The sequence below is a fragment of the Eretmochelys imbricata genome, chromosome 25 (genome assembly GCF_965152235.1).
Source record: "Eretmochelys imbricata isolate rEreImb1 chromosome 25, rEreImb1.hap1, whole genome shotgun sequence".
Lineage (NCBI taxonomy): Eukaryota > Metazoa > Chordata > Testudines > Cheloniidae > Eretmochelys > Eretmochelys imbricata.
Genome location: NC_135596.1, coordinates 14,412,472 through 14,550,049, shown reverse-complemented (window position 1 = coordinate 14,550,049; position 137,578 = coordinate 14,412,472). Strand labels below are relative to the sequence as shown.

Here is a 137,578-nt window from a genome sequence, read left to right as displayed (position 1 = left end):
TGAGAGAGCCTTCTCCTGTGAGGTCCCGCTGCCTAGCACGGCTTCACTGAACCTTCCGTCTCATTCCAAGTCTCCTCCCAGAGCCCGGCAGCACTGCCAGGTCCCAGCTGAAGTCAGGGCCCCCCTGTGCCGGGCCAGAGGCACAGCCCCTGCCCTGAACAGCTCGCAGGCCAAATAGCAGCACAGGGGAAAAAGAAAGATCATTGTCTCCTTTGTATAGGTGGGAAACTGAAGCACAAGGCCATTCGTGAGTCTCCCCAGTAGCACATGGAAGAGTCAAGTCTGAGCACCAGCACATAACTCTAAGGCCATGCTTCCTCTCCAGTCCTCCCTTGCCTACATCTCTCCTTTCTTCCTCCTTCTGCTCTTCTCTAGCTCAGCGCAGTGGGTCAGGGGATGGGGACACAGGACTGTCTCTCTCGCTCTCTTTATTTCCATCGTCCGTCCCCACTGCCCCAGTGCAGCGGGAGAGTGGAGAATCCCCAGGGGCACACGGTGAACTGCATAGCGCAGCCAGCTCGCTCCCCTCCAAGACACCCTCAGGAGAACTGGTCTAAGCCACTAGCTTGCTACGACCTCGGCCCTTCCCCGGGTCTTGCAGGGAGATAGGCCCCTCTCCAGCCGGTCCCTGGCAGAAGGATCTCGTTGGCTCCTGCCCAGCACTGGAGGACAATAGGGAAACAGTGAAGAAGATGAAGGGCACAGGGAGGATGGAGCCACTTCACCCAGAGCCAGAGCCCCTGGGATTTCTTGGACTCAGATTATCCCAGACGACAATTGCCCTGAGCGGAGTCAAGCCCCAGCTGGGGTATTTGCTGCTCCCTTAGGGTTTCTGTTTTTCTAATACAATTTTGCCAACCCCAAAGGTTTGTGGTGTCATTTGTCCGCCCACGTCCTGCCCAATCAGAGACACGGGGCTCAGAGTGAGCAGCCCCGGAGCCGTGTTCGTGGCCATTGCACGCGTGACCTGCCTTCAGAAAGCAGGGAAGAGGCAGCTCAAACTTTGCCTCTAGTTTGGAGCAGGGGGCAAACCCCTCTCCCTGCTCCTGGGCTGGGGTGATGGGTTCTGCACAGGGCGCTCTTAGGGGAAAGCGCTGTGGGCCCATGCCTAGGGCCCCGCTCCGGGAGTCAGGTGATGGCATCAGACCCAGGACTTTCATATATATGTCAGTTTCTAATCCTCAAGGATGCCAAGAACAGCTCACATGGTGACCCAAGGGTAACCAATGCAGGGACACTGCCTGAGTCTGCAGAGAGCCTGAGTCGATTGGTCTGAATGGGCAGGAGCTAACAAGACAGTGACCAATGCAGCAATCCCGGCCTGCATTTACTGAGAGCCTGAGGTAATTACTTTGAGGGGGTGAGCTACCCCTGCAACTGAGGGATCAGCAAAACACTTATTGCCTTTCTCCAGCACCTTCCACTGGTGATCTCAAAGCACCCGTCCAACATGGGTGAACCGAACCTTGCAGCACACCCTGGGTAATCAGAACCATTAGCCCCATTCTACGGGTGGGGAAACCACAGCAGACAGAGGAACATGCCCCAGGGCACGCAGTGGCAAAGCTGGCAATGGAACCCAGGAGTCCTAGCTCCCAGGTCCTGGTGCTTTAATGCACAGACCACAGTTTCATAGAGTTTCAGGCCAGAAGGAACCATTAGGTCATGTAGTCTGATCCCTTGCATAGCCCCGACATTAAATGTCACCCTCTTCCCCTCTATGGAGCCCAATAACGTGTTTGACTAACACAGCTTCCTGGAAGGCAGCTGGTCTGGATTGGACAACATCAAGAGATGGAAAACCGACTGCTGCCCCCGGTACCGTCTGATCTTCTTAACAACCGCACCCCAGCTACCGACCCTTTTTTCCCGAAGAGATTGAAGGGAGGCGGGAGGGGTAAGTGGGGCTGTGGGAGGAAAAGGAAGAGAACTGCCCCCAAATTATTCCCAGAGAAGATCTTTTAGAAAATCAGCCAATCTTTATTTAAAAATGGCCAGTGATAGAGAACCACCCCGACTCCTGATAAATGGCTCCAATGGTTAATTATTAATTATCCTCACTGTTAAAAATGTACAGCTTATTTTAGCTAATAGACTTCTAGGTAGAAGAGCGTCTCACTGCCTAGCATTGCAGGAACGGCCTTCGAGGGCCATTCAAGCCCCGTGGTCTGGTTTTTCTAGTGACTCAGCTCCTGGCTACATCCTGGCCACACTCTCCTCCCTTCGGGGTACCGGAGATCCAGCATCAGGGTTTGAACACAAAACATACCACAGCTGGGTCTTCTGTTCCTATTTCGCAGGGCTGGGAAACCCCCCAGCGCCTTCCCCAGCACTCCCTCAAAACATAACTAAAGGAAAGACACCGAGGGGAGGGGATCCACTAGTGCAGTTATACTCGGCCCTCAGGGCTTCAGGAGCCAGTGTTATGCTTATAAGAAGCACACGGAATCTTTGCAAATGGGATAAGGCAATACGCCGCGTTTACTGAGAGTACAACTTAAGCATTACAATCGGCATATGCTTCCATTCATTCACACATACCAAAAGGTTCTGCAGCCAGATCTTATAGTTACCAGTCCTCACTGTTGCTCAGTCAGTTCCAGTGACCAGCTGAAACTGCACACAAGGGAGGAGGAGCTGGGCTCTGTCAAACGCATTCAAAGCTCTGAGGCTGATGCAGAACGAACCCAAAGTCCCATGGCCATACACCCTTCTTTTATAGTGATAAGATCCCACACAAGTCTATGGACCTTGCTGTGTCACCGTGGAGCTGTCAGTCACGAGGTATTCAAGGTTGCTCTGTTTAGCATTATTTTGAGTTGTTACTGGGAGGATCTGCAGCTGTTTCTTATCTGTCCCTCTGGCTCAGCTCCTCAGTTCGTCCTTGGGGTGTAGGCCTTTGCCTGAGGTCATCAATCCGGGTGATTCATAATAAAGTTGGTGCCTCTCAACTCCTCCACTCCCTTCTTGACTGTCCGGCCCAGTTGTCCTGGCTCAGTTCATTACCAGACATCCTTCACTCACACCAAACAGTAAAATAAGGCAATTACAGCCCTAAAACGGCTATCCTTCTAAGAGCAAATGTTAACACAATCAGCAAAGAATAAACTCAGAGCGATTTCTATTTACTAATTCAAAGCTAGCAAAATGGAGTATAAGGCAAAATAAACAAAAAGGAGAACAATTTTACTTGAGACAATTTCTTCCCATTCGGCTGTTGGCCTACACCCGGGGGTGGCCAACCTGCGGCTCCGGACCCTCGTGCGGCTCTTCAGACGTTAACGTGCGGCTCCTTGTCTAGGCACCGACTCCCGGGCTGGAGCCACAGGCGCCAAATTTCCAATGTGCCGGGGGAGGGGGTCCTCACTGCTCAACCCCTGGCTCTGCCCCAGCCCCTGGCCCCACTGCACCCCTTCCTGCCCCCTCCCCTGGACCTGCCATGCCCTCGCTCCTCCTCCCCCGCCCCCCGAACCTCCTGCACGCCACGAAACAGCTGATCGAGAAGTGCGGGGGGGAGGCGCTGATCAGCGGGGCTGCCGGTGGCGGGAGGCGCTGGGGGTGGGGTGGGGAGCGGACGGGGGCTGCTGACGTTTTCCTGGGGCTCTTTGGCAATGCACGTTGGTAAATTCTGACTCCTTCCCAAGCTCAGTTTGGCCACCCCTGGCCTACATCATTTCCCTAAAGAGCCACCGTGGTGGGAATTCATTGTTTCATTTATTATAGCGCTCGCTGTCCATATTTAAACAGTGCGATGGGGAAATATTTCGTGTCTATGATTCTCCCACAGCAAAAAGACTGAGTAGCAATTAGTATTTTATCAATGACAATCAGCCACGCTTATCCCGACTGAGGTGTTATCCAGACTTCAGATGATGAGCCTTACCTTCGAAGGCTCTCTTTCCTGAGCCGGAGACTGGTTAAGAACATGGTAAGACCCGCCTGATTGGTTAAGAACATGGAGGGATTAATAATTAAATCACCTGGTGGAGCCACCGGAGACACATGAAAGAGCCACTGGTGGGTCCCGAGCCTTGGTCTGAGTATCGCTGCCCTAGAGTGTTTAAAGACAGAGCCTGTTCCAACTTGTACTGTCATCCTCTGCTCCTCTCTCAGACCCACGACAGAACCCCTCTCCCGCAGCCAGTGCCAGCCCTCTGGCTCTCCCCAGGGCCCGCTACGGGGACTGTCTCACTTCCCCCAGTCCCCCTAGTGTACTGTCTGCTCCAGCACCCCATAGCTTCCTCCTCCTATCCCCACCCTGCCTGACATCCCCCCTCCCCCAAATGCAGCAGAGTGGGTCTGATAGGGCCTGGATGCTCCCATTAACCCCTCCTTAGGTCCAGCTCCCATGCCTGCCCCCCCACCAGGGGAGGGGTAAACGATCAGTCACAGGGGGCTGGATCAGCTCCCTCCCCTTAAAGGGGCAACCGCCCTGTGGCAGTACCTATCGAAAGAACCCCAGCAATGGGCCAGGACCCTGCTGTGCTAGGGGCTGTACATAATAATAATCATCAATGCAAAGTCCATTATCCACCAAACACCCCTGGCCGCCCCCAGCTCCTGCCAGGCCAGCACAGCCAACAGGCGGGTTGGCCTGTGGGGTTCTCTGCCACGTAGCAGACACAGGCCAGGCAGTTCTAGCGGGTCTGGACCCAGCGCTTCTTCCCCATCCGCTCTCCCGAGGTGGAGCCCAGCCCCTGCCCGTGGATCCGAGCAAACCCCCCCCCACAGGCTGGAGCAGTGGCCTGGCTGGTTTTGGGGAGTGGGGGAGAAGGGCCCAAGGAGAAGGCTGGCAGCTGCCTCAGCAGGGGAGGAAGAATGACGTTGGGTTATTTATTGTGTTGGGGAGGAGGGATATAAAAAGGCAAAAAGAAAGAAATTTTTCTCTGAACAAAAAAAGAAAAAGCCCCAAAGTTGTGAGCTGCAGGTAAATTAGCCCCTTTCTCAGCCCTTCTGCCCTGCCCCCCCTTCACTCAGGCTCCCCCCTTCGCCCCCCCGCTGCCCTGTGTAGCAGCTTCTTCCGAGAAATGAAACCTAGCAGCCGCGCATGTGTGTGGGGGGGGGATTACACCGGTGAGTGGGTGCTGGTGCTGGTGGAAGGGAAGCAGCGACGGCCCTGCAGCCACTCGGGGGGCAGGGGGGGAGTTGGGGTGCTTGGGTTAGTGGGGACCACTCTCCTCCCCCAGCTCCACCCCCTGCCCTGCTGAGCTGCCCCAGCCAGGGTCAGGAGATGGCTCTGCCTGGCAGCCATGGCCTCTCTGTGCCCCAGATCCCCCCCGCCCCATCATGTGAAACAGGGACAAGCTCACCTGCTCCCACCCTGGGTGGGCGGGTGGGATGATGAATTCAGGTTGCGACTGGTGGGCAGCACGTTATCCATTGACAACGGCCCGTTATTATTTTATCATCATGCAGGGAGGTGGAAATAGAATGAAACATGGCTCAAAATAACCCCCAGGAGCCCCAGAGCTGGGGGGGGGGTCCTCTAACCCAGAGATCCCCCCAGAGTGCTGCTTCCAGGGGTCTATTCAGCACCAGCTCGAGTTGGCACAGGTCCCAGCAGGGGGAGGACATGGCGCTGCCCCAGGTCCCCCAGTGCCAGAGGCCCCAGCAGCTCCTGTTCTGCCTCCAGCCCAAGTAAAAGCCCCTTTCTCCAGGGGGAGCTCAGCACACACAGCCCCACCAGCACCTTAGGGCATCTGGCCCACATGGCCCGTCCCAGGCCCGGCAGAGCTCCCCTCTCGGTGCCCCCTGCCCTGCCCCTAACAGCTAAGGAGACAGAACGGGGCACAGACTGCAGCTCCCCTACGCAGCCCGGCAAAGCACCGGCCAGGCCTCCAGCCGAGGGGGATGGAACCCGGTGCCAAGCACCAAGGCTGTCTGGGCTGCAGGGTTTCCAGCCTCTGCCAACTCCGGGCAGGGATCCAGCCGGTCTCCTGCAGGGTTCGAGCAGCCCAGGGGCTTTCCACTGCACAGAAGGCACAAGCCAGCCTGGAAGCAGCACTCCCCAGTTCTGCCAGTGGCGGGGGTCCAGAGATCAGGCCCGTGCCCCCTACGTGGAGAGCACTACCCAGCAGGAGCTCTGGCACGGCAGAGCAGAGCAATGGGAATGGACTTGGAGCCGGGTGTGCCCCCTGGCAAAGAGCTGCTGGCAGCCCAGGGAAGGTGAGGGACAGGGACTCAAATCCAGGTCTCCTGCATGGTAGCCCAGAGCACCACCAGCCGTGACAGCCCTTTGCAGCGCTCCCAGCCTCTCCCAGCCAGCCCCGTTACATCACAGCTGGGCAGAGCGCTGGGTCTAGGGCCAAAACCCATCCCAGCCCAGGACTCTCCGACTCCCTCGAACCACACGATCTCCTGAGGAAGTCCATCTGCCCCCAGAACAGGAACTCTGGGGAACACGTCCGATATGCTAATGAGGAGCACAACGAGAAACACTAGAGGGCAAAAGCAACTCTTCATTTTGGCAGGGCGAGGCTGCCGGGCTGTCAGCTCAGCAAGATTCACATCGGGTGGCTGCAGCTGCAGAGAAGAAGGAGCCCGATATACTGGGATGAGCACTAGTTGCTGAACCATCCCCCACCCCCTGTTTTTGGAGAACAAAAGCATGGGGAACCATGGGAAGACATCGTCCTGTATTTTCCTGTTAGTTGCCCTCATCTTAGTGACAACTGGTCTGATTGCCTGTGTGGTCTTTATCTCCTTAGCCCCGACCCGGCTGAGACAGTGCCAGGAGCAGCTGAAGAATGACACCTCAGCTCTGATGGGGAAACTCGCCAGCCTGGAGGAGGACAAGGGGGCCCTGGAAAAGCAGCGGGACGGGGCGAGGGCAGAGGTCACGGCGTTGCGGTCGGAGCTGGCTGGCGCCAATCAGACCCTCTGGGAGACGCGTGGACGCTGGGACTCCTGCAGGAGCCTGACGGTGGATGCTCCGGATGTTGTTGCTGTTTAATATTGGCATAGGGTAGCGCCCAGGAGGCCCTGTCCAGGATCAGGGTGGCGCAGTGCTGGGGGCTGTGCAAAGGTACCAGCGCCAGGCCCTGCCCCGGGCAGCTCTCAGCCAGGGGACCATTCCAGGCTGCTCTTCCAAATGCTGCCATGATCTGCCTTGTTGCTTGTCAATACCCATCCCCCAGCACAAGCAGCTTTCTCCAGGGTCCCTCCCCACAGCCCCCAGTGCTGCTCCAGCTCTGGGCTCCCCACACCGTCACATGCATCGCCCCCTTGGTCCACCCTGGAGCTTCCCTCAGCAAGGGATTTGTCCCGTTGCTTTGTGGGGTGGGCTGGGAAGACTCCCACGCAGCTCATTTCACGTGCTCCCCAATGCAGGATTTGCAGGGGTGAGAGGCGGCTGCACTAGCCCTGGGTGTCCCCTCGGTCCCTGGTGGCTTTTTGTTACGGCTCAAATTAATTTCCTTCTCTGCACATGTCTGCGTAAACATGGTGCAGGGACTCAACCCTGTCTGGGGAGCTGCGGCGTGCAGGCTGGCCTGGGGAATGCACTGTCCTGTTCTGTGGAGAGGAGGTGGTCTCTCCCCTCAGAGAGTGGGGAAGTGACAGCTGGAGGGACAGGGGGGACAGCAGCAGGCAGCATGGAGCCTGACAGAGACAGAGAGAATCTGAGTCTGGGACGAAACTGGGGGAAGCAGGGGAAGGAGGGAAACCAAGAGGAAGTGAAGAGACGGGATTGAGCGGGACAGACAGACGTGAAGATGAGGGCCCCTTTAGTAGTGCAAAGCTGGCTGGTCTAGTCAGTCCGTGTTCGATGGCCTGTTCCTGACCCTCCGTTCCTGTTTGTTCCTGAGCATCAGATCTGGTCGTCTCCTATCATTGATCCATGCTGTCCTGGAGATCTGGAACAGGAGAACCCGAGGTCCTGCAGGTCCAGTGGGTCTGGTCTAACATGCTGTGACCAAGCGGGTCTGTTCTTAATGTTTCCTCTGAATACTGTAGGGGTGCCTCAGTTTCCCCTATGCATTTCTTAAGTCTCTAGGTGGTAGGATAAGGCAGGGGGTGTCATTGTTGCAGAGCAAAGGGCCAGTGTACATAAATGGCTGACACTGTCTCCTGGCAACTGATGGCCTGGGCCCTTCCCCCTTACAAGGTGAGAGCTAAAGGGTTGGAGAACAAAGGAATTAGGTGAGCTCCTGGCCCGGGAACAGGACAAAGCCGAGAGGAGGAGGGGGTGGAGAGTGAGTCAGTTGGGAGCTGGCTGGGGACGAGGAGTGAAGTGCAGATGTGGTTGTCTGGCTCACTGCCCCCCAAAATGGACCCGGCTGAGGGGTCCTGTTCTCTGCACCTACAAGCTCTGTTTTAGACCATGTTCCTGTTGTCTCATAAACCTCTGTTTTACTGGCTGGCTAAGAGTCACGTCTGACTTTCAAAGTTGGAGTGCAGGACCCCCTGGCTTCCCCAGGACCCCACCTGTGCGGACTCGCTGTGGGAAGCGCACAGAGGGGCAGAGGACGCTGAATGCTCCGAGGTCAGACCCAGGAAGGTGGAAGCCATAAGGCTGCTCCCAGAGAAGAGACTTCCCCAGAGTCCTGCCTGGCTTCGTAGGGAGCAGCTCCAGAGCCTTGCCAGGGGACTCCAGGACACGTGCACCCCCACATGCCAGCACCACTGGATTTGAGTCCAGTTCTCCATGAGAGGATGAAAGGCTGATTTGGGTGTTAGCCGGGACAGAGCTGGGGAAAGGGGAACCTTGAACTAGGAAAAAATAAGGCACCTATCAGATAATAGCCTGAGAGGCCTGTTCACTGAGGCCTGAAGGCCATGGGCCTGGTGCTGCAGTAGGAGGCTCCCTTCCCTGTGAATCCATGCAGAGCAGTGCCCTGGGGCCAGGCTACGGTTATTGCTGGAGGTGCCAGCTTTCAGGCTGTTCATCCATCTCCAGTAATTCCACTCTGCTCCCCGTGGAACAGCAATGAGTAGGTGTCCACAGTCATTAAGCTGCCCTGTGGTGTTTTTCTGGGCTGCCACCTTCCGCCCCAGAGGTGGCTGCAGCCTGCACAGCACAAGTGGGCAAGGGCTTTCCTGTGTGCGTCACTGTCAGAGATGCTGATTCTTTTCTTTCGTTTTCTCGCTCAGCACGACCTGCAAAACAACATCACTGCCCTGAAGGATGAAATCACCCAGCTGGGAGGCCGAGACACTGAGCAAGGACGGGGACAAGGTAAGACGGCTGCTCTGGGCAGCTCCTGGCTAATGGCCACCAACCCTTTGGGTGGCTTAGGAGAGGTCCTCTCTAAGACAGGGGACGCCTTTCTGGGGTGCACGCATGGAGCTTCCGGGGCCACGGTCATGGAAGTGTGAAGCCCCGTGTGCTGGGCCAAGTCCTCTCAGCCTTGTAACATTACAGGAGTGGCGACATCAGGACAAACCCTCCAGATTCAATATGACCTGGGCCAGCCTGCTCAGAGCCAGGAGGCCGGGTCACTCCAGGAGGGGGATTTTCTGCTGCCCTGAACTGGGACTTACTTCCCCACTCTTTGTGGGGACGGGGGACTGGTTGGCTCATGAGGTTGGTAATCAGCTATGGAGCCTTGCACCCGTAGGTCGCTGGTGCCCTAGGTGCTGTTTGCTGACTGTTACAATAAGCTCAGCCTGGTTCAAAGGGGACAAAGGTCTCCAACCCAAAAACGCCCACAAGAGCCAGCAGCCAGCGGCAGCCCCAGCAGAGAGACCAAGGACTGGGCAGGGCACAGACGCTGAACTGTCCTTCCTTGTACATTCCAGTGTGTCTATATCCACCTGTTATCTCTTGTCTTCTGCTGAGATTGTTACCTCCATGGGGCAGGGAGCATCTTTTTGTCGTGGGTTTTTACAGCACCTAGCACCGTGGGGCCCTCGCCGATGGCTGGGGGTCCCAGGCGCTGCCGCCATCCAGTAAATTATCATTATCATCAACTGCAGAAGGCCAAAATCTTCTTGGCTGATAAAGGGATGGGGGATGTGAATAGGCAGGGCCCGATCCTGTGTTCGTATCAGTGTGCTGATGACCAGCCCCTCCAGCACCCAAAACTTTCCTTTGACCCTCAGCCCCATTGACATAGGGGCCTGGCTCATCTGAAATAGAGGCAGGAGGTACAGTGCAGGCAGCTGTCCCCAATGAGGCAGACAGAGGGGTGGGGGTGTCGAGGGAACCCTAGGACGTAGGGATGCGCTCGAGGGGGGGGGGGGCGCACGCTGGGGGAAAAGCACGCTGCCTTATCTGACTGGCACTGGTGTCTGTGTCCCGTCTGTCGTCTTCCAGGTGAAATAGTCAAGCTCAGACAGCAGCTCCAAGAGGCTCAGCACCATAGGTGAGACCAGCCCGTCCCTGCCCCATCGGGCTGCGCTGGGGGGGGGCCCAGAGCTCTCTGCTACCATCTCCTTCCCTTTCACTTATTCTCCCAGTGATAAACTGCAAGCTGCCATCCGGCAGCTGGAACAGCAGCAGCTCCATAGCCAGAAGAATCAGAGCTCTGGTGGGAGCAGCCTCCGGATCCCAATCGTGGCCGGCTACCTGAGCCTGCTGGCTCTGTCCCTCACCAGGGTCCTACTCCTGTGAGAGAAGCAGGTTTGTACAGCTACTGAGGAGCCTGGATGTGGACTCGGTTCAATTCCCCACCCTCCTGCTATCTCACCCCCACGCTCTTAGGCTGCAGGGCCCCATTCTGTCCCCTCCAACTGAGACAGCTCCTGCCTTCAGCCACTACCTCCGCAGCATGAGAGCTTCCTCCTGCCCTGCAGCATGGCCCTGTACCTCTCCGTCCCATTCCAAGCCTCTCCCCAGCTCGGCAGGGCTTGCAGGACTCAGCTGTACCAGGCACGGAGACACAGGCCTGCCCAGTCCACACTGGGAGTAGCCAAGCCAGGCAAAGGAAGGATCCTTACCCCCCCTTTTACAGATGGGGGGGGGCTGAGGCCCAAGGAGATGAGTGAATCACCCCAGGAACACAGGGCAGAGCCAGGACATTGACCCTAAATCTGCAGAGTACCAGCTCCATGCCATAAACACAAAGCCACCCTCACTCCCCATCTCCCCTTTCTCTCTCCCCTCTGCTATTAGGTAGCTCAGTGCAGTGGTTCGGTGGTGGGTAACGCAGGACTCTCTCTGTCCCTTGGGATTTGTGTTTCAGGGCTGACCACGCAGCGGGAGAGTGGAGAATCCCCACGGGAACACGGTGCACCGCATAGCGCAGCCAGCTTGCCCCCATCCCCAAAACGCTCACGGGAACTATTCTAAGTCACTAGCTTGCTTGGCATTTCCCCTGGGTCGCGCAGGGAGACGGCTCCTGCCCAGCCCAGCCCTGGCGGAAGGATCTCGGCTCCTGCCCAGCACTGGAAGACGATGGGGAAACGGTGAAGAAGATCCAGAGGGTGAAGAGCACAGGGAGGAAGGCGCCAATTCATCCAGAGCCCCTGGGGTTTCTTGGCTGGAGATTGCCCCAGACGACGGTTGCCCTGAGCGGGGTTAAGCCCCAGCTGGGGTATTTGCTGCTCCCTTAGGGTTTCTATTTTTCTAATAAAATGTTGCCAACCCCAAAGTTTTGTGGTGTCATTTGTCCTCCCACGTCCTGCCCAATCAGAGACACGGGGCTCAGAGTGAGCAGCCCCGGAGCCGTGTTCGTGGCCATCGCATGCCTGACCTGCCTTCAGAGAGCAGGGAAGGGGCAGCTCAAACTTTGCTGCTAGTTTGGAGCACGGGGCAAACCCCTCTCCCTGCTCCTGGGCTGGGGTGATGGGTTCTGCACAGGGCGCTCTTAGGGGAAAGTGCTGTGGGCCCATTCCTGGGGCCCCGCTCCGGGAGCCAGGTGATGGCATCAGACCCGGGGCTTTCACTGAAAACCAATCAGTTTAAAAGGTCGGTTTCTAGCCCGCCTGCTTGCCAAGAAAAGCTTAAATACGTGACCCGAGTGTAACCACTGGAGCCCTGCTGCCTGAGTCTGCAGCCAGCCTGAGCCCATCGCTCTGAGAGGGCCCCTTATATCAACGGGGTGCTAACCCCCAGCCCACAGGGGGACCCTGCCAACCCCAGCTCAGCACTGGCTTCTGCGCCTAGCCAGAGAAAAGTCCAGTGAACCCCGCCCCCCCAAGGTGAATACTGGAGGGTCCTACTGCCAGCACTGCAGAGAGGGGACCCCCGCTGCTCCTATGGGGAGGGGGCTTTGCTGTTGCTCCTGGAGCAGGGAGCCCCATGCCTCTGCCCCGCCAGGAGCTGGGGGGGTGCCCTTTAACCCCGTTGGGTGGCAATGGGGGGGGCAAGCCCGAAGCCAGCTGCCCGGCCCGCTGTCCCCAGAGTTTTGGGGTCCCCCATGAACTCCGGAGCGCCCCCTCTGGCCCCAGGGGTTCGCCGCCGGGCCGGACCAGTCCCACCCCCCTCCCCGCCCCGCGGCAGCCCCGGCAGAGAAACGAAACCGAAACCTGGGAGGGGCGGAACCGAAACCGACCAGCCGGGACTTCCCGGGCCCTGGCGCGTCCCCTCGGGCTGAGGTGAGACCGGGGCGCTGCGGGGCTGGCAGGGGTGAAGGCAGCCCCCCCTTGCACCCCGGGGGCGCTCCCCATCCCCGCGCTGGCGGCCGGCTGGGCTGCCCGGGGCCGCGACGCAGCGGCCGGCCTCCTGCCTCCCTGCTCCGGCGGCGGCTGAGCGGGTCTCACACAGACACGCACAAAAGCCGTAGGGTTCAGCAGCAGCCAGCCCCTGCTCGCCGAGGGTCGCCCCACACCTCTTGGGCTGATATCCCCGGCTCGGGAGCCCCAGCCACCCTGGTGCCTGAAGCCCCGACCCCCACACTCTGCCGAGCTGGCCTGAGCCCCCCGCCCCTCTCCCGTCCCCCTGCAGAGCTGGTTCTCACTCCCCGGCTGTGGAGAAATTCAGCCCAAATCGGGTATCTCCATTTCCCCCATCACCACACAGCCATGAATGGATTTAGCCTAGGAGGCAGGGTTAGTATTAGCCCCAGGTGGGATCTAGGACGCCCAGAGGTGAAATGACTTTCCCAAGGCTAAACAGGGAGTCTGTGGCAGAGCAGGGAATCAAACCCAGAACACGTGAGCCCATGGCCTGTGCCTTAACCACTAGGCAACCTTCCCACCCAAGGAGGGGGAACCTCCTCTGCCACTTTGAGTGTGTGGGTGGGAGCAGGCACTAGACAGAGGCACTAGGAGGTGGGGAGCAGGGAGGGATGGGGAAAGGGACGTAGGTGGGAAGCAAGAAGGGGGAAACATCAGGAAGGGGAGCAAGGACTTAGAGAAGAGAAAGGGGCGGGGAAAGCAAGAGGAGGGGAGAGGAGAGAGACTCTGGGTATTGTTTCATATTCTCTGTGTATATATAAAGTCTGCTGCAGTTTCCACGGTATGCATCTGATGAAGTGAGCTGTAGCTCACGAAAGCTCATGCTCAAATAAATTGGTTAGTCTCTAAGGTGCCACAAGTCCTCCTTTTCTTTTTGCGAATACAGACTAACACGGCTGTTACTCTGAAATCTCCATTGCTTGTCCCTCCCATCCACCTTCTTCCCACAGCCATCAGTGGCCTCAGCTCCCAAACAGGCCCTAAGCAGGCGTGAAGACCAGAGCGAAGGTAATGTCTTTAAACTGGGGTGTTAGTGAAGACAGCTTGTCGCTGAGTGTAATGAGTTTAATTCATGACCATGTAATGATGTATTTCATGACTATTTTAATAATGATTACATTGTTCAGATGCCAATGACAGACACACATTCAATAACAGAATATGAAAGATGTGTATAAATACGCTGAAAATTGCCAGTTTTGGGGGAGGCTGAGTCCTCCCAAACACCCCTCCTCCCTCGCCTTCAAGGCAGGAGGAGGCAGAAAGGAGTGAGCAGTGGGCAGGAGATGCTCTGGGGAGAGGACCTAAAGGGAGGGGGCAGAGCGGGGGCAGGAAGAGGTGGAGTGGGGCAGAGTGGGAGGGGGGGCCCTTGGGAAAGGGGGCGGAGCCGGGATGGAGCACCCATCGGCAAAACCAAGAGTCATCACCTATACCTGCATCTGTACCACCCCGATGAGCCTCCCCACTGAGCCCCAACCACCTACCCCTGGACCCCCACCCAAACGAATCCCACCTCCCCTGAACTCAGACCCCCCCCACCTGCTGAGCTCCAACCACTTTCACTTGGTCCCCCCTGCAGACTCCCATTGCCCTGCACCTGGAACCTCCCTGTGCATCCAGATCCCTCACTGAGCTGCCTGCACCCAGACTGCCCCACACAGAACCCTCTTACCCCCCACACAGAACCCTCTTTCCCCAGCTGGATCCCTCCACACTAAGTCCCTCTGCACTTGGATCCTGCTGCCAGGCTGAGCCTCCCTGCCCACATCTGGTGTGCCTGGCGCAAAAGGGGCAGGGCCCCAAGGTGTTTCTGTGGCAGGCATGGCCCTTGTGCTGTGTCAGGGTCAGGTTCAGCCTCACTGCCAAGTCCCTGTCCCAGGGGGGCTGGGGAGGCTGCAGGGTGATCTCCCACCTCAGTGGCCTGTGTGCCCCACTGCCATGGCGGAGCTTCCATATTTATTTACCGTAAAAACAAATTGCAGAATTTTAAAATATTATACCCAGAATTTGATGCAGAATTCCCTCAGGAATATGAGGCGCTGTACAGCTGTGATGGTGGGACTGTGAAGGGGGTGCGGGACAGTAGGGGCTCTGTGGGTGAGGGAGCTGGGAAGGCGGTATGCTGTGCAGGGTGCTGTGCAGTTGTTGTGGGACGTCAGCAGGAAGGGTCTCTGGGCAGGGGGTGCTGGGCATAGGGATCTGGGGGGGAGGTCTCTGGGCAGGGGGTGCTGGGCATAGGGATCTGGGAGGGGAGGTCTCTGGGTGAGAGGGCGCTGGGCATAGGGATCTTGGGGGGAGGTCTCTGGGTGAGAGGGCGCTGGGCATAGGGATCTTGGGGGGAGGTCTCTGGGTGAGAGGGCGCTGGGCATAGGGATCTGGTGGGGAGGTCTCTGGGTGAGAGGGCGCTGGGCATAGGGATCTGGGGGGGAGGTCTCTGGGTGAGAGGGCGCTGGGCATAGGGATCTGGTGGGGAGGTCTCTGGGTGAGAGGGCGCTGGGCATAGGGATCTGGTGGGGAGGTCTCTGGGTGAGAGGGCGCTGGGCATAGGGATCTGGGGGGGAGGTCTCTGGGTGAGAGGGCGCTGGGCATAGGGATCTGGGGGGGAGGTCTCTGGGCAGGGGGTGCTGGGCATAGGGATCTGGGGGGGAGGTCTCTGGGCAGGGGGTGCTGGGCATAGGAATCTGGGGGAGGTCTCTGGGCGAGGGGGTGCTGGGCATAAGGGTAGGGCACTGGGCAGGGGGGTCAGTGTGGAAGGGGCACGCTGGCAGCGCAGGGCTGGGTGGGCCACTGTTCGCGTAGCAGTTTAGGGTTTGTAAACAGAGCCCTTGTGCTGGGCTGTGCCCCATTGCCTCCAACCGGCCCCTCGCTCTGCGGACCGCCCCCCATCACATGTCCTATTTCCCCAATGGGGGCCCACAAAAAGTTAATCCCGCCCTGCTGCTCTGCCCCAATTCGCCCCCAGCCCCGCACTTCCTGGGGAGGGCTCGTTAATGAGGGATATGCTAATGTGCGATAGGCTAATGACGAACAAGCAGCGACAAGGATGAAAATATTAATGAGGTGTCTGCTAATCACCATCTTAAATATATTAATTACTGATGGTAATGAATTTGCATGCAAATACGGACTCATCTGGGCTGTGCTATTAAGGCATATATTAACGAGGGGTATGCTAATGAGGAGGCCGCTAGAAACTCTACAGCACCAAACTGCTCCTTTCCTTTGCAGGGTGTGGCCACCCGCCTGGCTCCCGCAGGGCCCTCTGACCCCGATGGGCGATCCCGGGGGTCTTGCCTCGGGCGGCAGGAAGGTCTGGCTCGCCGTGGCCACCGCGGAACTCGCCATCATACTCATCCTGGCGGCCGGGCTGGGCCACTTTGTGGCTGAGGAGCGCTGGCTGCACAGCAAGGTGCTGGCCCTGCGGGAGGAGATGGCGAGTACCAACCGGACAGTGCAGGAGAAGTGGGAGGGCTGGGACGTGTGCAAGAACCACACGGTACGTGCGGCGGCTCCCTCCAGCTGACGGCATCGCGGCACCTGCTTGCCAACGCGCCAGACTCCTGGGAGCTGGATCTGAGCCCCCCATCCCTGCTTCCCAGGGGCCCCTTGTACGCACCGCTGGGTACAACACAGCCGGGATTCCCTCCTCCCCTTCCTAACCAGTGCCAGGGGCTGCCAGCCCTAGGCAAAGGCCAGGGCCAAACAGCAGCAGAAGGCAGATGGGATGGGAAGGTCCCATGCTGAGGTTAGCACTGCCTCGCCCCCCCCCCCCCAGCTCTTCTGCTCACAGGAGATGCCAGCCTGAGCAGCACACTGACATGGGGATAAGCAAGGAACAGGGCACCTTGGGGGGGTCAGCAGGAGAGAGACCAGGCTGGAATCCAGCCAGGACGTGGAGTTGTTTGGCAGTCCCCAGCCATCCCAGTGCACGGCCCCCTACGAGTCCAGCCTGAGGCTCCCTCACGCCCTCCGTCCTGGCCCGCAGCCCCACCTCTGTTTCAGTCCTGGGCATCTAGTGAGCAAAGGCTATTGGCTGCGTGATCCTGACCAACACCTATGCCGGGTGACTGCGTCTGGCTGGTCGGCTGTTCCAGTTGGATTCAGATGTCATGCCCCACCCCAGAGGTGGCTGCAGCTGAGTGAGCAGCTGAGTGAGTCCCAGGCAGTTTGGAAAGCGCTTTGAGGATGCAGGGCTCTCTGAATTCTAAGGCGTTTCGTCTTTCTCTCCTCCTCCAGCACGTCCTGCAGAGGAATGTCACCAACCTGACCCAGGAGGTCACCCGGCTAAACAGCGACATTGCCCAGCAGGAAGTGGAAAAAGGCAGGTTACGAGGTGAGACAGCTGCTGTTCTCAGCCCCTCTGCACAGGCAGAGCCTGCTCCTAATTCTGCAGGTGCCTGGGGGCTCGTGGGAAAACCTTCCTGCGGGAGGGGGTGCCTCCTTGGGGGGATAAGGCAGGCAGAGACCTCCCTGGGATGTCGCCCAGTGCCAGCATCTCCAAGGATTCCACACACTGGTCCCCTTGCCACTGCTGTGTGCCGGTCACAACCCAGACCGGTCTGAGCTCCAGCACCCCCAGGGCCGCCCTGGGAAAACAGTCCCCTAGCTGTGTCCCTCACCGCAACCCTCTCCTGCCCGGTGAGCTCATGGGAGGACCCATCCAGGGTAAACTGCATGGGCCAGGGGCCTGCTCTCGAGACCGGATGGGCTTCACAGGCAGGGGGGGAGCTCCTGGGAACAGGGAATGATAAAGGGGGGAGTGGGCGGCTGATGGGAAGGGAGAGGAGGCCGCAGTGTGGTACAGGCAGCAGGGACAGGTCCCTGATGACTGGTGCTGCAGATTCAGCTAAAGGGAAAGCGCGTGGCGGCCGGTCCGTCCAACAGAACAAAGTGAGCGGCGGGGGCTCGTCAGCACAGCGCGGGGAGCGGCTCAAGGTGCCCATGTGTCCCCAGTGCAGAAGTCTGGCCAATGGACTCGCACAGAGATTGGGCACCGTCTGGTGTTTGCGTTGGCAGGGGTGGGGAGAGGAGAGGGTTAATTCTGGCCATCAGGATGGGGAGGGGGCAACTAGCATGATGGCGGTTCTGATCCCAGCTTCCCTCCCACTCCTGTTTTCCAGATGAAATTAGCGCCTGGAAAAACAGAGTCCAGCATCTCCAGGAGCAAAAGTAAGGCCCACTTGCCCCCTTGGGCGATCCCTGCACTGCAGTTCTCCCCCAGGGGCTCTTCCCCGGGGACCAGGCCTCACAGTTAAACGCCTGCAGTCCCTGGCTCCCAGGGCTGTGCTCGCCCCATTGCCCTTCTCTGGGCAGCACGCTGTGGAGAGGGAGGGTCTTAGAATGAACAAACAAGCTGATGTTTCCAGGGGGCCAGCATGGAAACGTGGTGCAATGGATGCAAAAGGTCGGGGTGAGTCACCCTTCCCTGGGGGCTCCTGGAGTGGATGAGTGATTGCCCCCCATGACCCCAATTCCCAGGGCAGGGGAGATGCATTGGCAGGCTATGAGGTCCACTGAAGGGCTATTTTTCACTCTTCTTTATTCCCCCCTCCCCCCCCCCCCCCCCCGCAGGGATCAGTACCACAGGGAGGTCACCTGGCTGCAGCAGCAGCTCCAAAGACACCAGGAACTTCGCTCAAGTGTGGGCAGCACCAGGCTCCCCAGCCTCCTGCCTCTGCTGGCAGCCCCCCTCGCTGCGCTGCTCCTCTGAACGGAGCCAGGCAGGGAGCAGTCAGCACCCAGGTATTTAAGGACTGGGTGGGGGCATGATTAGCCAAGGGCTCATTGACAGAGCTGCTGGGGCTGGTTCTGGCCTCTCCTTGGGTGGGGGGAACCCAGAGGGCGTTGATGCCCCGGGCGTCGCTGTATTTACACAGACAGGCCCCAGTTCTCAGCTTAACTGGGGGTTGGGCGAGGCTGATTCCCTCCACTGGAGTCAGTGGGGCCAGATCCCCAGCTGATGTAAATGGGCCCAGCTCCACTGCAGCCAGATCCCAGCCAGCACACTTCAGTTTATGCTGGTGCGGTCACACTGCCGTAAAGAGAATTAGGCCATGTGTGAACAAAGGCCCAGAGCCGCCCAAGTATTCAGGCACTGAAATCAGTGGGAATCAGGAACCTAAATACTTTTCAGAGCAGCAGCCGTGTTAGTCTGTATTCGCAAAAAGAAAAGGAGGACTTGTGGCACCTTAGAGACTAACCAATTTATTTGAGCATAAGCTTTCGTGAGCTACAGCTCACTTCACCGGATGCATAAAAGTGGAAAATGCAGCGAGGATGTTTTTATACACACAGGCCATGAAAAAATGGGTGTTTATCACTTCAAAAGGTTTTCTCCCCCCACCCCACTCTCCTGCTGGTAATAGCTTATCTAAAGTGATCACTCTCCTTAAAATAAGAAAAGGAGTACTTGTGGCACCTTAGAGACTAAGCAATTTATTTGAGCATAAGCTTCATCCGATGAAGTGAGCTGTAGCTCACGAAAGCTTATGCTCAAATAAATTGGTCAGTCTCTAAGGTGCCACAAGTCCTCCTTTTCTTTGTGCAAATACAGACTAACACGGCTGTTACTCTGAAACCTCTCCTTACAATGTGTATGATAATCAAGGTGGGCCATTTCCAGCACAAATAGGTTGTAGATCCTTGAGGATGCGTTGGAGAGGTTTTAGTTGGGGGCTGAAGGTGACGGCTAGTGGCGTTCTGTTATTTTCTTTGTTGGGCCTGTCCTGTAGTAGGTGACTTCTGCGTATGTCAGCCATAAAAATGTTGGCATACTGTGGGGCCATGCAGGTACCCATAGCAGTGCCGCTGATTTGAAGGTATACATTGTCTCCAAATGTGAAATAGTTATGGGTGAGGACAAAGTCACAAAGTTCAGCCACCAGGTTTGCTGTGACATTATCAGGGATAGTGTTCCTGACGGCTTGTAGTCCATCTTTGTGTGGAATGTTGGTGTAGAGGGCTTCTACATCCATAGTGGCCAGGATGGTGTTATCAGGAAGATCACCGATGGATTGTAGTTTCCTTAGGAAGTCAGTGGTGTCTCGAAGATAGCTGGGAGTGCTGGTAGCGTAGGTCCTGAGGAGGGAGTCTACATAGCGAGACAATCCTGCTGTCAGGGTGCCAACGCCTGAGATGATGGGGCGCCCAGGATTTCCAGGTGTATGGATCTTGGGTAGTAGATAGAATATCCCAGGTCTGGGTTCCACGGGTGTGTCTGTGAGGATTTGATCTTGTGCTTTTTCAGGGAGTTTCTTGAGCAAATTGTTTCTTTTGGTAACCCTCAGTGGGATCAGAGGGTAATGGCTTGTAGAAAGTAGTGTTGGAGAGCTGCCGAGTAGCCTCTTGTTCATATTACGACCTATCCATGATGACAACAGCACCTCCTTTGTCAGGTGGGCCAACATTTTTATGGCTGACTTAGAACAACGCTTCCTCAGCTCTCGTCCCCTAACACCCATACTCTACTTGCGCTATTGATGACATCTTCATCATCTGGACCCATGGAAAAGAAGCCCTTGAGGAATTCCACCATGATTTCAATAATTTCCATCCCACCATCAACCTCAGCCTGGACCAGTCCACACAAGAGATCCACTTCCTGGACACTACGGTGCTCATAAGCGATGGTCACATAAACACCACCCTATACCGGAAACCTACTGACCGTTATTCCTACCTACATGCCTGCAGCTTTCACCCAGACCACACCACACGGTCCATAGTCTACAGCCAAGCTCTACGATACAACCGCATTTGCTCCAACCCCTCAGACAGAGACAAACACCTACAAGATCTCTATCAAGCGTTCTTACAACTACAATACTCACCTGCTGAAGTGAAGAAACAGACTGACAGAGCCAGAAGAGTACCCAGAAGTTACATACTACAGGACAGGCCCAACAAAGAAAATAACAGAACGCCACTAGCCATCACCTTCAGCCCCCAACTAAAACCTCTCCAACGCATCATGAAGGATCTACAACCTATCCTGAAGGACGACCCATCACTCTCACAGATCTTGGGAGACAGGCGAGTCCTTGCTTACAGACAGCCCCCCAACCTGAAGCAAATACTCACCAGCAACCACACACCACACAACAGAACCACTAACCCAGGAACCTATCCTTGCAACAAAGCCCGTTGCCAACTGTGCCCACATATCTATTCAGGGGACACCATCACAGGGCCTAATCACATCAGCCACACTATCAGAGGCTCGTTCATCTGCACATCCACCAATGTGATATATGCCATCATGTGCCAGCAATGCCCCTCTGCCATGTACATTGGTCAAACTTATCAGTCTCTACGTAAAAGAATAAATGGACACAAATCAGATGTCAAGAATTATAACATTCATAAACCAGTCGGAGAACACTTCAATCTCTCTGGTCACACGATTACAGACATGAAAGTTGCGATATTACAACAGAAAACATTCAAAACCAGAGTCCAGCGAGAAACTGCTGAATTGGAATTCATTTGCAAATTGGATACAGTTAACTTAGGCTTGAATAGAGACTGGGAGTGGCTAAGTCATTATGCAAGGTAACCTATTTCCCCTTGTTTTTTCCTACCCCCTTCTCCCCCCCCCCGACGTTCTTGTTAAACCCTGGATTTGTGCTGGAAATGGCCCACCTTGATTATCATACACATTGTAAGGAGAGTGATCACTTTAGATAAACTATTACCAGCAGAGAGTGGGGTGGGGGGAGAAAACCTTTTGAAGTGATAAACACCCATTTTTTCATGGTCTGTGTGTATAAAAACATCCTCACTGCATTTTCCACTTTTATGCATCAGATGAAGTGAGCTGCAGCTCACGAAAGCTTATGCTCAAATAAATTGGTTAGTCCGTAAGGTGCCACAAGTACTCCTTTTCTTTTTGCTAAATACTTTTGTAGATCTGAGCCAGCCAGCATAGCTTAGAGCCCCAGGGATTCACTGGCAACATGATCCCAACCTGACAACCCTTTATTTGATTGGTCTGTTTCAGGACTGAGTCCCCCAGCTGGGAGATCAGGAATCTCACAGGGAGTATACAACCCTGGATCCTGTGGCCCGCACATGCTCCTCCTCCATGTGATCTGTGTTGAGTGATCAATGGGACTCGAAGCTGACTCTTCCCTGGCATGCATGTGGAGGAAGCCTCGTCTCCTGCCAGAGGACCGTTTACTGAGGGAGGGGGGCTGTGACGGACGAGAGGGACGCAGTGACGGGTCCATTGATGGAGATAACCCTGCTGTTTAGACACATCACCCAAAGCCCCAGATGACAGTTGCAGCAAGTTGGGCCTGACACATCCTGCTTGGGTAGGAAATACCCATGGACCGCAGACATTTTTTCAGAGGTGGCCATTGATTTGGGGTGACTGGTTTTGGGGTGCCCCCGGCCCCCACATGAGGCACACCCAGTCTGGGGCCCAGCACCAGGATCACCCACTCTCACACTTAGGGGAAGGCGAGGGAAATTAAAGTGACTGTAACAAACCAGCCCTCGGCTGGGAGAACATTTGCAGAATAAATGGGCTTTGCTGTTCACCACCATGTGTCCCACTCCCATTCTGCGCAGGGGTCAGTTTTGAGGGGTCTGGATTTGCCATACTGGGGCCTGCTGGGAGCACAGGAAGCAGAGTGTCGGAGCTACAGGGTGGTAGGGATGGAAGCTCCTTGTGTGGAACGGGAAATACCAGCCCTCTCCAGCCACAGCCTCCGTCTGAGTCTTGTTCTGCGCCCTACGATGGCCCACAGATCGCTGAGCGACGCTGCTCTCTGCCTGCTTGGCAGGCAGGTGAGACAAACCGTTATCTGCCACGGGCTGCAGTGCACCTCACTCGGAAGGGCTGGGAGGGAGGAAAGATGCACCGCCCCAAGGATCCTTCCCCCTGTCAGCACCCAGGCCTGGGCCAGTGCCAGAGGCAGGATACAGGAATGGCTGGACCAGGGCGCTGAGCTAGTGTCTGCAGTGGTGAGGATGTTTCACCAACCAGCTGGCCTCCCCCCACTGTAATTATCTCTTCCTGAGGCGCCAGCCGTCTTGCACACGGAGGAAAAGCCTCTCTTGATTCTGCCTCCTTCCAGGGCAGAGGCCAGCCCTAGGTTTCGTCTGCAACTGAAATCCATGGTTCCCTTAATCAAGCGGCACTCGTGGACAGGAGGGGTTGGGCCGAGCAGCTGCAATTCATCCCCCCAGCTGCACCCAAACTCTTCCCCCTGCCACGGAACAAAAGCTCCCCCCCTGCAGAGCTCTCTGCAGCTGGGGCCAGCAGGAAAGGGACAAGAAAGGCAGCCCGAGGACAGGGGAAGCAGTCTGACTCCTTGCTGGTTCCAGTGGGTCTGGTTGTTGGGTGGTCGCATGACCCAGGAATTTGGCACTGGGTGGAGTGCCAGGTGGAGACACCAGAGCCGAGTCTCCCCTGCACATCCTGCAACATCCAGAAGGGAGGGAACCTTAATGGAGAGGAAGGATTGTCCAGTGGTTAGTGTACGGGCTTGGGAAGCTGCACTCGGGGTTTCTATTCTTGGCTCTAGGCGGGAGCTGTTAGAGCACGGGGACTGGGAAACAGGACTCCTGGGTTCTATTCCCAGCTCTGCCGCTGTGTGACCTTGGGTGAACCACTTCCCTGCTCTGTGCCTCAGTGTCCCCCTCTATCAATACAGCGATGCCTGCCTGCCAGGAGAGCTAGTGCCTCCAGTGGTTGCTGCTCTCCACCCCAGAGGTGGCTGAATTTTGGTCTGGGAAGCGCAGATGCAAAGTCTGAACTCAGGAACCGAGGTTGGCCTCTTTCCCTCCCCTCCCCGTCTCGGAGCACTCGTGATTGCTGTAGAAACTCCTGAATGAAAACAGGTGGTGCTCTGCAGACGGGGGCGTTCTCGGCCACAAGCCACCGAACAGGCCAGTCACCCCACAAGAGAGCGAGCGCCGCTTCCTGCCCTGCTTAGCCCCACAGATTGACCCGCCTGGGCCACTGGCTCAGCCGGGGTCTCGGCTTTTAATTCCTCCCGACGATTGGAACCAAAGAATCTGACGCTGGCTAGAGGCTGTACACGTGTCTACCAGCCAGCTCTGCAGCTGCCCTTCGATCCTGACCTACGGTCCCCTCCACTAGCCCAGCCCTGGGCACCCCCTGGCTTTGCCGGTGCCCCCCAATCCCAATTCACAGCCCCCTGCTATTCCAGCCCTGAGCTCTCCCAGCTCTCTGTAAGGGAGGGGCCATGGAGACTCAGCCCTTGGCTCCCCACAGCCTACGGGCAGCCAGCCCCCTCCCCTTTAGACCCCCCCCGAACAAGCCCCAGTTGAGGGGTTCCCTCCAGGCTTAAGAAGCTGAGGCAGCTTTTCCAGGCTCAAGGTTCCCCTCCTGCTTAATTCAGGGGATTTTAACCCCTTCCTCTGCAAGCCCCCCCCTCTTTGGGGAGCCCAGAGCCCCCCGGGGCCCAGTCCGGGGCCCTCTCCGGCCTGTGACAGACAATTCTATAATGGTCCCTGGTCCGTGACCTGCAGAAACCAGAGGCAGGAGCTTTTTTGGTCAAGGAAGCCCACACGTAGTAATTAAAGTGACACAGGCAGTGACCTGGCTGCTGGTTCCCAGCACACGGCGGCAGCAGCTGCAGGCGGCAGGTCGCGGCACGGGGACCATGGACCCCGCGGTGGCCAAAGCCACCCTGAAGGTGCTGGGGCTGTGCGTGGTCCTGCTCTTCCTGGTCGCCGCGGTGACGGTCTCCGTGGCGGTGATGATGTGGCACTCGGAGGCAGCACAGAAGCTGCAGGGTTGCCGGGAGAGGGCAGCCAATGAGACCTCGGCTTTGGGGGGCCGCGTGGCCGAGCTGGAGCGGGATGTGGCCGAACTCACGGGGCGGCTGCAGGAGGATGCCCAGAAGGAGAAGCAGCTTCGGAGGCAGCTGGGCCAGGCCAAGGATGAGGGCAGGAAACTCAATGCCACCTTGCTGTCCTGCCTGGAGCATGAGGTATGAGCCGGGGGGGGGGGAGGGTGGAGTCCAGGGAGCCCAGGATTTAGCGTAATGCTGGGCTCCCTAACTGGCCCCCTATAGATTCTCCAAGGGGCATCTGACAGGCTGAGTGCCCAGCTGTGGCCGTGAGGCTGTAGGAGATGCCCTGGCCTGGGGGTGGGTCTGGGTATTATCTCACTTGTAACCCAGCCAGCTGGCGCAGCGTCCTCCCATGCTAATGGCTTTCTCAGCTGGTGGGTCTCAGATGCTTCTCAATGTTCAGCTTGCAAACTGGGCAGGGCCTCGGGCTGAGCTGGGGGGCGGTTTGAGGGGTTCGCTGGCATCCTTAGAGGCCCTGGTCTCCCCAGGAGGGATGGCATCCGTCAAGCAAGGAGACCAGAGCTCCTGGTATCTGGGCTCTGCAAAAGACCCCAGGGCATTAAAAAGGCCAGCGAAAAGTGTTGACACTGATGCAGACCCAGTGCCGTCCCCAGGAATCCCGGATCTCACAGCCTGGAATGCATGGGAGCAGGAGGGATATGGGGTGCTGGGGTACTCCCTCTGTTAGGAGAGGAAGTGGCCCCAAGGGGCCACCAGTGCAGCTGGTGGGTTGGCTCTGGTTGGGGTATGACAGACGTTCACGGGGGCAACAGCCACACCACATCGGGGACGGGGGCATCTGTCCCTGTCTGACCATCCCCTCAAACGAGGGATGCCAGGGCTCCTGCCCCAGTCCCAGGGAGCCCCATTGCTGAGATCCCAGTAACCCACATGACTTCCCTCCATCCCTGCTGTGGGATAACTGGGCCCAGGAGCTGCTGAGGGTCTTTCACCCAGCATGGCTGTTTCCTGAGCGAACAGGACTGAGCCCTGGGGCGTGACCAGCAGCTGCTCCCGGGGCCCTGCTCAGGACAGGCCCTGCCCTCGGCTGCAGCTGAGAGCCCCTAGGATGGTGCTAGGCAGAGGTTGGAGCAGGAGCCCTGCAGCTATTCCTAGCTGAGACACAGACCAGAGCCATTTGGGACACGTATAATTAGGTGTCTCAAGGCAGCAGTGGGGGTTAGATCCTGGTCTCTCGCAGCCTGTTCTTTCCGGCAAGTTATTATTAGCTCCAGCTCCCAGCTGGGAAAGGGCCGGTCCCAAGGGGCAACCAGCCCCACCCCCATCTCCTTGCTCTCAGACTGGACTGGTCCAAAGGGCTGGCTTTGGACGCTTCCTGCTAAACAATGGGCTGCTCTAGGCAATGAAGGGTCTGGAAAAAAATCACTCCTGCTTCCAGTTGTTCTCCCAGCCCCACTTCCTGTCCAGCTGCTGGAGGCACAGGGGATGCACCCAAGGGCCTGGGGTTGGTGCATACTTGGGGTGGATTCCATTTCTTCTAACCCCCTGGAAGGGTGAGGCCACCCCCCATGTGCGCTGACCGCACCCAGCATCCCCTTCAGAACTCGTCTGAATGCAGTTGTTCAAACAATAGGTGGGTCCACTGGGGGCACATTGGCCCTCCAGGCTACACCCCGAGTTCAGTCCCCCTCTCCCCCGGCCCAAAATTACCCAGGCTTTGTAAAGGAAACACAAACTCTCACAGGTTTTACCCCAGCGTCAGGAGGGCCCAGCTCTCCCGCTTAAGAGCCTCTGTCTGTTTCCCTGTATCTCACGCCTGGACTTTGTCCTTCTCCACAGGCTTTTCCAGCTGGGCCTGTGCAGTCCCTCCCCCTGCCTGGAGAGCTTGCTTCCCTCCCTGCAATCTCCTGCAACTTCCCTCCTTTATTGCAATTTCCTGCTCTTTTTAGCCTGGGAGCCCCTGATCCAACTGGTGTAGCCCCAGGCTCTCCAGCCCATGGGCAAGCCACCCTGTTACACCCCCTATAAAAAACCCGTCTGCCTTAAATCATCACAGACCAGTGGGACAACCTGCCCTGCCACCGGGGAGCACGGCTCTGCTGACCCCATGGGGTCACACGTCTCCCCTGCACCACAGCGGACCTGGCCCCGAGAACAGCTTGGTTAAAGATTCGCCACCGGATGGGAGCTGGGTCGCGCCACGTTCAGCGTGCACGCTGCCCCCCGAGGGCTCGATTTCCAAGCAGCCTCGAGCTGGGGAACCTGGTGTGGACCCCTGTTTCGGGAGCGCAATGGCCACCCCTCTCCCTGCCCAGCCAGCCGTTTCTAAGCCCTGTGCCTGCTTCTTTCCCTTCTAACCGTATTGCCCCACAGAGCACACTCTCCGCCAACGTGACAGCCCTGCGGAATGCGCTCGCGGCCATTCAGCTGGAGGGCACCGAGATGGACACCAGAAACATCGCCTTGCAAGGTGGGGGGAGGCAGGGGCATCCGGTGTGAGGGACGTGTGGTAGGGGGCAGGAGAATCCCCCCCCCCCCCGCCGCCAGGCTCCACTGCTGAGCAGGGTGAGCGTCTGCCCCATGGCGTCGGGCCCATCCCACCGTGGGATGCTCTTGTGCCATTGCCAGGCAGCGCCCTGCATGGGTCCGGCTGCACTGGGAAATCCTGGCAGGGCCCCACATGGCAGCTCTACCCCAGCCTCATGGGAACTGGCCTCAGTCCACTATCCGCCCTATTTGCCCTTCACTGAGCAGCCACAGTTGGGCTGGGCCCTTTCCATACAGTCGAACCCCACCTCCGTTGGAGCATGCCGGGTGAGCACCCGATCCCGCTAGCACTGTTCCCTTTAAGCTGGGCACGTGCACACAGATCCTAAACCCCGCGCACACGGCAAAACACTGCACACACAAAAATTTGCACAAAAGAAATTTTTTGTGCACATGGCCTGTCAAAAATTAGAGGAAACATTGCCCGCTAGCCCCATCCCCCGGGGGGGTCCTGCGGCTGTGAGCATGGCCACTCCCGGGCCCAGGGCTTGCAGGTCAGGCTCTGAGGGGAGGCGGCACACAAAGGGGGAAGACGGCTCCTGGGGTGTGAGCCCCGCTCTCCGCCTTCCTCCTGCAGCGCAGCTGACCCAGTGGCAGGGGAAAGCCACGGAGCAGGCGCAGCGGCTGGCGGAGGCCCTGCAGCAGCACCAGGCGTCGGAGGCGCGGCGGGGCCGGTGCGAGGCCCAGCAGAGTGAGCTCCAGCGCAGCATGTAAGGAACTGGACAACGGCCTGGCCCCCCACTTCCGGCTCCCAGCCAATCGTATCCTGGGGAGGTATTAGCTCCAAGGCAATCCTATCGTCAGGGAGCATTAACATCTGGCTCACAGCCAATCATATCCTGGCCAAGCATTTACCCCTACCTCCCAGCCAATTGCATCATCAGGGAGCATTAACCACCTGGCTAACAGCCAATCATATCCTGGCCAAGTATTAACCCTACCTCCTAGCCAATCATATCGTCCCTGTCTATTGACCCTGATTCCATCATAGCCTCCTGGGGCGTTATGCCCAGCCCGCCAGCCAATCAAATCCCCAGCCACCACCACCTGACTCCAACCCAGCCCCGTCCCTCTTGCTCCCAGCCCGCCACCTCCACTGGGGCCATTAACCCCTGGCTCTCAGCCAATCACAGTCTCGGGAATTGTTCCCCCCCACTCCTAGCCAAGCGACCCCTTGGCAACGCTGAGGTTCCTCCTGCTGCCTGGCCTCCCCATTCCTGCTGCAGGGGCCTGGAGGCTGGAGTCCCCCCATCGCTTGTGGGGGGACGGGGGCAGGACACGCTGGGGCTGCTGGCTCTTTGGGAAGGGGCATGGTATAGCCAGTGGGTTTGGCTGGAACGTCCTGACCTACCTGGGCTTTCCCACCGCAGGCGGGACTACAGGGCCGAAATCGACTCCCTCCAGCGGCGGCTGAGCTCCCGAGCCACCAGGCGCAGGTGCCCCCCATTCTGGTATTTTGTGTGGGTGATGGCAAGCACTTCTTGCTTTATTTTCTTGCTCGTAAGTCCCATGGAAATGACAGACTGAAAAAACAGCATGCGTGTGGGGGGGAGGGCTGGGCGGAGGGGGTCGGCAAGGAGGAGTCACCCCTTGATCACCAGGGGGATTGCTGGCACTCAGCCCCATGCCCAGTTCCACTCTTGTGTGCTGAAAACAGCTTTCCTGGCACGGCTGGACAGCAGAGCTGGGCTTGGTACACATAGCCTGCACACACCTGCACACACACACGTGCAAACATACTCACACAGGCAAACTCACATGCTCACACAAACACAAACACGTGAATGCACGTATACTCATGGACACACACATGCACATAGGCCCAAGCATGGACACACACACATGTGCCTACTCATGTACGCATCCATGCCTGCACACACACACGGGTTTTGGACCCACACAGCTCTAAGGACACCCTGCCTTTTCACTGCTGCCCACACTTTATCCTAATGGCCTCTCCCTTGTGCGCATAAAGCCACTAACTTCTTCCTGCAAATCAAGACCCGTTGCCATGACACGAAGGAGAAATTGGCCCAGTAGCGATGGCTTGAAGGGCAGATGGGGAGGGTGTCCGTGTAGATGAACAGCTAGAGTCATATCTTCTTCAGCTGGCTCCCAGTGGCACAGCTCCCTTGACCTCGCTACGCCAACGTACACGAGCCAAGGACATGGGCCTTTATGTGCAGAGACCCTTCGCATGGTGCTTCGACTGTACGAACAGGCACTGCCTTGCGCAAGGGGCTTTTGCCGCTGATTTCACTTTGAGTACTTACTGCTGTGTATTACCATTAACCCTCTGCGTGAATGATAGAAACAGCCTGGAGGGCAGACATGTATATAGCGTGTGTGGATAGATGTGAATGACTTACGATTCCATATATGTTCACTCTTGTGCAGGAAGGCTTGAAATCTTATGTCTGAGGCATCTAGAGGAAGCCAGGCTTAAAGGAGATGACAGGGCTCGTGAGCGACCATTTACGATCCCCCCCCCTTCTACAGAGTGGGACATGCTGCAGCTCCACACCAGAGACAGCTGCAATGACCCGAAAACAGCTCCATCCCGCCCCAGAAGCCAGTAGCCTCCTGCTGCAACAGTAACAGCCATAAACAAATTGAAAAGACACTGAGTCCGCTGGATCCTACTAGGCCGAGGCATCCCAAGGGATGCTGGGAAATCTGTCATTGTACGGTTCAGAGTCTGCGGCGTGGACTTCTCTCTCTCTCTGTGTCCTGGCTCCATTCTGTCTCCCTCTCCCTGCTCCTCCCTTCCCTCCTTTGCGCCATGCTTCTGCTTGGGGTCTACTGAGCTCTGCACAGCGTGTGTCTGCATCTAAGCTGCCTGGTGTATAATCTACTCACCATGAGGAAATCAGACCACCTGGTGCTAATTTCCCCTCTGGGCCTGGACTCACCCATGGGGGAGTCTAACCAGCATTTAACAGTCTGTGTTTGTATGCAGATCTGCTCATTAATATTCAAAAAGTAGCTGCCTGACAGGTCTCATTAGTGACACCAGCACCACGCCAAGGACCAGGTATCCCTGCAGGCCCTTTGGCCTCCAAGAACATAAGAACGGCCAGGCTGGGTCAGACCAAAGGTCCATCTAGCCCAGTGTCCTGTCTTCCGATAGTGGCTAGTGCCAGGTGCCCCAGAGGGGATGAACAGAACAGGGAATCATCAAGTGACCCATCCCCTGTGGCCCAGTCCCAGCTTCTGGCAAACAAGCTAGCATTTCAGAGAAGATGCTAATTCTGCCCCACACCTCCATGCAATCCTTTGGTTAACAGGTGTTAACGCGAGTTAAGATTTGGCCCTGTCTCCACAGGGATCTTTCACCCACCACTGAAATCTACCTGCCTCTGGGGAAGAACTTAGCAATTGTTAACGCGAGTTAAGATTTGGCCCTGTCTCCACAGGGATCTTTCATCCACCACTGAAATCTACCCGCCTCTGGGGAAGAACTTAGCAATTGTTAACGCGAGTTAAGATTTGGCCCTGTCTCCACAGGGATCTTTCACCCACCACTGAAATCTACCCGCCTCTGGGGAAGAATTTAGCAATTGTTTAACCGCACCCAGCCAGGCAGCATCACCACAGCAGGGTTTGGGACAGGAATAAATTCCCCAGCACAAACGACAGCGAACATTAGGGAAGCTGAATTCGATGCTTCAAGACGGGAATAGGCCAGGGTGCCTGGGTGATGATTAGAAATGTTGTTCTAGGACTACGCCTGATTTTGAGCTGGGAGGCGGGATCCCCAGCTCCTGTGGACGTTCCCATGCTAGCTGTGCTCGAGCAAAACCAGCAGAGTGTCCGCCGCAGCTTGGGCTAGCTGCTCTGAGTACAAGCCCACCTCAACCCCAGGCATGTACTCGGATGGTAGTCTGAGCCCCCACCCACATGGGCACCCTGCTAGTTGTAGGGGCTAGCACCTGGGAACCGCTACGCCCGCTGGAATCACACCTCCCTGCTCAAATGTAGACGTACTCTCTGTCTCCTCTGAAAGCTGCTATTTCCTGCCGCTCAATAGAACATTAGTCCAACCCCGACTTGAGGCATAGCCACGGGTAACTAAATTCCGCTCTTTCAGTAGTTTATAAGAGTCATTTCTATCAATATTAAATACTTCTATTTTTACTGCATGGGCCAGATTTCTCTGCAGGGGCAGAGTAATGAATAGCCCTTGGAACACTGGTTACTTAGCTAGATCTGTAGAAATGCCGTTTAGTAGCTAAAAACCAAGAAGCAAAGAATTGTGCTGTTCTGTCTCGGGTAACTCTGCCCCAGTGCCCCCTGTATCTGCACACATTTTACTCATACAGTTCATATACATATGCATTTAGTGCACTGGTCTTGGGTGGCGACTAGTTTGGGAAGGACGTTGTTTGCCCATTGGAAGCCAGTTTTGTAACAAAGGCAGATTGGTTACCCAGAACGTCGCCGTGTGTGAAGCAAATTCCAGCTTCCCCCCTCAAGGTCTTTCTCTCCTGCCTGTCCCAGCCCTGAGGCCACAAAGTTAAACAGTTGGCCAGGTGGATGGCTGGATTTTAACGTTTGCTCTCTCAGTGCTAAAGCCACTGTGAATTTTCCTCTGTTAAAGCAAAGGGCTCTTCGAGTCAGGAGAGCAACTCTGCACAAATAGAAAAGGAGGACTTGTGGCACCTTAGAGACTAACCAATTTATTTGAGCATGAGCTTTCGTGAGCTACAGCTCACTTCATCAGATGCATACCGTGGAAACTGCAGCAGACTTTATATATACACAGAGAATATGAAACAATACCTCCTCCCACCCCACTGTCCTGCTGGTAATAGCTTATCTAAAGTAATCATCAGGTTAGGCCATTTCCAGCACAAATCCAGGTTTTCTCACCCTCCACCCCCACCCCCCCCCACAAATTCACTCTCCTGCTGGTGATAGCCCATCCAAAGTGACAACTCTTTACACAATGTGCATGATAATGAAGTTAGGCCATTTCCTGCACAAATCCAGGTTCTCTCACTCCCTCACCCCCCTCCAAAAACCCACCCCCATACACACACAGACTCACTCTCATGCTGGTAATAGCTCATGAGAACCTGGATTTGTGCAGGAAATGGCCTAACTTCATTATCATGCACATTGTGTAAAGAGTTGTCACTTTGGATGGGCTATCACCAGCAGGAGAGTGAATTTGTGTGGGGGGGGTGGAGGGTGAGAAAACCTGGATTTGTGCTGGAAATGGCCTAACCTGATGATTACTTTAGATAAGCTATTACCAGCAGGACAGTGGGGTGGGAGGAGGTATTGTTTCATATTCTCTGTGTATATATAAAGTCTGCTGCAGTTTCCACGGTATGCATCCGATGAAGTGAGCTGTAGCTCACGAAAGCTCATGCTCAGATAAATTGGTTAGTCTCTAAGGTGCCACAAGTCCTCCTTTTCTTTTTGCGAATACAGACTAACACGGCTGTTACTCTGAAATCTGCACAAATAAAGTCCCAGGGATTCCTGATCCAACCAGCTCAGTTTATGACCTGCAAGGATATTTCTAATGCCACTGGGTGCTGCTAATCCAGCCTCATGCTCCCTGCCTTCCAAGGCACCAGCAGGGTTAAAAACTCTGCCATGGGGAGTTCGGCTACCACTTGTGTTAGTGGTACTGGGCAGGATAGGCGCCATTTCGCCCACCCGTAGCTGCGTTGGCTCCCAGGGGACTGGCAGGGTGACAATGCAGCAGGACAGGCCATGGAGAGCAGAGATGAGGGGTAGGCAGATGTTGTTGTTACAGAGTCATTTATCGGATTCTGCCCACACTTGAAACCAAACACAAAAGGTTTCCCGGAAAAGTCACAGCTTTTTCTGCCCCTGCTATAGCAGCTTCCTGTGCAGAGGGCAAGTGGTCAGTGTTTGCATAAGAGCTTCTGGCGTGCAGCCTGCAAAAACCATCAGAGAACTACGCCAACAGCACTGAATTCTGAGACTCACAAAGCAACGGACAGGCAGAGTCCAATCCGGGTGAAAGTGTCCCAGCTGGTCCACACACCTATGCAATATGGATGCACACATACAAACGTTGTCCCATGCATGTGCTCAGACCCACCACGCGTGAGCACTAATAACACTTCCATGAACAGGCTAAGATGGGGCTGCTCGACTCTCATGCTTCAGGCCATCACCTGATCACAGCAAGTGTCAGGAGGGAATTCTTCTCCTGCGTGTACAGCGCTGACTAGACATGCAGAGGGCAGTTGCACCCGTTTGTGATGCATCAGACATTAGGCCAAGATGGTAAATCCAGTGTCCTTGCGTGCACATAAACACATTCATAGACACCCACATATATGCAGTTATCCATATACACATCCATGCACAGTTACACGCCTCCATATACACATCCATGCACACTCATGCATATACACATCCCAGGCACACGCCATTATGCATGTGCACACACACGCTCCACGCTGCCCTGCCTTGCCCTACAGAGGTTTTAAACCCTGCCGATCCTCTCCTCTCAGCATTCACAGTATGCGGGAGCCCTGTTTAGACTTCACAGCCCTGGAGATTCCGCCCAGAGAGGCGAACACACCATGAGATTCACTTTCATGGCTGGGTTTCAACCTGCTTTTCCCTGTTTGTAATTGAATCTTCTTTGAAGATTGCTCTTTGCTGGCAGAGTTTCACAGGCAGCACTGACCAGCTTGTGGAGCAGGTGCTGGGCTGGGGCTCGGGAGATTTGAATTCAGTTCCCAGCTTGGACACAGACTCCTCGGGTAAGTCCCTGCAACTGCAAGCCCCAGCTGCCCCATGGGGATATTGATTCTTCTTTTCTCCCCCCTTTGCCTGTTCAGGCTATGTGGGCAAGTGTCAGGGTCGGGTCCGTGCAGTGTCAGGCCCGATGCCCCTGTGGGGGTTTTAGGTGCTATCCCAATGCAAATAATATCTGAGAAGAAGGTGATTTTCACCGAGTTGTCCACTGCCTGCCACTGCCCATCCCCCTCTACTCCGCTGATGGCTCCCACTTGCATGTGCAAGATCGGGCCCTGCTGAAAAAGGTCCTATGGATGCACAAGCCGAATCCTTCCCTCCCGTTGCTGGAGCTGCTCCCCTCCAGGCCTGCAGATGGCCCTGGCTCCCTGGGTTAGGATGCAGAGTCACAGGCCTCAAGGTAGGAGGAAAACTGCCCGCTGGCTTCATGGCCCAAGGGTCTGGCGGTGCTCCCGAGAACCCTCACGCAGGCTGCACAGCTAAACCACGAGGGGGAGCTGCAAGCTCGCAGGCCCGGCGACCCAGAGAGACTTGTTGCTCGGAAAAAAGAACAGGAGGACTTGTGGCACCTTAGAGACTAACACATTTATTTGAGCATGAGCTTTCGTGAGCTACAGCTCACTTCATCGGACACATTCAGTGGAAAATACAGTGGGGAGATTTATATACACAGAGAACATGAAACAATGGGTGTTACCGTACACACTGTAACCAGAGTGATCAGGTAAGGTGAGCTATTACCAGCGGGGGGAGACACCTTTTGTGGTGATAATCAAGGTGGACCATTTCAAGCAGTTCACAAGAACGTCTGAGGAACAGTGGGTGGGGGGAATAAACATGGGGAAATAGTTTTACTTTGTGTAATGACCCATCCACTCCCAGTCTTTATACAAAGTAAAACCACTGAATGCATCCGATGAAGTGAGCAGTAGCTCACGAAAGCTTATGCTCAAATAAATTTGTTAGTCTCTAAGGTGCCACAAGTACTCCTTTTCTTTTTGCGGATACAGACTATCACGGCTGCTACCCTGAAACCTGTCATTACTGCTCTGAGTCACCAGTGGGAAGGGAGGGTTTTAGCTCAAGCCCAGGCCACTTCATCCACAGGCTCAGCTCACAGCAGCCTCGCCAGATCCCAGGGGGAATCGATCCTGCAAGAACAGGGGAGAGGATGGGATTCACGCTCCACCAGCTTTGCAACCCTTCCCGAAGATATTCCATGAATAATGCACCAACTCCAAGGGGGCGCCCGCTATGGAGCCACCCGCCCCATTCCCTGCAAAACAGCGCCCCCTACGGAGCCACCCGCCCCATTCCCTGCAACGCAGCGCCCCCTTGCACCGCACTGGGGCCAGCACTGATTCCAAAGGGAGCATGCCTCCCGCTAAACCACCTGCCCCATTCCCTGCAAGACAAGACCCCCTTGTGCCACACTAGGTGCCTGGGGTCAGCGCTGACACAGAAGGGAGGGCACCCACCGCTGAACTGCCATGGGCACTTTCTGCTGCTCCCTTGGCCCCCCATCCCAGGCCTAGCTGGGTCTCACCCCGGGTCACTGCGAAGAGTGGAGCCCCAAGAGTGATGCTGGGAGTCCGGCTGAGCTGTGTGGAACTACCAGGCCGGCCCCGCTCCCAGCCTGGGGCAGAATGACCCAGACAATGGCGAGCGGGGAGCCAGTCTCCTGTCCCAAGGGGGCTGGGCGGGAGGTGACTCACAGCTGCTATTCCCAGTTCAGGAAGGAAGCAGCAGTAGCCGGCTGACACTGGCCTCAGCAATTACAGACACTTAGCAGCCCCCAGCCAGCCCCGCTGCCTCTGGGAAGATGCAGAGAAGGGAAACCAAGATTGCTGCTGTAGACCAATGCCCGGCACGGAGGCCCCCATGCACACGCGCTGCTACCCCGGGGCAGCCATGCCAGTCGCCCCAGGCAGACATCTCTCCGCACGCCCCGAGTCGCCCCTGGCCCATTCGCTCCAGGTCCGTGCCGTGCCCCCGTGGGCTCTCTAGGGCTGCAGAGGTGTCCGCGAGGGCCCCATGCAGCCCGCTCCTCCACGGGAGACCTCAGAACGAAGTCCCACCAGCCCATCTTCGTCCACCAAGGCTCCCCCCAGCCGTGGGCAACCCCAGCTGTGACTCACATCCCGCGCTGTCGCTAGACAGGGTGAATTGGTGTCAGGACCTGCGCTCTGCCCGGCCCACCAGACCTGAGACGCCCCCTGCCCGGCCCAAGCCCAGGGCCTCAGAGGCAGCTCCTATAAGTCTGGTGTGCCCCAGCCCCACTACAGAGAACCGCACTCCCCGCCCTCCGCCTCCAGCTGGGGCAGGAATGGGATCCGAACGGTTGCATGGTAATTTGGTAGCACCCTGCTTGTGAACGGCCAGCCCCAGAGACCCAGCTACACCCCCCCACCCCAAATACGGCGCCGTGGTCTCGCCGCACCACCCAGCCCTGCCCCATAGTGGGCACGCTGCCCTATGCGCCTCACAGCCCCAACTCTAGCTCCTTTCACTCTATCTTCCCCCGCTTCCCCCACCCCACTGGGAGAAGCAGCCCTGGCCCGAGCCTGGCCTCCCACGGCACCCCTGTCTGGGCCATGCGGCGTCACACGCCCTCGGTCCTCCACGCTCTCCTTGTAGGAACCTGAGACCCGCCCGGAGAAGGGCCCTCTCATCTCCTTCAGCCAGGCTACAGCAGGGATCTTTCCTCCCAGTGTGACTCCAACTGGCGGCCTCCTCGCCGCGGACTCTGGATAAGCCAGGAGACCCAGGGCCCGATGCCTACTGCTGTCCAGAACTTCCACTGGCTTCCCGAGAGCACACGGTGCAGCCATACCCCGTCCCGTTCCTTCCCTCCAGCCTCCTCACACTGCGACTGGACGCCAGCCGGCATCCCGACCTTCCTGGAACTGCGTAGCCCTCCCGTTCCCACTCCTTCGTTCCGTCCACACCTCCCCGCTCCCTCCACCGAGCTTGCAACAGCCTCCCCGTATGACCTCCCCACTGCGGGGTCACAAGCTGCCTCCGCTGCATCACCTGCCATGGGGGGCGGCCAGCCTCCCTGAACCTCTCTGCCTCCGAATGTCCGTGTCCCCCCCAAATCCCAGCTGCAAAGATCCCCTTCCCCCTGGCTTAGGCCTCCCCCGCTCCAATCTGCTCTCTCACTTCACCTCTGGGCACAGTCTGTAGGGGGGATGCTCTGTACAGAACCAAGCGGGTCCCTGTGTATTTAATGCAAATGGTGCTGCTTTCCTAGCCGGTTGCAGGTGCCTCATTGCACATTTCCCTGCACTGAAAAGCCCCTTCCTGCCCCGTCCCCAGCCACTCAGCCCCTCCTGCTATCCCCACTCACCTCCCTGCCTCACCCATGTCTCAGCCACACCACCAGGCACCCGGCTCCCAGCTCCACTTTCTGTGCCCACAAGGACGCGGGCCGTAGAGTCCATCCTGGCAAGGAGGCCTGGGGCGGCTCGCTTGGCTTGGGGCTGTGTCGCCATTTGCAGTAGGCCTGGCTCGAGGGGAATCTATTCCTAGAATGGGAATGGGGGGAAACACCACAAACCCTGGTCTGTTTTCAGCCAGGTCCCAAGACCGTGAAATCTGGCAGGATTTGGCAGCAGTGGAATTAGCCTCTGGCCTAAAGTATCCCCAGAGCTCTGACAGCTTTTCCCCGGGCCAGGGAGGGAGCTGGCAGACCCTCGTAAAGAGCGAGGATTTCGATGCGCCAAGATACAATCCAAGCTCTTTCCTCCATTGTCCTGGTGCATCAGTGAGTTACACAAGTGGGCGGTTGGTACCAAATAGCCTCAAAACCCCCCAGGAAAGCTTCTCTCTGACCCAGCACTGGGTCCCCATGACCCCAAGCCCCTAGGATTAGCCAGAGAGCTGTAAATTGGACGATGGCTTGTAATTCTCTTTCCCAGCTCGCTGGTTCTCTCCAATGCGTGAGCTCTCTCTTCATTTTCCAGGTAGGATGCATGGCACCCCTCCCCCAGAGCATGGCACATTATCTCCCTGGCCTGTGTGGCTATCGCCTGCTGCAAACACCTGCACTAGCAAACATCTATGGCATGAGCTGGCAACATCTGTATGAAAGCCTCCCTGCTGGCAACATCTGCACCATGAGAAACATCTGCATTATGTCCTGCCTGTGGGAACAGACCTGTGCTACCTGGTGAGAACATCAGTGGTGCAAGCTCCCTGCTGGAAACCCCTTTGCTACCTGACTGGAGAGAGCCGAGAGAAGAGGCCGGGCCGGTGCCTCCTGGCTTAGCCAGCGGAGAAGCCCCCCTGGTATCTTTAAAGGCCCAAGTTCCTGGAATCCTGACCCGGCTCTTCGGAGAGCAGATTATGCCAGCTGTCCGTGATCGGGTTCTCCTTGTTCCCCTGAATTGCTAGTGGCTCTCCAGACGCGATGTGGGGTTGGCTCCATGCACCTTCTGCCCAGTCCAGGCGTCTGGAGTTTGCAAACAGCCCCCATTACATTCACAAGACGCTGGGGCATGGAACTGGAGCCGGAAGCAGGAATAACAGGCTGTTCTCCCCAAACCATCTGCCAGCTGAGAATGGCGAGAGTACAATATTGCCCCTGCCATACCCCCTCCCACCCCACAGGTGTGCTCCTTGCTCTGGGGCAGGGGTGGCAGAGAAGCCAGCTAGTGACTCCCCCATGCTGGGAGCCTCTCAGCTTGGCCAGATCCAGAGTAGTGTAAAGGGGCCAGAACAGGTGACATAATGGGGTCCTATTATTCTCACAGGCCTGATTTCTGCCCCTTGTTTGGTCATGTACACCAATGCCCCATTTACATGTGACTCTGGCGCGTGCCCTGTGAGTGAAGTGCCACCTTCTGATAGCAGGGGTCCTGTGGGGCCCTCCCCCAGCTCCAGCCCAGCCCGGACGTCTACATTGCAGTTTTATAGCCCAGCAGTCTGACCCCCCGTCAGCTGACCTGGGCCAGCAGCGGGTGTTTAACTGCAGTGTAGACACATGCTCCGTGTCAGCCCCTAGATCTTCTCCTCAGCCATTTCTCAGGGAGGTTTCCCAGCAAACCCCTTGAAAAACAAGCCAGTTTCACTTCACATGACTTCATTTCAGTTTCAGCCTGTGTCAGTTTCCCCTTCCTGAGTTCTGGGTTCAAGCAAACGCAGGTCGCACAGCAAGGTCGCACAGCAAGGCTCAAAGCCAGGCACAGAACCCAGGAGTCCTGAGTCTCACCCCTTGCCACACAACTAGAATGCAAGCGGGTGAGAAGAGCCAGACCCATTTGCTCCACTGCATCCTGCCCATCGCCCTCGAAGGTTCTGGGAGCGCGCTGGCCCAGGGGGCTGAAGGGAGATGAGAAGAGTGGCCCATGGAACAAGATGCAACCATGTCCAAGATGTCTAGTCCCAGCTCCGATCAGCCCCCAACGCCAGCCTCCAGCACCCACTTGTTACATTTTCTAACAAGCCACTTCATGCTTTCTCCTCTGCTGCCCCGTGCCTGGGAGGTCCTCACCATAAACCTCTGCAAAGCTCCCTCATTGTCCTCCTTCTAATCCAGTGATAACACGCCCCTTTGCCAGGAGGCCTGCACCCCACTGATGGCTCTGGTGTGCTGAGATATGCTGACCCAGCACTGTCTTGCTGTTTCCTTGGGCACCCCCATCGGCCTGTCTGTACCGTGTGCTGGCTTGTTTTATACTTCCATTGTAAGATTCTTGGGTAGGGTCGGTCTTTTGTTCAGTGTTCATACAGCGTCTAGTGTGGCCAGGTCCTGGTCCCCCCATTATGTTAATACAGATAATAAATAACAACAACTAACACCTTTGTTCTGCAGGGAATTCAGGAGACCTGGGGGCAGTAGGGGTGTCAGGGCTGGGCTTTTCCTGTCCCACGTCAGGGACTTTGGGGTGACTGTGCCCACCAATCCCTTTAGCAGGTGCATAAGAGAAGATGCCAAAAACAGGGTATTCAGACATGTGACCGTGCCAGGGACGGGCTGTCCCGGCTCACAGAGAGCCCCTCAATGGGCCCTAGCCACAAGCCAACACGCACAAGCCCAGATGTCTGTGCAGCTGAACCAACTGGTGTTTTGAGGGCCAGGCAGAGTGACCTAGGGACTGAATCTCCACCCCGGATCCCACAGAAATCGGGCCTCGGTTTCTCAGAAGGAAACGTCACCTGCTTCCGGGCAGAAACAAACCACTGAGCGAGTGGGGTCAGGAAGGAATTTCCCCCAAGGGCAGGTTATTCCATAACTGTCCACTAGGGGCTTTCTTGGCCCTTCCTCTGAAGCAATTGGGCGAGACAGGATATGGGACTAGATGTCTGACTGGGACTAGAACAGCCCCCCTGTTGATATTGATCCCAGTCCAGCAAAGCACTTAGGTACATGCGTAATTCATCATGCGAGTAGCCCCAGTGATGCTGAGGGGATGAGTCACGCGCTGGAAGTCACACAACGTCTGTTCTTAGCCCTGCCATGCACCACCAAGGGTCACTGGCTCATGAGATCCATTGTTAGTCTAGTGCAGAGGTGGGCAAACTACAGCCCGCGGGCCACGTCCGGGGACGGGGAACAGGGGCAGTTGGATAGGCGTGGGAGTCCCAGGGGGCCTGTCAGGGGCGGGGGTGTGGATAGGGATCAGGGCAGTCAGGGGACAGGGAGCGGGGGGGTTGGATAGGGGGTGGGGTCCCGGGGGGCGGTTAGGAGCGGGGTGCCAGGAGGGGACGGTCAGGGGACAAGGAGCAGGGGGGGTTGGATGGGTTGGGGGTTCTGAAGGGGGCCGTCAGGGGGTGGGAAGTGGGAGGGGGCGTATAGCAGGCAGGGGGCAGGCTGTTTGGGAAGGCACAGCCTTCCCTACCTGGCCCTCCATTCAGTTTTGCAACCCTGATGTGACCCTTGGGCCAAAAAGTTTGCCCATCCCTGGTCTAGTGCAAGTGCCCCCAAAGGAAAAACCCCCTCCAAGCTAATGCAGGAGGAGATCTTTCCTATACCCTGCACAACCCTCTGTTAGTTACATTCTACGGGGCTGGCTGAAAGCTTCGGTAGAGGGGTCTCGTTCTCCAATAAGTCTGATAGGAAGCAGCGGGATCTGACATTTCCCATAAGGAGCGGAGCTGGCTGGAATCAGAACCAGGCTATTTCCCGTGGAGACCGCAGCCTGCTGGGATGGATTCGGACAGGAGATTTTCCATTGATTTCACAGAGCCTTAGACCAGGCCCTGGGAGCCCGTCCCAGGGAGCATCCCCCTCGCATACACACACAACCCAGCTGTGAAGTAGCAGCGGGGTCCTCAGTTGGAGATGCACAAATAAAGCTGGGGGGGGGGGTTGTCCCAAGTTTCGCCCCTGTCCATTACAGGCTGGGAACAATAGCCCGTGTGGAAACAGCAGCTGTGTTGTACCAGCGCATCCGGAGAGGCAGGAAGGAGCCAGGCAGGAGGAAATATTAAATAGAGCAATATAAACACTCGGCTAGGGGGGATAAGAGGCGGACGCGCCCCGCCCCACCATCACTGCCCGTGAAAGCGGGGCCAGAGAGCCGCACGGCGGCAGTGAGCCTACAGCATGGACAAGAACGCCTATGCCATGGCCAAGTTCGGCCTGGAGTCCAGGGACAACCTGATCCCCAAGCGGGACTGTGGCTTCTACATGAAATACATCTTCCTCTTCACCTCGGTCATCCAGTTCCTCATCATCCTGGGGCTGGTTCTCTTCATGATCTACGGCAATGCCCATGCCGGCACCGACGTCCACCTGCGGCACCTGGAGGAGCAGGTCCAGGAGCTCTACAGCAAGAAGATGCTGCTCAATGCCAAGAACAAAAACCTCACCCAGCAACTCAACGCCACCAGCAAGGAGAAGCTCGGCTGCTCCCAGCTGATGACGGCAACCCAGAAAGAGCTGGAGAAATGCAACAGCAGCCTGCAGGCCTGCACCTCATACCAGGTAGGCCTGCCTTGGAGAACCATCCCCTGGGGGCATGTGCCCCGTACCCGAGCTGTCTGTCCTTCCATCCATCCCTCCTAGTGTGTGTCTCTCTCTCACCACCCTAGCATGTGTATCTATCAAGCCATCCCTTAGGCTGTCTGTCTGTCCCCCCACAAAGAACAGAGAGAGCAAGGATCCCCTTGGTCGCAGCCAAGAAATAACAAATGCAATGCTGATTTCAGAGCCAAATTCACCCTCAGGGTAATTCGGTGGAATCCCACCATGCCCGGCCCATCCGTCCATCTCTCCTTTCTGCTCAGGGGCTGACCAGGGCAATAAGATCCACTGAGGCACGGAGGTTCTTTTGCAACCAGGAAAGCGACCGATTCAAATTTCATCTCCAAATATCCTCATCCCCTGACTCGGCCGCTACAAATGATTGTTTTATTAGCATGGGGAACCTAGGACCATGCTCCCGAGCATCCTCTCCATAGGGTTTAACTGTAATACTCATAGACGTGATACCACTAAGCAGGGGAAATTCGGAGTTTAAAGAGAGATCTCTTCTTGAGGGTGGTGTGCATTGTTAAACATCTGTCACGCTCCACCCCAGAGGTGGCAGCATTTCAATGGTGGTGGGTGAAGTTACTCCTCTGTCATTTCTCCGTTCTTACCATGCTCATTGAAGGAGTTTCCTAACACTTCTCTATTGCTCATTAGCTAGCCATTGAATAGGAAAATGGAATGATTTTTTTAAAAAAGCCAAGGTGCTTTTCATTCTGCAGCTTTCCAATAGAAACACTGTTTCAAAAGTTTCCATGAAAATTCTTATATGTTCAGTTTCTTGGTCTTGGGCTCCCCCCCGAAAAAGGAGAATTCAAAGCCACTAAATCCTATTTCATGGTTGGTTTTCGGGTTTCTGCTGAAAATGTTTGTTTTCTAACAAAGGTTGATTTTGGAGCAAAGAAAAAATAAAAAGGTTTTCTTGGAAAAATGTCAGCTCCTTTGGGGTGTCCACAGGGCTAATCAGCTCCTGCAGCTGTTCTGATGCCCAGAGTGTGACCGCACCCTCCTGTGCCCTTAGGGTCTGCCCCGTGTTAAGTCCTTAAAGACACAGTTTTCTCCCCTTTGAGTGTCTAACAAAAACCAGACTGTTTTTCTTTAACTCCTCATAAAAATCAGCACCAAGATCGGCTCTCCTCAGAGACTCAAGCTCTCCTTCCTCTCCATCTTATGTTCTTATATGACCCTGCCTATCCAAGCACTTTACCACCCTCTGTAGAAATGCTTTTGTCCACATTCTCTACTTGGGGAACCTAAGGCACAGAGAGGCTAAGGGTTTGTCTCCGTTGCAATTAGACAAGGAATCAAGGAGCAAGGCCCTGGCACGGGTTTGCTCTGAACTGGGAAACGGAAAACTCACTTTGCCAGAAATTAGAACCTGCTGGAAAAATCTCAGGTTCTGGATTGAGGGCAGCGTTCAAGCCATTTGCAAATGCAGGTTCTGTTTGGTGCCAGCCACATGCTGGGTGCTGCAGAACTTTTCATGCTGTTCCCCAGTCGACTCGGCATGGGGGCGAGAATGCCTTTCCAACTGAGTTTTGATGATCTGATTAGAGCTGGATTCGCTCGTTACAAGTGTGTGGGGGGGAAAAGGTTCGCTTAAACGGATCGGGGGGCTGGGAGGCACTTGCGAAACTCAACATTATCTTGCAAACCCCAATACGCCTAATGCAAAAGTCTCCCAGGTTTCCCTGGTCCCAGGCCCCCCCAGCGTCTCATTCCATCCCATGAGCTATTCTGAAGAGGACAAAGAATCCATGCCTCTTTCAGAAGCACAGACGGGGTCACAGCATCCACTGAGCAATTCTACCCTCCCCCTGAAACATACCTAACCCCAGTGAATCCCTGCTTCCCAGAGATGGGGCTGAGCCAGATCTGGATCCACCAAGTTCACTGGGAAGCTTGGATCCAGGATTTTGGCTCAGGTCTTCTTATAAAGACTTCGTATACTAACCATAATGTGTTCTGATTGGCTGAGCACCCCACAGCTCCCAGGGATGAGCGAGATCTAGAGCTCAGCACCTCTGAACATCAGAAATAAGTCAGAGGGATTCTTTAGTTACTGAGCACGGTCTGGTATGTTGCAACATTCCTGTTTCATCAATGAACATTTCTCTCCGTCCATCCATCTGTCTCTCCCTGCTCCCTATTGATCAGAGAAACAGACTCACCGGGACTCCCTGCAAAGTTCCATTGTGGTTTAGAGCGACGCCCAGGAGCAGAATTACAGAGACAGGCTTGGGGCTGGGAGCTTTGCCAGCACCAGCACTTGAGGAAAGCGAATGCACCCAGTGACTCACCCACAGCCTTTGTCCCACTGCAGAACGCACAATTCACACCACACTGCCAGGCACACGGGGAGGAAATCAGCCAGGGAACTAGCAGGCCAGGGACTACTGGCTCGTCTCTCCTGGTCACTTTGCACTGGATTCTTCCTCTGAGCTAACAACGCTTCGCCTTTCGCTGGCTCCTTCCACCTCTCAAATGTTCTGTTCAAATGTGTTCGGGGCAGCAGGAGCAGCTGGGCTGCGCAAAGCCACACTGCAGCAGCATGGTCAAGTGTCTGCCCTCAGGAACGGAAGCGCAGAGGGGTGCAAATCAGGACTGAGGGGCACTGGCAGAACTGTGTGTAAGACGAGCTCAGGGCTGGGATAACAGGGGGGGCTGCGGGTCAGGACTAAGGGGCACCAGCAGGGTGGGAACATTCACAAGGAAGCAGCTTCCACGGTGCTTGTCTCGACAATGCCCCCCGCCCCCCGTCTCCAGGAGTGCCCACGTTCCTCGCCGTTCTGCAAAGGGAGAGCGGCCAATTCCCTCCCTCCATCTCGGCTGCCCTCCCAGGAATTTCCTGGGCAGGGCTCCCCTGGTGCCGTGGTGGCCACGCGTCCCTCGTGGAAGGGAAGCTCTGACGCTTTCCGCCCCCCCCCCCCATTCTCTCCCCAGACCCAGTGCCAACAAATCTGGAACTACGCCGGGTACAACAAGATGATGGCGGACGAGTGCTACAGGAACATGAACATCCTAAACGTCACCTGCTACGGTGCGTGAGAGCTCCCAGCTCCTCTCCCCGCCCTGCCCAGCTCAGTATCAGTGGAGTCACGTCAGGGCCAGGCGGGGTCCCCGCAGGCTCTCCATGGCGTGGATGCAGCCAGCCCCCAACACCCCAGGCAGCAGGGAACTGCCTGACTGCTCACCGCACCCGCCTGAGGTCAGAGATTCTGGCCTGCTTCCCCCTGACACCACTGGGGCTGGTCATCACCTAGGCATGCACATCCTCCCCGAGGGAGCGGGCCACCTGGGGCTCCAGGGTGGCCCGTGGTGAGCAGGAAGGTCACATGGCAGCATTGTGCAGCTCACTGTTGCAGAGCGTGGGGTGCAAACCCTGCTTTGTCCGGGCTGTGGGAGCAGGGGCCCTCCCGGCCGCAGTTGGAGCCCCTGGGATTCCTCCCTCCAGCCCCCCAGTTTTAGCAGCAGATAGTTTTAGATTTTTAGGACCTGATCCCAACCTAGGGTTGTCAACTTTCTACTTGCACAAAACCGAACACCCTTGCCCCGCCCCTCCTCCTAGGCCCCGCCCCTCCCCACTCCATCCCCCCACCCTCTTTCGCTCATTTTCACCAGGCTGGCTCAAGGGGTTGGGGTGTGGGAAGGGGGTGAGTGAGGGCTCCAGCTGGGGGTGCAGGCTCTGGGGATGACGGGGTTGGGGTGCAGGAGGGTGCTCTGGGCTGGGCCTGAGGGGTTCAGAGAGCAGGAGGGGGATCAGGGCTGTGGCAGCGAGTTGGGGTGCAGGGGGGGTGAGGGCTCTGGCTGGGGGTGCAGGCTCTGGGGTGGGGCCAAGGTGTTTTGGTTGCAGGAGGGGGTATGGGCTCTAGGCTGGGGATGGGGGTTCAAGGCTGGCGCCAGAAATGAGGGGTTTAAGGTGCAAGAGGGGGCTCTGGGATAGGGCCAAGGGGGTTGGGGTGCAGGAGGTGGATCAGGGCTGTGGCAGGGGGTTGGGGCACAGGAGGGGTTGAGGGTTGCAGGCTCCAGGCAGCGCTTACCTCAGACAGCTCCCAAAAGCAGCAGCACGTCCCCTCTCCGACTGCTACGTAGAAGCGTGGCCAGGTAGCTCTGCGCCCTGCCCCGTCTGCAGGCACCACCCCACAACTCCCACTGCCCATGGTTCCTATGCCTAGGAGCCAGAGGGGAGTCATGCCACTGCTTCCTGGAGCCACGGCAGACAGGAGCCGGCTTAGCCCCAGTCAGTGGTGCTGACCAGAGCCACCGGGTTCCCTTTTCCACCAGGCATTCGGGTCAAAAACTGGACACCAGGCCATTCTATCCCAACCTCAGAATTCCAGTGGGGTCACCCCTGCCATGTGGGAGCAGGGTGCTGTATTGCACCCCCATGTGGCCCCCCTGGATTTCTCCCCCACTCAGGACTGCTAACCCGGGGAGTTCAAACGTCAGGAGTCGGACCCCGGGAGATCACCAGGGCTGTGGCAGTGCTGAAGCCCCTCGCTACTGCCCACACCCCAGAGCCTAATTAATTAATCCATCCTCTTCCCCTCCCCCACACCTGCCCCTTCCCCAGCCCGGCAATTAATTCTGCACACACACCCCCACCCCCATCACAGCTGCTCCTTACCCCCAATCTCACGCCAGGGTCCTGTAGCTCCGGGGGGAGGGGGGAGCAGACTGACTCATTGTTCACGTGGGGGGGGGGTCAGAGTCACCTTGAGCTGCTGGGCTCTTCCTGTCCCCTCCCCTCCTGTGGGAATGGTGTTGGCTGCTCCGTCACCCTCCCTCCCCTATCCAAAAACTCCTCCGGGCTTCTGGGAGGGGGTTGCACCGCCTGCCTCCTGCAGCAGCTGTGATTGGCTGCTCTTCCCCAGGAGTTCCCCCCGCCCCCAGCAGGGCTGACTCCAGTGCGGGGATTGGGTCCAGGGAGGGCAAACCGAGGGGAGTGGGTGCTGGGGATGGGGGTGCTGGGGGATAAGGGTCCAGGGGGAGTGGGTGCTGGGGATGGGGGTGCTGGGGGAGGAGGGTGCAGAGGATGGGGGTGCTGGGGAAGGAGGGTCTGGGGGGGATTTGGTGCTGGGGGAGGAGGGTCCAGGGGGATTGGGTGCAGGGGATGGGGATGGGGGTCCAGGGGGAGTGGGTGCAGGGGATGCGGGTGCTGGGGGAGGAGGGTCCAGGGGTTGGGGGAGTAGAGGGCAGGCGAGCCGGATCCCAGGGGGAAGTAACCCCATCGGCCCAACTCCTGCTTTGTCCTCTCCCGGCACAGCCGAGAAGCTGAGCCTGCGGGAGACCCGGGACCGGCTGTTGCGGGAGGCCCAGCAGCGGCAGGAGAACTGCTCGCAGGTGACGGAGAAGCTGAAGCAGGCGGCCAGCACGGCCAGCGGGGAGCGTGAGCTCTGCCGGCAGCAGAGCATCGACCTGCGGGCCCAGTGCAGCGGGCTGAGTCAGGGGCACGACCTTTGCTGCAGCCTGCAGGAGAAGATGACGAGAGAGCTCCAGGCCGTCCGGCAGGACATCCAGGCCAAAGTGGGGACCTCCCAGCTCTACCAGCCCAGCAGCTGCTCCTCTCTGACCCAGCTGGTGGCCTCGCAGCTCCAGAGGGTGGGGGACAAGGTGCAGCAGGAGGTGCAGACCTTGGCGCAGGAGAACGGGCGGCTGCAGGGCGAGAAGCTGCGCTGTGAGGCGACCCTGCAGGCGTGCGGGCAGCAGCGTGCCGGGGAGAGCCAGCAGCACCAGCGCCAGCTGCAGACCCTGCAGGCCGCCTGCGATGCCGAGGCCAAGCGGAGCTACCAGGAGAAGCAGACGCTGACGGAGGAGAAGGGGCGCCTGAGCCAGCAGCTGCAGGAGAAGAACAAGCTTCTTGCCCAGGCTGAGGCCACGAAGGCCCAGCTGGAGAGCTGCAGGAAGGCAAAGGTGAGGGGGGCCCCATGCTGCCTGCCTGTCCGCGCCCACCTCCGTCCCGACGCGGGGAGGTGTGCGCCTCCTTGTCGGCACATAGGAACTTGCCCACAAAGCCAGCCTGCCAGCTGGGCATGTCCATCCCGCCGGGTGTTTGTCTGTTCATTAGGGCTGCCAGGCGTCTGGTTTCTGACCGGAGTGCCCGGTCGAAAAGGGATCCTGGCGGCTCTGGTTGACACCACTGACCGGACTGTTAACAGTCTGGTGGGCGGCACAGCGGGGGCCTGGGGCTAAGGCAGGCTCCCTGCCTGCCCTGGCTCTGCGCGGCTCCCAGGAAGCAGCCACCAGGTCCCTGCTGCCCCTAGGCACATGGGTGGTCAAGGAGGCTCCGTGCGTTGCCCTTGCCCCTGGGGGCCGGCTCCGCAGCTCCCATTGGGCAGGAACCACAACCAATGGGAGCTATGGGGGCGGCGTCTGTGGGTGCGAGGTTAGCACATGCAGCCTCCCTGGCAGCCCATGCGCCTAGGGGCTGCAGGGACCTAGTGGCTGCTTCGCAGGAGCAATGGTAAGCACTGCTAGGACCCCGAACCCCTTCCCACACCCCAACCCCCTGCCCCTGCCTGGAGTCCCCTCCTGCCCCCAAACTGCCTTCCGGAGCCTGCACCACCTCCCCACAGCCCCCTACATTCCCTGCCCCAGCCTGGAGCCCCCTCCTTCACCCCAAACCCCTCATCCCCAGCCCCACCCCAGAGCCCACACCCCCTGCTGGAGCCCACACCCCAACCCCCTTCCCCAGCCCGGAGTCCCCTCCTGCACCCCAAACCCCTCAGACCCACTGCAGAGTCTGCACCCCCAGCCGGATTCCTCAACACCCCCCACCCCCATGCTCCAGCCTGGAGCCCTCTCCCACTCCCAAACCCCTCATCCCCGGCCCCACCCCAGAGCCCTCACCCCCCTCACAGACCGTGCCCCAGCCCGGTGAAAGTGAGGGTGGGGGAGAGGGAGTGAGGGGAGATGCAGGGAGTGGGGGAGGGGCCTCGGAGAAAGGGCCGGGCCTCGGGAAGGGCCAGGGTAGGGGTGTTCGTTTTTTTGCCATTAGAAAGTTGGCAACCCTACTGGTCATCCATTGATGTCCTTGTAGGTTGTGGCGGGGGCATAAATAGTGTGTTTATCCTCTCCCCCCCCCCAGCCTCCACCTCCCCACATGCACACCCGGGAGCAGATCCCCCAACCCGTACGACCCCCCCCAAGGCCTCCGTGCTGCCTGCTAGCTCATGGGGCCCCCAGCGCTGGGGCAGCACATAGCAGGGGACAGAGGCCTTCCCCACAACCTCCTCCAGCCACATCCTTGCCAGGAGTCAGCCCGGGAGGGTCTCCCCAGTTCCTTCCGTGCACATCACCGTCTGGTGCCAGCTGGGCAGAGTCAAGCGTTCCGGGCTGCCCATGTGCTGGCTCCGTGGCTTGCAGCTGAGCTCCAGGCCCTGCTAGCCAGCATGTCTCTCCTCTCGTTGACAGGGCAGTGTTTTCCCAGGGAACCCAGGCCTGAGAAATCCTGGCAACCCCGGGACCTTCGGCAACCCTGGGGCCTTCGGGAACCCTGGCACATATGGGAATCCCGGCACCTTTGGAAACCCAGGGACACTGGGGAATCCCGGGACTTTCGGAAACACTGGTGAGTGCCCGTGCGAGGAAGGGCAAAAGGCAGATGTCCAGATGCTTTCCCAGTCTGGCCTGTAGCTTTGGCAGGTGGGCGCCAGCCTCTGGGCACAACCCTCACCCACTTTCCTATCCCTGCTCTGAGAAACCCCAGCCCCACCACCACCTTCGCCATCTATTGCGAACGAAACCCTGCAGTGTTGGTGAGGCTGGTGCCATGGAGCAAGTGGCATGGAGGTTTCCACCCACCCGGCTCTGCCACTGCCCACAGCCCCTTGGGCTCCCTAGCACTGTTGTGCATTCCTGTCATTCCCGACTGGGACCCGTTATTACAGCAGCTCCAGACAGCTCCAAGGCCTGCGTGCAGCTGGGGGACGAGGGGGACCCCTTGCTGGGTCATCGGCATGCTGAGCCAGACCCCCCTTGTGTTCCTGCCACATCAGGAGCCCCATGTCCCAGACTCTTCCAGGAGTGGCGAGGCCAGCCCAGGATTGGGGGCTTCTGAGCGGGAGGGAGGCCCCTTCCCCTGCACATATGGGCAGTCGATTCCAGACAAGAGACCTCTGGTGCTTCTCACCCTGTTAGACCGAGCCAGCCTGGAGGAATTCAGAAAGCGAATCCTGGAGGAGGCCAGGCTGCCCAACCAGTTCCCCCCAAAGCCCGTGCCGCAGCCCAGGTAAGGAGCGAAGGGCAAGGCAGGTTGGGGTGTATCCCCTGCATGAGCACTCCGAGCAGCCTACCATAGCAGCTGTCCCTCTAGCACCTCACCCCACCCCTCTACCCCGGTATCCCCCACCACCATATTAAAGCAGACCATTGGCCCCTTGCAGCCAGTATCCTGCCTCTAGCACTGGCTGCAGCTTCCCCTTCCCACTAGTGCGCCTGGTTGATTGCACAGGACAGTCCGTGTGTGTCTAGAACCCTTCCTGACCCTTCACACCCTGAAGCATGAGAGCTGGGGTCCGGCAGCATCTGGCCTCTCGCTGCTGCTCAGTTAAGAAGCCCCCTGACTAAACACCATCTCAGCGTAAAGCAGCTGGCATGTGGGTGAAGCCTAGAACTAACATCTCTTGCTGGACGTGCTCAAAGAGCATTTCCTGGGGGTCGGGGCGCAGAGCTCCTGTTTCACAGCTACACGCACTTGCCCCCTGGGGGCGACGTGGAGGGAGACGTCGTTAGTGTTAGCGAAGCTCTTTGAGCTCCACCGAGGCAAGGCGCTGCGGGCCAAGGAGGTATCGCAGGTGCAGTTATTGTGCAACAGTGCAGGGAGTTGCAGGGATGCCGTGGCGGGGGATCAGACCCCCACAGAGCATTTCCTGAGCGGCTTGGGGTGGGGGGCCTTGTGCACGTTACTAATTATCAGTAGCTGGACAATACTGCGTCTGGCCAGTGACTCCAGCGGGCGCAGGATCGGGCCCTCTGTTTTCTGGAGACAAGGGCTAGCCGGGGGGCAGGAGAACCTGCCGGAGCCGAGCCGCAGCCTGCCCAGGCTCTTTGACGGGGGCGGGAGAGGGCAGGGGCCACGGGAAATCCTGGGGCAGCAGGATACCACAGCAGCCGGCGACTTCCTCGCGGGGCAGGAACCCGGGTGCAGCCACTTGGGCTGCGTGTGCGCGAGGTTAGTGCTGACCCTCTCGCTGTTTTCTTTTCCACGCCAGCGGCTAAGCAGAGAGCGAGGCCACGGGGAGCAGGGACCGGGAGCTGAGCTGGAGCAAAGGAGAGGAAACCGCGACTTGATTGGCAAGACACTTAGGAGACTGAGCTGGTGCACGGCCTGAAATCTCTCTCTCACTCACACAGCCAGACAGACAGACACGCCTGGGCAGAGACGTACAGACAGGCGCCCGCACATACATGTGAATGCCCCCCCCCCACGCACACAGCTGAAATACACACTCCCCCCAGCTGAAATCTCGCGCACACCCACACACACACACCCCCAGCTGAAATCTCGTGCGGACAGACATTTGGACAGACTCTCAGATCGTCCCACTCCCGCTCACCCCAGATACACATGCTCTCTGGGGCTCCCCCTCCTGCCCCTTATTCCTCGTCCAGTTACCCCGGTTCACCAGCCCCCGGAAGCTGATATTGTCCTTTGGCAGCCCTCCCTCGGACTTGTAGCTCTTGGGAGCGGGGGGTGGGGGTGTCTGGCCGGACCTGGCAGCACGGCACAGGCCAAGCCTGGAGGGGGTGGTGGAGGACCGAGGGTCCCTCTGTCTGACCCCGCTACTACCCCTGCTGAGATCCCCTCCATCCTCCCACCCCGGGCCTGACCCCCGCTCCAGCCTCACCCCCCGCCCTCCTCCAGCCACTCATGCATCCCTGCCCAGGCCTCGCTTCCCCCAGGCCTCAAGCCCCTGTTCTGCTCAGGCTCCGCGGCCCCAACACCCCTCCAGTACTGCAGCCCGTTCCCGGGCCCTTGCAGCTCACCCCATCCCAGGCAGCCGCAGGGCTCAGGGGCAGGGGGCCAGCCGAGCAGGATGTGCCATGAATGTGATTAGCTCGTGGCGCTTTGCTGTAAATTCTTCCACCCCGCATGGAATACACGCCTGACGGCAGCCTGGCCTGGCTTTTGCGTGCTTTGTTCTCGCTCGCTGGCAAGCCGGTCACTGGGGGCTGGGCAGGGAGCTGGGCGTGTGACCTGGTGGGTCTGGTTCTGCTCTTGCTGACCCTGGCCCAAATCAGGGGTAATTCCCTTGAGCCACCGGAGTCCCCTGCCCTGAGCCAAGGCTGGGGACTCAGAAGGTCCTGGAAGGCCCCTGTGCAGAGCGGGGGCTGGGCGCTGACGGTCCTGGGGTTGCGTGTGGGGGTGACATTAGCTAGGGGGCTGGGTTCCCAAAGGGGCTTTTGCCCCAGAGTTCTGACGAGGACAGGAGAATTGGGGGAGGGGACACACGTCCCCATGTGCCTCGTCTCTTCCGCCACCCCCCAGCCTGCCCCCTCCACCAAGGCCATCAGCTGCTGTCCTGAGACAACTGCCCCTGCCTTGGGCCCAGCCACGGCCAGCGTCCCCTCAGCCATTGCACCAGTTCCCATGCTGCCTCCCCCGGGCAAGTGGTGCAGAGGAGTCTGGGTGGCTGCGAGCGGGGCCCAGCTCTCAAGCCAACGGGGAACGTCCCGTTCTAGCCGCCCCGGAGGAAGGGACTGACAGGTGCCGCAGGAAGAGCCAGGCCAAGCTGGGACCCAAACAAAGGAACATTGAAGCACGTTCCCAGAACTGCTGGGATCAGGATCCAAGCCTGACCCAGTGGCCCCCGGCCAGGAATTCTGCACGCTTGGCCTCTGGCCTCGTTCCTGCTCCTGCACCGCTCCAGCCTTGGCCCGGCTGCCAGCTCCAACTGCGCCGTGGAGGGGCTGGTTCCGGAGCCTGGTCTCAGCCCCAGAGCCTGGTCTCAGCCCCAGAGGAGCGGGGTGGGGGGGAGAGGGGCACAGATGCTTACCAGAGATAAGAAGCCCCAGGCAGGCAGCCACACACCTGTGCCACCCGCACCTGCCTTTCCAGCTGCAGGGTGGCAGGAGTGGCAAACAGACAATGCTGGGATCATGGTTGGGGGAGCCAAACTATCTGCTCCCAGGCTGTAGGCCTGTCATAACTGCCTCCCAGGAAAAGGAATCCCCCTCTCCTGCTCCACGGAGCCAGCTCTGGTGGCCCCACAGAGGGAGACGAATCCAGGGATGGGTGGATAATCCGTGGGAGTTTTGCTGGGTAAACCAATGGCATCTGGCCCCATTTTGGTCAGTTGCTCACTTACAGCAGGCTGCACCCACCTGGGGTCTCTGCTCCCAGTCCCACCTCTGTCTCCCCCTTGGGGATGTTCCCCTTTCAGTCCTCCAGCCGAGGGGTAGCTCCCCCCCAGAAGCTGACACAAGAGCTTCCCCCCCCCAGGCTGGAAATCTAGCCCCAAAGCCTTGGTTTGTTGGACAAGGAAAGTGGCCTGAATAAATGGCCTCCCAGGACTTCCCCTGCAGGCCCCATTGGCTCTGTCGCCGCCAGGGAGGAAATGTAACATGGCCGCTGAGGCTGGATGCTAGAGGCCCTGGCCCTCAACTCAAAGCCACTTCCCCTCTAGACCTGAGGCCACCCATGCTGAGCTGGGTTTCAGAAGCCCTCCGCTGGGGCTCAGCCATGAAAGTTAGTTAAGTCTTGGAGCTGCTCCACAAGGGAGTTAGCAGGCCCACTTACAGAGGGGTAAACTGAGGCAAAGAGCAGTGGAGTGGCAGAGCTGGAAGTAGAACCCAGGGGTCCTGACTCATGTGCCTCTCACTGCTAGGCTGCACTGTCCCTCCCGGAGCCAGGAACAGAACCCCGGCGTCCTGGCTCCCAGACACCCCCCCATGATTCACTATGTACAAACAGTGCCGCAAAAGTAGGAAACCGAGTGACTGACAAAGCGATTCCTGTTAAATACATTAATTGCGCCTTGCGGCTCAGTTCTGGGCCAGGCTGCGTTTCCTAAGGATGCCCCTGAGCCTTGGCAGGATGAGAGGGTTAGTTTACAAACCCGCAGGACACGCTAGAGCCAGCAATCAGCCGTGTTGTTGCCGGGATATGATTTATGGCTGGACTTTATCTCCCCTTACTAGTGTGTAATCAATCTCTCCTAACACAGTGTGCTAGATTGTAAACTCCTTTGGGAAGTCCCTGCATCCTCCTCTCCCTCTGCACAGCGCTGAGTGTGTGGTCAGGGTTTTAGATTACATCCTAAAGCCAGTCACAAGCCCTGTTCACAGGAATCACTTACTTTCCCCTGCCACCAAAATGCGGCCACCTCTGGGGGAGAAGGCAGCAGCTTAACAGTGCACAACAATGCTATGGGAGGACTAAAGGATCATTATGTATCCAGCTGACATTTAGAATTGGGTGGGGAGCAGGATGTAGGAAGGTCAAAGGAACCCCCAGAGCTGAGGTTGGGTCAGGACAAGGGGGTTAATGAACAAATGGTTTCATGAGATCCTTCAGGACCTCAGTCTCACACAGCGCCCCCTACCTGCAGGGCAGGGCTGAAGGGAGAGTCCCCCCCTCGCGCTGTGCAGGGACAGCGGGACCAGCACTGGCTGCCAGGGGAGAGCCCCCCCGCCCCACTTCCTGCCTTTTCTCTCCCACACAACGGCAAATTGGCCTGAACCCCAATTAGCAGATAAGGTCACAGCCCAGGGGGAGCAGCGACAGGGAACAGAACAGCCCCCCCACCCCTCCAGGAAGGGGTCATTCATCCAACAATGGATTGCTCTCTGGTTACACAAGGCCACAGGGTAGGCGCTTGCCACAATGGTGGACCTGTCCCACGCCACTGGGACTGAAACAGCTTCCTCCTGGCCTACCGCACGTGGAACCCAGGACCCGCCCCATCCTTCCTCTCCCCGCAGCTGCTGGCCGCACGCTCAGGAGGCAGCGCAGCCCAGGGGACGAGCACCTAAGGGTGACGGCTATCAACAGCCCTGCTACACCCTGGGAAACGCTGCGGCAGCCACATGCACCAGGGCTGGAAAGGCCCCCCGGAAGGCTAGATTGCCAAGTATTGCACCCTAAACCTTGAACTTCCTTGCACCCTAAACTCCCCTCTCCCCGCTCCTGCCAAATAATTGGCGCCGAGCAGGCTCAACCTGGGCCCAACTCACAGCTACACCAAGGCCCTGCTAGGCCCCTCTGGCCGCACAAGGGGGCCTTAAAGCAGGTGGAAACAGCCCCCCGCCACTCCCCCTGTGCACGGACCTCCCTGGCCCCCATGGAGCTGGCATAAGGACTCTGCACCCACCCTGTCCCCAGCCCCAGGGGACAGAGCGGGGCCAGGGGGGGAGACACTGTGCTGCACCCTTCCCTGGAGTTATGGGGAGCAGAGTGTAAGTTAGAGCAGCCCCGAGGCTGCTGTGAGTGGCACCAGCCAGGGCCCTGCTCTAGAATAGGGGGTGCACAAAGGTGGCTTAAAGCCAGCCAGACACCCCCACAAATACACACGCTCCAGGAGGAAGTAACAGAGAATCAGGCCTCTGCAGTGGTTTCACCCTGGGCCCTGCTGCTGTGCAGGGGGAGCTCACCCTGCTGCTCCCAGGGCACAGGGCAGCAGCCCCAGGGCTGTCACTCCAGCGCCCGTCCCCAGTACTGCCCAGGACAGGCCTGCAGGGGACTTGGCTCCTGGGTTCTGGTCCCCCCGCCCCACTGGAAGAGCAGGGGGAGAGCTCGTTACTTGGAGGAGCATCAGGAAATCCTCTATAAATAACTGTCAAAACAAGGGCTTCCTCAGTAGGAGGCCAGGAACCCCAGCGGTAATGAGCCCCAGGGGGGAGCTTGGGGCCAGTGAGGCAGAGAAGCCAAAGGCCGCACACTGGAAACAGAGCCAGGCTGCCAAGGGGGGGGCCGGCACAGGGAGCAGGCTGCAGCAGAAAGTGGGGGGAAGGAGGGCTACTGCAACCAGTGCTCAGCTCTGAACCAGCACCAGGTGGGATCCAGCAAGTTGGGAGCGGGGGGTCAAGACCCCTGGTTTCCATTCCCAGCCTGGCAGTGGAGGGGACGGGCGTTCAGGAATATGCACCTGGAACACCCTCAGCCACCTGTAACATCCCACAAATTGGATGCACCTCTGCTCTCTGGACTCTGAACTGCTCAGCTGTGTGTCATAGGCCCCGTACAGCTAACAGGGGTTCTCCCTTAGCTCCAGGGGTCGCCACACAGAGGGCCCAGAGTTCAAGTCTTGCTGTAGCCGCCGTGATCCCCGACGGTTGCCCAGACCTGTCCCAAGGCCTCCAGCTGTGACAGTTCAGCTGCCCCACAGCCTGCGGGCAGGGCTCCTGGTGCCACGGCCCCGTCACCCAGCAGCGCTGCGGGTGCGTTCGCTGAAGGCTACAGCTCTCTCACCTCCTGCCAGACAGGACCCCGGCTTTCCCGGCGCTGACTGAGGGGAAGTTCAGGCCAGTTTTTCCCTTCCAGCTGCTTGAGGGCCGTGTTTACTCTCCTCCTCTGGAAGCAGAGCCGGCTCGCCCAGGTGACCCCTGCTCCGGAGACGCCCCCCCTGGAAGACAGGCAGGGAGGAGCCACCACAGACAGGCTCCCTCACCCCCTTGGCACCCTCCACACTCAGGAGGTGCCCCCAAATATAATCCCCACAAGGGGAAGGGTGCTGCCCCCCACTCCTGGGCAGGTTAGAGCCTAGGGTTGCTGCTTTTGCCAGCCCTGCCTGTAGAGAAATGGCCTAACCTTGCTCTGCGGCACCCCCAGCTGGTTAGTCTAGGAACAGCACTGGCAGGCTCCTGGCTCAGCCTGGGCCCCAGCAGCAGGGGAGAAACGTGCATCCATGGCAGGAGCAGAACCTGCATGGCCCCAGAACCATCTCCTGGCGAACCCACTGCGCCAGGGCACCCAACGCCCAGCTGCTTCCTAGCTACTGAGGTAGCTACTGAGCAGGCAGCTCGAGCGGCTGGATGCCTGGGTTCCATTCTTGGCTCTGCCCCAACTCATAGACAAGCCCAGGCAGCTCCAGCACCCCAAGGCGCTACCCACCCCTCACTCCATCAGCAGCGCTAGGCAAAAACCCTCCCAGCACACCCCTCCCCGCCGCCTTGTAGCAGCCAGGCCCTGTACAGCTCTGAGCACACGGCAGGCTCTGAACGGAGAGACTCCCTCCCCCGTGACTCAGTTTTCCCCCTGTAAAGTGCAGCTCTTGGGGCTGGGAGGCTGAATTCATTTGTGTGAGCAAAGTGTTCTCAGACACTGCACTGGCAAAGGATCATTAACCCTCCATGTTGAAGGGAGCACCCCCCCAACCCCAGCCAGCCTCCCCACCCAGCTGGTAAGGCTGTACAGGCATATGCATAGTCCCTTCTCCCCCCCAGCAGGACGATCGCCCCTTGCCTCCCCAGGACCCGATGGTCACAGTGCAATGGAAGGTTGGGCACCTCCATGGTCCTCATGCTGGCGGGAGGAAAGAACAAATCACAGGGCAGGGAAAGGGACCAGGGGGTTTAATAAACACAACCGGGGGGGGCAGACAGCCCCGAGAATCAGGTGCAGGTGCGGGAGGGGGCTGTCCTCTGCCTTCAGTGCCCCCAGCACACCCAGCTGTGCCGCTTCCCCTCAGTCCTGACCCCCAGCCTCCTGGGCTCCCCCCGAGACCTCTGCCATTGCCCTTCGGTCCCAATCATCAGCTTCTCCAGCCCCGAGGACAATTGCTGTGGGAGCTAAGCTGAGAATGGCAATCTCCTCGCTGCCGAAGCGGATCGCAGACCCAGCTCCTCCCGCGCCCGGCGTCTCCCAGTTGAAATATCCCCTCGCTCTTCCCACAACGCCGCGCGGGGGCCCCGGCCCCTCACTTCCCAACACAGAAGTCCCTGAAGACGATATCCAGGATCTCCTCGGCGCTGACTCGGCCCGTGATCTTCCCCAGGTGCCTGCGGGCCAGCCGCAGCTCCTCGGCTGCCAGCACCAGATCCAGGGACTTGTAGCCGTGGTACCGGCCCAGCGAGCCAAGGCAGCTGGTGAGGTGGAGGCGGTGCCGTGCCTGCGTGAGGCTCGGGGAGCCGGCCAGAGGGTCGCCGCACCTGGCAGATGAAAGGAGGGGTCACACCCGTAGCCCAGCTCACCTAGCTTCTCTTTGGGCTCCTTCGGGCAGGTGGTCACACTGCTGCTCTCTGCATCACTGTGTGTCATAAAGCCTGTACCGCTCGCAGCTGATGGCGATTCTCCTCTAGCTCCTAATCCCGCTGCCACTGGAGCGGAGCCCTAGGGCGTCACCAGCCTCAGACACTATGTGCACGGGGCCAATCTTCCTTTGCTGTGGACTGGCAGCACGGAAACTCCCTGTGGAGATCCACTCCCATCATCCAAGGTGTTAAGGCACCGTGAATGATCCAAGGTGCCTTAACAGCTCCATTTCCAACCCTCGCAAAGCAACCCCCCCTCACCGAGCTGGGACGAGGGCACAGAGCAAGGCTGAGGGCCAGCTTCGCCGGTGGGAACCGCTGGAAATCGGAGGCCTCTCAAACCTCTTGCCAGTTCTATCTGTTCTGGGTGTATTCCACACGTCCAACCCGCTAAGCAGTTCCGTGATCTGAAGGAGGCCGTGCTGTCGAGTCTTGGCTGGGGCTTGGGGAGCTGGGCTCTATTCCCACTTCTCCCACTGCCTGCTGAGTGACTGCACGTGCATCTCGTCACCCTGTGCCTCAGTTTCCCCTCCCAGCCTTTATCTATTCAGGCTGGGAGCTCTGTAGGGTAGGGCCTCTCTCTGTGCAGTGCCTGGCACAGTGGGGCCCTGATCGCACCTGTGGCTTCCAGGTGTTACTGGGACACTGATAACAGACAGCTACAGTATGCGTTCGGGCCTTGCCCCCCGCGGGGAATGAGGCCCCGCTGGGCTGCGAGCTGTGTGGACACGGATGGGATGAAGCTCAGCCGCTGGCTCTGAAAGGCTCCGGTGGTTAGAGCCAAGCCAGCAGCTGAGTTAACACCCCAGAGAGTTTGCAGCATCTTCCCCGAATTCCAATGTCAACAGATCCCCTCAGCCCCACTCCCCACCCCAGACAGCGCCCCCTGCTGCCAGGGGGCATCACCGAGTTCTCTGTCACAGCAGTCACCTGGGACAAACCTGGAGCCCAGCCCATGAGATGCCTCCCCACCCCCAAGGCCTGGCCTAGCTTGTCCCACCCACCTCTGCCCCTCATATCACACATGCAACCCCACCCTGCCCCTCAATCCCGACCCCTGGGAACTCACATCTGCTCCAGCTGTGTCCCCAGCAGGCTCAGGAGGCTGTCCACGCCCTCTCCGGTCTTGCAGGAGAGCAGGCAGGTGGGGGGCAGTGCCCCCTCCCCACAGGCTCCCAGCAGGGCCCCCCCACGCCCCTCCTCCAGCAGGTCAGCCTTGTTCAGGACCAGGATGCAGGGTGCCCGCTGGGCCGGTGGTCCGGGCGGCAGGACGGCTCGCAGGGCATCAGCAAAGCACCTGGGCTCCGGATCAACGTCCACGGCGGCCAGCACGGCCAGCACCACGTCCGCTCGCTGCAGCCTGCGGGGGAGAAGGGCCACGACACTGGCCACCGAGACACACCCCCCCATGCACACCCTGGGAGTGCTGCCCGCTGAAGAGGGGGTGCTTGCTCCGAATGGATGGCAAACATGGGGTTAATGGTACCAAGAGGGCACTGAGCATGACTCCAGCCTGCCCCATCACTGTGCCTGCCCCACACCCGGAAAGGGACATGACCCTGCCCCCCCTCACAGCCCCCGTGAGCAGGTCTTGGAATCTGCCCCACAGTCAGTGCCCCCCCACCACCACCAGGGAGCCTGAATGCACGGGACAGAGAGAGGCCCAAGCCGCACGCCCTTTGCCAGGGGGCACTGGATGTCTCGGGTGGGGCCGGGATGGGCCTGGCTCACGGGAAGGATCCGGCTGTTTGTTTAGCGTCTGCCTGACACCCCGCAGGTCACGGCCAGAGATGGCCAGCCCCATGCATCTGGCCCCCAGGGACCCGCCGGCCCGGGAGAGCCAGCAAGCAGGGGCTTCCCAAGGGGAGGGGTTGTTTGGCAGGCTGGCTGCCCGGCAGCAGCTGGGAGAGGAGCCTGCATCTGGGCTGTGGGTCACTGAGATGTCAGCTCAGCAGAGCAACACGGACCTTACAGCTAACGGGAAATCACTGCAGCTCAACCCTGCTGGCGCCCCCCCGTTCCAACCCGCAGCCCCCTGCTCTCCCAGCCCTGCCGGCGCCCCTCAATCCCGACCCACAGCCCCTGCTCTCCCAGCCCTGCCAGCGCCCCTCAATCCCGACCCACAACCCCCTGCTTTCCCAGCCCTGCCAGTTCCCCTTAATCCTGACGCACAGCCCCCTGCTCTCCCAGCCCCCTGCTATCCCAGCCCTGCCGGCACCCCTAAATCCCGACCCACAGCCATCTGTTCTCCCAGCCCTGCCAGTGCCCCTCAGTCCTGACCTACAGCCCCCTGCCTGCCGGTGCCACTCAGTCCTGACCCACAGCCCCCTGCCTGCCGGTGCCCCTCAGTCCCAACCTGCAGCCCCCTGTTCTCCCAGCCCTGCCAGTGCCCCTCAGTCCTGACCCGCAGCCCCCCGCTATTCCTGTTTCTCAGAGCAAAGCTGCTGTGAGGCATATGACAGGGCCACGAGGAAAGGCTTCCAGCTGCCTTTTCACCCGCCCCCAGCCAACACCTGCCTCACCTCTCCCGAGCTCGGCTCACACCCTCCCGCTCAACGATGTCCTGGGTCTCCCGCAGCCCGGCCGTGTCACTCAGCACCACGGGGTAACCACCAATGTTCAGCGCCGACTCCACCACGTCCCGCGTCGTCCCCGCAATGGGGGACACGATGGCCGCAGGCCTCTGGCCTAGACAGAGAGAGCGAGGGGAGAGCGGGGCAGTTACGGGGGAGTTCAGGGACCACGCTGGGAACAATCAGTGGGGAGGCCTGTTGCTAGGAGTGAGACTGGAAGGAGGAGCCCTCAGCACAGGGGTGCCGCCCCCCCAGACACACCTTCCCTGGCCCCGAGATCTGGCAAGGCCTGGGCCCCCCACCTCTCCCAGGGCCCTCGCCAGGGGCTGCTCTGTGAAGAGTCATCCCATGAAGCCGAAGGATCCCCACCTTGTATGCCCCGAGCCTAGGCCTAGCCTTCCCCTCCCTCAACAGGGCATTCTCTGTACGGCCACCTCCCCCCATGGAACAGGGGCCAGAGGCATCTTGTGGCCGTCGGGGCCCGTAACTGGCGAGGCCGGGGGCCCAAAGGGACAGCTGCAGACGTGTGGGGAGGCCAGACCCAGCAGCTCCCCCCTCCCCTGAGTCTAACCCATACAGGGGGAGCACCCCCACCCCCCGACACCAGTACGAGGCCACTAGTCCTTCATGCTGTCACCGGGGGGAAGGCGGCCGTGTCACCCCCATGCACCTCCTGGGGCCCTGATGCGCTCGCTGCCAAAGCCAACCCATTCAGTCGGTGCCCAGCAGCCCCTGGTTACACAAAGATAATGAACAAGAGACTCCCTGCCCCATGACAGCACCTGGCCCAGCGGGGACTCGTGCTGCCATCTAGTGGGCACTGGGGAGCTTTCCTGCACGTTTCCTAACCCCGGGGAAATCGGGACGGTTTCTCATTAGCAATAACAAGTGACTCACAAGCCCAAATAAGTAGGTGGAGTCCCCAACCCTGGGGCTCGTGCCCTGATCCAGAGCCTCACCCCGACCCTGTCCCATCGCAGCCACTCATCGAGCCACATGCTACCAGCGCAGGCCCCGAGCCTGGGGCGCGCAGGGCCCAATTCGAGCAGCGCCGGGCACCCGCAGTGCTGGCTCCAATCAGCAGGAGCTCCAGGGATCAGCACCGCAGAGAATCAGCCCAGGTGTCTCCAGTTGTGCTGCGACCTGCCCCCAACAAACCTAAACCCTGGGGCAGCCAAAAATCAGTGGCAGGTTTTAAGGACTTTGGCCCCAGGACCAAATTCTGCACAGGGGTGGGGGGAGCAGCAGAATCAGCCCCCACGGCTTTGGTGTCTGGGGTGCAGAGGAAGGAGGCACCATTGTAGCTCAGCGGCCAGTGCACGTTTTGTGTTGCACTCTGTACCGGATCCACAGAGCGTGGGAGTCTGGCCCAGCCCCCTGTACAGATCCGGCTGTGGAGCCTGGCGCTGTCGGCTCTGGAAGCCCCAGTCCAATCCCTGGCATCGGCCATGACACTATAATGAAGACCCTGATGCTGGGGCAACTGGCATCCGTGGCACAGATGCTGGCCCAGAGAAGCCAGGACTGAATGGAGAGCGAACTCCCCCCAGCAGCGGGCGGTGGGAAGCTCTTGCAGGGCCTGTACCTGTTGGGTGAATTAAGGGCCCTTGTCCTTGGCTGTCCAGCCAGCGCCTAACCCCACACGGGACTGAACCATCCTCTGGGGTGGGCAAGGCACCGAACGACTGGGGACACCAAGAGCTGTGGATGGAGGTTCGCCTGCCCCGACTCACACAGGAGGTTAAGCAGGCTGCTCTTGCCAGCGTTGGTGGGGCCGGCGATCACCACGTGAACTCCTCCGCGCAGCCGCTCCCCGCGCCGCCCGTCCTGCAGGTGTCCGCTCACCTCCTCCTCCAGCACCCGCACGGCAGCATCCACTGAGACCGGGGCACCGGGTCAGCACCCCAAGAGCAGGGAGAGGAAGGAACAAAAAAAGCAAAGTGAAATGAAATGAAAACACAGCACAGACGAAGGGACCCCAGCAACGCACTGCGGCCCCAATCCGGCTGTCAGGCCCGCACAGGAGACAGCTGCCTGGGCAGGCTGTTATCATTTCATGCATTACGGTAGCACCTAAAGAAAGACCCCGCCCAAGAGCAGGGCCCCATTGAGCCAGGCGAACCTCACCAGAGAGCAGGGCCCCCTCCTGCAGACACAATCTCTGCCCCACAAAGCACTCAGTCTGGAGGGACAAAGGGAGGACCGTCACCCCCCCACACACACACACACACACAGCATAAATGGAAACGGAGACCCACGGTGGATTAAGTGACTTGCCCCAGGCCACACAGGGAGTCTGTGGCAGAGCTAGGACTTGAACTGGACCAGTCCCAATCCAGTGCCACAACCAGAGCAGCGCTTCAATCGACCACCAGATAGAGGGCTCAGGATTTAGATTTTAGTATGAAATCAAGGGGAGTTCACCAAACTAAACAGGAACTGACAGTATTTTTCAAGAGTTCCAATTAAAACAGGCTCCCTCCCCAGTATTTAAATTCTTTCCCCTGCTGTCATGGAAACTGGGCCACAGCTGCTGTGTGGTGCCCTATGAAACTGACCAGGGACAGGATGAAACTGACCCCTGGCCAGCAGAAGGGTTGGGCACCTTTCGCCCCAGTCTGCTCTGTGGCACAGAACAGGGCCATGACTGGATCATGGCACAGCCTGTGTCGAACCAACGAACCAGACGGCAGCAGAGGAAATTCAGATTTCCAAGAAGCCTTTGCAATTTAATGCTCCAGGGCGTCGCAGACAGAGATCTGCAGGGTCCTAGAAGTCACGGCCCCAGGTCACTGCTGTCCGGACCCATGTTGTCATTCACACCAGCCCAACCGAGCAGGGAACGCTGCCACGGCAGCATCTTGCCCCTGCTTCGCCCTGGCACAAGGGACAGTGCAAGGTGCAAGGCACGGGCGGACACTGACCCTTTAAGGGCAGGCCAGCACCACTCACCTTGAGCCAGCACCCCCTCCTCTAGATTGTCATCTTCGCTGAAGTCGATAAAGGCTTCTACATGGGCCAGAGCCTAAGGGGTGGAAAGGGGGACAGCACGTCGCGAATTACAGCCCTGATCCTGCCGTCAAGTCAGACTCCCGCACCCAGGCTGAGCCTCACCTGGCTCCAACGGCAGGATTTGGGGTCTATCTTTGCTCCCCCAGGGCCCCTCCATGTTCAGCAGCGACCAGCAAACCTGAGCTCAACAGCCAGAGCCCAGGGACCCTTCTCCAGCTCCCGCAGGTGTCTTAACCTCCTGGGGTGCAGGGGTCTCTTACACCAGGCCAGCTACTTCAGTGACCCTGTGAAAGCCACTAACGCTTCGCCCTTAGCTAGTACTTCCCTCCTGGGAGCTCAAAGCAGGGTCAGCACTAGAGCTGGGGACATGGACACCAGAGAGAGGACGCCACTTGCCCAAAGCCACCGACGGAAGCGGAGTCAGAGCGGGGAGCGGAAGCCAGGACTCCCCAGCCCGCTCCTCAGACACCCCATCGGGAAGCCTTTCACATTACCCCTTGCACTGCGGAGTTCTGGCCTCCCAGAAAATGCCCCGGGCGGGCACAGGGTGGGCATGTTCAGATTCAGTGTCTGCGGATGGAGTCCAGTGCTGCCAAACGCAGTCCTTGGGAACATGGGTAATACCGCTTGGTGCAAGAATATTTAACCCCTCTGTGCCCATGGAGCTCAAAGGAGGGCTGATACCAGCACCCCCATTACAGATGGGAAACCGAGGCCCAGAGGGATGAAGTGACTCAGCCAGAGTCACACGGAGTCAGGGACAAAGCCAGGAGTCCCCCCTTCCAGCCCATGCCCCTAGCCACGCTGCCTCCCTTTGCTCCCAGCATGGGCATTCAGGCCCCAGGCAGGGTTTGGGGGGAGGGGGGCCTTGCCTTGGTGAGCTTCTCACTCCAGCGTTGGTACAGCTGACCCAGCTCCCCCTCCATCTGCCGCAGCGCCTGCCTCCTCTGGGCCTCTGTCTCGGCGTGGATCAGGTCCCCCAGGCCCTCCACCTCGGTCAGGCCCAGCTTGCCGTTCTGGAAAGCTCGCTTGGTGAACTCGCCGGGGTCGGCTGGGCGCAGGCCGGGCAGGCGCCCTAGAGAAACCGCACGCAGCAAACCTGAGCGGGGGCCCCCCCGGGGCATCGCTCCTCATGCAGTCAGGCAGGGCTGGGCAAGCTGCCCCAGTTCTAGGAGACAAGAGCTCCCCAGCAGGGGAATCAGTGCCCACAGGGGCCATATTCTGGGGCCATGCAGGACCCCTGCCCAGCCCCCACTGTCAGTCACAGGCTCCAGGCTGCTCTACCTTATACTCGGGGTACCGAGATACACAGAACAGCCGCAGCACGCTCTGGCCATGCCCCCGATCTGCCCCCGATGCCTGGGTGAGGGCCCCAACGCCAGCTCAACCCAGCCAGGGCTTGCCCGGGGCCGTTTCTCCCCCTCCAAGGCCCAGAACGCAACAGGAACAGAGTGACTGAGAATCCAGGACGGAGAGAGACACTTACCCAAGGCCTGGAGCACGCCGCCCACCACTGCCGGCCCCCCGTGGACGTGCAGCTCGGAGCAGTCCTCCCCGGTGAAACTGTGGGGCCCTGCAGAGCACAGAGTCCATCAGAGACTGCGCTCCCCGGGGACAGGGATAGGGCATTAGGAATCACTCTTTCACGCGGAGGGTGGTGAAGCCCTGGCATGGGTCCCCTAGGGAGGGGGTGGAATCTCCAGCCTAAGAGGTTTTTAAGGCCTGGCTTGACAAAGCCCTGGCTGGGATGGTTTAGCTGGGGCTGGTCCTGCTCTGAGCAGGGGGTTGGACTAGAGGACCTCCTGAGGTCTCTTCCAACCCTGATCATCTCCGATTCTCTAACACGTGGCCCTTGGACAGCAGGGGAGAGGAGGAGCCACCCAGCCGGGGTGGGCAAGGGATGAAACATTAAAGAAACTCTTTCTGTCTCCGTGCTGGTGCTGTCAGAACGGGACACAGGCCCATCAGCTGGAATGAGGACGACGGGCTCACGTGCTGCCATGAAGGGACAGACAGCTGAGACTTAGGACGGCAGTAGGAGGAATCAAAAGCTCCATCTGCAGAAAAGAACCAGACAGTGACTAGGGATGGAGAGGGAGGAGGCCTCTCCTGACCGGTTCCTTCACACGGAGCCTCATCTACAGATCGCTTCCCCCCACCCCTAAAAGGCAGCCACCTCTGGCTGGAGCACAGCAGCTTGCCTGACAGCGCCCAGCGATGGTCTGCAAGAGTTCAGCAGGGAGCAAAGACGACTCCTCTGGCCAGGGCCTCAGAACAGAGTTAACGGCCCTGCTCTTGCAAAATGCGCCAGGGGTATCCCAAGTGCTTCGGGTCTGAGCTTGAGGGGCCAGAGAGCCAAGGGCCCCATGCTGGGGCACTGGAGTCTGCACTGGCAAAGGGAAGAGTCACCCACACCGTTCCCTGGTTCCACCCCTGAGGCAAGCAATCAGCCCAACCCTGCCTGGCTTCCTAGCGCAGAGATTATCCCAGCCCCTGGAAATCCAGCCGTGTGTGCCACGCAGGCTCAGCAGCATGGTGCTGTCCCCCTCAGGACGACAGTCTATGGCTGCAGAGGTTGAGCTAAGGCGCCCGAGTTCGTTAGCTCAGACAATACAGACTGGTTTCAGAGGAGCAGCCGTGTTAGTCTGTATTCGCAAAAAGAAAAGGAGGACTTGTGGCACCTTAGAGACTAACACATTTATTTGAGCATAAGCTTTTGTGAGCTACAGCTCACTTCACTGGATGTATTCAGTGGAAAATACAGTGGGGAGATTTATATATAGAGAGAACATGAAACAATGGGTGTTACCATACACACTGTAACGAGAGTGATCACTGAAGGTGAGCTATTACCAGGAGGAGAGTGGGGTGGGGGGAACCTTTTGTAGTGATAATCAAGGTGGGCCATTTCCAGCAGTTGACAAGAATGTCTGAGGAACAGTGCAGGGGGGGAATAAACATGGGGAAATAGTTTTACTTTGTGTAATGACCCATCCACTCCCAGTCTCTATTTAAGCCTAAGTTAATTGTATCCCATCTGCAAATTAATTCCAATTCAGCAGTCTCTCGTTGGAGTCTGTTTGTGAAGTTTTTTTACTGAAGTATTGCAACTTTTAGGTCTGTAATTGAGTGACCAAAGAGATTGAAGTGTTCTCGACTGGTTTTTGAATATTATAATTCTTGACGTCTGATTTGTGTCCATTTATTCTTTTACGTAGAGACTGTCCAGTTTGACCAATGTACAAGGCAGAGGGGCATTGCTGGCACATGATGGCATATATCACATTGGTGGATGTGCAGGTGAACGAGCCTCTGATAGTGTGGCTGATGTGATTAGGCCCTGTGATGGTGTCCCCTGAATAGATATGTGGGCACAGTTGGCAACGGGCTTTGTTGCAAGGATAGGTTCCTGGGTTAGTGGTTCTGTTGTGTGGTGTGTGGTTGCTGGTGAGTATTTGCTTCAGGTTGGGGGGCTGTCTGTAAGCAAGGACTCGCCTGTCTCCCAAGATCTGTGAGAGTGATGGGTCGTCCTTCAGGATAGGCTGTAGATCCTTGATGATGCGTTGGAGAGGTTTTAGTTGGGGGCTGAAGGTGACGGCTAGTGGCGTTCTGTTCTTTTCTTTGTTGGGCCTGTCCTGTAGTAGGTGACTTCTGGGTACTCTTCTGGCTCTATCAATCTGTTTCTTCACTTCCGCAGGTGGGTACTGTAGTTGTAAGAACGCTTGATAGAGATCTTGTAGGTGTTTGTCTCTGTCTGAGGGGTTGGAGCAAATGCGGTTGTATCGTAGAGCTTGGCTGTAGACAATGGATCGTGTGGTGTGGTCTGGATGAAAGCTGCAGGCATGTAGGTAGGAATAGCGGTCAGTAGGTTTCCGGTATAGGGTGGTGTTTATGTGACCATCGCTTATTAGCACCGTAGTGTCCAGGAAGTGGATCTCTTGTGTGGACTGGTCCAGGCTGAGGTTGATGGTGGGATGGAAATTGTTGAAATCATGGTGGAATTCCTCAAGGGCTTCTTTTCCATGGGTCCAGATGATGAAGATGTCATCAATAGCGCAAGTAGAGTAGGGGCGTTAGGGGACGAGAGCTGAGGAAGCGTTGTTCTAAGTCAGCCATAAAAATGTTGGCATACTGTGGGGCCATGCGGGTACCCATAGCAGTGCCGCTGATTTGAACGTATACATTGTCCCCGAATGTGAAATAGTTATGGGTCATATATACCATCATGTGCCAGCAATGCCCCTCTGCCATGTACATTGGTCAAACTGGACAGTCTCTACATAAAAAAGAATAAATGGACACAAATCAGACGTCAAGAATTATAACATTCAAAAACCAGTTGGAGAACACTTCAATCTCTTTGGTCACTCGATTACAGACCTAAAAGTTGCAATTCTTCAACAAAAAAACTTCAAAAACAGACTCCAACAAGAGACTGCTGAATTGGAATTAATTTGCAAAGTGGATACAATTAATTTAGGCTTAAACAGAGACTGGGAGTGGATGGGTCATTACACAAAGTAAAACTATTTCCCCATGTTTATTCCCCCCCGCACTGTTCCTCAGATGTTCTTGTCAATTGCTGGAAATGGCCCACCTTGATTATCACTACAAAAGGTTTCCCCCCACCCCGGGCCCGCTCTCCTGCGGGTAATAGCTCACCTGAAGTGAGCTGTAGCTCATGAAAGCTTATGCTCAAATAAATTTGTTAGTTTCTAAGGTGCCACAAGTCCTCCTTTTCTTTTTGACAATAGAGACTGGTGCTTGTTTAGCTCAAGAAGTCCCGGGTTCAGTCCCTGCAGCTGCTGCCCCAGCGGCATCACATGGGAGGGCGGCCACTGAAAGGGGACCCATGGCCAACCCCACAGAGGGGATCGGCTCGTTGGTAATTATGGTATCAGTGGCAGCCATCCCCAGCCCTCTGATTGCCAAGGAGGTCAAGCCCTGCATGGACTTTACCCGGACTTAGCCGCAGGAAAGAAAGGCTCCCTGCAGCTGGGACTATCTCAACCCTTCAGCGTTTGACAAAGAACCACTCACGCCTGCTAGGAAACCCTCAGACAACATCCTCTTTGGAATTCTGCCCGGATGTCGTGTGCTTTCTGGGAGGCTCCGCTCTATAACCCCAGAGGCCACCTGCACCAGGTGTTTACTCCCCACCGAGCTGCGATAATACAGCCGCTCACTGGCAGCCTCGTGGGACTGGGTGGGGAACAGATGAGGGAGCAAAGATCCTGTTTTCAGACCAAAGTACTTAATAATAGGAAAGCTGGGGGGGTGGGGGAGTGGGTACAGCGAATAGGCCGGAGCATGCAATCCTGTTTGTAAATGCCATAAGAAACCCATAACCTCTTTGGAGCATCATGGAAGCACCAAAAATAGAGCCGGGATCTTCCTGCTCCACAAGCTCTTGAGCTAAAGGAAAACTCCCCATTAGCTGTTCTCGGTATAGGGCTTATGATGCATAGAGCTAAGCAGTTCCGATTCCATCGCGCGCACACAGGGCAAGACGCCACCAGACTTGAGAGAGAGGTTGCAGATTTATCAGAAAAATGGAAAACCCATCTCACCTGCCACATCTCACAGGCCAGCAAAGGGTGCAAGGCTGCAGGGTGAACATACCCTCCCAGGACTAGCGCGGCCCTGGTGCAGGACAGGCCGGGGGGGCAATGCCTGCTCTGGTATCTAGTGTCTGCACAAAGCCAGGCAGGAAGGGAGGTGCTACCCCACTGCCAACTGCTACTAGCCTCCATTTCGGGCCCGATCCTGGAATCTCTCTGCTTGCAGAACCCCAGACAAGGTCAGTGCAAGATCCGCTGGGAGGGTCAAGCCCAGGATGTCATTTGGCAGGAGCTCACTCTTGGGGGAGCGACCAGGAGAGTGGGGACAGTTCTTTAATGACCAGGAGAACACAACTGGGAATCCACCTGGTAGTGGGGGGTGGGAAGGAGGAGAGATCCCTGTGGGAGAGAGGGGCTGTGAATACACAGGCATGTGCCTGCAGGGGGCTGGGCTGGACACCTTGCTGCAGGTTAATGCTGGGAACTGCAGACAGGGGCGAGCGAGCGATCCGCTCTAGAAGGGACTGCAGGAGCACACGCAGCCTGCGCAGGCAAAGCTGACCAGCGGCAGGGGTCCATTTTGGGGGAGCTCCCACCAATGAGCAGTTTCCATCCAGCTACTGAAGGCAGTAAGAGCCAAAGCAACTGTTATGGTTTGCAGCACAGAATCAATATCCCCCAGTGTCTTCACTCCCCATGTGAATCCGAGGTGGGAACTGCCCAACAGACCCCCGGGGTGCAAGGGCTGGGCACCGCGGCCCTACAGAGTCTGCTGCAGCCTTCAGCTCTAACCTGGGAACCAGATGACCAGGCCCCTGTCCAGAGTCTCCGCGGAGCTGGGGTCATGGATCCTCCGCAAGGCGACAGCTCTAGGCCGGGGTAGCTCCTGCTGTCCAGTTAGACTCCGCAGGGCTGCCCCGCTGGCGGGGCCGCTGGTCCGGATCACAGCCACGCCGCATTTCCCATGGCCCGAAGACAAGGCGAAGATGGTGTCTCTCTTCCCCGCAGGGCAGGGGAGCCGCTTGACAGCCCTGAAAGCAACCAGAGACAAAGCCCAGAAGTGAGACTGCCCCGAGCGACGGGCACAGGGGCAAGAGAGTCCCAACACCCACATCTGCTCAGTAACCCACGGCTGGATACAGCAGCAAAGAGCCTCTCCTACCCCACGAGCAGCACCATGCCATGGGCCAGGTGCATTGTGGGGTGATCTTAGCACCTTCCGCTGAAGCACCTGGTACCAGCAGCTGCCAGCAGACTCAATGCACCACGGCCAGACCCAGCGCCCTCATGCCGACGCTCCCAACTCCTGCCCTGTCATGCAAGAGGCTGGGATCTTCGCTCGGGTCGGTTCCAACCATCCCATCCAATCCCCCTAGGCTGCAGCAAGGGCTCCTGCCAGGCCAGGGGAAACCGTCCTGGATGCACAAACTGCTCCACCCGGGCAAGCAAATGCCCAGGCACGAGCAAAGGGACTGTTGCTGTTTACTCAGCCAGAGTGAGCAGGGAAATGCCAGGGACTGCAGGCAGGCCCGTGTATCCGAACCCAGCTGGGGCGGGACTGCACGCCCCCCCCCAGCCCCCCGACTCACAGACGGCAGCCACCCGGGGCCTCGCAGTTAGGGGGCGGCCCCGGCCAGGTCCGCAGAGAGAATCCCCATTCGCGGTTTGCCGCACGGGGTCTCTGACACAGCTGAGCAGTTCAGATCCCGGCTACTGGCGGCCCGTGGGCCACAGGCTCCAGACCCCACGGCACGGCAGGGACCCCAGCGATGAGGCAGAGGCCCCTGGCTCCAGGTCACGCAGCCAGGGGCAAGCCAGGGCAACGGCAGCCGATGCCACCGGCGGCGGCTGCGCCCCAGAGGCTGACCCCCCCCCCGCACCTGAGCGCAGCGCCGGACACGGGGTTCAGCGCCGCAAGTAGCTTCCTCCACGTGCCAGGCCACATGGCCCCCCCGGCAGGGCGCAGCCACAGGGGGAGGGACGTGAGCGAGCCCCCGCCCCCAGCGGCGCCCCCTCCATCCGCCAGACCCGCGGGGGGCAGCCGGCACCGCGCCCCGGGGCTCCTGCTCCCGGAGCAAGCGCCGGGAAGCTGCAGAACCCCCGGGCCGGCCTCTGCCAGCACCTGCCGACGCGCTCGGCAGCCTCCAAGTGTGGGCAAGAGGCCCCGCCTCCGCTGCACACGGATTGGTCAAGACCCAAGAAAGGGGCGGGCCGAGGCTAAGTACCGCCTCCTGGCTGGGTTTTGGGGAGCCCGCTGCCCCCGGCCCTTTCCCTGCCCGCTTGCGAGGGCTGGGGCCCAGGGGAGGGCAGCTGGCTTCCAGCCCTGGGATGTAAAGGCCGGAGAGTCAATCCACTACTTCCCTCTTGCGGAGACAGAATTTCTGGGGTGATGCTAATTTACCCCCAGCACCCAGGATCTCAGCTGTGCGCCGTCGAGTGTGGGCTGGGCCCGGCGTGCATCGGCGTTTGCACCTGCTTGTGCCCTCTGCACGAGGGACTCCGAACTCCGCCGTGCAGAAGGCCAGCACCTCAGCGGGGAGGCGAAGGCGCAGTGAGGGAGCGTTGGGTTGTCCCTGCCCCTAAATGAAAATACTAGTTTCTGGCGTCGTTTTAAAACCGAACAGACCCTCTAACTGGAGAAAGAAAGAGATCTGCCGTTGATCTCATGTGTTTCGCGGGTGGTGGGGAGTGTTCCCCTGGGAAGAGACCGGAGTGAATTATTTATTGCAGTGAACTGATAGATCCAGGAAGCTTTCTGGATCATCATATACCGCAAAACAAGGTGACCTCATCCACCCCCAGGGCAACCCCACCCTCCTGGATGACTCCCTGGGACTCGGTGGCACTGTCCCAGGATGCAGACACGGCTGCCCCGAAGGGGAAAAGGACACGGGACAGGGCAGGTTGGTGCATGGACTCTGGAGCCAGGTCCTGAGGAGGACTCCTCTCCTCTTAAGGCTTTTTCTAGGCTTAAATTTAAATGTCAGACACTGCTTGGCCCGGAAATCATGTCCCATTGGCTCCCAGGGCCCAGCATCAAGCTGCTCCCTAGCTAGCCCCCCTCCTCACCCCACTAACCATGTCTAATTCCCGCCACCTTCTGCATCCCTCTATTGATCCAGCTGCTCCCCTTTTTCAATCTTTTCTTTCCTTCTTCCTGGGATTAAGGGCAGGAGGTTTATTTAGCGCGAGTCACTGGGTGGAGACGAGAGTTTCTCATTCACCCCTTCCCTTCCGGCCTCCTCTGCTCCACTATCCCGCCTGCTGCCACGGTGGCTGTTTCCGTGTGCCATTCAAACCGCAGAGGGGTGTAGGTGCCCCACCCGCTGCATGGGGCTGGCCAGGTGAGCGTGGCTGGGCCCGCCCGGAGCTGGTCAATTGCGAGGTCAAACAGAGAGGGCAACTCACTGCATGTTGTCCTGCCCTCGGTACAAGAGACGAGATGCCACCATCCAGCCTCGCGAAAGAGGGAAAGCCAGAGACATGCCCCACGGGGGCCCCGACCCGAGCTGCATCCGGCAACTAGAGCCAGATGGTCTGACAGCACCCAGGCAGCTCTTGACAGAGAAGGAGACTCCAGGAGCATGTTATAGGGGCTCCCAGCCTGGCCACCCTGGATCTCCCAAGTCAAGGGAGGATCCCACTACCAGCCAGGGCTGCAAATGCTTCGGGAACTGGGAATCCAAGCGGATTCTGTCCACCGCTCACATCCCCCAAGAGAATAAAGACAGTGGAGTTGGGAAGAAGCCGGGATCTCCATTAACACTGGGCAAGGCAGAACAGAGACCTGCAGGACAGGACAGAACCCAGCTCTCCCCCTGCAGGGACAACAGTAGTCAGAGCTTGTGTCTGAGGATCAAGGAAGTAGCTGGGACTCCAAAGGTGTCTGGGGTAGGAAGACTGGTCCAGTGGGCACTAAAGTGGGGCTCAAGAACCCAGATTCCTTTTGGGCAAGTCCCCTAGGGGCTGGTGTCAGCATATGCTACAGCTGCACCACTGTAACCCTATAGTGTAGACGCAGACTAAGTGACAGAAGGGGTTTTTCCGTCACTGTAGGAACTCCACCTGCCCAGCAGTGGTAGCTAGCTGCGATTAGGTCAATGCAGCTTCATCTCACTGGCAGAAAACAGCGAGGGCAACCAGTTTAGGTGTTCAGGGTCCCATGCAACTTAGAGAACCCCAGAAGGCTCCAAGGTTTGTATTATTAAGGCTGCAGATCTGTCTCAGCCCCCAAAAAAGTCGCAGTTTGCCCACGACTTTTTTCTGCCTTCGTGACTTGCCCCAGAGCCCTGGCTCCGGCGTCCCGTCAGGTGGCCTGGCACCCTGCACTAGGCATTGCAACCTAGCGTCTGGGGCCACAGCATGGGTCAGCTTTGGTGCCAAGCCTGAGTGGAATGGCAACTCCACACACCAGGCTGCAACTTCCAGAGTTCGGGGCCCGGCCCAGCCCTGTGGGGCACAGGAGCCTCTGCTGGGGGCAGTGAGTGCGGGGTTGGCATCCTCTCCAATCCTGCGCCCTGCTCCCCCGGCCTCCCCGCCAAATGGTGACAATTAGAGTTACGGAGCCGCGTGGGGAAGGGTTCTGCTGCAGGCAGGGCTGCTGTGGGAGGGGACCACGATCAAACCTGCACTGGGGCCCATCTATCTGTTCCTCGCCGCTGCTATGGCTCTCAGGGGTGGGACCTGTTAGTACAGACCAGACCGTTGTCTCCCCTGCACCTCCATCCCCTAGAGGTTCTCTGAGGACAGATCCATTAGGGATTGTGAAATGCCTAGAGAGGAAGCAGAGGAGAGAGAGAAAGGGCCATTCATACAGCGTTTTCTGCCCCTCCACAGCCAGGGCTGGGGATGTACATTAGCTGGGATCTTCGGGGATTCCTCGGCTATTATCCGGAGCAGCCCCCGTCAGCCTGGCTTTAAAGTGCTGACTCTTGGCTACCACACAGGCACCGATAAAATGGGGATCCACCAGCCCAGAGCACCCCGCTGTGCTCTCCGCTCGCTGCTACACAACGCCCTGGTGCCCGCTGCAGGCTCTGGTGTCGCCTCTCGAAGGCTAGTCGCTCGCCCGCTTGGAAAAAGCGGCCTCCCGCAGCGAGCTGCATGTGTGAACCACAGAATTTATCTCCAGGGAGGCGGTGTGTGGCGGGCAGGAGGTGGAGGAGCTGGACCAGCCGGGGAGGGCGCTGCCTGCCCCCCCAGCCCTAGGACACAGGAGCTGCAGAAGCCCCTGGCCCGGCACAGAGGGGGAGCTCGAGGCCGCGCTGTCGAACTAGGGGCTGGATCTAGTGGTTACAACAGGGGGCTAGGAGCCAGGACGCCTGGGTTCAATTCCTGCCTCTACCTGTGCCCGCAGGTGAGACAGTGTCGTGCCTCAGTTTCCCCCTTGGTATAAGGTCATTAATGACACTTTCCTACCTCCCAAGGGATCTATTCATTTGCCCTTTGTCCTGTCAGTCCCCAGCCAGGGAAGGCCCTGAGAGGGGGTGGCTGGCTCAGATGAGCATTGTAGAGATCGGACCAGGGAAAGGTGGGATAAAGCCACAGTGGCATCATGAACTCCAATCCCAGGGAGATTTCCCCCCACTTCAGGACTTACTAGCGTTATTATAACTGTGTCCTGACAGTAGGTAGAGGTCTCAACCGAGAGCTCAGGGTCTGTCTGTGCTGGGTGATGCCCAGACACAATAAGAGGCAGTCCCTGCCCCAGAGCCTTCCAGTCTAGATCCTGACTCGTTTAACCAAGTACATGGAGTCCCATCCCCAGGCCAGGTCTTTCTGTGCAAAGCTGAGGAATTCTTGGCTAGAGGAGTGTTTCCCAAGGGAGACGGTGCAGCCAGCCCCACAAATACACCTCATCCCCCACCACGCTAAACAGTAAGAGCAGGATCTGGGGTTCCCAGCAGAGGAGGGTGATTCAGGTGGCAGGGCCCTGACCCAGTTCCCTCCGCAGGCAGGTTTCACACATGTTTAAGATGATACACAACATACACACACACACACAGAGTATGTCTCATGCCCACACACAAACAGACACACCCCGGGTCACATGCACGTGGTATATACACAAAGACACACATGCAACCATCCCCACATCAAACACACCCAGGATGTGTTTCCCACACTCCCTATGGTGCGTGTGTATACAGGACAGTCATGACACACAAATACACATTTCCATATATATACACCTCCCACATGTACACCCCCCCCCCATAAAACATTCTATCATCAAAAGAGAAACTTATCTGCTAATATAGCCATTCTAAATCACTTCACACACTCTCTCACACGAACACATGTGCACACACTGCAGTTCCCCAGAAACCTTTTCTGGCACCGATCCCTCCCATAATAGGTTTGAATAATTCAGAAAGTTCTGGGAAAGGTTGCCCCCAGGGATGGGGGAAAAGAAAGCCCAAGTCATAGCTTACAGGGGCATTTGCTGACAATGGGGGCAGCACCCCCCCCCCGATGCCCTGCTGGAGCCCTGACTCCCACTCCCTGACAGGAGCAACTAGAGGGAAATATAACCCCGGGGAGTGGGGGTGGGGTGGGGTGGGGTGTGGGGAATAAGCACACATGCCTTACTGTAAAAGCACAGAGGAACCCATGGGCTGCGAGGACAGTTCTGTCACTGCTTGGTTTGTGGCACGATTGTCAATATTTGTTATGGCAGCAGGCCGAGAGATTTTGGTCTTTGATTAACACCTTCTTGGTCTGTCTGTCTAACCATGCCTGCCACACTCAGATGCCGCACCCAGAGAGGTCAGGAGCTCGGGATTGGGATAAATTAGACAGACTGGACTGGACTGGTGCCCTAGAGGGGAAAGACCCTATACCCTGTCCCTGATCCCCCTGAGCCAGTCAGTCCCCGACCTGGGGTGGGATTAGAACTGGCAGCCCCTACTGGTGAAAGGCTCCATATCCCATTCCCATGCACACACACTTGGGGTCAGCCAGGTCCCCTGACCTGGGGCTGTACTCTCTAGAGAGGCGAAGGGCCCCATTCCCCATTCCCAATGGCCCCATCTTTCAAAGACCCAACCCCACCGAAAAAAAAATAAGTGCATAAGGGAAAAAGAATCCGCTTTGTGGGGCCGTACATCGTCCCGGTCGGATCTGGCGCCAAATATGCTGCACTAGAATAGCTGCCAACGAGCAGCTTAAAGCACTGAGGAAGTTGGGCAAGACTTGCATTTGACACCAGCTGCGACAGCCACATTCTTGTAAATCGTGGAGCCTGCAGAACACGAACCCCCAGCTGCATACCTGCGTATCAAAGCCAGCCCCACCTACTCCCTACCCCCATATCTACCCCTCCCACCTGTGTTGGAAAGCGCGACCGTCTAGGCTGGCAAGTACAGTGCGGGGTAATATCTAGCTATGCCCCATGGCCTGTGCACAGGGGGCTGCATTACAGCAAGAGATGGCAGTAACGGTGTGAGAGTCAGGCCTGTAGTGACTGATGGCGTCAAAAAGAGTTACATAGCATGTGCCCCCAGAATCTCCCCAGGGAGTTGCTGGGGGGACAGAGAGGTACTGAGTCATGCTACACCAGGGGATCAGAGAAGATTTATAAATGGATCGCTAAAGACTAGCAAGGCATTCTGTAGCCCAGGTCAGGTTACCTGCATGTATTTCTGTGCTAGCCTGGCTCTAGAAATAACAGCATGACTCGGGGGTTGAAAGCAATCCCGGGTCATGGCGGGAATACCAAGTAGTAAGATGTGGGGGGGGGTAAGGGGAAGTGTTGCCTGGTGGCTAGAGCAAGGGGACTAGGATTCAGAGCTTCTGGGTCCTGTCCCCAGCTTTGGGAGGGCAGTGGAGTCCAGGGGCAAGAGAAGGGTGAGGACTCCTGGGTCCTACTCCCTGCTCTGCCCCTAACTTTCTGCCTCTGACAGTGGGCAAAAAAGGGGGGTTATTATTGGAGGCGTAGAGAGCAGGACTTGAGATCTGGACTCCTGGGTTCAACTTCCATCTCTGCCAATGCTTTGCTGTGTGTGATACTGGGAAAGTCAGTTTCCCCATACCTCCCCTTTCATCCATCCCTCCCATACGTCCCCCCTCATCCATCCCCCCATACCTAACCATCCATCCCCCGCATACCTACCCCTTCATCCATCCACCCCCATACCTATCCCTTCACTCACCCACCCCATACCTACTTCTTCATCCATTCCCCCCATACCTCCCCCTTCATCCATCCCCCCATACGTACCCTTCATCCATCCCCCCATACCTATTCATCCATCCACCCCCATACCTACCACTTCATCCACCCACCCCATAGCTACCCCTTCATCCACCCACCCCATAGCTACCCCTTCATCCATCCCCCCATACCTATCCTTCATCCATCCCCCCATACCTATCCTTCATCCATCCACCCCCATACCTACCCCTTCATCCATTCCCACATACCTATCCTTCATCCATCCACCCCCATACCTCCCCTTTCATCCATCCCCCCCATACGTCCCCCTTCATCCACCTCCCCATACCTACCCTTCATCCATCCCCCCATACCTAACCATCCATCCCCCGCATACCTACCCCTTCATCCATCCACCCCATACCTATCCCTTCACCCACCCACCCCATACCTACCCCTTCACCCACCCACCCCATACCTACCCCTTCATCCATTCCCCCTATACCTCCCCCTTCATCCATCCCCCCATACGTACCCTTCATCCATCCCCCCATACCTATCCATCCATCCACCCCCATACCTACCCCTTCATCCATCCACCCCCATACCTACCACTTCATCCACCCACCCCATACCTACCCCTTCATCCATCCCCCCCATACCTATCCTTCATCCATCCACCCCCATACCTACCCCTTCATCCATCCCCCCATACCTACCCCTTTATCCATCCCCCCATACCTATCCTTCATCCATCCACCCCCATACCTACATCTTCATCCATTCCCACATACCTACCCCTTCATCCATCCCCCCATACCTATCCTTCATCCATCCACCCCCATACCTACCCCTTCATCCATTCCCACATACCTACCCCTTCATCCATCCCCCCATACCTATCCTTCATCCATCCACCCCCATACCTCCCCTTTCATCCATCCCCCCATACGTCCCCCTTCATCCACTTCCCCATACCTACCCTTCATCCATCCCCCCATACCTAACCATCCATCCCCCGCATACCTACCCCTTCATCCATCCCCCGCATACCTACCCCTTCATCCATCCCCCGCATACCTATCCCTTCATCCACCCATCCCATACCTACCCCTTCATCCACCCATCCCATACCTACCCCTTCATCCATCCACCCCCATACCTCCCCCTTCATCCATCCCCCCCATACCTCCCCCTTCATCCATCCCCACATACTTACGGCTCTGTTCATCCATTCATCCACCCCCATCCCTACCCATCCCCCACCTAAACCCGTACCTACCCTTCCCCCCACCTACCTGCGCCCCTCCTCCCACCGACCCCCAAACCTACCCCTTCATCCATCCCCCCCCACCATTCCCCCCCATCCCTCCCCCTCCCCGCCGTCCCCCCAGAGTTCCGGATTGCGCTGGGGCGGCGGAGGCCAACCAGACTATTCAACCCGCCGCTCGCCGCGCCGCGCCTCCTTTGTCCCCTCCCCCGGCTCGGGGCGCCGCGGCCGGGCGCGCGAGGACCAGCGGGGAGCCGGAGCGGAGCCCCCATGGCGCGGCCCCCCGCGCGCCCCCCGCCGCAGCCCCGCTGAGCCCGCGGGCCGCGGCTCGCCAGGATGCCCGAGGCGGGCGCGCAGGAGGGCGAGCGGCAGAGGCGAGCCCCGGCGGACGCGGAGCCGGCACCGGCCGGGGTCTTGGGTAGGCTCGAGCGTGCGGGTCCTGGGGGGGGGGGCGCCCCCCACCCGCAGCCTCCCTGCGGGGCCAGCCCCTGCAGCGCTGCGGTAAAATCCCGCTGGCCTGGGCTTGGGCCGACCCCCGCAGCGAGAGCAGCCCCTGCCGGGGGCCAGGCGGCGCCTCTCCTGGGGGTCTCGTGTTTGCTGTAACCCGAAAGCGCCTTTGCAGGTTCCCTGCCTGGCCCCCGCGCACGGCCGCTGCCCGCAGCCCCGGGGGGCGGCAGCCACGGCGCGGGGGTCGGTCCTGCCTCTGCTTTGGGCCGTTCCCCATTGACCGTGTGCAGGACGTGGAGCGGGGGGGCAGGAGCGCTCCCTGCAGATGCCACCCAGCTGCTGCCAATGAAGCCAGCAGGGGTTTGGGGAGCAGAGTTGGGGGAGAGCTAGGCTGGGGGGGGCAGGAATTCTCCTTCAAGGCAGCAAGATGTATGGGGGGGGGTGTCCTAAAACGCCCTGGACCATGTGGTCCCCCCCGGCTTCCTCAGCGCCTGGGCCCGAGGAGTTGCGGTCAGGGCCCGTCGGGGCGTTGTGGTTCTGCTCGGATCCAGAGGGCTCAACGTGCGGCAAATGGGGAGAGGAGGAAAGGGGGTGGGGGGCAAGAATCCCCAAAGGCCCCGGTAGCCGCCTGGATCTGTGATACGGGAAAAACCCTGCAACTGAATTTCCCAGACGGATGCGGGCGCATGAAGAGTGACCTAATTTATGTCCTCCCAGGAACTGGGCGTCCGTGGCAGCGTAATTGGCGATGAGAACCTAGTAAACAGCAGCGCTGCGGGTCAAAGCGCCGCCTTGGGCTTCCCTGGGAGGCCGGGCTGGTGATGTATTGGTACCAAAACGCTCTGCGGCTTTCGTGACCTTAGTCTGACGAGCCCAAGGTTAGCTGCAGGGGAGCCCGGCGACCGGGGGTGCTATGAACGGGAACGGGAAATGCAGCTAAACCCAATCACTGGCGTTAAAGCCTCGAGGCAGCCCCTGGCTTGAATGGGAGGTTTCAAGCCCAAAAGGGTCCATTGATTCCAAGGGAGTCACGCCAGTGCTGAGTGTGACCAGTTATTTCTAGAAGGCCAGGTTTTGCTCCCATTTACACAAGGGTTAATCTGGAGTCACTTCACTGGCACCAGGAGAGTGACTCCCGAGTTGCGGTGGTGGAATGGACACGAGAATTTGGTTTTGTCTCGTGGGTTCTGCAGGGAGCTGTCAGCGTTGCTGTTGTGTCTGTTCTCACAGGGGGACTAAACCAGGACTCCTGGGTTCTATCCCCTAGCTCAGGGAAGGGAATGTGCTCAAGTGGCTAGAGCAGGGAGCAGTGAAAGTTGAGACACCTGGATTCTGTTCTAGTCTCTGAGTTGGAGCAGGGTTGGAGCTGGGGGCTGGCAGTCAGGACTCCAGGGTTCTTTTCTGCCTCAGCCTCTCACTTGCTCGGTGACCTTGGGCAAAATCACTTCACTACCTGCCGGGGTGGGGGTTGTCAGGTTTGCTACATTCAGGTTTGTAAAGCGCTTTGAGATCCTCGGTGGAGACGCGCCAGAGATGGGCTCTGGATTATTATTACCTGCTCCATCCCTTGCATCAAGGATCTCTCCAAGGCCTGGAACAGGAGGGCTGCAAACCTCTCTGGCTGGCACATGATCCTGCTATGGGAGAAACAATTACATTACCCAGAAAGACGCGCTATTCATGAGGCTTTTGTGATGGAGCAGTGGGGCTTCCTGGGAGCTAGGAACGGGAGCACAGGCTCCTGCGTAGAGCCTGGGTAGCTGACCCTGATCGCAGAGGGGCCCGAGCCAGGCATGATGCAGCTGCAGACTCAGCGCTGAGGGCAGCTGGGCTCTGGCAGGACTTTCCTGCATTAAGTTTCTGTCTCCCGCAGTGGGAGCTGGAAATGAAGAACCTGGGAGGGGGCCGGCTTTGGATGTCCCATTGCACCAGGGAGGGAGCAGGGCCCAGCCCCCAGAAGCAGACATGGTACTGGCATGGGGGGAAATGTAAGGACCCGGGCCCCTCCCCAGCTGGGTGGTTGCAGGGGGCCCTGCCTTGCCGGGGTGGTGGTGGAGGTTTTGTTCATTCACCGCCAGAGAGTGGAGCTCTGCCCAGCCTGCGCGGCCAAAGCAGAAAGCACGAATCACAGACAGCAGCAGTGCTGGCCCTGGGGACTCTCGCCTCCCCATCACGTACATGCTCCCGTTTCCCAGGGGTCTGGGAGGCATGTTCACATCCGGGCATGTACGTTCGCGTGCACACTTAGCACGTGTATCTGTGTGCACGTGTACTGGCTTACACTAGCGTGTGTGCTGGCAGGTGCAGGGGATCTGAGTGCTGGCGGGTGCCTCTCTGTGAACGCGTGTGTGTTAACATGCCTGTACATGTGAGTGTGCATGTGTGTGAGTGGCGTGTGCATCCGGATGAGTAGCTCACACCCCTGCCTTCCCAGAGCAGTGCTGCCTGCCTGCCCACTTGAAGCCCTTTGTTTCCCAGCCTGTAATCACAACTCTTGGAGCAAGGCTTTAATAATTCATAATCGGCAGGAGGATGAGCTCATCCCGCCTGGTGCGAGGAATCTGCTTCTTGGAATCAATCGCAGCTCGGGGTCTGGGGGCTTCGCTGCATGGGGCGGACACCCCTGGGCCTGGCTGAGCCGCGTCCCAGCTCCTGCAGTGCAGAGATCCTTTGGAACCCGGCACGCCCGGGACCCGTGCTGGCCTTCGGCATAAGCAGCGTGTGCTTGTTGCTTGGATCTCTGCACCAATGGGGCCCAGCACAGACTCTGCCACTTGCTCGGTATGCAATTCTGGGGGAGTCCCTGTCCTGCTCCCTGCCTTGGTTTCCCCATCAGTAAAACAGGGATGAGAATCCCCTACCATTCAAAGCCGCTCCCGTGGAAGGAGCTATGTACAGTCAAGGCAAAGCATCATCAGCCAGACAACTGGCAGGACCCATATCTAGCAATGCCCTGGTTGCTGGTGTTTGCCAGTGAAGGAAGAGCCCTTGGGCATGACTTTATTCTCTCTCAGGTTTGCTGCGGGCAGGAGTTTATTTCTCCGTTTCCTAGATGTGATGAACAGAAGCTTGTTAACAATAAAGATCTGGAAGAAGCTCAAGAGAACGAATGTACTTGGAATCCAGGCAAAGCTGAGAAACGAGTTTCCTCCCTGCAGAGATGGGAAAGGGCTGCGTTTGGAAGAGAAGCCAAGACACCAGAAATGAGACGGTTAGAAACAGAGAGAACCCGGCTGGGAGACAAAGCAGGGTGGGGACATGGAGATGTGGGGCTGTTTCTTTAACCATCAGGAGTTCTTTCATCGAACCTGCTTTCTCCTCTGGGGCGGCGCTGCTGGGACTTGGCTCTGGGCTGGGAAATCAATAAATGGCCGGTGTGGAAATGCTGGGAAAGCCCCCTGAGGCTGAAGCCTCTTTGCCAAGCAAACCTCTTCCATGTGGCTGGGAACATGGTGGAGGAGGGTTCCCAGTTGCCGGAGCCACCGCTCTGGGTGTAGCTTATTCGTGAATTCCATCCCGTGTGGTGGGCCGGGGCTGGACTCAGATCACTTTAAAGCCGTGCCCATGTGAACACCCCCCTAGGCTGGCACTGCAGCAGCTGATGTAGCCCTTAGCAGCTCCTTGCTTTGTCAGGGGGAGAGGGAGGCTGCCCTAGGCCAGGGGTTCAGAGCTCCCGCTGGGCTGGGTCAGCACTGGAGTAGGAGACTCCTGGGGCTGCATTGCTGACTCAGCAGGTGCGGCTCTGACACCGAGCCGGTGCTGTAGAGGGCGCCCCACTCAATGGCAATAGGAGGGGGCCAATTCCAAAGTAGGCTCATTCCATCCTTCCTCCCAAATACCCAGGGTGGTGCTGATTGGATGCAGGAGCCTCCTTCACTTCCTGTCCTAAATTCCTGGGTAGTGACTCTTTATATGGCTCTGTGGATCCTTCAGGCTAAGTAGGGTGAAGAGCGTAGTGCAGCGAGTTGAATGGGAGGTGTGTGCACACTGTTGCCCTCTATTGGATGGAGCTAAACTGCTCATCCGTATGTCATAGGCCCTATACAGCTGACTGCGTGTGGTGAATTTCCTTTAGCTGAAGGGGTTGGAGCTTGGGCTTTCAGAGCACAAAGATCAGAGTTCCTGTTCAGTCGGTCAGCCGGAGCCCTTTGCTTCCGAACACTCCTGGGTGGTTATTCCACAACCTGGACTCTTAGGGCTGCTTGGTCCCTGCTTCTCTTCGGGCATCCAACCCGGTGGTCCCTGAGCTCGCTGTGTCTGCAGCCCAGCGTCACCATCACCACAGGCTGTGATCACTCCGATCCCAGGGGCACGAGCTGCTCCGGAGCTGGGCTTCTGCCAACATAAGCAGCTTTTCTGGTGGTGGGAAAGGAAAGGGTCCTGCTCTCCCAGGCAGGGTGTGCTGCCCCAGGTTCTCTGGGAGCCCAGCTGGGTCCTCAGCCCTGTGCAGAGGTGTGAATTAGAGGGAGTCGGGCTGGGAGCTGTTTCCTAGGGCTGGGGGCAGTCAGATGCCAGCAATGGGGGTGTGAAGCAGAATGCAAATTGGGTGCATTAGCAGGAGACCGACTGGGGGCTGGGCTCAGAGGCCAGGCCAGGCTCTGCAAGAGCCACATCTGCTGCGGGGAGGAGAAAGCAGAATGGCACTTGTTGGGCAGGGTCCAGGGCAGGGACAGTTGCTCTCTTTATTGCACTTGAGCTTGGCGCCGGCGGATCGGCCCTTGGAGACGAGGGGCCTTTGTTCCCGCGTCAGGTGCGGTACGGACAAGCTTCCCGTAGGACACCCCCCCCCAGTGGGCCCCCAAGGATCCCCCGCAGATTCAGTCACTTTGGCCTGTTCAGTCCCGGCATTACCAGCGCCTCAGCATCTCCCATCAGCAGCGAAGGCAGCTGTCACCAGGACTCCTACAAGGACGAAGACCCAGTGCAGGGCCTCCAGCCCTCGGACCAGCTCTGTCACGAGCAGTCTGAGCCTCGGCCGCTAACTCCCGCCTTCAGGGGGGCTCCGCGGTCACGTGGCTTCCCTCTCGCACCAGTGAGAGGGTTGCGATGCCAATGCCAAGAGCGCTGGAGGAAGGGTCAGCACGCAGGCTGCCAGGTCAGGGAGAGCCGCAGGACCTGCAGCTGCCGCTCCTGGTCAGGGGAGCTGGGGCTGGGGCTGGGGCAAGAGAAACCCATAGACATGGGGAAAGTTACGAGCAGCCTCATTACCGCACATTGATCAGGTGCCTTAACGAACTAGACGGCGGCAATGATGTGGACAGAGAAACCACCAGACAGGCCGACATGTGAGTCACTGACATACAAGGGAGCCCACAGTTTCATTATAACCCTGCTACCATGTCTGTGCACCAACAGGGTCCCTGGCAGCTCACCAGGCAGAATTCCAACACCGAGGTCCACGGCCAGCCAACCCTGAGCACTGCTGGATGCAGGATGCTTCCTCGCTTCCTGCTCGGCTGCCACGTCCCACCCCAGAGGTGGCTGCATTTTGGCCCTGCAGATCACTTTGTTGCATGCAGGATCCCTCAGCACCAAAGACCAAGGATTTTAGTTTGCTTAGCGTGGCTGTGGCTAACCACAGCACAAGGGCTCTCAGGCTTTGCGCTCCAGGACATAGACAGATTGCAGGCTGTGGCCAGGAAGAAATGTCTTCTGCAGTATCAGGCAACTGTGTGCATGGTGTGTACCAGCCAACATCGACCAGCGTCAGAGCCAGAATGCTAGGCTTGATGCACCATGTGCTGTTCTGATGTGGCAGTTTCTTATGTTCTTCTGCTGGTCCGTAAACAAGGTATTTGCACGAACAAGGCAAGACGGGGGGTGGGGTGCAGCTATCTACAATCGAGGTGCTGGTGCTGCACCCCACTCTCTGCAGTCTCTCCTGGATGTTGGTACCAGAAGAATCCTCTGGGTTGTTTTTTTAGTATCACCTGGTTCCTCCAGACATTGCTCACGAGTCAGGTCTGATCAGAGGAGCTGTCAGGCAGAGCCGCTGACACGAGCCCACGTCCCCCGTTCAGATGGCCTCTCGGCTCGAAATCCAAAGACTCCACTTCAAACAATGCTCTTTGTGAAGTTCCCTGTGGGGGGGCCGGATCCTCAGCTGGTGTGAGGTAGCCTGTGGGAGGGGATGGAGCCACGTTGCTGCGCCCGCTGACACCCCAGAGGAGCTGGCCTGCAATTTGTTACAACAAGCAAAACTGAGCAAGGAATTAAGAAGAATCCTTGTAATTTTCATCTCAAAGCGCTTTACAAAGGAGTATCATTTATCCCCATTTTGCAGATGGGGAAACTGAGGCACAGGAAGGGGACGTGATTTCCCACTGTCACCCATCAATTCCCAGGTCTGCCACTGGCTTGAGCCCATGTCTCCTTTGGCCTGTCCAATGTTCTGTCCAATAGGCAACACTGTCTCCTCTGCCATTCCTGCTCCTGCCCTCTCTAGAACAGGAGGCTCTTGTGTCCAGCATCTCTCTGTCCTTTCAAACTACCCTGATTTCCATGACCAGCTCAATGAAGCACTCGGAGTCTGTCATGCGACATGGAATCACAGATGTTACACAGCTGCTGTTTGCATCTTTAGTTTACAAAAGCATACGAACAGGCTTCCACCCAGCTTGAGTTCCAGCTTTGTCTCTCTTGTTTACCAGAGGCCACACCCTTGTTTGGAACTATGTATTAACATGCAGTATATTACTCAGCTAATCTTACTAATCTACTGTACTACTACAGGGTGCAAAAGTTTACAGACAATCATGCTGGAGTCTCCTGTCCGTAAAATGCACCCATTTGTCCAGTTATCAGACCTGCTGCAGGCTTTATCTTCATTTGCTGTTCCAAACTCTTAGGTAGCATTGCTGTGCAGCTGTTAAAAAGCTGCCACGCGTTCTGCCCCAGAGGCGGCTGCATTTTAGCGACAGCAGGAAACGATCCTTGCCTCTGGTTTGCCAGGCACTGAGAGGGTGAGGGTCAGTACAAGGTTACACACTGCTTCAGTCCCACTTAAACTCTGGGCTTAAATGGGACATAAGTGGCCCATATGCAGACTTTGTCAACTTCATCCAGAGCTTACATGGCATTTAGCACTTGTGTCGCCAGCCCCTTCGCACGGGGGTGAACGTCTCCCTTAGGGATGAAATGATCCAGTGGGAAGTCAGATCTTCTTCACCATCCATCTCCAGCGTCTCTGGGGAAATGAAAAGCAAGATGTTGCTGGTATTGGAGAGCCTAGACAGAAACCAAGCTGCAGGGACAGTGGGCACGTGGCACTGGCATGCTTCAGGGCGGTTATGGCTGCGAGCCTCATCCCGAGGCCCGTCGCTGATTAAAGGGAGAGCAAAGAGCCAAGATTTTTCACAAACCGCCGCCTCGGGTTTGGGGGGGTTGATTGGTTTGTTTCACTTCAAAGCTGGAGCTTTAAGGACTTGCAGTGAAATGTGGGGTGGGGGGGAAAAGGGTCATTGGAACAGACTCACAGACACCTGCCTCAGAGCCAGAGATTAACCCCTGGCTCCCGGGGCCGGAGGGCGTCCAGCTGGCTCCCTGGGACTCACAGACGCTTGAGGGATTGCCACCGGCATGCGCAGAGTTAAAGCAAGAGCGACTGTGGAGGGATGGGAGAGGTGAAGAAGGGAAGGTGGGTGCGAGGTGGGGTGGCAGGAGCGGGCGATGGGCATGGGGGGAGCCTTGCCCCTTCTGTCTGTGCAGTGCAGGGGGCAGCGCTAAGGGCTGGGGTAATCTACAGCCCTGGGAAACTCCCCAGCTTAAGGAGGCCAGGAGCAGGAAACCTCCCAGCCACCCTCCCCGCAGCTTCCTGCCCCCCCTCCCTGCTGCAGCTGTGCCCAGGAACCCTGGGCATCCACAATGCCGGGCTTGTGCTTTCCGTGCCGGAGCTCGGCGGCAGGCGCTCAGAAAGCCCTGCTTGGTTCCATGCCCACAGTGGGCAGCCAGCAGTGCCTAGCTGGGAGAAGGGCAGTCTCATGGCCAGGGCCAGCGGGGGGCTTTGGGAAGGTGTCTGTGCCCAGGTGCGGGGTCCAGCCTGGAATGCACCCCGCGAGCCGGGGAAGCTGCCTCATGAGCTGGGGCATTGGCCCAAAGTTGGGTTTGCAGTCACAGAGCATGCCAGCTTGCCCCTGCCAGGTTCCCCGTTCCACCGCACTGGGGAAAAGCCCCGCATCCAGTCTCCTGTTCCTCATAGGCCATAGGAACAGGAGCAGCCCCAAGAGCATTGAGTCTGGCCCCCTGCGAGGGCAGGGCACAAGCCCACCCCATCCCAGCTCCGGCTCCTGCCAGATCAAGCCATGGGGCTGCCTAGCACTGGGTGTCTGCAGGACGTAGCTCTGGCCCCGTTCGGATTCTGGCCATGCCTGGAGATCGGAGCTAGGGCCCTGCAGATGGGACAAACCTCGGGATTGTTCCCTCCTGTACATGCCCCAGGGCCTCGATGCCTCTGGCTCATGTGGGGTCCCCACCCACCCCTCGGGGAGATGACTGCACAGGCTGACGGGCCGCTCGCTCCTGGGACAGGGTGCCTGATCATCTGCCTCTCTTTTCCCCTGCTCCCTTTCCCTCCACAGCCCCTCTCCCCCGGTGGGGAGTCCCCAGACACACGCTGGGAGCCCACGGGAACCTCAGTGCCTAGACCCCGGGGTAAAGGGCAGCCAAACTGTTTGTTGGAGCAGAGGGGGCTGTGCAGAGCACCGTGGTGCCCGAGGGGTTAAACAAGGCCTTCGCCCACGCCCAGCCAGAACAGGGCATCCTTTCAGCAGCACTCACCAGACTGGAGAAGCCTCAGGCCTGTTCTCGCCCCCTCTCCCACCCCCACGCCGGGGCCCAGCTGAGTCACATGAAATGAGTTTGGCGGGTCTCAGCCTAGGTGCTCGTGACCATCTTGCACAGAGGTGGAGCACGCTTTGGCACAGTTGGTGCTGTTTGCTCAGGAGGGACCAAGGACCGGGTCAGCCGGGGGGGCTGCGGGTCAGGACTGAGGGGCATCGGCAGAGCTGGGAGGGGGAGGGGCAGGGGCAGGGGCCAATGTCTGGGATAGCCGGGGGGGCTGCGGGTCAGGACTGAGGGGCATCGGCAGAGCTGGGAGGGGGCGGGGCAGGGGCCAATGTCTGGGATAGCCGGGGGCTGCGGGTCAGGACTGAGGGGCATCGCAGACCTGGGGATGGGGAGGGGCCGAGGTCTGGGATAGCAGGGGGGCTCTGGGTGAGGATTGAGCTGGGGGAGGGACTCGCCCTCCCCCATGGTGCCTGCTCTGCTTGGGTCCAGCTGGTTCCTCTAAAACCTTCACTCTCCCAAGGGCAGAGTCTCAGGGAGAGATCCGCTCCCAGGCCAGGGGCCTGCTGGATCAGTTCCAGCGAGGGTCCCTGGGGGTGCGGGGCTGGGTCAGCTTGTGGGACATTCAGTGCCTCCAGGAGAAGGTCACACGGCAATGAGGCAAGTGCCAAGGAATAGTGGAGTTCGTTGTCTGTGGATGGACGGGGAACCGGGGAGGCAGCCGGGGTCTGGATTCCCCTTACCCCGGGGCAGAGCCCAGGCAGGGCCCAGCCAGCCGCGGGTGGTCAACAGCCAAAGGCAGAAGAGACATGGCCAGGAGCCCCTGGGGTGGGGATCAGTCAATTTGTCTGCTAAGACCCCCACCCTACATTAGGGGTGTAGCCCATTAGTGGGGTTCAGGCCTTAGCCTAGATGGCCCCAGGCTCCTGGCTCAGGACAGGTTCTGGGAGCTGCCCGGCCCTGCTGCCCATTAGCATTGGAGGTGGGAAGGGCGGGTGCACCTGGGCCTGAGCCAGCCTCTCTGGCGATGCTCTCCACTGGGCCAGCAGGCACAGCCGGTTCCCAGGGTGGGGCAGGCCCAGGGTCATTCCCCTCTCCCTGCCCAGACAGCACCTGCCTCCCCGGGAGCCCTGCTGCCACCCAGAGCACCCTGGGGCGTGGAGCTCGGTGGGTCTGAGCCCAGATGCCCACCTCATCCCCTGGCACCAGCCAGCCCCTTCCCTGGCAGCCTCAGCAAAAGATGAATGGGCCACAGCGACAGGCCTCCCCCGGGGCTGGGCTGGGCTGGGCTGGGCCTCTGTGCCGCCCGGTGCCATGGAGCTGGGAGCATTAGCAGCCGAAGGTACCAGGTGGAGGGGCAGGGCTTCATGTCATCATTGCGGGGGGAGGGGTCACAGTTATAACCTCCCCTGGATTCCCCGGTGCTGCTCCCCCCCTGCCATCTGTTCTGTGCTCCATGGCTTTAGGGGCGGGAGGGGGATTGATGCATCAGGGGCAGTTTGGGCCACCAGTCCCAGCAAGGGGCAGCTTCCCCTGCCCCAAAGAGCTCCTGGTCCACGGGCCCGATCCTGCAAGGTGCTGGGGGCCCTGGTCTCCTCTTGGCACTGACAGGAGACGAGGGAACTCAGTCTGGTGCAGGATTGGGCCTTGGTGCATGTGTGTAGCGCCCACCCCTCAGGGGCAGGGGCAGGGGCAGTGAGCTCCCCCAGTGCCCCTCCGGGGATCTCCGCTTTCTGGGGGTTGTTGCTGCTGTTTTGTGGCATTTAATTGCAGCGAGGATGGGTGTGATGGGGGTGGAGGGGATTCATCTGAAGGTGCAAGGGGCATGCAGCGTGCCCGAATATGGGGAGGGGGCTTGTGGATGCACAAGTGTACAAGGGCATGCAAGCCAGGGGCACCTTGGAGCGCAGAGAAGCCCAACACAGGGCTCTGTATGCCAGGGTTGCTTCTCCCAGCCAGGCAGGGAGCCAAGGATGTCCTGCCTGCCCAAAGAGGGGGGCCGGGACCCCTACTGCAGAGGGGGCTGGTGGGGCAGAGCTGGGCAGGAGCCAGAGGCCTCGGAAGGCAGCGAGGGAGAACTAAGGGAGGGATTTTCGGCTGGTGCCGTCCAGCCATCGTCCCCTTGCCAGGGCGGCTTAGAGCGGCACCTGGAGAGGCAGATTGGCCTCGAAGTCGGGGTTTCTTGGCTAAGCGGCTGGGGAGATGAAACGGAAGCGACTGGCGGGAAGGAAACAGGGACCAGCCCCCTGCTCCCATGGGGGCTGCGGCGTGGGGCCTGCCGCAGGTTTCCATGGAGACGGGTTGCTTTTTATCCTGTCAGTTCCCCTATCTTCCCGAGCAAGCGTTTCCAGGCAGGGGCTGCGGCAGGCCCCCCGCGGCGGCTGAGGAGGGGGCGGCTCTGCCGTGGGCCCAGGGAGGGACGTAGGTAAGAAGCTGGTGGGAGAAGTGAGGGGATGGGGGGTGGGAGAGGACACACAGCTGGGCTGGGGGGGGCGGGTGTAGCATGGAGCTGGGACGCTGGCTGCTGGAGCGAGGGGGCAGTTTGACTGGGGGTGGGGCAGGATGTGGTGTTCAGCCATGTGCCTGGAGGGTGCACGGCCCCAGGTCCGTTCCATCCTCCCAGGGAGGCCTCTGGGCTGACCCTGGTTCGGTGGCACTCGCCGTCCCTTGATGAACGCGGAGCGTTTGCCAGTCAAGCTCCTCTGTGGGCAGCTGCCAGGGAGCCCAGCCCAGCCACCAGGGGAGGAACCGAGCCCGGGCAGAGGCGAGCGTAGGACAGGCTGGCCAATGGCTGAGAGCGGGGGAAATCGTTCTCTGGCTCTGTGCCAGGCTGACTGACCCGGGGTGTCTCCGTCCAGCTGGCACGTAGAGGGACGAGTGGACAGGAGGACATGGACTCACTGCCCCGCACGGTCCCTTCCAGCCACCCCCTGCGCTGGGCCCAGATCCAGAGCCCTTGTAGCTCTCCGGGCAGTCGGGGTCTGCAGGGAGCCCCCTTGCTGCACTGCGTTGTTGGAGCTTTCGACCCCGCACGCATGCTGATCTGGGGAGAGGGTCTGGCCAGCCTGTGCTGGTGCCGGATCACTTGGCCAAGCTGCCAGCCCAGCGACCGGCCTTCTGGGAACGGGGACGTCGTGCTGCAGCCTGTGCCAGCCCCTTTTCACAAAGCAGGGCTCGCAGCCGCCACCTGCCACCTCCGTCAGGAACCGCTGGGGAAGCCCGGGAGAGTCTGGCCCAAGTTGCCTGCAGGCCAGCGGCTGCACAGATAGATGGCAAGGGAAGAACATGCCTTCCTGGGAGAGACCCCCGTAGCCCGCTGCAAAGGGCCGACCTAGTGGGGAGCAGAGATGGGATTTCAGCAGGGACCTTCGGGGGGTGCTAGCTGTCCCCCTCAGGGAGCTGCCCCCTCCAGGGCTGGCTTTGATCCCCAGATAATCACCTCCACCGAGTGCCAGAAGCTCTGGCTCATCTGTTCTGATGGAAGCGCCCCCAGCACGAGGCTTTGAAGAGACAGAACAGGTGGGGCCGCAAACAGGGAAAGATGCAAGAGGAAACCCCTGGAGCCTGCTGACTCGGCCGTCTGGCGACGTTCTAGACAAGGGGCCACGTGTCCCTCTTAGCCACGTCTGGAGGAGACTGAGGAACCTGGCTGAGCCAGGGGAACAGGCAGCCTGCTGACGGCAGAGGAGTCTGGCCCTGGCAAGCACAGGGCATTGCCCATTGGCAGGAATCCTCTGAGCCACGCTGACGCCTCGCTGGGTCCTGCACTGACTGCAGCTACTCAGCAAAGCGACCTGGGTGTCGCTGGAGACGGCTCAGTGGAGACCCCAGCTCAGTGCACGAGGAATGGGACAGAGGAGAATGTGATCATACCATTATACAACCTTCCCACCGCATCATTGGGGTTCCCTGACCCGGACTGCTGGTCCCACCATCTCCGAAAGGGCAGAACGGAAGTGTGTGTGTGTGTGTGTGTGTGTCGGGGGGAGGGTCAGAGACAGGAGACGAGAACGATTATTTGTTATTTGTATTAGTTATTTGTATTGTGGTAGGGCCTAGGAACCCCAGCCAAGGAGCAGGCGCTAGGCGCTGTACAACCCAGAACCAAGAGACAGCCCTGCCCCCGCAGGTTCAGCTGCCTGGAGAGACTCATACAATGGCACTGTTTAGAGAGGAGGCAGCTACGCAGAGACAGGATGAAGGCAAACCACAGGCATCTGGCTTACCTCTCCGTATCAGGGCACAGCCATGCCTCAGTTTCCCATCTCTGGCCTCCAGTTGCCCTCTGAAGACAGTCCCACTCTTGGGCCCAGACTGATCCGGAGCTGGTGATCTGTGTGCGAGAGTCCCCATGTGTCTTTGTGTGCGGACGGTTCTGGATGGGTTTGGGGTGACCTGGTGCACACGTGTGTGGGGGGAGTGTATCTTGGGCACATGTTGTGTAAGGTGTCGAGGGGGTAAGTGTGTGGTTTGTGTGTCTCCTGCATGTCATGCCTGCGTCATGATTTGTGTGCATGTTGTGTTGTATCTTGGGGTATTGTGCTTTGGATTATGTGCCAGCCCTCAGCCCTGGCCAGCTGCTGGCAGCTCGTACCCACCTCTTGCGTGGCCCCCCTCCATGGCTCAGTCTAAGCGATGCCAGTCACGTGCCCTGAGGGTGAGGCCCAGTGTAGAGCCGGCCAGCGCCCTCTTTGCTCTGACAAGCCACAGCTCAGCCTGCCCCCATCCCGTCGCCCCCACTCCGTCACCCCCTCCTCCTGGGGCCGCCCCTTCCTTCCCCCATCCCCTGGAGAGTCAGAACTCCGGGATCAATGTCCCCTGCATCTACTTCCAGCCCAGCTCCCTCCCTGCCACGCCCTGACCCCCTTGTTCTGGCTCCCTTGGCAGACAAGCTTTTTGGGAAGCGGCTGCTCCAGGCCGGGCGCTACATCATGTCCCACAAATCCTGGATGAAGACGGTGCCCACCGAGAACTGCGACGTGCTGATGACCTTCGCTGGTAAGGGGCCGCTCAGCCGCATGCGCCGGGAGCACTCTGCTTGCTGCTGGAAGGCAGCCACCTCTGGGGTGGGACATGGCAGCTGTTCGGCGCAGCACAACAGCGTCAGGACAGGAAGAGGCACCGACGGTTGCGTCCAGTGGGCGCTGCGTGAGGGAGGCAGCATGGGCTGATCTCCTCTGGGATAGGGCAGGGTGCCCGGGCTAACACCCTAGCACTTGTGGAGAACGCCTGGGGGGTTAGGGATCCCAAACGCTCAGGCTTTCAGCTCATCGGACAGAGATTGCTCCCTGCAGTACAGCACCCGCTACGCCGTGCTGAGGCATCGGGGTCAGCACTGACTCCTACTACGCCCCTCGCTCCGTTCCCTGCGCGCAGCGCCCCTTAGTGAGGGCATTGGGCTCACACTGACTCTGAAGGGGGAGCCCCCCTCCTGCTCCCTGCAGCGCTGGGGTCTAGCAGAGGGGTGCCACCTCGCTTCCTGCAGCAGCCAGAGATTTTGCTGGTAGCCGACCCTTCCAAGCGTTGGCCCATAATAGCCTTTTGGCCCAAGTCCTGGTGTCCAGAAGTGGAATAGCCTGCGGGGGGGAAGGGGGGGGCACGAAATCCCCAGAGCCCGCAAAGCAGGACGTTGCGGGTGGGAGGTGCCCGCCCCCTGCCCGAGCTGCTGCCCACCTGCGTCTCCCCACGCCTCTTCCCTCAGACACGACGGACGACCACACGCTGCTCTGGCTCCTGAACCGTATCCGGCTGGGCATCCCCGAGCTCATCATCCAGATCCGGCACCACCGGCACACCAAGGTGTACGCCTTCTTCGTCACCGCCACCTACGAGAGGTCGGTCATGCCCCCCCATCCGTGCTGGGGTCGCTCTTTGGCTCGCTCCCACCCTGTCTTTGGGGAGGGCTGGAGGAGGGGAGGCATGTGGGTTCGTCCCGCGCCCTGCTCCGCAGCCACCCAACCTTCACGTCTCCCCCCATCTCTCTTCGGGGCAGCTTGCTGCGCGGGGCGGACGAGATCGGGCTGCGGAAGCCAGTGAAGGCCGAGTTCGGGGGGGGCACACGCAGCTTCTCCTGCGAGGAGGATTATATCTACGAGAACATCGAGAACGAGCTCTTCTTCTTTAGCTCCCAGGTGGGCACTGCTGGGCCAGCCCGGGGTCTGTGGCATTCGGGGGGGACCCTGGCACTGCAGTGGGGTCAGGCCTCCGCCCTGGCAGTTCTTCTCGCCTGCAGGGCCGGCATTGGTGCTGTGGAGTAGCAGCGGGATTGGGAATCCATGGGGGAGGGTGACTTTGGAGCTAAAGTCCTGGGCCTCTGGCGGGAGTTCTGGTTCCCCTTACACAGCCTCCCCTGTGTGCATCGGGCGATGCTGTTGGAAGAGATGTGGGGGGGGTGGTAAAGCAGGGGTCCCTTTGTGCTGGGCACCATCCCTGGGGCTCACCCCGGCTGGCATCACCACTCACTCCCGCCTCTCCCTGTCCGGCCGCAGGAACGGCAGAATATCATCAGGTACTGGCTGGAGAACCTGCGAGCCAAGCACGGGGAATCGCTACACAACATCCAGTTCCTGGAGGGGCAGCCTGTCAGTGAGTGCAGCGCCCGGCTCGCAGGAGGGACCTGATCTGACCCCACTGCCCCCTCGCGGCCCTGCCCATCTCCATCGCCAGCCGGGCTTCAAACGGACTGGCACAGGGAGATGAATAGCCAGCTGCTCTGGCGCCAGCTGCAAACAACTGGCTCGTCTCGTCTGACCCATTTCCAAACAGGCTGGGATGGTGGGGTGTGGGCATGTGTGTGCGTGTGTATGAACATGAGTGTCTGCATGTTTGTGTACATGCATGTGTGTGTCACATAGGCCGTGGGCCACGGCCTGACCACTTTTGGCTGGGCCAAACCTGAGTGGTGCTGTGGCCCCGGGTGCCAGGTCACGATGCCACTCACTCAGATTTTGAGGGTGCGGGGTCAGGCTGCTGGCGGGGGGAGAGTGCGCCGGAGAGAGTCAGAGGAGGTTCAGACGGGGGGAATCTGTGCCCCCACCTATAAATGACGCGTGGCAGCCCCCGTGCATGTGTGCATGCATGTGCGTGTGGCAGCAGGAGGCTCAGAGCCGTGGGCAGGCGGGAGTTGCTTATCCTGCAAGGACTGTCCGTGACTTTTGCAAGACCTAAATCATCCCCTGGCACCTGTCCCCAGCTCCCAGCCCTGGCTAGGGTCCGGGGGAGGGGGAAGACCCGTGTGTCTTCCTGGGCAGGGCAGCGTGGGTTGGGGAGGGGCAGGCCGAGCGCTTGGCCCCTCACTGCTCTCCCTCCTCACGCAGTCCCCGAGCTGGTGGCCCGCGGCGTCATCCAGCAGGTGTTCCCTGTCCACGAGCAGAGAATCCTCAACCGGCTCATGAAGTCCTGGGTGCAGGCGATCTGCGAGGCCCAGCCCTTGGGTACGTACTCGCCACCCGCTGGGGAGTTGGGTTCCCCCCACCCAAGGGAGGGACTGGTGCTGCAGCATAGCCATGAGCAGGGCCACTGCCAGGACCTGATTTCAGGGGTCAGGAGAGGGTCTGAAAAGGGCGATTTCCCCCCGGAATTGCTAATAGCCGGTCCATACACGTGTCCCTCGCCGGACGTGTCCCAGCCGTGCACGTGTCCCTTGCTGGTGTGCCCCATCCACACGCATGTCCCCAGACAGATGGGAGCACCCAAAAACCCAGACAGACACTAAACGCAGCCAGGAAGGTCGGTGCCCACTTTCCAGTGCCTGGCTTGAGAGTCGGGCTCAAGGCACTGGAGCTTCTCCTGCCCCCTCTCCGTCCGCCCCCGTGTCCGTTCATGGGCTCTGACCTGGCTGCTGACTCCTGCTTTCCCGTCGGCAGACGAGATCTGCGATTACTTCGGGGTGAAGATCGCCATGTACTTCGCCTGGCTCGGCTTCTACACCTCGGCCATGGTGTATCCCGCCGTCTTCGGCTCCATCCTCTACACCTTCACTGAGAATGACCAGGTGAGGGTGCTGCGCCCGGGGAAGGGCTGGGGGAGCCCCGAGAGATGGGGGTGGGGGTTAGACAGTCAGGCTAGGAACACTACAGTGGAGCAGGGAACTGCAGTACTCGCTAGTGCCCCCTTGGGCTGATGCTCAGTGCTGCGTCCATCTGTCACTTCATTACAGGAGTCAGGACTCCTGGGGTCTATTCTCAGCACTGGGATTCAGGAGGGCAGTGGAGTCGAGCGGTTAGAGCAGTGGGGACCAGGTGTCAGGACTTCTGGGTTCGATTCCTGGCTCTGCTGCTCATTGCTTGTTATTTGTAACCTGACCCTCATCCCTTGCCCCCGGGTCTGTCCCTCCCCCTCCCAGACCAGCCGTGATATCTGCTGTGTGGTCTTTGCCATCTTCAACGTCATCTGGGCCACGCTCTTCCTGGAGGAGTGGAAGCAGCGGGGGGCCGAGTTCGCCTACAAGTGGGGGACCCTGGACACGCCTGCCGAGTCCATTGAGGAGCCTCGCCCACAGTTCAGGGTGAGTGACGGCGGTGGGCAGCCCAGGGGAGCCTGAGGTCGGGGTGAGCTGAAAGCCCCTTTGCCTGAAGTGAAGTCACTCTTGATTGGCACCAGGCTATTCCAGGAGCGGGGCAGCTGTCTGCAGAGCTGAGCCAGGCCCTCCGCACCCACAGGGATCCCAGGCTCTGGCGGTGAAGGCTTCCCCATCAGCCAGTGCCCAGAGTGCGGCCATGTCCTCAGCTGGTGTGAAGTGGGGCAGTTCCCTGGAAGCCGCCCGAGCAGGACCACTTAGATCATAGAATATCAGGGTAGGAAGGGACCTCAGGAGGTCATCTAATCCAACTCCCTGCTCAAAGCAGAACCAATACCAACTAAATCATCCCAGCCAGGGCTTTGTCAAGCCTAACCTTAAAAACCTCTAAGGATGGAGATTCCACCATCTCCCTAGGTAACCCATTCCAGTGCTTCACCACCCTCCTCGTGAAATAGTGTTTCCTAATATCCAACCTAGACCTCCCCCACTGCAACTTGAGACCATGGCTCCTTGTTCTGTTATCTGCCACCACTGGGAACAGCCTAGATCCATCCTCTTTGGAACCCCCTTTCAGGTAGTTGAAGGCTGCTATCAAATCCCCCCTCATTCTTCTCTTCTGCAGACTAAACAATCCCAGTTCCCTCAGCCTCTCCTCATAAGTCATGTGTTCCAGTCCCCTAATCATTTTTGTTGCCCTCCGCTGGACGTTTTCCAATTTTTCCACATCCTTCTTGTAGCGTGGGGCCCAAAACTGGACACAGTACTCCAGATGAGGCCTCACCAATGTTGAATAGAGGGGAACGATCACGTCCCTCGATCTGCTGGCAATGCCTCTACTTATACAGCCCAAAATGCTGTTAGTCTTCTTGGCAACAAGGGCACACTGTTGACTCATATCCAGCTTCTCGTCCACTGTAACCCCCAGGTCCTTTTCTGCAGAACTGCTGCCGAGCCATTCGGTCCCTAGTCTGTAGCGGTGCATGGGATTCTTCCGTCCTAAGTGCAGGACTCTGCACTTGTCCTTGTTGAACCTCATCAGATTTCTTTTGTCCCAATCCTCTAATTTGTCTAGGTCCCTCTGTATCCTAATCCCTACTCTCCAGCGTACCTACTTCTCCTCCCAGTTTAGTGTCATCTGCGAACTTGCTGAGGGTGCAATCCACACCATCCTCCATATCATTAATGAAGATATTGAACAAAAGTGGCCCCAGGACTGACCTTCACACCAGCTGAGGATCTGAGAGCTGGGCTCTGACACTGACGAGAGCCAGTGAGGGGCAGTGCCCCCATCCAGCTGTGCAGGAGAGCTCCAGCACTGACGGCCTCAGCAGGCACAGGGGTCTCCCGGGAACTGTAGGGCAGATCCCTGCCTCGGTTGCTCCAAAATCCTGGAGGGATCTCCCCAGACTGGGGGGGAGGTGTCTGGCCCATGGGGGGTCACAGGCTGCCGTCTCCCCCACCAGGGCATCAAGAGGATCAGCCCGGTGACCAACGTGGAGGAGTTCTACTACCCGCCATGGAAACGGCTGCTCTTCCAGTGCCTGGTCAGCCTGCCCATCTGCCTCATCTGCCTCTCCTTCGTCTTCCTCGTCATGCTGGGGTGCTTTGAGCTGCAGGTGGGTGACGCTCCCCCCGGCCCAGCCCCGCCGGCCGCTGCCACGTGCCTCTCCTCCCGCCAGGAGCGGGCGCTAAACCCTCCACGTTCCTGGGAGCAGTGCGGGGGCATCACGAACCCCTGGATCCGTCACGATTCGGCCCAGCCCCAGGGCTGGTGCAGGCGCGTATGGGGTCTGGTCACCTCGGGCTTGAGCCCCCGGAACAGGAAGCTGATCTGTGCTGAATGGGGCAGGGCGTGGTGAGAGGAGACAGGAAGCTGTTTGCACGCCGGCGTGTGTGTGTGTGTGTGGCTGGGAGAGCCTTCCTGGGCGCGTGAGCGTGTCCGTGGAGGTGCGTGATGTGTGTACGCAGGAAGATTTGTGCATGTGTAAGTTAAATCTCACCTGGCCTGGGAGGGAGACTCTGGGGCGCTCTGCGGCTGAGCTTCCCCTTCGTCCCCGGCTGGCCGGCGTCGTGCCAGCCCCACGCCATGCTGGCTCCATGTCCCCTTCCTAGAGCACGGGTTGGGCAGAGCCAGGTGCAGGTGCCATCCCAGCAGGCTACTTACCACCCACCCTGGGGCTCCATCAGTGTCTCCGCGCCCTTTAGACTCCCCTGCCCCAGGGCTGACGGGGTCCCTGCCCCTCGTGTCCCCGCAGGAGTTTGTGCTAAGCATCAAGGAGCTGCCCCGGCTCATCCGCTTCCTGCCCAAGATCGCCTTGGCCCTCATCGTCACAGCCTGTGACGACGTCTACCGGAAGATCGCGTACTGGCTGAATGACATGGGTGCGTCATCGGGTGCAGGGGGGGCTTGCAGCTGCCACGGCAACAGGGTCGGGATGTGAGCACACTCGCAGCCCACTCTGTCCCCCACGATCCGGCCGGCCTCAGCCGAGCTGGGGCAGGCCAGCCAGCAGCTCCCAGGAAGGCCGTGGCCACCTCCAAGCTTTGCTGACTCAAGCTTGGGAGAAGCACTGGGGTTCTGGGGACTTCTCCAAACCCGTGTCCTCTGGTGTCAAATCCCCGGGCCCAGCGGCTCCTAGCAGGAGGTCCCATCCCGCTGCAGGAGCCGAGAGCCTGGCTGGGGCCACGCTGGTCATTTGCCATTGTAACACGTCCACACTTGCAATCCGCTGCATGTCCAGGGCTTGGAGATGCTCCAGCTCGTCTCAGGGGCTACTCCAGACTCGGGGATCCCAGTTCTCACCGGGGTCAGTGCTTGGGCCCAGTGGAGCGCGGCTGGAGCCGGGCACTGAGGGTGCTGGTTACTCCTCCTTGGGGCCCTGACTCACCCTCCCCAACCCCGGGCCTGAGTCTCTCTGTCCTCATTCCAGAAAACTACCGGCTGCAGAGCGCCTACGAAAAACACCTCATCATTAAAATGGTTCTGGTGAGCTAGGGCGGGGTTGCTGTGGAGGAGGGGAGGGAATGGACCCTGCTCCCCCCGTCCCCGGTGCCCTTGCTGGGAGCAGCCGCAGCGGTGCAGGGTGGCTACCGCAAGGAGTCTGCGGGAGAATCCTTCGACCCAGGTGACCCCAGCTCCGTGCAGCGAGCACGTCGCCCCCTGCTGGTTGGCAGCAGTGACCGTACCAGCCTGTGGCTTCCTGACAGCCAGGGGAGCCTCCCTTTAGCTCAGGCTGCACAGACCCAGTCTGTCACGGGGAAGGGCCCCGGCTCAACCCTGGCTGCCGACCGCTGTCCCCCAGGACTCCCCAGCGCCAGAATCCAAGCCTGCGGGGGAGACCCCTGCTGGTCACAAACACCCCGGAGGGTTAAGAACAAGTGAGGATCCTAGGGCTTGCTTGGGACCTCAAGCTGCCCCCAGGCCCGATGGGCATGAGTCAGCCGGGGGTGTGGGCTGGAGGCCCCAGATCCTGATCCTGAGGGGGCAGGGGTTCACTCGCTGTTTCACACTGACCCTCCCTCTTTCTCCCTGGCAGTTTCAGTTTGTAAATTCATACCTAAGTCTTTTCTACATTGGTTTCTACCTCAAGGACATGGAGCGGCTGAAGGAGGTAAGTGGCGTCTCCTCCCCGGGAGCCCGTGCTGGGCCCGGTGTGCGAGCCGGGGAGGGGACGGTGGGGTCCGTGTGGAAGTAACTCCAGCTGGGCTCTCAGCTCGGTCCCAGGTACCCAGCACCATGAGGGACCATTGCAGCTCTGTGGCCCCCTCTGCTGGCACCCACAGCCCCCTGTCGCCTTCAGACGGAGCTGTAGATGCTGCTCAGACCCACGGCTTCTCACGTCGCCCCCCCCCCCCCCCGAATCACTGGCCCCCTTTAGGAAGAGAGGCTTAACCTTTCCATTTGCTCCCGCTCCCATCCGCATGCTGGGCCGCCCTAAGCCCTGCCTCGATTTGGGGTCTCAGTTGATTTCTCCTTTTCGTTGTCTCTCTCTCTCTCTTTGTTTGTCTGTCCCTTCCACAGCTCCTGCTCATCTTCTCTCTCTCCCAAAGCCTCGTGCGTCAGCTCAGAGACGCTCTCCTTCCCTTCATCACCCTTCAGCTCCACCTCTTTCTCATCTCCTTTAAGGGCCTCCTGCGCTTTGGCTGGAGCCTGGCAGTGTCCAAAGTAGGAGGGGTGGTGGGCGGGGGCAGGCCGTGCATGCCACCCACTGGCCGATTCATCCTGCACCAGGGACCCTTTGGCCGCGTGGGTCCGCCCAGCTGGCTCAATAGTCTGGCGCTCCGCAGGGAACAGCCGTGGGACAGTTCTGGTCTCCCGGGGCGCAGGGGAGCCTTTGAAAGCAATGGAGCAATAACACAGGGCGGGAGGTGGTGGTGAGATCCGGGCCTTTCCCCTCTAGGGGGCACCAGCTCTGGTCTGGCCCCAGGGTGGAGGGACTGGCTGGCTCAAGGGGGCAGAAAATGGGACATGGGACCTTTCACTCTTAGGGCAATTGGTTGCAGGTGACAGGGAAGGAGGCTCCGTGTCTTTTGTCTCAAGGGTCCCAGTTCTGATTACACTCAACGGCAGCAGACTGAAATTTGCTGTCCTGTGCCGGCTTGTTGTGGGGTCATGTGTGATGAGTTTGGCGTGTCTCAGCCAGGCTGTCAGCTGATCAACACCGTACGATCAACTGCCACCCTGCGGGTCCCTTTCACCCCAATTATGGTGGGGTCCACTCGGACACTTTTGGGGAGTAGCTGAGCCTTGTGTGCACCCCCTGCTTGCCCCCCCCCACTCCCTCCCTTGCCCCCGGGGCGGGGTAAGCCACTGTAAAATAGCGGCTTGAGCCCAGCTTTGAGGCAGCGCCGGCGGGATGGAGACAGGCAGGGGAGCAGGTTCCCCAGATGTGACCCGCCTCCCTGGTGCGTCTGTCCCTTCCCCAGATGCTGGCCACGCTGCTCATCACCCGCCAGTTCCTGCAGAACATCAAGGAGGTCTCCCAGCCCCACCTCTACCGCAAGATCCAGCGGGGTGACCTGAGCCTGCAGAACATCCGCGACGTCTCCCACACCATCTTCCGCCTGCTTGCCCAGAGATACACGGCGCCCAGGCTGGGCCCCGAGCCCCGGCCTGCAGAGCAGGCGGCCAGGCTGGGCCCCGAGCCTGAGGGGGCAGGCGAGGGGCCCCAGGGGGAGAAGTGCCTCAACGGGGGCTGCGGCGTCCCCGAGGAGGAGGAGAAGCGGGAGTCGGACTCGGAGGATGAGAGCATCCTGGACTGCGGGCTCAAACTGAAGAAGGTGAGCTTCATCGAGCGGGCTGAGCGCCGGGGCCGGGAGCTGGGTGCCATGGAGGACGCCAGCTTCCTGGAGGAGGGCAGCCCCACCATGGTGGAGAAGGGCATGGACCCTGCTTCCATCTTTGAGCTGGCCGAGGATGAGGAGGAGACCGAGGGGCCCTCCGGCAGCCCCCTCCCAGAAGCCAAGGAGCTGGCAGTGACCCTGCGGGCTCGGCGGGGCCGGGCGGCTGAGAGCCAGGAGGAAGAGGAGGAGGAGGAGGGCAGAAAGCGGAACCGGGCCTCCTGGATTGACCCACCGGAGGAGAACTACTCCCCCCATCTCACCCAGGCCGAGGTGGAGAGCTGCATGAAGAAGTACGAGGTGAGGGGCTGCTGGGACAGGGGAGCCCCGTGTGCTGGCCCCTGGCCCCGAGGGGCTCCGTTCGAATCCTGCCTCAAGCAACAGGCGAGAGGAGGCTCTGTAATTGCCCATAGTGCTCACATCACAAAGCCCCCCTGGATCTACCCTGCTTGGTGCTCTCAGAGCCAGGGCTGGGATAGAGGGGGGTCAGGGCAGGACTGAGGGGCACTGGTGGAGCTGTGGGGGGCAGGGAGCCCAGGGCTGGGATAGAGGGGGGTCGGGGCAGGATTGAGGGGCACCGGTGGAGCTCGTGATTGGGGGGAGTAGCCCAGGGCTGGGATTGCAGGGGGGACTGTGGGTCAGGATTCTGGGGCATCAGGGTCTCGCACCAGCATGACTGGTCTTCCCTCTCCCCCCAGGACACGTTCCAGGATTACCAGGAGATGTTCATCCAGTTTGGCTACGTGGTTCTCTTCTCTTCCGCCTTCCCTCTGGCTGCCCTGTGCGCCCTCATCAACAACATCATCGAGATCCGCAGTGATGCCTTCAAGCTGTGCACCGGCCTGCAGCGCCCCTTCGGCCAGAGGGTGGAGAGCATCGGGCAATGGCAGGTAGGGAACCGTTGGGCTGGCGGCCGGGCCCCCATCCCCCCAGGGCAGTAAGAGCCACCGGGAGGGTGGGCACTCGTGTGAAAGTAGGGTGATCAGATAGCAAATGTGAAAAATCGGGACACGGGGTGGGGGGTAATAGGTGCCTATATAAGAAAAAATTCAAAAAAATCAGGATTGTCCCTATAAAATCGGGACATCTGGTCACCCCATGTAAGAGCCATGCATGGTGCTTTCAGTCCCAGGAGAGGCTGTAGAGGGGCGGGATCGTGGCCTGCTTTGTGCTGCCAGGGGACTAGCCTGGCACATGGGATCCCTGCAGGGCACAGAGCTGGCATGGCTAGGCACCCAGGCCTGAGGATCTGTGACCCTTGGAAAGCAGAAGAGGAGCCAGGGTCTATTTGATGCGGCAGGAGCCAGGAGGCTCGCCCCAGTGTCCTAGGCAGCCTCCGCGTTTACCTCCCTAGTCCCTCTGGTTCTTTCAAATGGATACAGGACTGCGCTTTCCTCAGCGCTGTGCCGTGCTCCACCCCAGAGGTGGCTGCATGTCTCCGGTGGGAGAAACGACCATGTATTCTCTGTCAAGAGCTGTATGGCGGGAAACATGAGTTACCGTTTGTTAAGGACTCGGCACAGGCCTTGCCATCCCGGAGCGTCCTTTGGGGCAAATCCTGGCCTTGCAGCCTCTCTGCTTCGCTCTCTTCCTCAGGCTCCCAGTGTCTGGGGTGGTGACTTGACTCTGTAGCTGGGTCACTCTATGCTCTCGCCCCAAACCAAGACCAAAAGACTCTTCAGCCCTGCTGAGCTCAGCCATCAGCCCCGTTCTTTGCCAGCAGGCCCCAGCAGCAACGGCCTGTCCTACTGTCCAGCTGCTGGCTCCTGGGCTCCAATCATCCAGGCCAGGTCTGCCCTCCTAGCCAGGGCCTCTTGCAGACGGGAACAGTCAGACAGTGCGCAGCCCAAGTCAGACTCCCAGCCCCCACCTCACCCATAGGAGCGGCCTGGCCACTTTCCTCCCCGGCCAAATGCTGGGCTGTCTTCCTCTTAAAGCTAACGCCCCCATACAGGTGTAGTGAGGTGAGGCTTGTCGACCAGAGTTGGCTGGCCCCAGCCTGCTGGCCCTTAAGGGGGCAGGCTGCCCTGTTACATGTGATTCTATCCAATGACAGGCAGGTAGGAGGACGGCTCAGCCTATGCCATAGGGCTAGAGCTTGAGTGGAATCAAAAAGGCCCCAATTTGATGGCGACTAAAAATGAGGAAGCACTTGTTCAACCTGTGGAACTCCCTGCCACAGGATGTTACTGGGGCAAATACCTCAACAGGAGGAGAGAGAGCTGATTAAGGATTTCATTGGCAGTGGCACGAGCTGCGAGCCCCCTGCACCAGGGGACAAGCTGGGGAGCTCTCTATTGCCACATTCGGTGCAGCTCAGGGGTCTCGTGCCTTCCCCTTCAGCATCTGCAAGGACCTCTCAAGACAATCTGCCACCCTCGGCAAAGGTTCAGTATGTCTCCCGCGTTGTCCTAGACCTAGGGTAGCAGATTTGGCTTGGCCATTCCGCCATCATGACAGAGGGGCGGCCAGGCCAAATCTGAGTCAGTGGCGTTGTGACCTGGTACACAGGTTCCCATGGCCACTCAAATTTGACCCAGATGCCCCTCCATGAGGGGGGCTTGGCAAGATGGGCTGGGTTCCCAGTTCAGTGCAAGAGCCGGCCCGCAGGTGGCGGGTGTGAGTGGCACATCTCATCCCATGGTGTTTGTCTTGCAGAAAGTGATGGAGGCCATGGGCGTCCTGGCCATCGTGGTGAACTGCTACCTGATTGGTCAGTGCGGCCAGCTGCAGCGGCTCTTCCCATGGCTCAGCCCGGAGGGAGCCATCATCTCCGTGGTGGTGCTGGAGGTACGGAAGTGCTAGCAGGGCTGAGGTTTGTTATTGTAGGGTCTTCTGAGAGTCCTGGGGCTGTGCATGTGGTTTGTTATTGCATGGTCTCTTGTTAGAGCTGGAGCAGTGCATGCTGCTTTGTTATTGTAGGGTCTGTTGTTGGAGCTGGAGCGGTGTATTTGCTTTGTTGTTGGAGGGTCTTTCATTGGAGCTGGAGCGGTGTATTTGCTTTGTTGTTGGAGGGTCTCTCGTTGGAGCTGGGCTGTGTACGTTGCTTTGTTGTTGGAGGGTCTTTCGTTGGAGCTGGAGCGGTGTATTTGCTTTGTTGTTGGAGGGTCTCTCGTTGGAGCTGGGGCTGTGTACGTTGCTTTGTTGTTGTAGGGTCTTTCATTGAAACTGGAGCGGTGTATTTGCTTTGTTGTTGTAGGGTCTCTTGTTGGAGCTGGGGCTGTGTACGTTGCTTTGTTGTTGGAGGGTCTTTCATTGGAACTGGAGCGGTGTATTTGCTTTGTTGTTGTAGGGTCTCGTTGGAGCTGGGGCTGTGTACGTTGCTTTGTTGTTGTAGGGTCTTTCATTGGAACTGGAGCGGTGTATTTGCTTTGTTGTTGTAGGGTCTCTTGTTGGAGCTGGGGCTGTGTACGTTGCTTTGTTGTTGGAGGGTCTTTCATTGGAACTGGAGCGGTGTATTTGCTTTGTTGTTGTAGGGTCTCGTTGGAGCTGGGGCTGTGTACGTTGCTTTGTTGTTGTAGGGTCTTTCATTGGAACTGGAGCAGTGTATTTGCTTTGTTGTTGTAGGGTCTCTTGTTGGAGCTGGGGCTGTGTACGTTGCTTTGTTGTTGGAGGGTCTTTCATTGGAACTGGAGCAGTGTATTTGCTTTGTTGTTGTAGGGTCTCGTTGGAGCTGGGGCTGTGTACGTTGCTTTGTTGTTGTAGGGTCTTTCTTTGGAGCTGGAGCGGTGTATTTGCTTTGTTGTTGGAGGGTCTCTTGTTGGAGCTGGGGATGTGTACGTTGCTTTGTTGTTGGAGGGTCTTTCGTTGGAGCTGGAGCGGTGTATTTGTTTTGTTGTTGGAGGGTCTCTCGTTGGAGCTGGGGCTGTGTACGTTGCTTTGTTGTTGTAGGGTCTTTCCTTAGAGCTGGAGCGGTGTATTTGCTTTGTTGTTGGAGGGTCTCTCGTTGGAGCTGGGGCTGTGTACGTTGCTTTGTTGTTGTAGGGTCTTTCTTTGGAGCTGGAGCGGTGTATTTGCTTTGTTGTTGGAGGGTCTCTTGTTGGAGCTGGGGCTCTGTACGTTGCTTTGTTGTTGGAGGGTCTTTCGTTGGAGCTGGAGCGGTGTATTTGCTTTGTTGTTGGAGGGTCTCTCGTTGGAGCTGGGGCTGTGTACATTGCTTTGTTGTTGTAGGGTCTTTCCTTAGAGCTGGAGCGGTGTATTTGCTTTGTTGTTGGAGGGTCTCTCGTTGGAGCTGGGGCTGTGTACGTTGCTTTGTTGTTGTAGGGTCTTTCATTGGAACTGGAGCGGTGTATTTGCTTTGTTGTTGGAGGGTCTCTTGTTGGAGCTGGGGCTGTGTACATTGCTTTGTTGTTGTAGGGTCTTTCATTGGAGCTGGAGCGGTGTATTTGCTTTGTTGTTGTAGGGTCTTTCATTGGAGCTGGAGCGGTGTATTTGCTTTGTTGTTGGAGGGTCTCTCGTTGGAGCTGGGGCTGTGTACGTTGCTTTGTTGTTGTAGGGTCTTTCTTTGGAGCTGGAGCGGTGTATTTGCTTTGTTGTTGGAGGGTCTCTTGTTGGAGCTGGGGCTGTGTACGTTGCTTTGTTGTTGGAGGGTCTTTCGTTGGAGCTGGAGCGGTGTATTTGCTTTGTTGTTGGAGGGTCTCTCGTTGGAGCTGGGGCTGTGTACGTTGCTTTGTTGTTGTAGGGTCTTTCCTTAGAGCTGGAGCGGTGTATTTGCTTTGTTGTTGGAGGGTCTCTCGTTGGAGCTGGGGCTGTGTACGTTGCTTTGTTGTTGTAGGGTCTTTCATTGGAACTGGAGCGGTGTATTTGCTTTGTTGTTGGAGGGTCTCTTGTTGGAGCTGGGGCTGTGTACATTGCTTTGTTGTTGTAGGGTCTTTCATTGGAGCTGGAGCGGTGTATTTGCTTTGTTGTTGTAGGGTCTTTCATTGGAGCTGGAGCGGTGTATTTGCTTTGTTGTTGGAGGGTCTCTCGTTGGAGCTGGGGCTGTGTACGTTGCTTTGTTGTTGTAGGGTCTTTCTTTGGAGCTGGAGCGGTGTATTTGCTTTGTTGTTGGAGGGTCTCTTGTTGGAGCTGGGGCTCTGTACGTTGCTTTGTTGTTGGAGGGTCTTTCGTTGGAGCTGGAGCGGTGTATTTGCTTTGTTGTTGGAGGGTCTCTCGTTGGAGCTGGGGCTGTGTACGTTGCTTTGTTGTTGTAGGGTCTTTCCTTAGAGCTGGAGCGGTGTATTTGCTTTGTTGTTGGAGGGTCTCTCGTTGGAGCTGGGGCTGTGTACGTTGCTTTGTTGTTGGAGGGTCTTTCATTGGAGCTGGAGCGGAGTATTTGCTTTGTTGTTGGAGGGTCTCTTGTTGGAGCAGGGCTGCTGCTGTTTTCTTAGCACAGACCGGCACAGCATTTGCTTTGGGGTGGGGCAGCTCAGTAGAACTGCTCCGGACGGGAATCAGAGGGCGAGGAGCCCAGGGGGCCGGTCAGATTTTGGGCTCCTAGCCCCATGCCGTTTCTAAAGCAGCCATGCAGTGCCCTCTGCTGGCACGGCCAAGACCCTCCCCACAGCTCTCTCTGCCCGTCTCCTCCCCGCAGCACTTTGCCCTGCTCCTGAAGTACCTCATCCAGGTGGCCATCCCTGACATCCCGGCCTGGGTGGCGGAGGAGATGGCGAAGCTGGAGTATCAGCGCAGGGAGGCCTTCAAGGTGAGTCCGGCTCCCAGGGGTCGAGCGTCCGCAGCTCGCACACCCCAGCCGCCCGGCTGGGTGCGCGGCGCGCGTGTGGGGGTGCCTCAGCCTAGAGGTCATGTCCCCAACCCCTCCCCGGTCCCCCCGCCGGTCCCCTCAGCAGAGGGGCCGGGGCTTGGGCGGATCAGTCGCTGGCCTGCCCTCTGGGTGCCGGCCCGGGCTGACGCACGTCAAGGAGCAGCCTGGGGGTTGCTCTCCCTGCCCCGGCCCCTCTTCTGCAGAGTCCCCCCCCCCCCGCCGCGGTTGCTTCTGCGTGACCGGGGCTGGAGGCCCCGACACCCCAGGGGAGGGGCACCCGGAGCCGCGCCGTGACGAGCGGGAGGCTCCCCGAGCCCCCTGCCGCGCCAGGCCCCTGCCGCTAACCAGCCGCTGCCCCCTCCCCTCAGAAACACGAGCGGCAGGCGCAGAACCACTACCAGCAGCAGCAGCGGCGCAAGCGGGAGGAGGAGGAGCGGCAGCGGCAAGCCGAGTACCACGCCCGCAAGGAGCGCGAGACCAGCCGGGACGAGGGGAAGCCCGAGGCTGCCGGGCAGGACCCCGGCCACGAGAAGAGCCAGGCCAAAACCAAAGGGGCCGGCGGCTCGTCCCATGGCTCCGAGAAGCCCAAGAGGCCCAGCTCCCTGCTGGCCACCAACAATGTCATGAAGCTGAAGCAGATCATCCCGCTGCAGAGCAAGTTCCTGTCGGGGGGCGGCGCCGGGGCAGCCAGCGCGGCCGCGGCCCAGTCCCCGACGGGCAGCGAAAACAAACTGCCCGGCTTCCTGAGCTTCAAGTTCCTGAAGTCACCGGAGACCAAGAGGGACGGGGGCACCGAGAAGGTCCAGTCACCCACCAAACCGTTCAACCCGGGCAAACTGTTCAACTTCGGCAAGTCCGAGGGAGCCGGGGCCAGTGGCAACGGTGCTGCCGCCCTCCCGCCGCAGCGGCCCGGCCCCTCCTCGGAGGGTGGCGAGAAGCAGCTGCCCGGCAAAGCCCACCTCAACGGGCTGGTGGACGAGGGTGGCGTGGAGGAGGGTGAGCTCAGAGCCGAGGAGGAGAGCACAGGCCATAAACTCTAACCGGGGGGATGGGGGGACAGCGGGCAAAGGAGTTACGGATCCCGGGTCTGTTCTTCAAGCAGAATTAGGACGTGCCCAGCCTGGCGTGGGGCTTTTAGGACACCTGCACCCCCCCGCGCCATCAGGAGAGTGGAGGTGGGTGCGTAAGGTGAGCGGTGGCCGTCCCATCCCCCGCGGCACGGGAAAGCAGAGTTCAGGGGCTGGGGGCTGTGGCGCCTTGGGCCTTGAGACAGGCAGCTTCTGCTCCCAGCTTTGGTGACGGGATCGGTGGCCTCAACTCAGTGCCAAGAGGCAGTTCGGCATCCTCAGGAGAGGGGCGGGAATGGAATCAGGGAGCAAAGGTGCGGGCAGCAAGGCAGGGTCGAGGGGTGCTGGCAAAGCCCTGGACTGGAAAACTAGTGGGGGGGGCGGGAGGGGCCTGCACGTCGGGGGGTGGCACTGCGTTGCAGAGGGGGCCCATGACACAAAAGTTCGAGTGACTTGACAGAGCATTTCCCATTGAAGATCGAGGGGCATTGGTGGAGCTGGGGGATTGGGGCTGGGCTAGCAGGGGGCTGTGGGTTGGGAGTGAGGGGCATTGGTGGAGCTGTGTGTGTGCAGGGGGAGGTCAGGGCTAGAATAGCTGCGGGGCTGTGGGTCGTGACTGAGGGGCAGCAGCAGGACCACAGGTGGATTTCTCCCTGTCTCCTAGCTGAGCCAGGACCTGCTGGGGCCCTGTGCTCTGGGCACGAAGTGCTTGGGGGGCAGGGGGGGTGTATGGGTGCTGTACGTGCACGTTCCCCGAGCACTCCCTGTGGTGAATCTACCCTAATGCAGCACCCAGAGCCAGGCACAGAAGCTGGCCGTGCAACCAGGGGCAGCCTGAGCTTAAAGCTAGAGGGGTGGGTCAGGCAGATGGGGCTGGGGAAGCAGAGGTAGGAGCCGCCCGCAGTGACCTTGCGCTCAGGAGCTCAGCTGGGGTGTGCTCAGAAGTCCTTTCCCCTGCGTCCCAGAGTGAGTCAGAGCCCTGGGGCCCTGCAGGCTCTCAGCAAGGACTCTCCAAAGCTCCCTTGGCTCCTGCTGAGCCCCTGGCATCTAATGCAGGGAAGCTGTGCCCCTGCGCAGGGAGAAGGTTATCTCCTTTCCTGCCAGCTCTGTCCCCCTGACTGCAGGCGTTCGGCCTTGGCCTGGTGTTGTTACTGCAAACACACACCAGAAGGGGGCGCTCCCTGCCTGCATCCTCACAGGGCTCAGCATTTGCTGCCACAGCTGTCCCAGCCCCTGAATCTGGCCCCCTGGGTCCAGGTCTTCCTCAATCCCTGCTACCCTGGCGCCAATTTCGCCATGACGGCCTGCTTGTGCGAAGAGTGCAAAGTGCACCCTTGTGCAAAGTGCCCAGTGCCCCAGGCAACAGCTGGCGATGGGCTGGATGAGCTAATGGGTCTTTCATTTTCCTAAAGTCCAGGGTGGCATGAATGGGGTTGGCGCCACACCCGCCTGACTCGAGTGGCAGCCATCCATCAGCCGGGGGATGGGGAATTTAGCTCATAGGCCACCCTTGTCAAAGTCTCTAGTCCCTTTGGCCAGCTGGGGATGGACAGCAAGGGGGCTCAGTGCTGCAAGATCAGGCCGGAGCCACCAATCCCCCTGGGGCTGGCAAGGTGTCACAAGCATCCCAGCTGGGGGAGCACGGCAGGAGGAACGGAGTGGGCGAGCCCAGGTACGGCTGGAATGAGGGGGCTGGGGGCACAGGCCCACAGGGGCGATGTGGAGGCAGAGATCAGGAGGAAGGAGAGGTGGGTCACCACTGAATCATTCACCCCTGCCTTCTCACCAGGCAGAAGCTGGCAGAATCCCATATGCACTAGATGCAGAAGGGAAACTCGCCACTATTCCATCTCACCGCTTCCAGAGCTCTCCTCCCAACTCTCTAGCCTCGAAATGATTTGATTTTTCCAGTGCAGGGACATCTTTCTGCTTGAAGAACAGACTGAGGGGTGGGGCAGCGAATTTGAGCCACATAATTTCCATGCATGGTCGACATTTGTTGCACTAAAAAACGCCCCCAACCTAACAGACTCTATTCCGTTCTTCTTTAGACAGCTTAAAAGGCGGAGGCAGGATCTGGGAGCTGCTGCCTCCCCAGCTTATGCAAAATGTTGAGCTTTACGGTTTCCAGAACAAAGAGCACCCTGTAGTTATTTCTTCAGATTTCCACTGGCAGGGAAGAAGGGTATCCAGCCCTCAGTAACTTTGGAAGAACTGGGACGTTCCTTCCCCCCCCCCAGCCCCGCAATAAGGAGCTTGCACATAAATGTCATTTCAGACTGGGAAAAGAATCCACTGAAGGTGGGGGGGCTCAGTGGGGTGGGGAAGGATAAATAACCAATGATCTTAGCAACCAAATAATTGCGGGGTCTGTGGAATTCGGGGTGGGCGGGAGGGATTGTCTTCACTTCAGCAGCGGGGAAGTTTTTGCCGTAGCTAGTTTATAGTTTTATCTAGTGCTTTCATGACTGAAATCTCAGAGAGTGGCTGAGAGCTCTGCAGGTCACCCAGCGTTTCAGCCACACTAGGATTAGCAATCGAGCTTTTGGTCTGCCAGGGCTCGTTACTTACGTTGACAGGTCAATGGCTGATACACTTCTCTGCTTGTGGCTGACTTAGCTTTGTGATTTAGTTTTGGATTGGGACGGAGGAATCTTTGACTATTTACCAGAGGGATGCTGTATGAGGAGGAAGGAGCTGGGGACTCGGCAGGGCAGGAAAGGAACTGCCAAGGAGGCAAAGTATCTAGAGGAGCATTATGCCAGGTGGTGGCAAGGGACAGCGTCCACCAGGCTGAGTCTGGGGACTGATAGGTGCATATACTGTCGGATGTTTTGGTTTAACTCTTTTTACAGACGTCAGTGGTCCCTCGGTTGCTTTATCATAGGAAGGAGACAAGTCCAGAACCTGTAGAAGTTCTCCCCTGCCCCATGCGTGCCCCACAGCAAGCTGTGTACTATCACGCACACTGACAAGTGAATCGCTAGATGCGTAGAGCATTTAGAACTAACGTATCTGGAAGGGGACATACCCACAACAACCCGAACAGAGAGATGGGGGCTTGGCTGGCCCCATCGCTGACATCCAATCTTTAGGGGGTTTGAAAGCAGCCAGTCTCCCCAAGTAGAAGGGACCTGGAGTTCTCAGAGTGGGTCCTCCAATGGCTTGTTTGCAGCTCCGTCTTCTGCGACTGGCCCAGTACTGTGACATTCCAGGCTTGGGGATACCAGGAGATATCTCCCAGGCCCGGAGTCTTAGGAAACAACAAAATTTTGTATTTTATTTTTATTCTTCCTCCACAAAAATGGTGTTTTTGTCTTCTAACCAAGCCATTCTGTAGCAGCAATAAAATAGGCCCAGACGTTTGAGGATCTAACCAGAGCCAGAGAGGTGTAACACAGACTAGGGGTGGTGAAAATTTCCAGCCCTCTCTCACCTTCCGCTGTCTAATGGACAGTATTGAGCAGACACCAAGAAGGAAGAGAATCTGTGTGTAGAAAATATCTCTGTGCTACCAGACACGAAGGATAGGCAGGCTGGGGAGGCAACAGCTGGTGAAACTGCTATGATTACGTGCCGTTACTCAGTTTGGTTGGTTGCATGGTGAATGGATGTTTAATGCAGCCGCATGGGGGCCTAGTGTTTCCTTAAATGCGGGTAAGCATGGTATCTCCTCTTTGCAAGATCAGACAGGGCTGGGTCATGCTGCTCTGAGCCACAAAAAGCCTTATGGACATAGAGTCTGGGGCAGAGTTATCTGAAGAGCAGGGAGGGGAAACCCCTCCAGTTACGTGCCTGGATTTCCCTTCCTCGGAGATTTGCCAAGAACCTTCTGATCTCTCCCCTGCCCTCTTCGCAGCCTTGATCATGGCTGTTTGCGTCTCGCTGAGATGGACTAGAAGGGGCCTCTCTCCTGCAGGGAGGGTATTATTGAGCAACTCGGCATCTCTCCCACTGCCCCCAGCCGTTGAGCGTACTGCTTTGTAGCATGTCAGCCCAGGGACCCAGCCCTGGCATCATGTCAGCAGATGCGTCCTGGGTCCCATGATAGACGGCAGGAGCCGTGACTGTCTCACACCGTGGTGCTTTGGGGTGGGGGTGGACACAGGGTCACCCCAAGAAAAATTGGGACAATCCCAGAAAGAGCAGGAAGGATGGGAACTTGGGATTCCAGGGGGCCAAGAGGCCGTGGTGACTGGGGATCAGAAATCCAGCAGGCGCTGGGAACAGCTGCTGTAGCAACTCCTCCTGGCTGCCACCTGCGCCGCAGACAGCAAGTTGGCCTCTCCACGTCCCCTCTTTCAGCTGCCATGGAGCAGCAGCTAGAGAGCAGAGCGGTGGCAGCTGTGGGATGAAAGGTGGGGAGAGAGCACCCCCCAACCTCACATTACCCCAAAGAACTTCCCAGACACCCCAACTCCATCCCAAGGCCAAGGGTGGGATGAAAGAGGTAACCTAAGAGGCCTTTTCCATCTGCCTCTGCTACACTCCTAGGAAATGCTTGTCACTAGCTTATTTCTTGGCTGTCAGCGATGCTGATCCCATGCCAGCAGCTGGGCTTTGTGGCCCTACAGAAAACCTGGGCCCAAATCTTGCCCTGCCTTCCAACCTCTTTGATCCCACCAGGGCAGACTTTGGCCCTAGCTCTACTAAATTAAGGTCTGGATGGCACCAGGGGTGGTGAGGTTCCTCCTAACACTGTTTCTCTGATGACTATCATACACACCCAACATTATCACCTTTCCAGAGGGCGATCTTCTCCCCTCTGGAGGTCCCAAGGATTCTCCACCCCTCCAATTATTTCCCACCACTCATCCCAGGAGCTGAGAGCTAAGCAGGAACCCTTCCACAGCTGGAGGAGTCATTCCTCAACTTCTTGGTGCCACGGGCAGTCCGAGGAGGAAACCCCAAGGTGGCTTTGTGTTCAAACACCGTTTTAACTTGTTTTTATAAATGATCCACCTTCAGTTTGTTGAAGCCAACTCTTGTGTTTGTCATTGTTTAAATCACGCTGGTCTTAAAAGGAGCGAGCTCTTATTTATTATGTTCACATGAGAGTAACACTCCTGAAACTATATCCTACAAGCGCCACTTACCAGGCCCCCAGCAGTCCAGGGAATTTTTAAAACATGTTTATCTATAAACATATTTATATGAGCATCTGGCTGTCTGGTGTCTTTCTTTTCCTGGGCAATTACTGTACAAAGAGTGAAGAGTTTGGGGTTTTTTTTGCTGTTTTATTTCTTTCAATTGAAATTTTAAAAAATAAAGGGATTATTTATTTCTTTTTGTCATATTTTTGTAAAACCTGCAGAAATGCAATAAAAATATATTTCAACAAACATGACTATTGCCATCTGCTGAATCAACTAGACAGTTTGCAGGCTGCGTCGGCTCCGGGGAATCATTTCTCCCAGTTTCTGTTCCTATGCCCTGGTTAGTAGAGGTCTCCAGTGTCCTATTGGCTGTCACCAATAGCTTCCGCCATGTGATGATAATAAACACAGGATTAGCAGATGTAAGGGCAGAAGAGACCCTGACGATCATCTCACCTGACCTGCATAATGTAGGCCATAGGTTTCTGAGTACGTGCATGTACGTGAGATGGGGAAAGGTGCGAGTACCATAGGGAGGGGGTGGCCGTGTCTGAGAGGTCACTCAGTCTGCCTCAAGGGTTTTCCTTGAGGAAGCCCCGCAAGTTTGCTTTCGTTTTGAGGGCGATTGGATTAAATACAGGAGTGGGAGCCAGGACTTGTGGGGTCAGTCCAAGCACTGGGGCAGGCAGCCCAGTGCGGGGCTAGAACAGAGAACTGGGAGTCAGGATTCCTGGGTTCTAGTCCCAGCTCTGCCAGAGATTCATAATGGCCTTGAGTGAGTCACTTCCACTTGGCCAGTCTCAGTTTCCCCAGCTGTAAAACCAGGGATAATAAGGAAACTTAGAAAGCTCAGGGCCTGATTTTCCCCCCAGGAAGAAGCAAGATGTGGGACATGCTGTTCTGTGCCTCCCCTTCCCTACTGATGTCAAACACAGCAGGAACAAAGGGGAATAGGTGCCAGGGCAGCCATGGGTCTTGTTCCTATCCTGCCCCAAGCAGTGAGAACACACAAGGCTAGAAGCCAGGACTGCCAACCCCAGTGATTCAAAAATCCTGAATCTATCCCCCACAAAATTGCCTTAAAACCATGAGATTTTAATGTCACACACGCAGGGTTCTGGTTATTTGCCTCCTGGTGACCAAGCCCATTTTTGGACGGGGGGCAGTCTCCCCAGCCAGGGGCTGGAAACTTTTCTTTGGCATATATGAAATCTGACATCCTTCCCCCCACAAACCCACTGCCTCCAGGAGCTGGGGCTTAAAGGGAAACACCAAATCACTCAGGAGTTGGCAACGCTGACCTCTTTTCCCCACCCCCATTCTCTCATGGGCTGTCCCCACCATGGATTGGAGGACACCCCCTGGGGGGATGGACTGACCAGGCCCAGCCAGCTCCAGCTGGAAGGCTGCCAGCCCCTCAGCAGCATGTCCCCAGAGGCCTCTGGCCAGGCCCTCATCATGGCACAGAAACCACACAGCTCCCACCAAGATAGCACTGGAGCCGCTGGCTGCTCACTGGCCTCCAAGCACTACCTCCTGGCTCCCCAAACAGATGCACTCGCAGGGCATTCCCTCACCAAAGGGGCATTGCGCAAAGGCCTCTGGGACCCACAGCTGGCCAAGGGTAGCCCAAAAGACGGAGGGGCAGGCAAAGCTGATACTTCGTGACTTGCAGCAGGTGGCCTAGTGATCCTGGGGGCAAAGTGGGGCAAATGTATCCCTTCACTTTTGCACTTCCCAATCTTTCCTCCCCTGCAGCCAAAGCCACATTAACTCTGATGGTGTTGCAGAAGCTACAGGCTTGCGCATGGAAATGTGCCCTATGGATGAGGTTGCCTCCACCTATACCATGAAACAGTTAAATCCACAGTAGGCCCCGGACCAGTGGTACATAGCAGCCCTGTCAATAAGCCTATGTAAGAGCTTTCTGCATCCTCCCTAAGACTAGTAGGGGTCACCACAGCCCCTAGGAATAAGGGACGATATCGACCTTGGAAATTTAAGTTTCTGTTCTACAGCCCGCCAGCACTGCTCCAGCAGGCCACTAGCACCACCAGAGAGCGGGGCAGACTGGAGTGAGTAACCATTGAGAAAGGCATGACTATTCTATACCTTACAAATAAATAAATAAATAAAAGAGTGCTTCCTGTCTCTTCTGTCTGAGAAGCAGGTTATAACACCGCTATAAATATGCTTGGAGCAGAGGAGAAGAGAATGCAGGAGGACCTTGTTTACTCAACAGACAAAAGGGATAGGAGGAAGTCACAAGATATACTCAGTGCATAACTTGTACTGTGCGATAAAGGGGTTAGCACACTGGTGATCTAGCTTCAATTCCTAGATTGTCACTAATAGAAAATAAAGTATGAGCGGCCACCTTCTACAGCTAACAAGGAAAAACATATCTGGGATGAAGGGCAGTTTCTGCCCTGCTCCAAATGCCATTTCTAACTCGGAAGCAGGACACTTGGAGCACGGCAGAATAGAGAAGCTACAGCGTGACATTTCTAGGGGCCTTCACCCACCCACCCACAAAGAAAAGTAATAATTAAAGCTAGGTGGAGAACAGAATGCTCTTTCCAGAGGATTTGAAATTTGTTCTCATTTTGATTGAAAAATGAAACAAATTTCAAAGTTCTCAGCAAAAAATGTACACAGAATTTTGTTTTAACATAAGGCAGGCCACGGCAGGTCAGACAAATGGTCCAATAGCCTGTCTTCCAACCGTGGTCAATGCCAGGTGCTTCAGAGGGAGTGAACAGAACAGGTAATCATCAAGTGATGCATCCCATCATCCACTCCCAGCTTCTGGCAAAGAGAGGCAAAGACCCAGAGCCCGGCCTTGCATCTCTGACCATCTAGGTTAACAGCTGTTGATGGACCTCTCCTCCATGAACTTATCTAATTCTTTTTTGAACTTCGTTATAGTTTTGGCCTTCACAACATCTCCTGGCAACGAGCTCCGTCGGTTGACTGTGCGTTGTGTGAAGTACTGCTTCCTTTTGTTTGGTTTTAAACCTGCTACCTATTAGTTTCCTGGGGTGAGCCGTGGTTCTTGTGTTAGATGAATAGGAAGTGTTCAGTTACTCCTTCACTTTCTCCACACCAGTCATGATTTTATAGAACTCTGTGAAACCCCCCATTAGTCATCTCTTTTCCGAACTGAAAAGACCCAGTCTTTTAAATCTCCCATGGAAGCAGTTCCATACCCTTAATCATTTGTATCTCTTTTCTGTACCTTTTCCAATTTGAATATATCCTTTTTGAGATGGGGCAACCAGAACTGCATGCAGGATTCAAGTATGGGAGTAACATGGATTTATACAGTGGCATTATTATATCTATCCCTTTCCTAATGATTCCTAACACTGGTAGCTTTTTTTTAAAACTGCTTTGTATCCACCTAAATGTTTTGTTTAGGCCAAAAAAGTCAAAACTTTTCATTTGACTGTTTTCATTTTGAATTTGTTGTATTCCAGATTATAAAAGTTCTGTTGCTATAAGAAATGTTTCGTTCAGAACGTTTCACTGCTGTTGCATTCTTTCTGCTTTTTCCCTCCAAATCAAACTTTCTGCAAAACTGGCAATTTCACACAGTGTTTTGATTTTGATTGAACTGGGTTTTCCCATGGAAAATCTTCACTGTTTTTGCAAGCAGCTCTATCAGTAACAGTTCTGTTTTCCATGTGTACCTATTATTCTGTGCACTCACACCCATGGTAAAGTTATGGGACAGAAATATAACATTTTTTTAAAAAATCAAGCTTGATTTGGGAGTGCAACAGTCACTCATGTAACAGTTTCGGCACTCAGGCAGCAAGCAGTCTCACCCTATTGAAGTAAAAATGGTAGAGGAGAAATGGGAAAGAAAAACATTCTAATCCTCTAATTTCTGCAAATTTATTATACACAGTATCAAACATGAAATAGTTTAAAAATAAATGCAAAATCCAACAGCTGTGACATTCAACTAGAACAGAATATTTACAGTCGCTCCATTACAGCAGCCCCTCTATCACCACACAACTCCTCAGGAGAACACATTGCCCCCTGCCCCACAGACACAGTGTTTGCAAAGAGAGTAAGGGGGAAGAGGCAGAGTTGGAACTCGGCAGGTATTTCTTGTCCACAAGCAGAAGGACAGGCTGTAAGTAATACAGGCTCCAAGGGATACACTGTGTATTGCCAAAAAATCACCCTGGGATTTTGTATTCCAGACAGACTGTAACGGACGTAAAAGCAATTTGGGATGGCTAGAAAGATAAGGCCCAATCCCATACATTCATCTGTTACATGCAACTGACCAAGGAGACTAAGATTAGTCTTAATAAAAAACCCAGTAAAGCCTTTTTAACTATACACATTGCACTAAGTCGTAAGAAACACATGTATTTGAAAGTCCAGCCCAGCCGTACTATGCACGGTGACAGTGCTGATAAGCACCACGGATCATTCCTTCAGATTGCATGGCAGTATTTTCTGCAACAACTTCTTCTAAGTGAAGAATCAATATCCATTTTTGTCAGGACTCTTCTGCAATCCAAGCTAGACAGCCATCATCGCAGAACAAAGCAGGTGGCTAGCGAGTGAAGTAGTTTACTCTGCCCTCCTCCAACAAGTATGCATGTGTATTTAAATAACTAAATGGCCAATCTTTGCTAGTATCTCAGGGATGAAGATATCCATCTTTATACACACATTACTTAGCAAAGCAAGGAAGGAGTATTTGATTACACTGTTAGATCTCCCCCCACTTCCGAAAGGAAGAAAAGCACATTTAGATTTGTGTTATAAACAACCAGCCACAAGATTACAGCACTGGGGTGCACTGGACAGCTACAGGGACCAGTTATCAATGTAGTATTCATAATATGGGAAGCAACGAGCTGGCCAGTGAAAAGTCATGACTATATACTCAGCAAGAGGATTTCCATTCACCCTCAAAACTAAATTTTTTCACGGGCGTGAGAGCGCCAAAGCAGTAACTCCAGCCAGATATAGCGCAGGCTAACCTCCCCACCATGCACAGCTCATTGTTAAGGCAGATTCATCCTCCCAGCATGATGGCTATTCTAGTCTGGATGTTCATCTCTCACCACAGAATGCCAATTGAGTTGAAGTGTGTGCTTGTCTGGTAGAGGAGACAAAAAGATAGTGACACACAAAACTTCGTTTGTACACAGGTGGCCTGAACAGCATTAGAACCCAGGACCACAGAGGTGCGGGTTGACTCATGCCATTTGATTTCCTCAACCACCCCACCTCTGCCATCAGTTAATTTTTAGTTGAAAAAAGCAAAAAAGTTTTGACAACATGGCCCTTTTATCCCTCCAGCTGATTAGCGACTCCCAGGTTTACACTGATAAAAGCTGAACTCAGTCATAAAGGATTAAGTCCACCAGGACTCCTCCAAAAAACATTCAGACCTTCAGTAGTAGTTTGCCCTTCTACAGAACCCAAGAATCATCACTGGAATTGCACCAATTTGAATGAAAAGGCCAATCTCTACATATGATTAATCTTTTCACTCACCACATCCAGGCACAGGCAGGGAGCAGAGAAGCTTTGCTTTAAAAAAAATAAAATAAAATCTTAGTGCAGAACAAATGGGAAGGTTGGCGTTTGTCCATTCCCACTTTTAAAGTCATAATTACAAAGTTGCTGTCTTGTACAGACCAAGCTCAACCCTCTCTACACCTAAAGGAAATATTCATCCCAATCTTGTAACAAGGAAATTAGAATGAATAGAAAAGAAGTGTAAGTTCAACTCTAATGTTGCTAGTGTGATGTTGAACTCCACTGAAGAATCCACATACATCCATGAACACACAGGTCAGCAGTAATGCAGGAGACAGCTACAAAGCTGTTGGCCTCTCAAATGAGAAATGTAGGCTGGTGGATGTAAAATGGGAGTAATCCAGGGAGCCAGTAGTATGGTTCTAATGAGCACATCCACTCTACATAAGCTTGCAATTGGCAGTAAGGAAGTCAAGCAGCCTACCTGCAAATGCTGCTTTGGTCCCACATTTCTCAGCAGGTTAGTGGTACTAAACAGTGCTCCAAACCATATAAATCTCTAGATGAGATTCCATGACTAAATTCTCCCCTACAAGGAGGACAAGCATACATCTGTGAACCAGCCAAGTGGAGATTGCTGAATGTGCATTCAATATGGTATGAAGGATAGTCTGTGCTTGAGTAAACAAAAGATACAGTATCTTTTATTGGGCATGTTGACCAACCTAATCCTCACCCCCCCCCCCCCCCCCCACCACACATGGCCCACTAAAAACAAAAATCACACATACTTTTTATACATCGGAAGTTATAACACACAAAAGTTACAGAAGACAATCACCAAGAATCCTTCCAGTCAAAGCCATAGTGTAGCATGACTTCCCAGCTGCCAGATGCCAGTCAATAAATCAGGGAAAGAAAAGGCCATTATAATAAGCATAGTTGCAAAAAACAAAAACCACCAAAAAAGAAAAGGACGCATCTCTTTTAAACAGAAAAATAAAGTCACATTAGTGGTATAAACATACTAATGCTAGATGGTAAATGGCAGCTTTGCTTATGACTGAGGCCCATTTGTATGGCCTGTCCATGATATACATCATCAGCTTCTGCTTAGTCAGATCTATTTTCAAAAGGTATATTCTGAAATGAGCTCCTCTGAAGTAATCCTAGCTACTGCAGAAGCAGATTTAGGATTTTTCCAGCAAGCCCCCAAAATTCTGCCTCAACACAGGAAACAGTCCAAATGTTAACAACTGAATTACTGTATAAGGCACAAGAATCATGATGCCTTGAGAAAGAGAGACACCAGCCAACAAGAATCCGGGAGCTTCTAAACCCTGTAGCCCCCCAAGAAGAGCAAACAAAAATCAGTACTTTGATTCAGTAGGCTTAAAACCCCAAGTGACTGACTGCACAAGAAATTTCTTTGAACACTGCAAATAGCATTCAGATTGGTACATAGGCCCTCATCTTCTCTGGAGCTCCAGACCATAGTAAACAGTGTTCAAAGAATTACACGCCACTCTGCCAGGTCAGCCAGAACCACGCTCAGCACCTGGTTCTGAACATGCTTTCAGCTTGTATGGTTTGGTACTTAAGGCCCAATCTACACTACAAGTGCCAGAGGACCAGCGGTTGCCACTGAACCTGGTCACAACACAGTTCCATTTTAGTAGTACTAGTGAATCTTCACCCTGCCCTCTAAAAAGAGTACGTTTACCCTGCAATTAGACCCAAGGCTGGCTCATGCCAGCTGATCGGACTTGTGGGGCTCAGGCTAAGGGGCTGTTTAATTGTGGTGTCGATGTTTGGGCTACAGCCTGAGCTCTATGAACCTCCTACCCCACAGGGTCCTAGAGCCTGGGCTCCAGCACAATTAAACAGCCCTTAGGCTAAGCCAGCTGTGAGTTTTTAATTGCAGCATAGACATACCCTACCTATGCTAAACCCTCAGGCCCTGTCTAGGCTGGGAAAATAGGTCATAGTCTAGCCAAAGTTTTAAACAGACAGGGGAGCTGGTTGATTCTTCCTCACAAACACACCCTGTCCAGCAGGGTTTTCACAATGTTTCTGATCTCCATTGTAGCTTGGTTTGTAACCGGGTATGGATTCAGTGCTCTTATGGGTACCTGCATTTGAAAACATTTTCAGACTCTAAGCACCAACAGTAGTGTCCCTTACCAGCCTGCCAGTTTTACTCAAAACAGATCATCCTCCCTCAGCAGTATCTCTTTGTATGTCCCTGTGTTTGCTCAGGGAAATGGCTTGAATGTGTACATTATCTGTGTTCAGTAACGTACACAGATAAAATAAAGCAACCAGCAAGTCTGAAGAACCAACCACCCATACAAATAAATAGGGCCTTTGCAGAGCAGATGTGACCACTTATGATCACTGGAATGGAACATGTTCCAAGGGTTTGTTTATTTAAAAAAAACAAACAACTTCCCTTTCAAACTTGAATACCTTTTAAAGTTGCTTACGAGTCAAGGGCGGTGAAGAGAATAAAACCCCTTCAAACACTCCTCTGAAGTCAACATTTGATATCTTGAGTTAGTTTAAGACATCTTTGGTTTTGCCTCGTCAGTCACTAAACTTGTGATAACACCCACTACATCCAGTCTTTGTTAAAAAAAGAAAAGAAAAAAAAAGGCAATGGCTACCATTGAAACAACAGATTTACCCATCACATCCAATCGCAATGAGGGGTTACTAAACAGAGAGACGGCACAAACTTCAATGCTATCCAGTACAGGAGCAATCTGCCTCGCAGGGGAGAGCAGATGCTTGCTAGGCTATTCCTAGGATTCAGCATCCTCTGCACTTCTCATTGAAATAAAGAGTGAAATATGTTCCTGCAGCTCCAATTTCTGCTAAAAGTCACACTAGTCACTCCAAAAATTCTCTTCTGATCTTTTTGACAAGCTTCTAAAGTTTTATAAAAAAACTTTGTACAATATACATCAATACTAGAAACCATAAAAATACCACTATGCGGACATATACAAAATACCAGTTAAGGGTCACTAAATCCCAGTCACTTCGTAACAGGATAATCAGAAAGTATTAGAGGAGCTACATATTATACAAAGTGAACAATGTTGGAGAAGTTCTGGATCTCTGTTTAATGTACGATTTGCCTAAGACACCAGATAGTCAGTTGGGTTGGAGGGTTTTCACATGCAACACAAACCCGATACACATGTATTAAACAGCAGTGGAAACATTCTGAACGTGTGGCAGCTTGAGGGTGACATTTTTAAGCAGTTAGCAGCATGGAAACTGGATGGCGAGGGAGGAGGCTTTCAGTTCAGATTAGATAACTCTGACCAGTTGAGCAAGACTATCAAAACTTTCAGTAAAATGCAACAAAGATACCTGTTTGTGAGCATCAGAAGTCCATGCTGCTTGTGTATAGCCAACATCAAAAGCAAAATGCTATAGTCTGATTGAAAGGACACTCAAGAACTTTTGAGGACGGACAGGTTGAGGACAGACAGGGGGGTTTTCCCCCATTGCTCCAGACTTGCTCTCAGGAAACTAAAGACAACTATTTTTTTTCCTCTTTGCCAAATAAATTTTTCTAAGAGCGTGAGAATTGCAGAGATTTTTGGTAAAATAAACAAAAAATCCTTATTTGTAAGATTTCAAAGGCTCCGCTACCAGGAAGGTCACATTTACTGTAAAGGGAACAAAGATGGGGGTATCGAACAGGATGGAACTGCCAACTCTTTAATGGTACCTCACTCGCTGTAGCAGAGAGGCCAGCAAAGCTCCAAATTCTTAGTAAGGAATTAAACAGCACTTAAACGAGGCTGGAACTCCCGAAATGTAGCTAAAAACACAGCACTTGTTAAACTTTTGTCATCAGCACTACACTCATTTCCTCCTTTGGTATCTTACAAACCTTTTAACATGCCCTTGAAGCTAACAAAGCGTTTTCCGTTTACTTCTTGCATTTCACATGCCAGCATCTTTTTTGGCAGCACAGCTCTGGGAAAAGGAGTTCTGTTAAGCTGTAATTGCCAGTCGACCACATAAAATTGTAAAACCATATTTTTGTCCTTATCAACACAGCTGGTGTTTTAACCAGATAATCTGGAGGGGCACTGCTGCAGCAAAACGTAGCTATGTTAAGGGCAGGTACAATTTTAGGTCTAAGTAACTTAACGATCTTCACTGAAAAAGTGAGATGACTCATATTAGAATCAGAGTTTAGCGCCTTGTACATACTTGTAAAAATGGAGCAATAAGCGAGGCTATGTCCTGCTCCTATTGAAGTCCTGTCTCATAAGATAAACTGTGCTGCTGATGGCTTTCACTCTCATCATGCTTTTATTCTGAGCAAGCTCTGTCCCCTGGTCTAACTGGGACACAGTAGCGAAGGTGACGGCATGAGCCTCACAAGTCTTTCGTCTGAGTTTAACCACCCATGGTCAAACTCCCTACAGAACTAGGCTTACTCAGGGTTTTCTAGAAAGAGGCTCACATGGCTTCTGGACTCAGTTTGTTTACAGTTTGCTGATGAGCAGAGATGCTGGGAAAAGAGCAATGGAAGGCAACAATCTAGATTTCAACCTAAAAACAACACACTCAGCTTTTCACATTAGAAGCACAATGGACAGTCAATAGTGAGATACACACACACCTTCAACCAACTATGCTGGTTTCCTTTGACTCCACTTAGACATCTTGAAGGTTTTTGTATTTGGCTCCTACTGAAGATAGTCAGCAAAGGGTTACAGGTGACAGGCACTGAACTGTCATTGTCCAAATGAAAGAGGGTCTGCCTTTAATATAGACCGTAGAAGCTCATTTTGTTCAGCTACTTTGCATCCAGAAGTCCTGGACTCAGCTCGTCATGCAGTGTACGATTTTTCAGAATCACTGGTTGAGAGAAAGGAAATAGCCAATCTAGAGGCCAAGCTGTACCCAATTTGATTCTCAAATTTAACAAACAAGTTTGCAGGGTAGACCTACCAATTCCGTTCCACCTGCTGCCATTAAAGACACTGTTGATCAAATACTCAGTAGGATAAAAGTATCCTTTTTTATTCCAATGGAGAAGTTGCACATACCAGTTCATTCAAGCCAAAAGGCTGTTAAAATGTAAGAGCAACCAAAGCAACACACCTGTCACTTGAATTCTCCATGACCACTGATGTGTGTGATAACATATGCTGCCGAACAAAACCCACAACCATTTCTATCAAGATGACCACGTTTGATAAGATCAGCATAACCCTAAATAACCCCTGGGATTTCTCAGTACAATGCTGATTTTAGAATTAACATTTCAGAGCGGACGAGACCGCCCCCACTCCCCCCAATTACTGCTAGACTGAGTACAGCCAATACAGAGTTGACGACTGTAATATACCAGTGGGCATATGGATCAGAAAGCATATACCACTGGAATTTGCATGCCGTAAATTCATGTCTCCTCTCCAGGCTTCCATGGCAAACTGGGTTAATTAAGCAACAGGTTTAACAAAATCTGGAGAAGTGATAATGTATGGTTTTTTTTTTTTAAAAAGGATTAAATTTATACCACATCATTTGCTGACTTGTTCCACCATCGATTGCTCCGTAAGTTTTACAGCATAAATAAAAACTGGAGAAAAAATAAATACACTGGCTCCTATGAAGTCTGAAGTGGTTTGGGCTGCATAGTGGAGGGGGGGTGGGGGGAAGGGGCGTGGAAATTTACACATTTTGAGACAAAACAGGAAGCGCCTGCAAAATAGTGTAGGAGAGAGCAAGAGTTTAAGTGTCCTCATTCATGTCCTGGCTGTCTGTCCGAGCAATTTTCCGTGGTGGTGCCGAATTCTCACCTTCTATTTCCACTTGCTCTTGATCTCTCTTCTTTGCTGCATTCTGATTGAAGCAAAGAGAAAGGTACATCAGTGAAGTCCTCCACAACATTCCACTCCAGAGACGGCTACATTTCCGTACTGAATGATGCATCTTGCATAAAGAGTTGGTAAAGGTCTTTGGGAGTGAAGATGCTGATGTATATGAACTAGCAGAGGCATCTTCTGAAGAACGCCAGAGTTCTGTCCAAAGCTGAACTATATTATATATTGAATTTTCTTCTAAAATGCTCTCCTGCCCCAGCAGGGCTGCTAAAGGACAATCCTTTATTCTTAGCTTCTTTTTTATTCCAGGGATCTCAAGTGCTTTATAAACTTTAATAAGACCCTCTTTTTCTCCCATTGCTCTGATTCAGTCTCTGAACTTCTCAAACCTCCCAACTGGCTTCCATCATCACTCTGAAGCACCTCATTATCAGCTTCAGACTCCTGACAACTCTGCTCCCATCTGTGTTTCTCCTTTCAACTCCTCCTCCATCTCTATGCTTTGCCAAAACTTCTCTCAGTTGCTCCCTTTACCCACTCCCAGCCTCCGACCTTCTTTCTTGCTGCTCTGTACTTCTGGAGCAGCCTTCATGTACTCTTCCCAAACACACACATTCTGAAGTTACACCTGCTCTGGGAAGCTTTGTAGCTATGACCATTCCTCACTGTGTGCGTCTTGTAATGTACCCACTTGTGCCTGTAGAGCACAAACTCAGAGGCAGGGTGCGTGCTAGGAACTTTTTATAACACATGTACACCTGGCATGTACTATTCATGTGACCCTGTGAGGTAAGCAAGATATAGGATTTTACAGATGAGTACCTGGAAATAATACATTCAAAGGCACCCAGTGAGTCAACAGCAGAGCCAGAAAAAGAGCCCAGGAGTCCTGGCTCCCAGTCTTCTGTACTATCAGTCTAATAAAGGACTATGGTCTCAAGTATACCCCCAAAAATTCCTCATTTTACAGACTGGGAATTGATGCACAAAGAGGTTAAGTGACTTGCCCAAGGTCATGCAGAAAGTGTGGCAAAATTGAACAGACCTCCCAATTCTAGGCTACTGCCTTAGTCATTGGACCATCTTTCCTCTTTCTAGAATATGAAGAGTGAGAAAGTCTACCACAGATAGAAAATTCGTCACAAGCACCTTCTGGTAGAATTGAGAAATTCAGGGTTGGCTCAGTCTTCCACTTAATTTAGTATCTATGTATTTTCATGACTAATTATAGGCATTGATGGTCACACAGTAGAAGCAACCAAAACAAACTGCACTTTAAAACCAGATACAAAGTTTTACATTAAAAAAAAGTCATACCTTTTTGTCCCATTGCTGATGTAGATAACGCAAAAGTATGTTAGTCTTTTCTGTTACTATGACTGTTGAAGAAAGAGAGAACACACTCTGAAGGCATTTCTAAGAGATAACATTTAAAACAAACGACAGTGACCAAGACTTCATACAGGTTGTGAACCTTTTAAAAAGGAGCGATAGAATCACTGTGGTTTTAATTGTCCTTATAATCATTCAGTAAGGATAGAGAAAAAGATGTGCAAAAGCGTACCCAAAAGTTAAGCAACCGTACTCTTTGGAGGCACTTAAATCTGACATAGATAGCACAAAACAGAAACTTTTTTTTAATAATCAAATGAGATTAATATTAAAAATTTGGTACCTACTCAAACACAAAATAAAAGTTCTAGTACACATCACTTGAAGCTTCAAACACAGAAGGAGCATACTTACTTTGTTCAGATGGATATTCCCTTGTGGGAAGATATACTGACGGTCTTCTGTTCTGTAGAAGTATTAGAATCGTTACAGTGCAGAGGAAAACAAAAAAAACCCCAAAATTTCCACATACAACTAAGGCTGCTGAACAATCCCAGTCCTGACAAGTTCATCTCAACTGCAATGCTATAAAGTTGTGGCAATGCAGCATACCACAGTCTCACTGTGCCACGCAGCTGCAAATTCTTCCACATGTAAAAAGAGGTTCATTTATCATATATGTGCCCCAGTGCCACTGGTAAATTAAGAATGGAAAACATGGGGAGGGAATGCCACACAGCTTTGGCTCTGCTGATATTGAATTTTTCTGCAGTACATTAACTTCATATCTGGGAAATCTCCCCTCCTGGGATTCCAATCTCAGATAAGCAGTTGTAGCTCATGATGATACTAGCAATAACTTATTTTAAGAGACCCAAGGCCCACTTAGAGGCCATATGAAGCACCAGTATCCTCTGCAACTCTGTAAGACTTCAAGATCATCTCCTGAGAGATTGCATTTAGATAGAATACTCACCGACGCTTTACATACGGAGTCTGCATGAAATCTACTGAAGTTGCTTTTGTTGTAGACTGGTAAGCCTTTCAAAAAATCTGCCTAAAACGACAGAAGACAGCTTTGGTTAAACAATGAAGCAAGTAAAGAATTAGAATAGTAGACCAGCAAAAAGATCAAGGGAGTTGCACATGCCAATAATGTTTTTTTTTTTTAATCATTTGGAAGTATGTTGACAGCTACGAGGTCAGATATTAAATATTCAGAACGAACACTGGTTTTCTTAAGACAAATCCTGCAGTCCTATGTGAATGTCTCATCTGTATTTCTCCAACCTAAGTGACTTATGAATCTCCAGTGAAAGGCTCTACTGTAGCTACATCCATTTTGATATAGAGGGCTTTCTTTAAAAAACAAAAACAAAACTAGTTAATTGTTGGTGCAGTAAGGTCTCATTTTTAAGACTACGATGGTAAACTGGGGAAATCACCTCTTAAGAGGCATAGTGACTGATTTAAAAGGGGGCAATTGTCAAGTTAATCATTTAAAGAAAATTAGTGCTCTTAGATAGGTTAGATTAAAACAAAACTTGAGCTATTTACATTTTTACTATTTATATTGCAAACTCTTTTGTACCTCAGCTTGAACAATGAAAATAGATCAGACATTCTTACTTTTAAATACAAGAAGCTTTGATTTCTTGGCTCATATGAACTAGTACAATGCTGTTACATTTGAGTTGCAAAGTTTCATTAAATTAAAAAAAAAAAATCACAGAAACATTTATTTTGCTTTCACTTTGCTAAAGTTCTGGGCCAATTTTGACTTGACTGTATCTTTGAGTTTTACTTAGAGACAGACCTGTAACTGCACAATGAAATACTGAATCACTGTGTACTCAGTAAAGCAAAGGGAATAAGTAGGAAAGAATGAATTTGCCCATCCTGTAGCAAGAAGCCATCTATCTAAAATATCTCAACAGCCAAAACGCATCCTTAATGCCAACGCTCTGGTTTTGTTAGGGCCTGAAAAGTGGGGGAACCTGACAGCGGAACTATTAACCCTCCACCTAATACATTATAGTTGTTCTAAAAAGGGTGTTTACTCATTAAAATGAGCTGAGTTCTCAAACAAGGTAGCTACACTGAGGCAACCCCCTAGAATATACGTAGTGTAAACCTGTCAAATGGAACTTACCAATGCAACTCGCTACACAATATGCACACGAGGGGCCTACTCCAATATAGCTACACCAGTAGATAAAATCCTCAGCACAGAGAAGGCCTAGGATGCACAGTCAAACTGACAGCCATTACTAGATCTGCACAAACACAAAGGAGGCAGTCTCAGGAAGGCAAAAGAACTACACAACCTCTATGGCCTAATCCTGTAGCCCTTGCACAGATGTAACTCCTGGTGCTGGGTCAATGGTAATTGTGTGCAGGATCAGGCCCACAATCCGTGGTTACTTCCATGCAAAGAACTCCCAAGTTCTTGAGTAGGTCTGGTTCAGCCTTCATAGCAGAGTCAGAGTAACACACTTGACAACAGCAGCACCGCCTCACTGGAAGCATTTCAGCGTAACAGCAGCAGCGGCCCTGAAGAGGCCCTTTACCCACAGTTAACCAAGCTAAACCGATATGGATGGAGGGGTGTTTGTCTTAAAAGCAATAAAGGGGGCAGTATGGTAATCAACTCAGCAGTATGCCAGACCCAGAATCACTCTGAAGCCTCTTCAGTCACAATATACCTAGAGAAAAAGAAAGACTCCTGACAACAGCTGAATTTTTTAAGTAGCAGGAAGCAAGGGGACAGATATCACAAGAAGCCATTAAGTATGCTCCTTGGGGAAGGAACTGTCTTTTTGTGTGTTTGTACAGTGCTTATTACCATGGGGTCCTGATCTATGAATTGTGGGTCCTTAAAATAAGTAAGATAGATGAACATATGAAAGGCCATGAAGGAAAATAGCTAGCCTAAACCCCTATCTCAAAAAACAGATTTAATATCTGCACTGGAGTCATGCCTAGAGGCCCCAGTCAAGGATTAGGGCCCCATTATGCTAGGCACAACACATGCATGTAACAAAGAAACAGACCCTGCACCAGAGCTTACAATAGAAGCTTAATATATTATCTTGTGTAGAATCAACTCTAAAGATCAGAAAGAAGCAGATGATTCTAATGAGCAGAGTTATTCAACCCATTTCACACGCAACAAGAAGATAGAGTCCTTCTGCAATGCTACTGTTGTGGAAGGAGTTAAAAATCTCTTTTAATGGGAACAATTACTTTTCTGTTTGTAAAAAGAAAAGGAGTACGTGTGGCAACTGTCATAGCTTATTCAAAGCAATAGGCTCCAGTCAGGATAGCCTCGAAGCACTATTTATACTTTGATCTTGTTTTAAGAAAAGTTAACAACAGTAAGGTTTCCAAATTTATGCCCTCCCAAGCTTGCTTTTAGGAGAAAAATAGTCCTGTGGTTACAGCACTGGACTTAAGACTCAACCAAACGGGTCTCAGTTTCCAGTTCTGCCACAGAGTCTTTGTGCGACCATGAGCAAATAACTAACCTCTCTTGCCCATCTGTAAAATGGGTACAATATGACTTCCTTTCTCCCACCGTTTATCTGCCTTGTCTATCTAGCACATGCCAGCTCTTCAGGGTAGGTTCTTGTTTCTCTGTAGAATGACTGGCACAATGAAAGCAGTATCTAAGCTGGTCTTTATTTCTATTCCAGTCAAGCCTAAACTTGTTTTCAGATTCTGCTGTGTGCTCCAACTGTTATGCTGCCACTGATGGGCTGCTTTCTTTAGCTTCTTTCATTTGCCTCCCAAGGTTGGTTCTGATTACAGAATACTCAATCGGAAAGTTTCATGACTGTGAAAAGGATATAGATCCTCTTAGTATTATTCTTACTAACATTGAGGCATATTTCACTGACTTAGCATCCCATTTCACTCTATTTAGAATTGACCTTGAGTTCTTACATACTAGAGCTAGTAAGTATTTGATTGGAATTGATCAAAATTCCCAGGTATGTTTCTTACTCTATTTAGAGAGGAAAATTTTGAACATATCCCACCACAAACCATTTAATTTTGTTCAGCCTTTCACTGCACTTTGATGCAAGAAACTGAATATTTGCACCATTACATTAGGCTAGGCCCGGACAGAAAAGCCTTTGAACTGAACTCAGACTATTACTTGGCATATAACCAAAAACAAAACAAAAACAAACAAAAAAAACCCCACCACACAACAACAACCCTGAAAGTGTAATTATTTTTAAATAATATTTTACACTACTTCAGGTGTTTAATAAGCTACAGCTCAACCCCCGTTTCAAAAATTGGATACATTCAGGCAGACACATTTCAAGGATTCTGCAAAAGGAAAAGTTGGGTCAAGGTGCAAATGTAGAAAACCATTTCTCCAAATAACTGTATTGTAAGAGACCTGACCAAGAAGGAATCTATCAATAATTGCAACTAGTTACTGTAAAAAGAAAAAAATTAAAGTTTGTGAGAGGAAAACTGTACTTTCTAATCATGTAGGAGCCCAAGTCATCAACATGTTTCTGTAGCACTCCTTAAGTTTACACAAAATATATAGAACAAAACTAGTCATTTTAGGAAACAGTGTCAGAAAACTGAAAAACTTGTCTTTGCTCTGATGAGTCCTAAAGTAAGATTATCTACATAAAGAGTGAGACCACTGGGCCTGAAATGGGACTGTATCACATACAGCATATGTGCATAAACATGGATACTTTCCCCCTCATCCACTAAAAAGCAATCATAGAATATCAGGGTGGGAAAGGACCTCAAGAGGTCATCTAGTCCAACCCCCTACTCAAAGCATGACCAATCCCCAATTTTTACCCCATATCCCTAAATGGCCCCCTCAAGGATTGAACTCACAACTCTGGGTTTAGCAGGCCAAAGCTCAAACCACTGAGCTACCCCTCCCCGCTCAATGTTGCTTCCCCCCTGAGAACCATTATAAGTACTTAAAGATGAGGGCTAAAGATTTCTCCGAGATGCAAAATAAACGCCTTAGCACTGTTTTGGACAGGTTGCAAGACAGCTTAAAACAACAGTTTTCAATTATTCTGCCATGCCCCCATTCACACATTATACATTTTGACCTACTAATGTACAAATGCCATTTAAACAGTGAATCAATTATTGTAAAGAACACAGTTGGAATCCATTTTGACAGAGGGCAATAAAACCTGATCAAACATCCAAAAGAAACAGTTCTTCCCTCCTAACTCCTCCAGAATAAGTGGGGGTGGCAGGCACCCTAGTTAATTACTTTCATGGCAATGTATTTCTAGGTGCCTACTAGATTATGTACAGCTGTCCCCACATTTAAGCATCTCGTTTTATGAGAGTCCAAATATATGATAAAGCCTCAGAACGACAGCCCTGAAAATAATGGCATGAAAATCACACAGGATCTTTTGTTAAAGGAATAATGTCTGCAGATTTTGTTTCATTGTTCAGCTTCTCCAATTAAAAACAATAAATGCGAGACAGACACCAGACTTGTGCAGGCCAGAGAATTACACACCTGCAACAAGGAATCTAGCTAAAAGAAAAGGAGTACTTGTGGCACCTTAGAGACTAACCAATTTATTTGAGCATAAGCTTTCGTGAGCTACAGTTCACTTCAAAGGAATCTAGCTAGTCATTTAACACTACATGCAGCACCATGATATCTTAGCTCTAGGCTAATGGGAGCAAGCAAGAGAGAGCTGGAGTTTCCCTGGTTACTAGCCACCACACTATTTTTTCCCAGGGCAGAAGTTATTTGAATGATTCAGCTCCAACACCATGTGAAGTGTTTACTGGGCAACCACCATTATGGAGATATTAGCACGAAAACAAAAGTGATTCTTAGAAAAGTTTTTTTTTTTTTTTTTTTTTTATCTCAGCTTTCTGCCTCTCTCTTTTCCTTAGGACAAAGAAGGAAAATGCCCCGGCCAAACCAAAAGAGCTGAGGAATGTCCTGAGGAGTCGGGAAGTGAAGCAGATCCTCAAATTTGAGGCGTTTCTCCATTTATTTTAAGGGAAGGTGACATAGCAGGAACCCCAGATGCAACTGTGACTAAGCTGCTGCCTGGAGAGTCTCTCCCTACTTTCCCCACTGCTATTGCTTTGAGGAGGGAGGCAGAGACAAGGCTGCATCTGCCTCTCCCATGTCAGCAAGACCCCACCCCCCCAAGCAGTTTCCCGAGACGGTGACCAGAAAAATTCCATTACGGCTGGAGCCCGCAGCTCTAAGCGGAGAGATGGAGAGGACATCCTTGCCCCAGCCCCTCGACCCTAAGGAGGGAACGCAGCAACACCGCTCAGCCCCACCAGGCCCCCGGGGGCGGGGAGAACCGCAGAAGCAGGAGCCCCACCCCCGAGCGCAGCCACCTCAGGCCTTCGGGAGAGATCACTGGCCCCCTTCCCTGCTACGCAGGCCCAGGAAGGAAAGACTGAAGCCCTTTTCCTAGGCAGGGCCACACGGCTGCAAGGGAAGGCGACCAGGGGACTCCAGCCCCTCCCCCAGTCACGCCCCGCACCCCCAAAGTCACCCCTCTCCCCTGAATAAGCAGGCCCAGGAACTGCCGTTGGGGGAAGGTGGGAGGGGACCGACACCCTTCCTAGGAAAACCCATGGGGGGGGGGGGGAAAGAGGCCCCTGGGTGCCGGGGCTGCCCCAGCCCCACCTATCAACAAGGGCCTAAGGTGCTGGCACTGGGGGGGGGGGGGCGTTGCAGGGGGGCGAAGGCTCTGCCCCGAGAGGGGAGGCCCATAGCTGCTGGGGGGGGGAGGGTGTTCGCCAGGGCGGCTGCAGCTGTCTCCCCTCCCCCAGAAGGCCCCAGGGCGCCCGCCCCACAGCCCAGCCCAGCCCGGGGGGAGGGGGGGTCCGTGGCGGCCGCACCCCATGGGAAGGGGGCCCGTGGACCCAGCCTCGCCCCACTCAGGCTGGGGGCGGGGCCCTCTCCCCGGGAGCCCCCATGGCTACTGAGGCTCCAGACCCAGCACCCCGCCTCCCCCACCCGCCATTTTGTATCGGGGGGGCACAAGCCACCTACCATCTTCCCCGCCGCTGCCTCCGCCGCACGGCAACTTCTAAAAGCCCACTCCTCAGCCTAACTTGCCTCCTCGTTCGCACCGCCCCTCCGCCCAGACACGCACGCTCCCATTGGGTGGCTCTGCCCAAGACTGCAGGCCTATTGGCCACCGGACCCGTCCCTCCAATCGGCCTAGAAAATAGCCCTTTAGGTTGCGGCAGGAAATGCCCGCCCCGGCTCCTAAGGCTCGCGGGAGGAAGAGGAAAGGACCCGGATGTGGGGGCCGGCCGCGCTGCTTCATGGGAGCTGTAGTCCCAGTAATGAACACCTGGCTTCCCACTTCCCATGAAGGAGGCCATTGACTGCTGTCAGGATCAATAATAATTTATGGCTCATTATTAATAGAGTGACCAGATGTCCCCTTTTTAAAGGGACCATCCCGTTTTTTCGGGACTTTTTCTTATATAGGCATCTATTACCCCCCACCCCCATCCCATTTTTTCACACTTGTTATCTGGTCACCCTAGCAAACAACTTAATAATAATAATAATGAATAATATATTCAACAACACTTGATAATTAATCAGTGATTAATAATCAGTATTCAAGTCATAATTAGTCAATTATGAGTTACTAATTATAATGAAATAACCTATCAGTAATGGCTTATAACCACTACCATTTAATCAAACTTAGCCATAGATTCCAAACAGTAAACATTAATAACCAATTTGAGTGATTATGAAATATTAAGTAACTGATTATCAAGCACTCATAATTAAGAATTCATTCATTAATAAAGCTCTGCTCTTGCAAGCTGCTGTCCCTGGGCAAACCCTTGTATCCACAAAGTGTCCTGTTAAGGGGTGCAGAGGTCTGCCTGGGTGAAGCAGCTTGCAACATGGGGGCAAAAGTCAAGAATATTTAATCATTTCTAATGAGTCACAAATTAATTATCTCTGAATAATCTATATGAGTTATTTGTATAAGACCCAAAATGTGTTAGGCAAATTGCAATACAGACATGTAATAAGACAGGTCCCTGCACCAGCGATCTTGCAGTCTGAACAGAAAAAGGATTAACAAAAGACACAAGGTACACTGGAGGGAGGGATACACAACAGTTCAGTGCTACTTGAGACAATTGTCAGATCTGACCCTAAATCAAGACTGTAATGGTCAATAACCAATAATAAAACAGTAATCAAAAATAAGCTATTTCACAGGCGTTCTCCATCTGTTCAGCAATTACAGCTGACAGGATCATCTGGTCAATCTCCAGTGCTACATTCTTTGTGGCCTGGTGTACATTTGTTGCCACTAACAATGCCACTGAGTGAAGTGATCCACCACCATTACCCTCCATGTGGGACAAGAGGACATCTTCATACCCATTCCACAGGAACTGGCGCCATTAGTTGGGGGAATGGTCCACATTTTACAAATAAGGAAGCATTCTGCAAAGGGGCTAACGCTGAAAAACACTTATGCAAACAGCATTTTCAGGTTAATTTTGAAAATAAGGAGCTATGAACTGAGACAAAATCTCCTGAGAACCTGTCCCATATCCTAGGAGTTGTTACAGCAAAGGTCAATTTAAGATATGATAGCTGAACTCCTAAAAAGCAGCTTGACATCAGAGAAAAAATAATATATGAAGAATAGATGCTGACACCTGACTCATACAAAACTTTGGATTACGGCTCAATGGGACATTAGGTTGAACACTGGGGAAAGTTCCTAAGGATAAGAATTCTATTAGGCTGTGAGAAATTAATTCTGAAAGAAAGAGTGGAAGTACCCTAAATGGAGGCATTTAAAACTAGGACTTGCCAAACCCCAGGCAAATAAGCTGTGGGAAACAATTCTGCACTGGCCACTGATCTGATAGTGTTAGTCTCTTCCACCTCTAATTTCTCCAGATTCCAAAAGATCCATTAAAAAAATAAAAAGAAGATATGTTATAAAAACAGAGTTGCCTCTTACTAATGCCTTTTTCCATCCTTTCTCTGGTTGAGTTGGCAGATGTTTTGCTGGGTTTCTTTAAACTGGACTTTGCTTTCCGCATATGGGTTACAAACACGGTTGGAATGATGCTCTGTAGGAGTCCTTTCATTTCAAGAAAGCGCACCAGGGCCTCTTTAAGATAGGCACTGTGGTGTCTGCACACTGTTCTGAGATGGAGAAGCTGCTGAGTTCTAATTCTGGTTCCAGCTGTGGCCTTAGACAAGTGACTTTTTCAGCCGTGCTGCAGACCTGAACCTCCCATTAAATGGAAGCCGTGGTTGCTCAGCCCCTTCTTAAATTCAGCCTGTGCCTTAGTTTCCTCATCTGACAAATAGGGAGAATGATACCTCTCTGCCACTGGGGGTTGTGAGGCTTAGATAATTAGCACAGCACTTTGAGATCCTTGCACAAAAAACTTAGTACTGGGCCCTAGCAGGCATTTTTGCACATCACTCTGAAAAATCATGTACAGTTGGCAGTCTTTGTTTCAAAAAGTCCCAAGCCTGCAATGGAAAAACTACTGTAACCCATTCCCAATCATCTGATTCATCCAGCTTCCTTCATCCTCAGTTTCTCTTTCATTATTAAGGTATGACTGAAATGCAATAAACAGAGGCTGTGTTATCAGGGGAAAGCACATAATCCTATTTATAAGCTGTACCCTGCCTACATGCCTTTGGAGAGGTGCACAACCTTTAATAAAAAGATATATTGTGCTCCTTGAACAGGTACCAAAAGAGCAAGATCCCACCCCATAAACAAACTCACTCCCCCCAGCCAGCCATCTCAGTAGCTACAGAATGTATACAGTACCAAAGATTGTACTAGCTAGAAATCCTCTCAGGGATCATGCCAGACTAATTCTGTTTATCATAGGCAGAGGAGTGGTTAGATGTTTGGGGTGTTGAATTATTAGTTCTGCTCTTAGGTTCCCCTACAACTGACTCTAGAGAGCAAACTGACCACCTTCCTCTTACTGGAGCCCATTTTTCAAATTGAGGGCTCTGGCAATGACCACGACTCGTGCTCATGGGGACTTTCTAGCCCCCAGCTACCTTCAGTGTCCGATACTGAGGTGAAAAGGAAGGTGTTCTCAGCCTTCTACATATAATTCCTCCAGCTGCTAGGAAGTCAGGGTAAGGAAGATATATTGTTGAACTTCTGGAAGGAGATGACATGTGTGAGAGCTGTGTCAGACAGGCCCAACTCCTTGCCCCACATGCTGTCCCAAAGAGGTTCAGGCTCCTCTCTACTTCATTTTTAAGTATCAAGGCCAACATTTTTAACGGTCATCTTGAAAGGCTTATAAAATCAGCTCAAGAGATCTCAGGCTCAGTCCCTGAAGAGTAAGGAACCTATAATGGGCACTTTGTGGCTCCAAGCTTTCCTGTATTGATTGTTAATCTGGCTAAATTTACTTTGTGGTAGAATCTCAACCTCTGGAATTTCCTGAATATCATGAACCTGATTCTCACCTTTACTGCTGCATTAGTGGTAGTTTTTGCATCTAATTTCCCCTCAAGTAAGTCATGCATATTTGTCACACTGTATTAAACTTGGAGAGGGAAATTTAAACTTGTCAGCTTTACAGTCTGTCTCATGCTTCCATTTGGAACACCTAGAAGAATGTTTACATTGTTTTTAAAATCAAAAACTGTTTTAATTAAGATACCATGGGGACATTTTTATTCAATGTCAATTTTTAAAAAATTGAACAAAACCTGCATTTTGATCCAAGTATTTAGAGAATCCTGAATATAGACTGTAGATTTTGTTCTTAAAAGCTCTCACAGCCTCACACACTCGGTGTGAAATACACCCCAGTACAGAAGGTCTTTGCAAAGCCTATGCTCCAAGGGGTGTTAAACTGAGAGACTAAATGGAAAACTTAAGCAATGCAGAGAGGCCTTGCATGGGCTCTTGGGCACAGATGTGAATTTCACCCTCACACAGCAGCAAACTAAGCCAAAGTGTGCTAAGTGAGGTGTTTGGGTGCTCTTCAGGTGCCATTAAGAAGCTGGGCATTGGAATCTTTACCCAGTGACAAAAGGAATTCTTGCTAACACAGCAACAGGAAAGCAAAACCAACATGCACTACTGCTGTAGTTTATAACAGGACTGCAGCCCCACCACTAGGTTCAGATCCTGCAATTAAATCTATGCAAGTAGATTCTGTGGCTGCCTGGAGTCCCATTTTCTGCAACAAGACTCTTCATGGGCACATATAAATTTGCAAGATCTGGCCTTAAACTGACAGAAAAAAGAACCCTACCCCACGCCTGCTTTAGGCTCCAGACATGCAAGGTACTCATTTTCTTCAAACAGCTCTGAGGGCACTCAGCACATTGCATGATAGGGTCCTTAGTGAGTAACACAGGGAGAGAGGAGTGGAGTCAATAGCACACTGTTCGCTGGGTACGTTGGGGAATAGTCATAGACCTTGTCTTGTGGTTAACG

At 55.8% G+C, this 137,578-nt stretch overlaps 8 protein-coding genes across 10 annotated transcripts in view; 6 read left to right on the top strand and 2 right to left on the bottom strand.

The window, feature by feature from the left end:
- The window catches only part of LOC144280207 (uncharacterized), a 7,753-nt gene extending 7,593 nt beyond the window's left edge, over positions 1-160 (top strand). Inside the window, exon 4 of the mRNA XM_077842064.1 lies at positions 1-160. This exon is cut by the window's left edge and continues 341 nt beyond it. The gene's annotated coding sequence lies outside the window, so the exon portion shown is untranslated.
- A 6,315-nt stretch (positions 161-6,475) lies between these two features.
- On the top strand, positions 6,476-11,519 carry LOC144280208 (uncharacterized). Its single transcript, XM_077842065.1, has 5 exons — positions 6,476-6,922; positions 9,091-9,175; positions 10,256-10,304; positions 10,399-10,561; positions 11,124-11,519. Exons 1-4 carry the CDS (start codon positions 6,608-6,610, stop codon positions 10,550-10,552), a joined length of 603 nt encoding a protein of 200 aa, XP_077698191.1. The 5' UTR covers positions 6,476-6,607; the 3' UTR covers positions 10,553-10,561; positions 11,124-11,519.
- Positions 11,520-12,376: 857 nt separating this feature from the next.
- On the top strand, positions 12,377-22,100 carry LOC144280319 (uncharacterized). Its single transcript, XM_077842234.1, has 7 exons — positions 12,377-12,477; positions 15,787-16,054; positions 16,795-16,891; positions 17,679-17,727; positions 18,130-18,300; positions 19,953-21,108; positions 21,557-22,100. Exons 2-5 carry the CDS (start codon positions 15,830-15,832, stop codon positions 18,266-18,268), a joined length of 510 nt encoding a protein of 169 aa, XP_077698360.1. The 5' UTR covers positions 12,377-12,477; positions 15,787-15,829; the 3' UTR covers positions 18,269-18,300; positions 19,953-21,108; positions 21,557-22,100.
- Positions 22,101-24,194: 2,094 nt separating this feature from the next.
- On the top strand, positions 24,195-29,315 carry CCDC194 (coiled-coil domain containing 194). The gene is made up of 5 exons (XM_077841849.1): positions 24,195-24,524; positions 26,721-26,817; positions 27,472-27,604; positions 28,265-28,394; positions 29,292-29,315. Exons 1-5 carry the CDS (start codon positions 24,195-24,197, stop codon positions 29,313-29,315), a joined length of 714 nt encoding a protein of 237 aa, XP_077697975.1.
- Positions 29,316-41,127: 11,812 nt separating this feature from the next.
- Positions 41,128-51,737, top strand: PLVAP (plasmalemma vesicle associated protein). Its single transcript, XM_077805367.1, has 6 exons — positions 41,128-41,574; positions 44,563-44,659; positions 46,886-47,532; positions 49,033-49,189; positions 49,759-49,849; positions 50,832-51,737. The coding sequence occupies exons 1-6, from the start codon at positions 41,194-41,196 to the stop codon at positions 50,836-50,838; spliced, it is 1,380 nt and encodes a 459-aa protein (XP_077661493.1). The 5' UTR covers positions 41,128-41,193; the 3' UTR covers positions 50,839-51,737.
- A 5,378-nt stretch (positions 51,738-57,115) lies between these two features.
- On the bottom strand, positions 57,116-71,083 carry GTPBP3 (GTP binding protein 3, mitochondrial). 2 transcript variants are annotated; one of them, XM_077842224.1, is made up of 9 exons: positions 70,837-71,083; positions 69,749-69,987; positions 64,882-64,968; positions 64,268-64,470; positions 63,336-63,408; positions 62,117-62,260; positions 60,333-60,498; positions 58,880-59,257; positions 57,116-57,708 (listed from the first exon to the last, which is right to left on the bottom strand). In XM_077842224.1, exons 1-9 carry the CDS (start codon positions 70,899-70,901, stop codon positions 57,477-57,479), a joined length of 1,587 nt encoding a protein of 528 aa, XP_077698350.1. In that variant the 5' UTR covers positions 70,902-71,083; the 3' UTR covers positions 57,116-57,476. The 2 variants fall into 2 exon arrangements, with proteins under 2 accessions (XP_077698350.1, XP_077698351.1); XM_077842225.1 differs by having other exon boundaries at positions 58,880-59,170.
- Positions 71,084-78,717: 7,634 nt separating this feature from the next.
- On the top strand, positions 78,718-108,253 carry ANO8 (anoctamin 8). The gene is made up of 17 exons (XM_077805415.1): positions 78,718-78,799; positions 92,497-92,607; positions 93,311-93,443; positions 93,602-93,740; positions 94,098-94,194; positions 94,926-95,042; positions 95,475-95,602; positions 95,954-96,115; positions 97,594-97,746; positions 98,386-98,512; positions 99,061-99,116; positions 99,667-99,741; positions 101,057-101,770; positions 102,169-102,360; positions 104,129-104,260; positions 107,043-107,153; positions 107,582-108,253. Exons 1-17 carry the CDS (start codon positions 78,718-78,720, stop codon positions 108,251-108,253), a joined length of 3,201 nt encoding a protein of 1,066 aa, XP_077661541.1.
- A 9,009-nt stretch (positions 108,254-117,262) lies between these two features.
- DDA1 (DET1 and DDB1 associated 1) lies at positions 117,263-133,259 on the bottom strand. Of its 2 annotated transcripts, XM_077841871.1 has the most exons (6): positions 133,135-133,259; positions 127,063-127,143; positions 126,501-126,552; positions 126,072-126,133; positions 124,731-124,773; positions 117,263-123,783 (listed from the first exon to the last, which is right to left on the bottom strand). In XM_077841871.1, the coding sequence occupies exons 1-6, from the start codon at positions 133,135-133,137 to the stop codon at positions 123,722-123,724; spliced, it is 303 nt and encodes a 100-aa protein (XP_077697997.1). In that variant the 5' UTR covers positions 133,138-133,259; the 3' UTR covers positions 117,263-123,721. The 2 variants fall into 2 exon arrangements, with proteins under 2 accessions (XP_077697997.1, XP_077697996.1); XM_077841870.1 differs by having other exon boundaries at positions 117,263-124,773.
- Between the last annotated feature and the right edge of the window lie 4,319 nt (positions 133,260-137,578).

Coding starts and splice junctions, on each gene's coding strand:
- GTPBP3 (XM_077842224.1), bottom strand. CDS start 70,901: ATGTGGCCTGGCACGTGGAGGAAGCTACTTGCGGCGCTGAACCCCGTG. Junction 64,471..64,881: donor CGGCGTGCTCCAGGCCTTGG/GTAAGTGTCTCT, acceptor CGGTTTCTCTAG/GGCGCCTGCCCGGCCTGCGC. Junction 63,409..64,267: donor GGAGTGAGAAGCTCACCAAG/GCAAGGCCCCCC, acceptor TCCACCCCTTAG/GCTCTGGCCCATGTAGAAGC.
- PLVAP (XM_077805367.1), top strand. CDS start 41,194: ATGGACAAGAACGCCTATGCCATGGCCAAGTTCGGCCTGGAGTCCAGG. Junction 47,533..49,032: donor AGAGCTGCAGGAAGGCAAAG/GTGAGGGGGGCC, acceptor TCTCGTTGACAG/GGCAGTGTTTTCCCAGGGAA. Junction 49,190..49,758: donor CGGGACTTTCGGAAACACTG/GTGAGTGCCCGT, acceptor TCACCCTGTTAG/ACCGAGCCAGCCTGGAGGAA.
- DDA1 (XM_077841870.1), bottom strand. Junction 126,134..126,500: donor GGAATATCCATCTGAACAAA/GTAAGTATGCTC, acceptor TTTCTTCAACAG/TCATAGTAACAGAAAAGACT. Junction 124,774..126,071: donor ATCAGCAATGGGACAAAAAG/GTATGACTTTTT, acceptor TGCTTCAATCAG/AATGCAGCAAAGAAGAGAGA.
- ANO8 (XM_077805415.1), top strand. CDS start 78,718: ATGCCCGAGGCGGGCGCGCAGGAGGGCGAGCGGCAGAGGCGAGCCCCG. Junction 94,195..94,925: donor CCTGGAGGGGCAGCCTGTCA/GTGAGTGCAGCG, acceptor CTCCTCACGCAG/TCCCCGAGCTGGTGGCCCGC. Junction 95,603..95,953: donor CCTTCACTGAGAATGACCAG/GTGAGGGTGCTG, acceptor TCCCCCTCCCAG/ACCAGCCGTGATATCTGCTG.
- CCDC194 (XM_077841849.1), top strand. CDS start 24,195: ATGGACCCCGCGGTGGCCAAAGCCACCCTGAAGGTGCTGGGGCTGTGC. Junction 24,525..26,720: donor TGTCCTGCCTGGAGCATGAG/GTATGAGCCGGG, acceptor ATTGCCCCACAG/AGCACACTCTCCGCCAACGT. Junction 28,395..29,291: donor CTTGCTTTATTTTCTTGCTC/GTAAGTCCCATG, acceptor ACTCTTGTGCAG/GAAGGCTTGAAATCTTATGT.
- LOC144280319 (XM_077842234.1), top strand. CDS start 15,830: ATGGGCGATCCCGGGGGTCTTGCCTCGGGCGGCAGGAAGGTCTGGCTC. Junction 16,055..16,794: donor ACGTGTGCAAGAACCACACG/GTACGTGCGGCG, acceptor CTCCTCCTCCAG/CACGTCCTGCAGAGGAATGT. Junction 17,728..18,129: donor CAGCATCTCCAGGAGCAAAA/GTAAGGCCCACT, acceptor CCCCCCCCGCAG/GGATCAGTACCACAGGGAGG.
- LOC144280208 (XM_077842065.1), top strand. CDS start 6,608: ATGGGGAACCATGGGAAGACATCGTCCTGTATTTTCCTGTTAGTTGCC. Junction 6,923..9,090: donor ACTCCTGCAGGAGCCTGACG/GTGGATGCTCCG, acceptor TTTCTCGCTCAG/CACGACCTGCAAAACAACAT. Junction 9,176..10,255: donor TGAGCAAGGACGGGGACAAG/GTAAGACGGCTG, acceptor GTCGTCTTCCAG/GTGAAATAGTCAAGCTCAGA.